Below are 143006 nucleotides of genomic sequence, written 5' to 3'. Positions count from 1 at the left end.
AGTCTTTACGAGGAATATAACTGAGAGCAGCTTGACTTCTAGTTATGTCACAGGCTCTGGGCCAGATTCTGATCTCAGTTACACTGAGGTAAAACTGGAGTAACTCCATTTGATGCTTTCTTGTTCCCAGGGCTGAGTCACCTTGTTACACCCCTGCCTCCAGCAAGAGGGAGAGAAACTTGCTGGCGCTTAATTGGTTGTCAGCTCCCTGACAGCACCAGCCGGTCAATCTCCTCTGGGCTAGACCAGCCCGAACTTTGCCTTCCAGGTTAACAATGGTGCACCCCAGCCCCTGAGCCCCTGTGTTATCCAGCCCCTGTCACTGGCTACGCACAGAAATACCAGTTTTTCTATCCCCAAGGGTCCGGTGAACGCACTAGTGTGTTTGATCAGCTCAGCGTCACAGCACTGAGATCTGTTTACATGGAAAACACCCATCAGTTTGTCATCAAAGATTAAGATTTGAAAGATAGGGAGTAAGGATGAATGATAGAAACATCAAAGTTACATATAAAACAAAACCCTAACACGCCTTCTAGCAATTCAGCTTAACCTCCTGTCTAAAGCAGTCTAAACTCACCCACTTTGTCTTGCAGTATTTCCAACCCAGGCTGGGTGGGACCTGTTTTCATGAGTGTAATCGCACTACTCAATTATTTCCACAGGTGCAGGATAAAGGGGTATCTTTTTGCCTTCCTCTCCTATTCTCCAAAGTCATTGTCCCCAGAGTTAAGAGGACCCCCGCCCCCCTTGGGATTTATTCTCCAGCGTCTTGCCTCTCTGTTGACTTCCCATCCCCCTGCTGACTTCAGATGTAAATGGAGCTTGCAGTGCGTTGGCTTACAATGCTCAATTTCGTGCGAACAAAGACAGACAGGTGACTATCCATCCCATACCTGCATACCTAGCAGAGACCTGTTTGTCAACCCTGCCTTGATTCAGACTCGAGGAACGTATTTTCATTCTCCAGCTAGAACATTTTACATAATAACTGGACATACATTTCACAATGATGTTAATGATCACCGTGAGCTCAGCTTTCATTGAGGCTCTTGCGTGACATCATTGATAGATAAATGCCATGACGGCGACGGGATAAGTGACGTGAGTTTGGCTGGAGTTGCTGTTACTGAGCAGTGAACCTGGTGCCAGATGGCACCAATGAGCTGCTGTGTCTCCCTCCACTGACTTGCTTTGGAGCTACCCAGGTGTGAGCGATGGCAGAAGATGAGGATCTATGTTCTTGGGTTATATACCCACGGCCTGATCCTTCTCTTATTTACACCATTGGACACCAGTTGAGTGTCACTGTCTTCAGTGCACTTAACCCTGATTTACACCTATGTAACTAAGAAAGTTATCCCCCAGAGTCTCCTGTAGATACCCAGCTTGGTTTCTGTTCCTTCTAGTCACTGGTGAATGAGGCTGTCGCAGGCTTGATTAGCCTAGAGGCTCAGCTCAGCACCTTAATTTTAGGGGACTGGATTGAGTAAGAATTTTTCTTGATTCACTTAGAGAGTCCGACAGTAAAGCTCAGTCTGGTGGTTATCGTACTAGAGCCCACGCGGCACTTCCAGGCAGTCCATGGAGCAGCTTCTGTCCTATTGGAAAAGCGCCTGTCCAGATCCCCAAGCATGAGGCTTCCTGCTAGTTCTAGCTCAGACTAGGACCCTGGGCAGATTCCTAGCGGCTAATGAAAACCCAAGGCCCTTGCTGCACCATGAAGCCCTGCTCCATGGCTTTCTGCCCGTTTCCTTTTGTGGGGTGTAAATGCAGGATCAGATTTGTGGATGACAACAAAACTGGAGGAGTAACTAACACACAGGAGGGACAGAAGCAAAGTGAATTCAGAACACAGAAGAGTGCAAACAATAGGGGAGGTTCAGTGCTAGTGACTGTAGTGTCTTGTGTTCAGCAGGAGCCTAGATTCAAAGTGGTGGTGGTGGGGGGGTAAGGGGGAACAGAACCAACCAGCCCACGTGGGTGCATTAAAGCAAGGTGATTTCCATCTTCTCTCCTTGATCCTGTCCAAATGTGACTGCTTCATACAACCAACCACTAGAAATGCCACAGGAAGTGGACACAATATGAGAAAGTTTCAGAAGTTTTGTGTGTGTGTGTGAGAGAGAGAGAGAGAGAGAGAGAGAGAGAACACACAAGAGAGACGCTTCTATACATGGAAGAAAAGAGATCAAGTGTCAATGGCTAATATGTAAGCACAGCTAGAGAGAGATTAGCTAGATACACTCACATACTCCAGGATGCTAAATTATGTTAAACTGGAATTAAGATAGCGAGGCCGTATCAGTAACCGAAGGGTAGAAAACATTACAAGAATGCTGTAATTAGTCCCAAAACAAGCACTATAAACCCCAAGATATTCAGTCAAGGCTGAATGTAAAGGAAATCCAGACAAGCCAAGAGCTGGGAATGCACAGCTAGGGAACCCAAATAGCTTTAGCTCTGCCCTGTAGTCAGGATTGGGCCCTTGGTAATTTTGTTTCTAATCAATCATAACAGTCATATAGCACATTCATGGTCATCAGCCCAGCTACAGGTTTCGTTCTGGCCACTAGAGCAAGGCAGCCTGAGAAAGAGACGGAGCAGACTGGGGATTACAGTGATTCAGGCAGAAACTAGCCTGAATAATGCTTGTTTGGCTCTGGGCTCAAAGGCTGAGCTGCTGGCATTTGGAATGATCAGACTGATGATCATGAGTCAGGATACGGTGAGAGCTCTGATTTCAGGGGGTGACTTGTGGAGACAGGGACCTCTCAGAATAAGGAGGGGTAGCACCAGGGCCAGCTTTAAGACCTGTGGGGCCCGATTCGAATCCCCGGCGGCGGTCCGGGTCTTCGGTGGCACTTCAGCGGCAAGGGGTCCGCTCCGCATCTTCCGCGGCACTGAAGGACCCCCCGCCACCGAAATGCCGCCGAAGACCCAGAGCGGACCGCCACCGGGTGCGTAAAAAAAATTAAAAAGGCACCTAAGGCACCGGGCCCTCTTAGGTGCGGGCGCGGGGCCATCTTAGGTGCGGGGCCCGATTCCGGGGAATCGGCCTAAAGCTGGCCCTGGGTAGCACAATCAGGCCCTTAGGTGTCACCATTAAGCTAAGTCAAAATATTAAATCCATAGCTGACTCTCTTTTTGTTAGGATTCATTTGTATTTCGATCACTCTTGTGTTGTGGTTTTTATTTATATTAAATAGTTCCAGCCAAGATCAGGGGGGGCCCATCGTGCTAGGAGTTGTGTATATATACATGGTGACAGGCAGTCTCTGCCCCCCCCCCCCCCAGAGCTTACAGTCTAGAGACAAGATATGTAAAGGGTGGGAGGAAGGAAGTATTATTGCCCTCATTTCAGAGGGGGAAACTGAGGCACAGTGCGAGTAAGTGACATGACAAAGGACGTACGGTCTGTGACAGAGCCCAGAACCCAGCTCTCTAAACCCCAGCACACTGCTGCAATATAACCATAGCCACTGGGGTTAGTGGAAACTGACCCAACATGGGACTGAGTCCCAAAAACCTTTGTCATTCCAGTCATATGACTGGAGCCAGCAAATGAAGTCCAGTTTCTTGCTGCATGCCAGACTGTTACTAGGTACAGTGCTGGTAGGGGAGGTGTTGATTGCCTACTAGATAGCAACCAAATGTCAAGGGTTAATTTTTCTTAATGCAAACTCCCATTGTCCAGGACTCCTTTAAAAGAAATGAAAACTACTTTGTGCAATTTGGAAGGTGGAATTAAAAAAGCAACAAAGAAGCAGGACTCTCTAAACCAAAGGGCTCCAGGCTGTTCTATGGAAGTCTGTGACCATTAGGTACAGAACAACCATAGTAATTTACAGACACTAGAGACTGGTAAATTGATTTGAACACTTTCCCTTATTGTAACATCTATCTACTTATAAGGCCCCATAAACATTGAATATTCCACATAGATTGATGGATTTATCCTTGCCATGCTCCAATGAGATAGGGAAGTAATATGCTATTTTAGAGCTGGGGAAACTGAGGCACCGAGAGATTAAGCGCGTGAGCCAATGCCAGTTGAAGTCAATGGGAGTCTTTCCACTGACTTAGGCCCACCGAAGTGACTTGACCAAGGTCACACAGAAAGTCTGTGGCACAGCAAGTAATTAATTCAGTGTCTCCTGAGTCCCAGCCCAGTATCTTAACTTCAAGCTCATCCTTCCTCCCTAGAAAAACAGGCAGCATCTGTAATAAGCAGAATAAAATCTGTTTCCCTGGAGAGAATCTGTTCTGTCAAATTGAGCCAGGCCTGAGCTGTGAACGTCAAATCCCAATTCCAGCTCCCAAGCACTCAGTGTGTTTGGCTTAGTAGAGTTGATTGGGATTGGGGCTGGGGGGTTGACTGAGGCCTGTAATTCTGGAGGAAGAGGATCAGAGTTCAGTCCCTGCTGCAGCTTTGAAGTGCCAGAGGGCCCTGGTGTGCAGTTTTTAAAACCTTATTCAATAGAAATCTCCTTTCTGCTGCCTCCTGCCTTTGCACCCCAACTGCATGGAAGAGTCCCCTGGGGCTCCAGGATCAGAATAGACCTGGTTCCCCCAGGAGTTCTCTTCTAGCCCTGGCTACCTACTGCCCTGAGGCAAACTCCCTATTCCATTCCTACCTTCCAGTCCTTTTTCTCACGTGATATCTACAGGAGTGTGGACTTGGGACAGAAAGTGGGAATGGGAGGGCCTGGGAGACAGGGCTCCTGGGTTCTAATCCCACCACTGATTTGCTGTGTGAACTCGTGGAAAATCACTTGGTCTCTGTGCCTCAATTTCCCCATCTGTACAGGAGGGGCAACAATAAACTTTTACCCCTCAGGTTGAGTATTACTGGGCTTAGTTAACATACCTCAAGGAAACTGAGCCCCTAAGGGACCCACTCAAATGAACTCTCTCTCCTCTGCCGCGGAACATCTGGATCCACCTCTGTACTGTGGCAGGGCAGCTACGCTGCAGCCACTTGCTGTGTTGTTCGGTAGTGACATCTGCTGGCAAAGCATTAGTACTTTGAGCTTTCCGATTCTTCGGGGAGAGGCCAAGCGTACTTAGCTAAAGCTTAGCCTTTCCTTCTGCTGGTTTAGACAGTAAAAGTCCAGGATCAGTATCCTAACCTCAAGAGCGGAGATCTGCATTACTGAATTCTCAGAGCAAACCCACCCTGTGATATGGATAAAGGGGGCATCCTGGGGCTTTCTCTCTTCTGATTGTAGGCTGAGCCTCCGCCTTCAGGCCTAGCCCATGTACCCCAGTCTGTGCATTGAAGACAACTATCTGCCTAGTTTCAAACAGAATAGAGAAGGCCCCAGATCCAATCCCAGCAGCCCCAAATTCTGGGGTAGTTGGATTCCGGAGCTGAACTTCATGGCTGAGGCCTATTCCTAGAGCAAACTCCTGCTCAATTGCCCCTGGTCCAAACACCCTGGCATCCCGGAGGGATACAGCTCCTAAGGCAAACTGCAGCTCCGGCTCGCCTCTACTAGTAAAGTATCTGAGTGCTGCTAGTGTAGACAGGAAGCAGGGTTAGCTTCCTCCCGCAGCACGTCCCACCAACATCCCTGCCCCCCCCTCCCCAGCTACACATGCAGGAGAAATCCCTCTTCATCCAAGAGATGGAGATCAGTCTCCATGGCGCACTCAGTGCTTGGCCTCTCAGCCAAGTGGGGAGGCCAATTAGTGGTGTCTGGGGGGGTGGTCTATATGACTAGGGGGTCTCACGCTTAACTGCTTCTGAGGGCAGAGCTTATGGCACACACCAGGGGCTCTTTGAATCCTCTACTTCACTTCACATGCTCCTTGGGCCACCTTCCATCCCCCTCTGTTTCAGGGACTCCCTTCCTCCAGTCTCCCCCTTGCCAGGGGTTCTGTGTGCCTCCCCCATTATACTTTGCCATTCAGGATTTCAACATGTTGCACTCTATTGGGAGAATAAGCAAAGATACTGTTATGCTGGAAGGCGCTAATGGGTGCCATCAACCAGTTTGATCTACAGCCAGTTACAGAGTGCTTGAAGGAGTGGTTCTGTTAAACTGATGGCAGGAACTCCTTGTGTCCCCATTTTCCTCCTGTCAGTTTTCCATCCCCCCCTCTCCCCCCCCCAAATCAGTAGGTTCTGGCCACTGATGCCTGCAACATTCCCTGAAATTTTGGACTTGATTGGATGTAGAATTCAAAGTTCTCACACTAGACAGACAGCTGAAGAAATGACATCCGGTTGAGTGTACCGCCTTCTCCAACTCAGTCAGATATCCAATCCCAGAATTATTTTTCTTTTTTATGCAGGGTTCACGCAACCAGAAACTACGTCCTTGTCTTGAGAGCTGTTACTAGTTACGCCCATGACCTGAAGAAGAGTTGTGTAAGCTCAAAAGCTTGTCTCTCCCACCCACAGAAATTGGTCCAATACAAGCTATTACTTCACCTACCTTATCACTGTAATATCCTGGGACCAACACAGCTACGTCACCGCTTCATACATGATACTCACAGCTGTCTTGGTGGGTCATGACCCACCTGCTGGGACCTCCACAGTTAAGATAGGTGCTTGAATAGGCACAGGAAATGAACCAGGAAGCCAGGTCAGGGTGCTGAACATCACCAGTGTGCTGACCTCTTGGCAGGCGTCTCTGCTCAGCAAGTGGTCCAAGGTCACCGCACCTCTTTCTAATTCCTTTGAACTGCACCTTTAATGATGGCTGTGACGCTGTTCGGTACCCTCTAGACCCACACGGCCCTATTAACTCCCAGTGATTGTTTTACAACACCGGTGATGCACCATGAACTCAGAGAGAGCCCTGAAAATGTGAGAGCAATTGAGGAAAGTTCTGTAAAAGCTGCCACTGATCATCTATGTAGCAATTTGCCATTCTCATGTGTGCCACAAGGTGGTGCAAGGGAAATGGTTTCAGTCCCTCTTTTCCTTGGCCTCTGGAAGTTTCACGTGTCTAACTTTTATTTCACTCTAGGAAGTGATGACCTCAGGGATTGGTGGCAGGGGGTGCTGAGCAGCATGGAGGGGCTGCCTAGCCACATAAAGGCCCAGAGATCCCCAATGCTGTATCCAAATTTTCTTTTGCACCCTTGGGCTTCTCCCAGTTCAAAAGTCACATCCCTTGGTGCCTCAGGCTGGCTTCATCTGGCCCACAGGAGGCGAGGACGTTCCCACCCTATATTAATATCTATAAATGCAGCATAAATCACTCACTCACCACAGTAAAAGTGACATGAAAGCATGTCTGGGTATGGAGGAAGTGAATGTAGGTCTAGACTTGCACAGGGCTTGCGTATAAAAGCAAGAGCCAGCTTTTCCATTTGCCTACATGTGGGTAACTTCATTGGAGTCATTCTCACCTCGCTAGTGTGGGTAAGATCAAAATCAGGCCTTAACGGTTTCTGAGCTGACCTATTTCTCTGTCGCTAGAAAAGCGAGGAGGTGGGAGGGGGCAGCCGAGCTAGGGGGAACTTTCCCTTTCTTAGAAGCACAGCGAAAGGAAAACTGAGTTGCAAAGCAAACAACCAGGGTGCCAATTGGAAAGAAACCCCTAGATTCACATCTGAAGAAGTGGGGGGTTTTTTTAATCCACAAAAGCTTTATGCCCAAATAAATCTATTAGTTTTCAAGGTGCTACTGGACTCCTCGTTTTTCTAGATTCACATCTTAACTAACTCTTCTCAGTTGCCTGCTGGCTACCTTAGAGCTGAGATTAGGGTTTTAAAGGTGTATTGTTTTTTAGAACACATCACCTCACCCATGCTAACACACACTCTAAAACTCCGCTGTAGACAAGGCAACGGAGACATGACAAGGTTAGCCCATGTTAAAATACGTGAAATGAGCAAGGAGTTCATTGAAATCTCTGGCAGCGCTCACTGTAGTAAAGTTAATGATGTGTGTCAGTGTTTGTGGGATCAGGCCTTAGTGTGTAGCAAGTAGTGATTTGTCTGTAGCATCTTTGCCTTTGGAATGAACTATAGTGCAGACACTGGGCCCCGTTCTGACTTACATTAAGTGGCACTTACTCCTGTGATTACTCCAATAAATTTCAGTGGCACTGTTTGGCTTACTGAGTAAATGAATTGGGTCCACTATTGTCAGCTCACCACTGAGAGACTTCAGAAGACTCATTCTGGTGATGTTTATTTACCTGATAGTTCATAGACGGTAAACTGTTTGGGGGAGGGATTTTATCCTCTTTTGCACAATGCTTAGCACAATGTGAGGCCTCTCCATACTACTGTCACATAAGGCCCAGATCCTGCTATTATGCATGTGCTTAACCTTGCTACTGTGAGTAGTCCAGTACTCTCAGTAATAAAGATACATGTGGTCATAAGTGCTTGCAGGATCATGGATGAAATGTTTAGGAATGTACAGTGGCCAGGTGATAGGCTAGGGCGATTAGGTGTCTGGTTTTTAACAGGTGTCCTGGCAGCTCTGGTCAGCACCACTGAGCGGGCCCTTAAAAGTCTGGTTGGTGGTGCTGCAGGTTTAAGGCAGGCTAGTCTCTACCTGTCCTGACACCATGCTATTCCTCGGAAGTGGCCAGCTCCTGGGCTGGAGGGGATCAGGGGGCTCCCTATGCTGCCCTTGCCCCAAGCACCAGTTCCACACTCCCATTGATTGGGACCAGTGCCTGTGTCCAAGAGCAGCGCACAGAGCCTCCCCCGGCCCAAGAGCCGGATCCACTGGCCACTTCCAAGTAACAGCACAGTGCCGGGACAGGCAGAAAGCCTGCCTTAGCTCCACTGCACCACGGACCAGGAGCCACACAAGGTTAGACTGAGCTCATCTCCAGCCCCACCCCAGAGCCCATATCCCCTCCTGAACCCCTGCCACAACCCACAGCCCCCTCCCCCACTCTGAATCCCTTGGCCCCATCCTGGAGCCCCCCTCCTATACCCCAAACCCCTCATCCCCAGCCCCACTCAAGAGCCCCCATCCCCAGCTGGAGCCCTCACCCCCTCCTGCTCCCCCACAACCCCCCTACCCCAGCCCAGTGAAAGTGAGTGGGGGAGGGGGAAAGAGAGAAAAGAGAGCAAGCCACCAAGGTAGGAGGAATGTAGTGAACAGTAATGGGGGGCCTTGGGGGAGGGGTAGGGCGTTCTATTTTATGCAATTGGAAATTGGCAACCCTATGACGGGCACAGGGCAGACCTTTAAATATATAACAACCTAGACAAATATGCATTTTCCTGGGGAGGATATGCTTGGAACCACCTTTGAACACTGCAGTGTATTAATTATTTTTATCATTTTGTGTATCATTTTAATAGATTGAGACAAGATCACAAACATACAATAAAACTGCACTACAGAGATACAGACATTGTAGAAAAAAGTTTTCAAAAACTATTCCCATAGCAAATTCCATTAAAATACACAGCAAGAGAGAACATTCAATGGCTGAAAAAATTCCTGTGAATGTACTACAAAGAGGAATGAGAGAATTAAAGTAGGAGGATCTAGAGATTCCAAATTAGATTGGGGTCTATTTCCCCCACACCTAGGTTTGTTTTGGTTAAGTTGCACCCTTGGAAACTGCTATAGTATTGCTAGTACGCAATTGTGTGTGTGCATGCATGCTGCCCCCTCCCCCCCCTTTGGGACACTTCAGAGAACTGGCTTTTTCTGGAGGGATTACAGCAGCTCATTAGAAGGGTATTAAATATGTTATTTGCATTCACATCAAGTATGGTCACCTTAGAGTGCTGTGGTGGGACAAATCAAAGGTGGTTAATAGGAGCACGTAGCTGGGAAATCTGATTGTGCACAAAAGAAACCAATTCCATTTAATCAATATGGCACACATCTGAGCCCATGGGATTATACTGGGAGAGACAATTAAATTGATGACCTCTCTCTTGCTCTTGAGTGTTGAGTGTGATCTAGACATTAGATCAGGGAAATGGGAGTTAGTGTAAAACCCTTGGTTCTGTTCCTAGCTGTCCCATTCGTTCCAGAAACAGAACTTTGAGACAAATCTTTTAACTGCTCAATGCCTCAGTTTCCCTATCAGGAAACATGGGGCTCTGTTACAAGAAATACCAAATTGAGGGCTGATTGCATCTTTTATGATCTACCTAGGGTCTTATGCTGAGAGGAGGATGTGAGTGCTTTGCAGAGATCGCTACATAAATAGCCAGTGGACTCATCTCCCCATTTCCCTTCTTTCACTAATTTATTAATTCATTTGTCTCCTCCTCCCCCCGGACATGCAGCAGTCCTGTGAAAAATCAGAAATGGTTACAGTGCTTTCTGGAAACCCATCAGTCACCATTTTATCATAGATGTAAAACTAAAGATTAAGAACCCGATGGATCCTGCTCATAAATGTGTCATGGTTTACAGCACAGTCAAGTGATTGATTGAAAAAAGGAAGCTCGCATGCAATAAAAAGTGTAACAAGGGTGAAATTTCATTTTAAGGTACAGTAACTCCTCACTTAATGTTGTAGTTATGGTCCTGAAAAATGCAACTTTAAGCAAATCCAATCTCCCCATAAGAATTAATGTAAATGAGGGGGTGAGGTTCCAGGGAAATTTTATCACACACAGTATAAGTTTCAAACAAACAATTTAATACTGGTACACAGTGATGATTGTGAAGCTTGGTTGAGGTGGAGGAATCAGAGGGTGGGATACAATTGGCTGAGCCCTCAAGAGTTAACTCTCTCACTCTGCAAGGCAGCAGGAATGGTGGGAGATATGCACATTTCCCTTAATTACACTGCCTTGTTAATTAGATCAGCTTGCCGAGACAGCTGCAGCAAGCTCCTGCCATCCTGAGCCCTGCTCTATGGAAGATGGGGTAAGTGGGGTGCAGGAGGAGGGGGACACCCTGACATTAGTCCCCCCCTTCCTTCCCTCCCCAGCACAGCAAGAAGGCGTCTCAGGGAACAGCTCCAAGGCAGAGGGCAGGAGCAGCACAGGCAGTGGGGGGGGGGGGGGGGGGGGACACAGCTGAACTGCAGGCAGCTGCTGCACAGGAAACTTAGGGGAGCAGGGAGCTGATGGGGGGCTGCCAGTCCACCCTGGTTCCAAGCCCCACCAGTTAGCTGCAACCGGCTGCTCTTCCTGCAAGCAGTAGATAAAGCAGGCAGCTGCCAAACAACCTTAGAAGGAAGCATTGCGCAACTTGAAATAAGCATGTTCCCTAATTGATCAGCAACAAAACAATGTTAACCAGGACAACTTTAAGTGAGGAGTTACTGTATTAAACAAGGGCAGTGTTTGAAGCAACAACAATCATACTGTTTTCAATAGCAGATGAACAACAACATGTTCTAATATTTGACATCTCCCATCCCACCAGCCTGACTCTCCCAGAGCCCCTGCTTCCCTCCCTGCTCCTTATCTTACCCTCCTGTGGTTGATCCCGCTGCCCCAACCCAGCCAGCCCCTGGCCTCAAGAGGAGCTGCTGCTGTAGGTTAGGCAGCTAGTGGTGGTTGAGGCCTGGCACACAGCACCCAGGGCAGGGCCTAGGTTTCAGCTGGGCCGCAGCACACAATCTCCCAGCCATGTTCAAGACCTGAACTTCAGGCTTTAAAAAGCAAGGAGGCAACGGCCCTTTGGAGCCCCATCTCCAGCCCTTATGCTTTCTCAATCTGATTCAAAGGCTACCTTGCAGCCCTGTCTGAAAGGGCTGAATGCAGGTCAGCTGCCACTGATGTTTCCATTTTAAAGCAGCGATTCCCCAGCTCTGCCTAAGGGAGAGATGCTTTGACCCCAGGGTTGTCAAAAATGGAACAGATTACAACTGCCCTCATCTTTTGTCTGCGGGTATCCATGCTAGTGTGAGGTGTTCTGCACAGATGAAGGGAGAGTACTATATGTGGGGACCTGCAATTTTCACAAGCTGCTGCTCAGAGCTGAGGGGCAATGTGGTCTAGTAGTGGCATTGGGCACAGGACTAGGAGGCAGGAGATGGCCATTCATTAATGCATGTGCATTAGTTGTCCTCCTATCAAATAAGGCTAGTAATATACCCGCCCAGCTGTGAAAAGTATTTTGAAATCCACAAATGGAAAGCACTACATAAATGCCAAGATGAGGGTGGCCACAAACCACTTTGTAGAACTCAAAGGTCAGCAGCTAAACTACCCCAGCTTTGGAGCAAGAGAAAAGGACAAGGGTCTGTTGGTAGGATCTTCAGGAGGTAGTCGCATTTTGCGCTGGATAAACCCATAACAGGTAACTGCATTATACGCAGTGAGGGGCCAGCATCTAGTTTGAGTGGGAAGGGACCATTTTTTGCTATTGCTTGGCTGATGATTGGGAGGCCTTTTCAGGACAGTCAATCACCACTTTGATGACATTTGTTGTGCTTACGCATGTAGCAGGGAAGACCACAAGCAGGTTGTCATCTCCTTCCCCCAGGAAGAGGTTAGTCAGTATGAAATGGGCTTTGACCAGGTTGTTTTCTTATTTCCCTGGTACTTATACAGCTGGTGCCTTGGGTTTTAAATTACAAAATAAAACAGACCTGGCAAAAAATCTCTGCCACAAGGCCTACATAAAACTGACAGTGGTTAGGCTGCTGGTGGGTGGAGTCCACTGCCCATCATGTGGATGAATGTCTTTTCTCTCCCCCCCCCCCCATGCTCTCTGCTCTGTCTATACCCATCTGTTCTTTCTTGTCTTAAGCTTAGAGGGAGAGCAGTCATTTTGTTCTATGTTTGTACAGCACTTAACACAGTGGGGTCCTGGGCCATGACTGCAGCTCCAAAGTGTCAAAATAATCAGTTTAGCCTTAAATATTTTCCCTGGGGAATGTACCTGTAACAGATAGAGCACTCACCACCCCATGTAGCAGCTTGCTCATGCACCAGCACCTCCTGCTGGTCAGTCTGGGAATTGCTCAATCTCCAGCCTCAGAACACCCCCTGCTGGTTGCTGTCTCACCTGCCTCAGGCCCCTGTGTCCCCTTACTCTGGGGTTCTGCCCACTGCAGTGCCCCCACACTCTGGGTCTCCCCTTCCAAGGGAAACTCCCAATCTCCCATACCCACCTTGCCTCAGTGGTGACTGTCAGTCATCATCTAGCCCTCTCCCCAGCTTCAGGTATCCTTTTCTCCCAGGTAGCTAGATCCTTCTCATTCCCAGGCTGGAGTAAGACTAGCCCAGCTCCTCCCTGAGCCCTTATATCCACGCCAGGTGTGGCCTGGTTGGGTGTGGCCACAGCTGTGGCTGCTTCCCCAATCAGCCTGCCTTTTTTTTCCCAGGAGCAGGGTAACTGCCCTGCTACAGTACCCCAAACGTCACAGCTAAATGCAAGATGGAACAAATTGTTTAATAGTTCGCACGTATTCTAAGGGACCTTTCCCAGACCAGAAGAAGAACTGTGTGTAGCTCGAAAGCTTCTCTCTCTCACCAACAGAAGTTGGTCCAGTAAAAGATGGTACCACAGCTACCTTGTCTCTCTCATATACTGGGACCACCACAGCTACACTGCATGCATAACTCCACACAAGGAGGTTGGGGAGCAAACAGCCTCCATTATCACATTCAGATCCAGGGTTAGGATACTCACCGAGGGTATAGGACAGCCTTGGTCAGTTTCCTCTCCCTTCCTGGTGCAAAAAAGGGATTTGAAGAGGATTTGTGTGTCCTTAGAAGAGGCCTCATGCATATCTATTAGCCCAGTGGTTAGAAAATGTATGGGGGATGTGATAGACTCTGGGCCAGTTCTTCCATTCTAGCCCACGAGAAGAGATTTGAATAGGGCTGTATCAAGTGAGTGCCCCAATCACTGAACTAAGGGATATTTGGATGTCAGTTGCTCTTCATACATTCTTGAAGCTGTTCCAATTTCATCAAATAGTAATTGGGCAACAAAGAACATGAAAACCGCTCTGTAGTCCAGGGTTTGGGGTACTTGCCCAGGTTTCTAGTGGGTCTGGTTGAAATCCCTTTTCTTCTTAATGAGAAGAGAGTTCAACTCAGATCTCTTGCCTCTTAAGTGAATGTTCTAAGTGCTGAGGTATTCAGAGCTGACAGCTCCCATAGTCTTTTCTGTTGAAGGAGGGTCACATTCATTACATATTCATTGGGCACATGGCATAATAAACAGCTGGCTGTAGTCTAGTGGGTTGGGTACTGACCTATGCTGTGGGAGAATGGGGTTCAAATTCCATTTCTCCTTGAAAAGAAAGGATTTGACCTTTGATGGATCAACTAAAAAGCTGAAGTACTGGGCTAGGAGGTAGTTGAATGTGGGGGCTCTACACATCTTTTCTGTTGAAGGGAGGTCACGTTCAGTAAATATTATATGAGAAGTGGGCCACTTATTCCATATGACTTCCTTTGTAGTCCTGTGGTTTAAATAGTTGCTCTAGAAGGAGTGAGCTGTTGGTTCAAATCCTCTTTCTGTTCCTTGAAAAGCTGTTGGCACCTTGATCTTTTACCTCGCAGGTGTTCCACTTTAACTATATATTAATCAGGGCAAAGGAAGCTCTCTAAGCCTGCTATGGTATAGGAGTTAAGGTTATGAGCTGGGGTGTTAGTGTTCCTGGTTCAAATCCCCTTTCTTGTGGGTGAGAAGGGAGTGGTGCCTTGATCTCTTACTGCTCAAGCGTTCCACTTTATCTATATATTAACCCGGGCAAAAAATGCTCTCAAGTCCCTCTACGGTACAGGGGTTAGGGTACTTGCTTGGATTGTGGGTGACCCTGGTTCAACTCCCTGCTCTGTGGGACAGGAGGGACTCTGGTGTGTGAGAGGAGATGCCTCCTACCTGAGCAAGAGGCCTGTTACAGGGCCTCTTGCTCTTTTAATTAAAGAGGCTTTGCTACTGAGCAGTAAAACCCCCTCTCTCTCTTGTCCACCATGATCAGGATACACGCCCAGGTTGTGGCAGACCCCAGGGCACTCCCCTGCTCTTTTGAGGGGTGTGAACTGGGGGCCGCCACCTCCTGGGGAGAGTCACTGGTGAGCAATCCCTGTCCAAATCCCCTCTCCGTCCCAAGAAGACAATGGCCTCTTGAGAAAGAGAGGGGGTTCAGACAAGGATGGCCCACCATAAAGGACAGTCACCTAGGAGGCAGGAAATCCCTGTGCAAATCCCTGCTGAACAAGCAGCTGGGGGATTTGAACCAGGATCTCCCACAACCCAGGCAAGTATCCTAACCACTGGACTAGAGAGTGAGGGTAGTAGTAAGACTGGGCTAGAGCACATTTAACTAAAGTGGAACAGCTTCCACAGACAAGAAAGAGGCAGGCAACCCCCTCACTATTACAGACCAGTCAGGGAACACACACCAGTCAAGATTCAAACCCACATCTCTCACACCCTAGGAACATAGCATGACCATTAGCCTACAGAGGGTACTATACCAAAATGAGGCCCAAATACCATTTAATTAAAGTGGAACAGCTTTGACAGGCAAGAAGGAAGGCACCCCCAACACTACCCCAGAAAGATGAACACACACCCACCAGGAGAGATTTGAACTCACATCTCCCCCCACCTGAGGCACACAGCCTACCCATCAGCTTACAGAGGGAATTGTGTCAACTCCACGTCCGGCAACCATTTAGTTAAAGTGGAACAGCTTCCACAGGCAAGAGGGAGGCAGCCCCCAAAAAGCAGTCAACACCCACCACACTTACATTAGAGATGGATCTCAAGGCCATCTTAGCATCAGCAGAGAGAGAACAAGGGACTTGAACACACAGCACTCACATCTTATACATACGGCTCAACCACTAGACTATCAAAGGAGTGATGGTTATTGTATTGCCCAAACAATAGTTAATTCATGTGGAACACCTTCTATGGACAAAAAGCAAGGGACCAGCCTACCACTATGCATCAGAGACACCCCAGAACTGCTGGTAATAGCTTTTCAGAGGCACTTGCAACAGACAAAGAAAGGATTTGAACCCACAGTGACCACAAGGTAGCCCAATAACCTAACCACCTGACTACACAGGTAGGTACTAGGCTTGTTGGCCCAAATAATATTTCATTAAAGTTGGGCAGCTTCACAGGCAAGAGGACAGAATCACAAGATCCCCATCGCTACAGCCACAGAACATAGACAGGCTGTACAAGAGCCCTCTTCAAGACTCCCCAACCAACTTTCCCAGCAGGCAGAAAGGTGATTTGAACAAGAAAGCCTCATAGCCGCTTTGTGAAGCCTAACAATGGGATCAGAGAGGGAGCCACAGCCTTTAACTGGGCCCAGCAGCATTTAATTAAAGTGTAACAGCTTCAACTGAGGGTGCTCCCATCACTGTAGCCCAGGACCCAATGATTAGGGCTCTCACCTTGGTGGTAGGTGAGCCCTTTGCAAATCCCTTGTGCTCATCTGGCAGAGGGAAGCATTAAGAACGGGAACGGGCAGGTTGCATCAGACCAATGGTCCAGCCAGCTCACTGTCCTGTCTTCCAAGAGCAGCCAACGCTGGCTACTTCAAAGGCAATGAACAGAAGAAGCCAATTATCAAGCGATCCATCCCAGCAGCTGGCAGTCAGTGGGCTAAGAATGCCTGCAGCACGAGGCTGCGTCCCTGACTGTCTTGGCTAATAGCCACTGATGGACCCGTGCACTTTCTCATTTTTTTCGACCCCCCCCCCTTACAATTTTGCCCTACACCACAGCAACAGGCAACGTGTTTCACAGGCTGACTGCGTTGCGGGGCAAAGTACTGCCTTTGGTTTGGTTTAAACCTGCTGCCTACTAATTTCAGTGAGTGACCCCCCTCTGGTTCTTGTGTTGCGTGAAGGGGTAAATAACGCGTCCTTATTCACGTTCTCCACCCCGTTCATGATTGTCTAGACTTCTATCAGATCCAACATTAACCGTCTCTTTTCCCAGCTGAACCTGAAGCAGCCCCCGACCCCCATCACAGGCGAGGCCCCTCCCCCCCAATCACTAGGTTAAAAGTTACACGGGATGCCTCTGCTTCCGTCCCCATCAGCTGTTTTGTGGGGCATTCGGCAGGTCCCTAACCAGCTCACACGAAGTGGGTTAGGCACCTGAGTCACCTGAGGGGTTCCTGACTGTGGCTGGAAAGTGGCAGTCGGTACCTGGGAGGGGAAGATGCTGATTCAATTGCCTTCTTCCCACCTGATGAGCAGGGAGTTGAGGAGGGCTCTGCATTCTCTCAAGCGTGAGCCCCGATACTGAAGTAAAGGCCAGCCTGAGGAGGCTCGCTCGTTGTAGCTTGTCGAGCCTGTGCCACATTCATTCAGTAGTAACTGGCCAGGCCTATTCTACAAATCCCTCTGTAGTCCAGTGGTTTGGATAGTTACCCAGCATGTGGGTGATGCCAGTTCAACTCCTCCCCCCAGCTTCCTGAGGAAAGACATGAACAGCTTGTTCTGAAGTAACTATCCAGCTGCTGCACTGAGAGGTGTTCTCCTGGGGTGCTTGAATCCCTGTGACTTTTTTCTGCTGAAGCTGTTCCACTTACATTACATATTCATGGGGCCACAACTAAACCAGCAGTCTAGTGGTTGGGGAATATCCCCACTGTTGGGGGAGGTTGGAGTTCAAAGCCCCTTTCTTCTTGCTGAGAAGGGATTTGAACCTTGATCTCCTGCCTCTCAGGTGAATGGCCTAAGTGCTGAGCTAGGACATTTTCCCATGTGGGCGCGCACTCAGTCTTTTCAGTTGAAGGAAGGCCACTTTTCTTACATATTCATTGGGCCAAAGACTCAGCAAGAAGCATTAGCTAGTCTAGTGGCTTGGCAAGCTGCTTAGCATGTGGGATGTTGTGGTTCAAATCCCCTTCTTTCTTCTTAAAGAGAAGGGAGATGAGCCTTGATGACTTATCTCTCAACTGAAAGGCTTAAGTACCTGGCTAGGAGGATGTGGGGGCTCCCTCAGTCTTTTCTGTTGAAGGTAGACCACTTTCAGTAAATATTACAGGAAAATTGGGGAAACAGCTTTACGTATGTCCTCTCTGAGGTCCTGTGGTTTAGATACTTATCCCACAAGCTGTGAGCTGCTGGTTCAAATCCCCTTTCTATTCCTTGAAAAACCATTGGCATGGTGATCTCTTACCTCACAGGTGTTCCACTTAAACTATATATTAATCAGGGCAAAGGAAGCTCTCCAAGCCTGCTATGGTATAGGAGTTAAGGTGCTGATCTGGGGTGTGAGTGCTCCTGGTTCAAATCCCCTTTCTTGTGGGTAAGAAGGGAGTGGTGCCTTGATCTCTTACCGCTCAAGTGTTTCACTTTAACTATATATTAACCCGGGCAAAGATCACTCTCAAGTCTCTCTATGGTATGGGGGTTAGGGTGCTTGCTTGGATTGTGCGTGACCCTGGTTCAACTCCCAGCTCTGTGGGATAGGAGGGATTCTGGTGTGTGAGAGGAGATGCCTCCTACCTGAGCAAGAGGCCTATCACAGGGTCTCTTGCTCTTTTAATTAAAGAGGCTTTGCTACTGAGCAGTAAAACCCCCTCTCTCTCTTGTCCACCATGATCAGGATACACGCCCAGGTTGTGGCAGACCCCAGGGCACTCCCCTGCTCTTTTGAGGGGTGTGAACTGGGGGCCGCCACCTCCTGGGGAGAGTCACTGGTGAGCGATCCCTGTCCGAATCCCCTCTCCGTCCCAAGAAGACAATGGCCTCTTGAGAAAGAGAGGGGGTTCAGACAAGGATGGCCCACCATAAAGGACAGTCATCTAGGAGGCAGGAAATCCCTGTGCAAATCCCTGCTGAATAAGCAGCTGGGGGATTTGAACCAGGATCTCCCACAACCCAGGCAAGTATCCTAACCACTGGACTAGAGAGTGAGGGTATCAGTAAGACTGGGCTAGAGCACATTTAACTAAAGTGGAACAGCTTCAACAGACAAGTAAGAGGAAGGCAGGCAAGCAACCCCCTCACTATTACAGACTGGTCAGGGATACACACCACTCAAGATCAGAACCCACATCTCCTGCACCCCAGGCACATAGCATGATCATCACCCCACAGAGGGTACTGGATCATGGTGAGGCCCAAATACCATTTAATTAAAGTGGAACAGCTTTGAAAGGCAGGCACCCCCAACGCTACCCTAGAAAGATGAGCACACATGCACCAGGAGAAATTTGAACTCACATTGCTTTCCACCCTGGGGGCACAGACTAACCGTCAGGCTACAGAGGGAAACATGTCAACCTCTGCCTGAACAACCATTTAATTAACGTGAAACAGCTTCCCCAGGCAAGAGGGAGGAACCCCCCCCCCCCAGTGCAGAAGCTGAAAAAGCAAAGAACATGCACCAGGCCTGCCTTAGAGACTGAACTCAAGGCTTTTTCATCATCATCAGGAGGGGTGGGGGGAAGAGAAGGGGGAATTGAACCCACAGCACCCACATCTAGGCCAACCACTGGACTAGGGAAGAAGCAATGGCGATAGCTTTGCCCAAACAATAGTTAATTAATGTGGAAGCACGGCTACGGGCAAAAAGCAAGGGACTTGCCCATCACAGAGGTGCTGGTGATATCTTTTCAGAGGCTCTCTAACAGAGAAAGAGAGGATTTGAACCCACAGCAGCCACAACCCAGCCCCATAGCCTACTCACAGGACTACCCAGGAAGCTGCTGGTGTGTCTGACCCAAATAATAGTTCATTAAAGTTGAACAGCTTCACGAGCAAGAGGGGGGATCACAAGACCCCTATCATTAGAGCCACAGAACATAGGCTGTAGAAAATCCCTTTTCAAACCCCCCCGACCTGCCCAGCAGGGAAAAACAGGATTTGAACAAGCCAGACTCATAGTCCCTCTGTGAAGCCTAACCACAGGCTCAGAGAGGGAGCCACAGCCTTTACCTAGCCCCCAGTAGCCTTTAATTAAAGTGTAACAGCTTGAGGGTGCTCCCATCACTGTAGCCCAGGACCCAATGATTAGGGCACTCACCCAGGCGGTAGGTGAGCCCTTTGCAAATCCCTTGCGCTCATCAGGCAGAGGGGAGAGTTAGGAACATGAATGGGCAGATTGCATCAGACCAATGGCCCAGCTAGCCCACTGACCTGTCTTCTGACAGCGGCCAACGCTGGCTGCTTCAAAGGCAATGAACAGAAAAGGCCAATTATGAAGCGATCCATCCTGTCGGCTCCTCCCAGCAGCTGGCAGTCAGTGAGCTAAGGATGCCCCAAGCGAGGGGCTACCTCTCAGATGGTCTTGGCTAATAGCCACTGATGGACCTATTCACCATGAACTTTCTCATTCTTTTTTTCAAACCCACTTACAGTTTTGGCCTGCCCCATGTCAATTGTCAACGAGTTCCACAGGCTGACTGTGTGTTGCGGGGCGAAGTACTGCCTTTGGTTTGGGTTAAACCTGCCGCCTACTAATGCCAGCGAGTGACCCTCCCCCCAGTTCTTGCGTTGCGTGAAGGGGTAAATAACACGTCCTGAGTCACGTTCTCCACCCCAGTCATGATTGTCTAGCTCTCTATCAGATCCAACCTTAACTGTCTCCTTTCCCACCTGAACCTGAAGCAGCCCCCGACCCCCATCACAGGTGAGGCCCCCTAACCACTAGGTTAAAAGTTACATGGGAGGCCTCTGCTTCCTTCTCCCTGGGCTGTTTTGCGGGGCGTTCAGCAGGTCCCTAACCATCTCACACAAAGTGGGTTAGGCACCTAAGTCACCTGAGGGGGTTCCTGGCCGTGGCCGGCAAGCAGAGGTTGGGAGGGTCAATTTCCTTCTCCCCGCCTGATGAGCAGGGATTTGAGGAGGGCTCTGCATTCGCTCAAGCGTGAGCCCCAATACTGAAGTAAAGGCCAGCCTGAGGAGGCTCGCTCGTTGTAGCTTGTCGAGCCTGTGCCATGTTCATTAAGTAGTAACTGGCGAGCCCTCTTCTATGAATCCCCCTCTAGTCCAGTGGTTTAGGTACTTACCCAGCATGTGGGTGATGCTAGTTCAATTCTTTCCCTAGCTTGCTGAAGAAAGACTTAAATAGCCTGTTCTGAATTGAATATCCAGCTGCTGGATTAAGAGGTGTTCTCCTTGGGAGCGTGGGCCCCTTGACTTTTTTTCTTCTGCTGAAGCTGTTCCACTTACATTACATAGTCATGGGGCCAAACCCCCACCCAGCAGCCCACTATAGCCTGGGGGTTGTGGTGCATGCCTAGCATGTGGGCAGTTGGGGTTCAAAACCCCATTCTTCTTGCTGAGAAGGGATTTGAAGCTTGATCTCTTGCCTCTCAGATGAATGGCCTAAGTGCTGGGCTAGGAGGTTTTTCTCCTGTGGGTACTCTCTTAGTCTTGTCTGTTGAAGGAGGGTCACTTTGGTTACATATTAATTGGGCCAAAAGCAGAGCCAGCAAGTCTGGGTAGTCCAGTGGTTGGAGTATGTGCCCAGCATGTGGGAGGTTGGTGGTTCTCATCCCATTTCTTCTTGAAGAGAAGGGAGTTGAGTATTTACCTCTTAAATGAATGTTCTAAGTGCCTAGCTAGGAAGTAGTGGGATGTGGGGCCGCTCTCTGTCTTTTCTGTTGAAGGTTGGCCACTTTCAGTAACGCTTACATGAGAATTGGGCCAGTCACTCTCTGTGACTCCCTGGGTAGTCCTGTGGTTTGGCTATTTGCCCCCCAAACTGGTGAGCTGCTTGTTCAAACCCCCCTTCCTCTTTGTTGAGAAGGGTTGGCCCCTTGATTTCTTGCCTCGCAAGTGTTCCACTTTAACTCTATATTAATCCGGGCAAAAGACTTGCTCAAGTCCCTCTACGGTACAGGGGTTAGGGTGCTCGCTTGGCTTGTGGGTGACCCTGGTTCAACTCCCAGCTCTGTGGGACAGGAGGGACTCTGGTGTGTGAGAGGAGATGCCTCCTACCTGAGCAAGAGGCCTATCAGAGGGCCTCTTGCTCTTTTAATTAAAGAGGCTATTACAGACCAGTCAGGGACACATACCGGGCAAGATTCAAACCCACATCTCCGTGACCATCAGTCTACAGACGGTACTGTAGCACACTGAGGCCCAAATACCATTTAAATAAAGTGGAACAGATCCCACAGGCCAAGCAAGGACAGCAATAAGGACACACATCACAGTTGCTAGAGACACCTCTTCATGGTCCTTTGTAACATGCAGAAGGAGTATTTAAATCTACAGCATCTCCCACCGCCTAAGTAAGCAGCCTAACCACTGGACTATACCAGGAGGCACAGGTTTTTGCTGTCCCAAATAATATTTAATTAAAGTGGAACAGCTTTACAGGCAAGACTGAGGGAGCCCCCATCACAGTAGCCCACAGCCCAATAATTAGGGCACTCCCCTGGGCGGTAGGTGAGCCCCCTTCAAATCCCTTCTCCTCACTAGTCAGAGGGGTTACGGACATAAGAACGGCCAGACTGGGTCAGACCACTGATCCATCTAGCCCAGTAACCTGTCTTCCGACAGTGGCCAATGCCAGACATTTCAAAGGCAATGAACAGAAGTAGGCAATTATCAAGGGCTCCGTTCTCTGTCGTCCTTGCCCAGCATCTGGCAGTCAGAGATTTTGGGTCTCCCAGGTCATGGGGCTGCAATCCTGCCCATCTTGGCTGATAGCCATTGATGGACCGATCCTCCACAACCTTGCTAATGCTTTTTTGAACCCACCTATAGTGTTGGCCTTCACAACGTCAACTGGCAACAAGTCCTACATGTTGACAGTGCATGGTGTGTGAAGTAGTGCTTTTAAAGCAACTGCCTGTTAATTTCATCAGGTCACCCCTGAGTTTGGGTTATGTGAAGGGGTAAATAACACATCCTTATTTACTTGCTCCACCCGATTCATGATCTTATAGACTTCTATCACATCCCCCCGAGTCATTGCTTTTCCAAGCTGAAACTGAAACAGAGTCCCCCGCATCACAGGGGAGGACCCAACCACAAGGCTAAAAGTTACACAGGAGGCCCTTGTCTCTCCCCCATGTCCCCGGGATTGTTTTGTGGGGCATTAGACAAGTATCTAACAATCTCACCAGAAACAGGTTAAGTACCTGAGCCTGCCCATGGTCTACACTGCAGAGCCAGGTCCACATAAAGCAGCTTATGTCGACCTAACTCTGTAAGAGTCTACACTAAAATGTCGCTCCCACCAATGTAACTTGCCCAGGACACTGACTTCATAACTCCACCTCCGCCAGCAGCATCGTGCTCAGGGTGATGTAGTTAGATCGAGGCAGCGTCAGGGTAGACCCTGCGTTGCTGACCCCGACCCGGTGCTGCCGTGCAGAAGCCATCTCACACTGGCAGTGCAATTGGTGCAAGCGCTCCTGGTGAGGCCTTGCACCGACACAAGGAGCACGGTGTGGACGTGCAAAAGCCGGCTAAGTCCCGCAGTGGCTGCACCGCCAGGCAACTCGGGGCAATTCATTTTGTCATGCCGCCTTGCCCTTTAAGGGTTTTCCCTCGGTCTGTTCCCGTAAGGAGCCGCTTCTCGCAGCTGGGCCAGGTGAGCCAGCTAGCCCCAAGGCTTGGCAGCTCAGCCAGGAGCTCCCAGCCCCTACTGCTCCCTCCCACACTTTGCCCAGGCTTGGGGCTTGCCTGGGGGGGCTGCCGCGGGAGGGTCTGGCCATCTGGCACTAATTAAAACATGCCCAGCCCCCGCACGTGGGTTTCCGCCGATTGCGCTGCCCCAGAGTTTTCCCCTTCAGCCCCTCATCTGCCGCTAGCTACAGTAGCTTAAGCCCCCCTGGCCAGTAAATTTCTGCCCCCTGCTCAGCCCCTGACAGCCCCCGGCTGCGATTTGCCCCACCCCCCCCCCTTAATCCTTTTAAACCCCTCCAAAGAGGAGGCAGCAAATCATAAGCAGAAGTGAGGGCAGTGGCACCAGCGAAGGTTACTGGGCATGCTCAGTACACCCAAAGTAGGGAAAGGGGAGTAGGGTCTGTTTGCGTCGGGGTTGGGCTGCTTCCCTCCGCCTTGCTCTCCAGCTGTTCGCCTTCCCCGCGCATCTTCTCTGCCTCTCCGCTGCCCGGGGCCACGCCACGCCGCTCCTCGCTGCCCGTCCTGCACCGGCTCCCCAGCCATGGACCCCCCCAGCGCTGTGCCCTACGCCCGCCTGGAGATCCCCAACCTCGACTCCGTGCCCTCCTACAAGTACTGGTCCATCTTTAACATCCTCTGCTGCTGCCTGCCCCTGGGGCTGGTCGCTGTCTTCTACTCGGGACAGGTAAGGGCCCCTCCGCCCGGGGGGGGGGGGTGTCTGCTGGAGCAGACCCGCGCCCCATGAAAACTTCCCCTGCTCCTCTCTGGGAAGCGCCCAAAGACGGGGGGTTGGAGAGGGAGAGGTAAGCCTGGCCCCCGGGGGTAGCCTGGGGTTGGAGCCCTCGCTTCCCCTCCACCCGTTTCTTTGCTGCATGCTGGCGTTGCAGAGACTGTAGCTTCCCCAGTCTCCCTCCCTGCGTTTGGGCTCTGGGGGGCAAGGCCTCCCGTTTGTTTTCCTCTCCCGTATCTCAGGGTGGGGTGCAAATGGAGCCTGCTAGTTTCTAAAGACACGGTTTTAGTTCAGTGCACGAGTATTTATTTTTTTTAAAGTAGTGTTTTCTTATTTCCAGCAAACTTTGCCTCCTCTCACGCTGGTGTGCAGACTGCATTGCTGGTCTGGGGGGTATTTCATAATTATCCTTTGAAGCCGCACAGCTGGCTTGCATGCGTTAGGGGGTGGGAGGGGGCTCTGAGTTTGAATTCTTCCTCAGAACTGAGAGTGAGTGGCATTCTGTGTATTTCTAATAGTCCTGTGGCTGTAGGGGAGTTGGGATGTATTCCCTGCTAAAACTCCGTGGCTGGGGGGCCCCAAACTACCTGAAACCCTTTAAGCCTCATGCCCTGCACATCAACACCAGTATGCACACGCCCCAGTCATGTACTGACTGCCAGGCCTTGAGACCCACGTAACTTGCCTCAACCCAAAGTTTGTAGCATAAAGGTGGCCTCAGTCTCAATGAATCACTCTGTGGATATTTTTTATGGCCTCTAAAATTTCTCTTGGTGAGACTTTTGCATGTTTTCTTCTTGGCCCTTGTCTGGGAATCTATGAACTAGACTATTCATTTTGGTGAAACTGCGTGTGATGAAATAATGGCGTATTCTGACAGATGGTTTTATAACCCCCAGAGTGCCAAAACTGCAGGAAGGTTCAAATATTGCACCTCATGCTCAGACATGGAGGAGGGCTGGGAAATCCGATGCTGAAATGCCTCGGGCTTTCTTAGATGAGCAGCCCCAGGGTATGCTAGATTGCTTGCTGCACTCAGGTGTGAGATGGCCTTGCAGGTGGACATTGTAAAAGGCTACAGAACTTTACCGTTATAGAACATGAGTTGCTCTGTGCAGATCTCTCTAGGGCAGCTCCCCTCCGGTGAGACTGTGCTGTGTGGAGACCAGCTGGAGCATGTCTTGACAGAGATACAAAAGTTACTCATAAAACATGTGAGCAAATTTTGCATTCTTTGTGAATGAGATCCCTCCATTCTTGACTGCCTGCTGGGCTCTGGTTAGCCAAATTCAGGGCTAGGAAGGATCCACCTGCCCCCGTCCAATTCTTGGTATGCCTTCTCAGGATATCCGTCCTCACCCCTGGGCGCTGTGTGTCATATGAGGAAACCTTTCCCTTCCTGGGGAGGGAAACCTTTTCCTTCCTTTTCCTTCTTCTCTCCAGAGCCAGAGTCCTCTCTGTGCCCATTCCCTTATGGGTCAGAACGCTGTGTCCTCTGTAGCAATCCTTGGTTGCATAACCCCTCAGTAACAGAACGCAGTGGCTTGGCCCTGGGCCACTGCCTTTAGCCTAGTGCATCAGAGCCAATGTGATGCAGATTGTGGGGTCCTGTGCAGAAGTCCTTCCCCTTTCCCGCTCTGACACGTTTCTCCTGTTTCCCAGGCATTGTGCAAGTGTTCTGAGCTGACCTGCTCTTTACAAGCAGTGAGGAGGAGCTGCCCCCACCTTCCTCCTAGCTCCTGTGGGCTAACAAAGCCTTCTGTTTGTTCTGCCCCAAGCTTGCCAAATCACCTCTTTATGAAATCTCAGTTGCAATGGCCCCTGATAGTTCTGAGTGATTTTTACTGGAGTCTGGGTTAAGGGCTCTGCAAATGGTTCTACCTTTGGCAGCTTTCTTCCATGTCTATCTCCCTTCCAGCACTTAATGTGATTTCACCCCTGGGGGTTCTTCTAGGGTATGGGGCCAGGCTAGTGTCCTTCCACCCCTACAATGTGTCCCCCTTAACTTGCATTGGGGATGGGGTTTTTCTGTTCCCATGAGGAAGAGAAGTTGTGCACAGATGGCCGAGTGAATTCAGCCACATGTACATTGTATCCCTGATGCACAGGCTGTGGAACTCCCCTCCCTCTCAAGGCTGAATACCCTAGTAAACGCCAGACCTTTGCCACTCGGGCTGGCTCTCCAGCTGGACGGTCGGTATGTTAGCCAGCCGTGCAGCATGGCCAGCCCCCTGGCGCGTGAAACCTGGGCAGCTTGTTCACTTGTGACCTGTTCCCAGAGACCGGAAGGGTTTTAACTCTGAGTCAGCTTGGGGCTGCCCCCTTTCCCAGATTATCCATTCCCCCTCGCTGAGCTGCACCTGCATATTCCCCTCACCTGGGTCCCAGGCTTGGGCCAATCCCCTTGGGCTTCCTTTAAGAACCATTTCATACAGCTCCTCTCGAGGAGACCCCCCCCGCCTTTGCCCCGTTTGCAGAGGTAATGCCCCAGCTGAGTCACCATCTCCTTCTAAGTCCTCCCCTTCTTCTTTAGAACCCCAACCCCTCCCAAGATCTTTTCCGATCAGCCTGGGGAGTCGGTTCAAATTTAAAGAGCAAGGCCACTTTAAATTGATCATAATCCTCAGAGACTGGCCTGGCCCTTTGGCTGTAGGCTGCTATGGCTTTTTACCTCCAGTAAGGGAGTGGGAAGACAAAGCCAATCCGCAGGGGGAAACCCAACAGCCTGGTGCTCAGCACAGTGCTCTGATACATCCCATGATGAGAAGGCCTTTTCCCTGTCATGTACATGTAAATTGAGTAATGTATGTCAATTAGCAACAATTTCCTAAGAAACGCCTTTGAATCCTGGAAGATGCTATCAGACCATATTGAGCCCCTTATGGTCCCAGGTTAGTGTAGGCGCACGTACCCGAGCGTAGTCATGGGACTTCACTTTGTATCCCCTTTTTCCTCTGTGGTGTGGGTAGATGTGAACCTGTGGTGCTTTTTGTTTTCTCTGTGTCACCCTTTTAAACTCCTATGCTCGTTTTCTGCATGCAGAGAGCAGCAGCCATTTTGTGCAGATGTTCCACAAAGGGAGCTGTGGCATCGAAGGGGGTGAGAGCCATCGGTATTCCCCTTCTTAAACTGGGGCAACAAGTCCACATCTGTTCTCCATGCGGAGTCAGCACGCTATGTTCTATCCCCGCTTACTGGATCACCAGTTTTTAAAAAGGGCTCCAGAGGTGATCCTGGCATTTACAGGCCGATAAGCCTAACATCAGTACTGGGCAAACTGGTTGAAACTACAGTAAAGAATTGTCAGATACACAGATAACCAACAAATGGTGTTCATGAGTCAACATGATTTTTGTAAAGGGAAATCATGCCTCACCAATCTACTAGAATTCTTTGAGGGAGTCAACAAGCATGTAGACAAGGGGGATCCAGTGGATACAGTGTATTTAGATTTTTTTCACAAAGCCTTTGACAAGGTCCCTCACCAAAGGCTCTGTCATGGGATAAGAGGGAAGGGCCTCTCATGGATTGGTAACTGGTTAAAAGATAGGAAACAAAGAGTAGGAATAAATGGTCAGTTTTTAGATTGCAGAGAGATAAATAGTTGTGTCCCCAGGGATCTGTACTGGGCCCAGTCCTATTCAACATATTCATAAATGATCTAGGAAAAGGGGGAAAACAGTGAGGTGGCAAAATTTGCAGATGATACAAAACTACTCAAGATAGTTAAGTCCAATGCAGACTGCGAAGAGCTACAAAGGGATCTCACAAAACTGGGTTACTGGGGAACAAAATGGCAGGTGAAATTCAGTGTTGATAAATGCAAAGTAATGCACACTGGAAAACGTAATCCTAACTATACATATAAAATGATGGGGTCTAAATTAGTTATCATCACTCAAGAAAGAGATCTGAGTCATTGTAGATAGTTCTCTGAAAACATCCGCCCAATGTGCAGCAACAGTCAAAAAAGCGAACAAAATGTTGTGAAACATTAAGAAAGGGATAGATAAGATAGATGCAATATGATATATTCTATATAAATCCATGGTACGCCCACATCTTGCATACTGCGTGCAGATGAGGTCACTCCATCTCAAAAAAAGATATATGGGAAAAGGCACAGAAAAAGGCAACACAAATGATTAGGGGTATGGACAGCTTTCGTATGAGGAGAGATTAATAAGACTGGGACTTTTCAGGTTAGAATAGAGATGACTAAGGGCGGATCTGATAGAGGTCTATAAAATCATGATGGTGTGGAGAAAGTAAATGTTATTTACTCCTTCTCATAACACAAGAACTAGGGGTCACCAAATGAAATTAATAGGCAGCAGGTTTAAAACAAATAAAAGGAAGTATTTTTTCACACAACGCACAGTTAATCTGTGGAACTCCTTGCCAGAGGATGTTGTGAAGGCCAAAACTATAACAGGGTTTAAAAAAGAACTAGATAAGTTCATGGAGAATAGGTCCATCAGTGGCTATTAGCCAGGATGGGCAGGGATGGTGTCCCTAGTCTCTGTTTGCCAGAAGCTGGGAATGGGCAACGGGGATGGATCACTTGATTACCTGTTCTGTTCATTCCTGCTGGGGCACCTGGCACTGGCCACAGTCAGAAGACAGGGTATTGGGCTCGATGGACCTTTGGTCTGACCCCATATGGCCATTATGTTCATTAAGTCTCTGGCTCCTCTGTTGCAATGAGGTCCCATTCACGCTGGCATTGCTGTTGGGCTGGCGCTGTGCTAGCACAGCGCCAGCCCAACTGCTCCCCATTCATTGGCCTTTTTTTTTTTTTTTTTTTCCCCTCCCTATGTGGGTGATGCTGGCCCCAAAAGCTTATAATTTAGGTCAGTGGCTCTCAACCTTTCCGGAATTTATTAAAAAAGAAAAGAGTGAGTATTGGTTAAAAGATCAGTAGACATACAGACATGAGTACCATTCTGAGATCAGTTTTATAGTAGAGATGGGGAGCTTTGTAGCTTCAAGAAGTCCTTTCAGAGTTAGTCCATAGGTTTTAGTCCAGTGTTCATATTCAGGATGATCCAGGTGGGACTGGAGATCTCAGATTTAGGATTCAAGCTTCCCTTGCATAAAGCATCAAGCAGATCTGATAAAAAGGATCAGAACCCAAGACACCTTTATACAGTTCCCGGTCTTCCCTTGACAGTACAGAGTCCTTAGGCCAACAACAGGCAATCATCAAGACTTTGAAGTGGACCTATTTCCTAAGCATCACTGATAATTAACATAAGGCATTTGCCTGTTTTCCACCTTTCACAGGTGATTGCTATACATTTCAAAGCGAGATCAATACAGTGATATCACTATATTAACAGTTCATTTAAATGTTAAGATCTTTTTGATCTCTGAAGTAACAGAATACAGCATAGACAGGAACCGTTTGGTTACACTGTCAACCTCAAACAATATCTATAACCACACAAAAATACAAACATTATGTAATAACATGTCCCTAGAGGTTGAATTTGGATCATTTATCCTGCAAGATGCCTAACCCTTTCTGGTCATGTCACACTTGCGTACATCGTGTTTCACCTCCATTTGAACTACTTGCTTACAAAATCAGACCTAAAAAATACAAAAGCGTCCGAGCCCACTGTCACTGAACCATTGCTGACTCTCATTTTCACCATGTGATTATCAAATAACTCACTTGATATATATTGTACTTACATCTCAGCCTTCTGTTTATAGAGCAGTATAAACAAGTCATAATCTGTAGGAAATTTTAGTTTGTATTGACTTTGCTAGTGGTTTTTATGTAGCCTGTTGTAAAACAAGGCAAATTTCTAGCTGAGTTGATGTACCCCCTGGAAGATCTCTGCATACCCCCAGGGATACACCTACCCCAGGGTGAGCACCACTGAGCTAAGTGATGCAGTGTGTAAAATAACAAGGAGTCTGGTGGCACCTTAAAGACTAACAGATTTATTTGGGCATAAGCTTTCCACTTCTTGATGGACTGGCACCTGTGATAAGTTGAACGTGTGCTAGGAACCGGGGGTTGGGTGGGAGTTGTACAGCAGGGGCAAGACCACTGGATAAACTGCTTCCTGCAGCAGTTTGGTTTTAAACTGAACAAGTAGTGCCCAGGCCCTGTTTATTGACGAGCGACGTAAACTTTTAAAGAAGTGCCATTGGCCCCTAAAAATCAGGACTCCTCTGCCAAATCAAAATCTCCCCAGTGTCGCAATAGCAAGTGCCAGCAGCAGCTGCGTGCTCAACCTAACCTCTTTCCTCACCGTGTGCGAACAAGCTTATGAAAGGCTCCACGTCATGCCAGTAATTGTCTGATTTCTACACAGGAAACAGGGCAGGAAGGAATCTGAATAACTCACTGTTATGGCTTTATTTGCCGGGGGGGAAACAAGACCATGAACTGTGGAAATGTGAAGTCATAGCGCTAATGCCGGGAAGGCCCTAGTTTTCAGAGCGGAGACTGGGCCTCCCTCCAGGATGTTGTTCAGACAGCATAATCTTAGGCAAATTAGAGAGACGGCAGGTGAGGTAATATCGTTTATTGGACCTGCTTCTGTTGGTGGGAGAGAGATGATTTCAGGCCAGCCATTTCACCTCTCTGGGCTAAAACTTGCCCCTGTGTAAAGCACTGCTCCCTTTCTAACCACTAAGGAATGTCACGAGGTTTAAGCCACTGTTGAGTGTACAGCACTCGGAGAAGTTTGGAAGGAAGGTGCTAGAGCATGGCAAAGATTGTCAGTGATGTTCTATGAGGTGGAGGCTCTAATGTCTAGGCAAATCTCTCACCGAGTCAATGAATCCCTGATCAACAGCAGATTCCACCAGGTACATGGTGGAATCTGCTGTTGATCTCCTGTCTGCCTCATGATTTAGACTGTCTGGAAGTGGTCAGGAATGACATGGGCAAATGGGGACTGATCCAAAGGAAATATAAAACTGTTGCCAAGCAGCACAGCAATCAGTTTTACGCAGCGTCTTACAAATCTAACACCTCAGGGTTTTAGATGAGGAGGCATGGATTTGTTAAGGCACCGGGCTGGGACTTAGCCAGAACTGAACCCAGATCTCCTCTGTCACAGACTCCCTGGGTCACCTCAGGCAAGTCACTAAGGACTAGATTAAAAAAGGTGTCCTGCTGCCCAGTGGAATTCAGAGCCCCAAATTAGTCTCCCAGGCTTCACATGCATTGTAGGGGAGAGTTAAGCCCCTCAGAGAGGGATTCTCAAAAGCCAGCACTCTGAACAGGAAGCTGCCTAAGCCAGCCAGGAGTGAAATGCAGAGGAAAGGAGTGGGGCCTAGGGCCCAATCCACAAAGGGTCTTAGGTGCCTAATTCCCATGGATCCGGGTCTCTAGGTACCTGACAACAGGCCGCAGGGAGGTGTCTAACCTCACTGGGGAGTCTCAGCCATGATCTCTCTCCTGGAATTAGCCTTCTCAACCAGGTCATCCATTTTTCCTGGGTGTGGGAGGAGGAGAGACAGACAGATGCACCCCAATACAGCCAATAGCCCAGGGGCAGGGCACTCCCCTGGGATGTGGGAGTCCTGTTTTCAAATCCCAGAGCTACCTTATCTGGAGCAGAAACTTGAACCTAGGAAAATGCCCATCCCAGCCGGCTATGGGGTATTGCGCGGTGGGCGTCTCAATCTCTGTGGTTGAAACTGTTCTACTTTGTATTCAGTGAGACTGTAGCCTGGTGATTAGGGCTCTTGCCCCTGGATACTTGGGTATTCCAGGGATGCACACCTACCCCCCAATTCCAACCCTGCTTGCCCCCAGCTGTCTTGTGTGTGTGGGGGGGGGGGGGAGAAGTATTGCTCAGCACACCTACCCAAGCAGGCCACCCAAGCGAGATTGCTAAGGGAACACTTTGCTAGAGAATCCCTTCAGGGCTTAGGCACGAGCAGGGGCTCCAAGCAGCTCCTGTGGAGGCCCCATGCCTACCAGTGGAAACATAGGGGCCGCTAGGCTCCTAGAGGAGCAAGCAGCAGCTTAGTGGGGATTTTGGGTATGTTGGTGGGGCCTAAATGTTGGGTTTTAAGTCCCTTTGTGAATCTAGCACTTAACGGATCGGTCCTTCACTTCCCCAGCTGTAAAATGCAAATACTTCCCTACCTCCCGTCAGTTACTGGGGTGGTGACAGACGCTACAGAAGTACTTAGATGTACAAAGACAGTAGGATTGGGCTCAGAGGAAGGTATGGGCTTGAATATCCCTTCATATGCCCCTGAAGGGCTGGCCCTCAAAGAGACCTCCTAACAGGACAGGAAACCATCAGTAAGCTCCTCACCCCAGAGAGCAAATCTCCACTGCGTAATGGTATCCGTTTCCGCTGACTGCTGTGGGGTTTGGGGTTTGAGCAGCGCCCTAAGGCTCTGGAAAGTCTTCACCCTAATGCAGCTAGTTCAATTTCATTGACCTTGGGAGCGCTTCAAAGGACTTATCGTTGTATCCCTAGTGCGTACGCTAAACATGAAGCTGCAGGGCATCTTTTTACAATGGTGAAGAACCCCTGGGAGTGGTACACAAAACCAAGATCCGTTTCAATTCAGGATGACCCCTTCATTACAGACATCTGCTCTGTCCCTCCTGCGTTTCATATCTGAGCACCTCCAACTTCTAGTGGCTTTGACTTGAGCACTTCAAGGCCCTGGCAACAGGCAGCAATGCCATGTCTCAGCCGAGTTCATTACTGTGAAACTAATAATCCTTGACATTCACTGACCTTCAGAACTTGCTAGCACTGTTGTAGGGACACTTAATTATAGACTGCCTGTTTACCTTAATTTTCCTTTATCATGCATCTTACTCTGATTCTGTACTTAATGAAACCACACAGAACTGCCATCTCCATCTTTTCCAACTCTGCTCTGTATTTAAGCTACCTGGTCAATTGCTTTCCCCCATATATTTGATTACCTGTATCTGGGTATAGCTTAATGGCAATGAATTCCTTACTTCCCTGTGTTTATTACTAATATCTTCAGCAGTGCTGTTTCTGCGGCTGATCCAGAGCATTGGTGAATTACAGCATCTCCCCCTGACTTCAATATGAGTTACAGATGCTCAGCCCTCTTGGGAACAAGCCGAGAGATTGCAAGCCTCGTGTGACTTGATTTTCATGGACATAAATCAATACTAGTTTAATTTTCAATAACGATTGTAACACTGTAGCATTTCCTTGCATGACTAGGCCAGGTGGTGCAACAGAGACGGTATTGGGCTATGAATCAGGGCACCTAGTGGCAGAAGCAGCAGCACCTAAGTTTTTGTTTGGCCTTGGTTTTGTCATCTGTAAAGTGGGGACAATGGTGATTTACCTGCCAGAGTTCCACATTTTGAAATCTAAGCATGAAAATTGCAACACTTTAGAATAGGGGATGTCTTACTGGAAAAGCCTGTAATCGAATAGTTTTAAAGATCTGTCTCTCAATGATAGAGCACCACACCCAGAATGCATTTGTGCAATCAGTCAGATTTCTCACTTACTGGAACAAATGGGCCAAATTCACCCGGGCATAATTTGGCCCAATGAGTTTAACTTTTGCTGCTGATTTTTTTTTTTTTTTTGAATGATACATTTTTAGTCTTGGTGTAGCACTTGTTGTTCTGTTAATCCACCGATTACCTCTCTTCATCAACACTTGCATTAGGCAGGTTCTTTTTTAGCTGGGTTTGAAAAATCAGAGGGAAAGAACTATCAGTTTCTGCAGAATCTAAGCTTTAAAAAAAAAATCTATCCCTTCTTGCTATTCAGGACACTTTCTGATTGATAATGGTGTGTGAATCAATGCAGTATTGTCATCCTGAATCTGCAGACAGATGGCTCTGGAGTCTGCAGCTCAGAGTTCTCTCAAGCTGCCCATAGTGAAAATGAACCCCCTTCTTGTCAGTTTCACTGCTGCTGTTTAGAAGCCTGTGGTCAATGTGAAAGTGACAAGCATCAGTCTAGTCTTTAGGTAGGAAGGCCCAAAAGGAGAGACTGCAGGAGGGATAGAGTAGCAGACACCCCCTACTCAAGAGCCAGAAAGCTGAGGGAGGAGTGGAGCTGTGCAAGCATACCTAGTGCAGCAGCCAGGAGGCTGGAGAAAAGGTAGAATAGCACTCCTTCCTTCCTCAGCCACCCACATAGTCTCCAAAGACATCCTGCTATGGGAGTGGAGGAGGAAGAGATTGTTCCTCTTCCCTTATAGCTGCCAGAGCAGCTATGGGGCCTGAAATCTGAAGATCCCCACTACGTGGAGAATTATATAAATAAATAGGGTATCTCCATTAACTTATTTATCTCCTAGAACTGGAAGGGACCTTGAAAGGTCATCAAGTCCAACCCCCTGCCTTCACTAGCAGGACCAAGTACTGATTTTGCCCCAGATCCCTAAGTACCCCCTCAAGGATTGAACTCACAACCCTGGGTTTAGCAGGCCAATGCGCAGGCCAATGCTCAAACCACTGAGCTATCCCTCCCCCCAACAAAGGTTCTGGAAGAGCAGCCTTGGAGAAATCCCAGCTTCATCCCCTCCCACAGCAATGGCTTGTCACCTGAGAATTGACATAGACAACCCCTCCCCCCCTAAACTGTTCTCCAGTTACTAGAGTCTGGAAATTCCAGGCTGCTGAAATCAAATTCTCTCTGATAGAGAGAATACTAGAGCTGTTATATGGAACTGGCACACAGCAGCTATCATCATTAACCTGGTGCTCTACAATTTGTGTGGTTTTCTTCTAATCTACCCAATCTGATGGCCCATTAAATTTATGCAGAATATTGCACCAAGGTCTGCTTTAGCATACCAAATACTATATCTTAGCAGTTGGTCTATCCTTGCTTCTCAGACCTTATCTAAACCTTTATCTTGATGGAGAAACTGAATGGCTAAATTCTCTCAGCCACAGGCCATATAAAAGGCAGACAGCCCTAGGACATGGCGTGGTATCAATTTATGTTCTGGCTACAGACTTGGTTGAACTTGATTTTTTTTTTTTTTTAAATAATTTTGACATATACCAGTTTATTTTTAAGCAATTTCTAATTTGTCTATTTAAATGGTCAGGGTTGCCCAAAATCATGGATTAAGGATTTCCACCCCACCCCTGATTTTTAAACTTTCACAGGTGCAGGAAGTTCTGAGGGTGGAGTCAAACAATGACCGTAGATGTTGATTCAGAAACAAACTGTCAACATCACATGTCCAAGTATGCAAAGTAAATGTCCTTAAATCAAACTCAAGTTTTCAAGCAGCATTTCTCTCGCTTAGACTAGCTGTAAATTCCAATCATCAATGGAAATTTTTTTTTCCCTGTGTTTGGACAGAGAAATCGCCATTTACTGATTACAAATCTAGTCCTCCTTCCTAGTTTAACTCACTGTAACACAAAGGTGGGCATACCATTTTCACTGATTCACTTTAGTTCTGTGGTTGGCCATTTTTAAGGGCTGAGTGATTTTATGACACGACTGCTTGTAACTATGCAAACTCTGACATGAACATTCAGATCTCATGCTTTGAGGTGGATCACCCAAGGGAGCCGGAGAGAAGTCTCCCCCTACCCCTTTATCTGCTGGGATTTGAACATGCCAGGCTGTGCACTCTCTGTTGGGGAGCAAGGAAGGCAATTCTCCCACCTGAGTTGGCTACTCTAGAGGTAGGGTTTCCTCAACTAGACCACTGGTCTATCTACTCTGAAAAATCTTTGGACAAAGTCTACCCCCTCTACATTTTTAGCCACCGCACACGCAACAGGTGAGCCAAAGTCGTCATAGGGGTTTTCTAGAGAGAGGGGGAAGCTGGAAAGTTCAGCTCTAACCTATCCCAGGATTTGGGGAAGTTTTAGTTCTGGGTTTAGCACATTACTCAATTCCTTTGCAGAAGTGTAACAACTGTGACTGGACAGTGAAAGTTTGTTTATTCCAGGTTTAACAACAAAGCAATTGTGCCAGCTTCATTTATTCAAGTAACTAGCTACCCATTAACAAAAGAATGACGTTTCAAGTAATAAGGAAGGGACAGTTCCTCCTAAGGAAAAGCCCAGCTGGGCCTAGTAAAACTTTAATTGGCCTGTCTTTTCTTTCTCATATATTGGAGGGGCTAGACAGATGGCTGACTGTTCACACCACTTTACCAGGACAGCTTACAGGCTGAAGTCTCTCCTGTGCACACTGATCTTTAATAAATACCCTGTTAAAGAGCAGATGAATTGACACTTATCATATTTCATCTGACTAACAACTGTGGCTCTAGACAAAGCTTTATTAGGCTTTCAGCTCCCATAGCACCCCCCCCCAAAAAATCCCCAAATTTAAGGTGTACTTGTGTGAATTTTCAAATGCTCCTGATCTGAAACCTTCCCCCCTCTATTAACTAGTCTTGTGGTGGAGGAGGCTAATTTGGGGAGTGAGACTCAGAACTTAGCCTCCCTGGCTTCTTGTCCCACTGACTGGCTGTGCAGCCTCGTCTACACTGGAAATCCTGAGGCACCGCCGTCATGCTTCAGTGTAGACGCTACCTACGCCAACGGGAGTAGAACAGCAAGGGGTGCGGCATATTGACAGTGCTATGCAAGGACCTTGGAGACTTTGCACAGCTGGTTGAGTGAGTTGCTCAGCTATGTACTTCATTTGCTTAAGGGTTACGTGAAGACAGTAAGTCTCCCATAAATGAACACACAGACAGATTACTAAGAGTGAAAGACTTCCTACAGCAGGGCTGAAAGTAAATAGACTTTAAAACCTTGTTTTACAGGTATAGTCATCTTGCCCTGAACTAAGCACTATGAAACCCTTTAGAGCCATACTTTCACACAGCCCCTGGTTTTCAACTCTGATTTAATTGTACAATGAGAGGGTAACATTAAGAATCAAGACAATGGCAGCAGTCTCTAATACAGGATTCTTAAATCACGACTGTATCATGTCAGTGCAAGTAATACACCCCGTCTTGAACTCCTCTTCAACTCCACACTGAGCTCAAGATGGTCACGTGGAAGTGGGGTTTGGTGGCTGTCAGCAACTTGTTCTAGAAGTCTGCTCAGCCCCAATGAACGAGTCAAGGTGGTAGATGCTCCTCCTTAACCCCCGTAGTTAGTATAGGGGCACCAAAGATGATGATCCCTGAATCTGTTCCTCTTGGCAAGTACCTCTTCTTAAGGGAGGTAGCTGTGAGAAATCTTGTAAGCTTCTCCTTGGGCATTAGCAGGTTGCGGGCTGCCTCCAGTATCATGCCCTGTATTTCCTTACCCACAGTAGTGGCGAAGTCTAAGTGTAGCCTTGTTTCAGACAGACTCCAAGCACGGCCAATGATGCATCTGACTTTTCTTGGTGCATTCCTGGAGCCCTGGTGTCCAGAATAAGAAACATTTACAAGTCTAATTTAGACAAGTGACAGCTCGACACTCCCCCTCCCCCTATTGCCATGTGTGACCCACAATCAGGAGAGAAAGTTGCCTGTAGAAAGTAAAGTGGAATTCCCCCTCCCCCCTCACTGTAATCATATCTATTACCTCTAACAATAGATAAAGCGAAGAGACAATTGAATGTAAAAGCAAAGCAATGTCAGAATAACCTCTCTCTCGCATCAGTTGGATTAAACTCTTGTATCTTCCTATCATTTTAGTAGGATTCTGGACCCAATGTGTCTCCTCCAAAACAAAGATGACCTGAGATCTACCCTAACCTCTTTATTTTGCATTGGATATGCCAGCATGAACAGGACTCACATGCACGGCAGGAGAACCCCTAGCCCCTGCTGATCCCTTAAATAAAGAGATGCCCATCAGAGGCTACATGGTGACCAGAGCAGGCTTTCCCCAGCAATATCATATTATGCTGCCATTGGGGACATTCCCTTTGATCAGTATGGGATAGGGCCTACTGGGAGGTGTCGGTTCCATGGTCTGCACCTCCTTGGAGTAGCACTGCTCATGTGAGGCAGGTCAGCCTGGCACTTATATTGTGATACTCGGAGAGCTGCTGCTGGGATGCATTAGTAGTTACACTCTGCTCTGACTCCCCCTCTGGCGCCTCTGATCGATTTTTAAGGCACGGGGCAGATGGACTACAAAAGAAAAGCTAGATCGATCCCATCCCGGGGATGTTCAGATCCAGAGCTGAACTTTGCAGTCCCTCTGCTTCGAAACCTTCCTGGTTACAAGCGCAGACTGTTCACAGCCAAAGTAACCATGAGTAGTTGCTCCTAACCTAGATTAGATTTGAAGCAATGGCCTAGAGGGGAAGGCCAGGCCTTCGATGCCTTGTATGGTGCAGTCACTCAACATGCTTGAGTCTGAAAAATCTGATTTGACGTTTCTGCTTCTGACCCCATCCGCTTATGGGCAGGCAGTTTGTGGGTGGGGGGTCCTGGCAGGAGCTGGCTAACTGGGACCTGAGAATGGAGGGATGGGGAATAGGACAGAAAACTGATTAAAATCATAATCTCATCCAGCCCCCTCCTTGGAATTCACTGCTTTGGGCAGTTTTTCCCAACAGCCTTTTCTGTTCTCCTCCCAGCTGAGAGTAGATGTCAGCTCTGTTGTGAGCAGCAAAAACTTTCTAAACCCCACAGTTCAGTGGCTTCTGCCTAACCCATAAAGCTTTCAAAAACAGGAAGCAACAGGGTTTAAAATACAGTGACGAGAGAGACAATCTCTAAATAGACACTGGGGCATTTTAGTTTGTGTATTAAATGCAAGGAGACCCTTTCAAAGTTGATTTTTTTTTAAAAATACTCATTTGTTGGCCACTAGAGCTCACTACCCTGCTTGTGTTGTTCCAGACTTTGGCCGGGTCTATTAAGGTCTCAGCTGCACAAATATAAACTAGTGTAAACACATTGCGTGGTAAGAAACAAGAGTGCACTGCATCGCTGCAGCACATGTACGCTCGGGGTTTGCATTAGTGTAGTTACCCTAGTGGCTTCAACCCCAATGTAGACACGTTCCAAGACCCTAATCCAGAAGAGCACTTAAGCACAAGTATATAGTCCTTGTGAAAGCCAATGGGACTTCAGTGACACTACTGCGCTTTGCTGGATTGGGGTGTGACTGGCTGACAGCGTTTCATGGAAACTTCAGCAGGTCTGAACAAGTTTCATTTGTTCAACTGTGTTGGAATGGTTTGAAGGGGTGGGGGGAGAGAAACTCACCTCCAGGAGGGGGCGGGTTACTCCCAAGGTGAAACGTGTTGACTAAATAGAGTTGGGGGAGTTTTGCACAACTGCTTCCTAGGCCAGCAAACCCTTCTCACCGGCACTAAAAGATATTAAAATGTATGCGGGGAAACAGTCAGGTAACCAATGTATGGGAGGATAACATAGACCAGATAAGGGGCTTCTTTCAGTTAGATGGTTCATTCCACAAAGTTGTTGCTCAACCTGTCTGTTCTGATGACGCGGGTCACTGCTGGCTTATTTCAGCAGAACGCTGTTGCAAATAGCTTTCTGGACAGAGGGTGGGAATGTTATTCCTCTGTTAGAAGTAAGGAACAGTGCAAAGTTACTCTTTACCACCAAGAGCTAGAGCAGTGGCTCTCAACCTTTCCAGACGACTGTACCCCTTTCAGGAGTCTGATTTGTCTTGTGTACCCCCAAGTTTCACCTCACTTAAACTACTTGCTTACAAAACCAGACATCAGAATACAACAGTGTCCCAGCGCACTCTTACTGACAAATTGCTTCCTTTCTCATTTTTACTATATAATTATAAAATCTGTATATAAAAATATTGTACTTACACTTGTGTGCAATATAAAGTCATGCTCTGTATGAAATTTTAATTTGTACTGACTTCGATTGTGGTTTTTATGTAGCCTAGTGTAAAACTAGGCACATCTCTAGCTGGGTTGATGTAAGCCCTGGAGGACCTCAGCGTACCCCCAGGGTTACACGTACTCTGGTTGAGAACCACTGGGCTAGATGAACTCAGTATCTTTGAGAGACTGAGACTTTGGTTCCCCTAGTAAAATCAAATTGTAACCCAGATGAGTTAAAGGGAAGAGATTTAATCTAAATTCCACCCCGCACTCTAATACTTGGATCAGCTTGACCCAGGAGGGAGAGCTGACCTACCCAAGCACAAAGCTCCCCTCTCCAGGCATGAGAGCAGCAGACTGCTGTATGGCCTTGGACAAGTCAGTCAAGCCTAAATGTTCAGGAACAGCCACTGATTGTCTGCCCAGCATGATACCTTATGGACTAGTTTTAGGGGGGCAGAGAGCACCCAACAGCTCTCCTAGGAACTCAGCACCTCTGAGGCCAAAGAGGGTTTCAAGTTGAGTGCCCAAAAACCAATGTCTAAAAATGAGGGGCTGCTTTTGAAAACTCTGACCTTAGCTTTGATGGGACAGTTTCTGCACTCATTTTTGTTAGTGTAAATCCAGAGTAACTCCAGTGAAATCTGTGGAGCAACTTTAAATTTACAACCGAGCAGAATCTGGTCCTGTTTCTCTTTTACCTGCCTGTCAAACAGATCTCTTATTCTACCTGTTGTGGGGGAAGCCAGTTTATTAGGTACAAGACACACAGATCTGAAAGCAGTTTACAAAATGTCGTCCCTAATTAGCCCATGCCTCTGTCCCCAGGTGGAGGAGTGCCTAGCACGTAGAGATATCGCAGGAGCGAAGAGCGCCTCCAACACTGCAAGAACCATCAACATCCTCGCCATGGTGATCGGGCTGGCATGCATTGGTGTGACCATATTCTTTATGATCCAGAGAGTTCAGCTGCTCCAAGCAGCACAACCCACCCAGTCTCCCTTATACTACAATTTAGGCTGAGGCCATGGTGCTGCCCCTCAGGCTTGGGGAGATGAAACCACCACTGCAAAAATGTCTTTGAATTCTGCTCTGTTGGGGTTCTCGCTCTTCTTTATTCTGCTGGTAGCCAGTAAACTTCCTCTGCAGCTGGTACTGTCATAAGTGTGTTTGCAGGTCTTATGCCCCCAAGATCATCATCAAGCGGACACCTGCAGATGCTGAATTGGGACTCCCTCTCTCTGCCTTCAGCGCAGCCACTTAGGTATAATTCTCATGGCACTAACTCCTTTCTCACTAGGATGGAAAGAAATCAAGAAAAAGCACTAAAATCTTTCCAGGCCATGCAGACAGACTTGCTACCCCATGCCAAGGTTCTCTAATAAATCACCACCTGGGAGCAGGGGCTGCACTGCGTGGGGGGGGAAGCTGGCAGGGGCTACACTGTGGGGGGGGGGAGCTTGCAGGGGCTATTGCCTCTCCCCCCCCTGTAGCAGCTGCTGCTCTCCAGTCACCCAGGTCTGAAGACACAGAGGGAAGAGCAGTGGCTGTTGGCTGGGTGCCCAGCCCTGAAGGCAGCGCCACCAGCAGCAGGGGCCTGAGAGCAGCTCCTGACCCTGTGTCTTGGCCCCTCGGGGCACACTGTCCAGGGCAGGTGGAGGGTCTGGGGCTCCCCACAGCTGCCTGTTCTGGCCTGGGTTCCAGGGCTCTTAGCCCTAGAGCTAGGTCCCCCAGCGTGGTGGCTAGTACTGGCTGTGAGCAGTTGAAGGGCAGTCACAGCCTGGCCAGGGGGCAGGTGGGGTCAGCATTTAGGAGGAACAAGGGTGGGGCTATGGAGAGCCAGGGGCACAGCCCCCTCTTCCAGTCTCCTCCCCTCAAATTCTTTCAGGCTTAGATAAAATAAGTCTTGGGTCTAGCAGTGATCTCTGGTAGCCACATTCATCCCCAGTCTCCCCCTTTCCCCCAACGCAGCCTTCACTGGCTCTAGTCCTAGCAAGCTGTGTGCTTTAAACAGGTTACTAAGTGCCTGGTAGCTAAGACCACTACCATTTTCCCACTAGCTCCTGGAGGAGATGATTGTAGTCAATTACTGTGAGCTGTTCAGGGCTAATTAATGTAATCACTTCTGTGTGAAAGTTTTGTATCAACTCTTGTTATAAATGTAACTGAAAGATTGGGATAAAAACATGTCTGTTTTACTTTGGCTGTGACACCACCACTTTGTATGATCAGTTTCATAGTTGCTGCTAGGTATGGCCTTTTACCCACCACCACCAAAGCAAAAGAGAGGGAATGGATCGTAAAAGGCCAGAAAGTGGTAGGGGAGCTCAAAGGCAGATAGGGAACCTTGAACTACTTTAAATTCTTCTGAGTCGATTTCACTGTGTCTGTTAAGCACAGCACCTTGCCCTTCACAAGAGCTGATGGAAGAGTTCAGAAGCACAGATTAAGAATAGGAGAATGGATTTTACACGGTGCCTATATACTTTTTAGAAGAGGGGGGTTATCTGTAATCAGCTTATTCCAATGTTTCTAAAAAGCTTACAAAAATGTAAATAAATGCTTCCGATACTAAAGAGCAGTGGCTCTAGTTTTTAGTGTGTGTAATCTCTCCTGCGTTTTTAAAACTACTCCGAAGAGGTTCATGCTGGTGAAAGGTACCAGCCCTAGAAAGAAACATTCTGTTGATGCAACAGACAGACACAGCAGAGCTGTGCAGCATTGGAAGCTCTAGGCAACCAGCATAACCTTGCTTGATCTCCCTTTTCTGCTAGGACTGGAAGTTCATTCTCCATGGTCATGCAGGGTGGGAATCCCCCCCCTCCATTTTAATACTACATTCTTTTTAAATTTCAGTTTATCAAAAAAAAAAACCCCTCTCAAACTGATTTTTTCCCCCCCTATTTTGACACACTGAATTTTTCTCACAAACACTTGTTTAGTCAAGCCATTTTCCAGGGAAATCTAACGTAAACCCTCCAACTCACTTTTTGTAGGCTAGCCAAAAACAGTCAACTGGTAGCCACTTTGCATCCCTTCCAGCATGGGCTGGACTTGAACCAGTCAAGGCAAAAGGTTTACCATCTCACATGCTCACCCATTCTATTGCTGCCTATACCCAGAGGTGATTGAATGCCAGATAACACAATTCAGCTTTAACCTACTCGGCAAGAAGACTCCCTAGTCGGTCGGTATTTTCCTCAATAGTGCTGGGTCGGGGTCCAGGTGACAGAGCTAGGCAGATGTTGATGACAATGGCTGGAAGTGATGCCACTGTGAAGATAAGAGGAAAGGCTCAGGTATCTCTTTCTAGAGTTCTTCTTTCCTCAAAGAAAGAAGATGCAATTCCTCCTCTACCCACGCAGTAGATTTCAGCCAGTGCATCTTGTATTTCACTCTCCCAGCAGCCTCTTGAGTCATGTTACTGCCTCATAGGGAGGGAGGGGGCTGCATGTTCAATATGTTTGAAACAGGAGGGGCCAAAGACTCCTTACTGAGATAAAGCCAGGGTACCCTTGGAGTAACTACAAGAAGGATCAGGCCAAAAGCTGCTAGCTCCAATTTAGACACTACCTTATATCAAATCAATTCCAAGAGGCCACTGGGGCTTCTCAGAAGTCACAGGAAATACAACACCTCCAGTTTCCTCTAGGGTAGTGGTTCTCAAACTTTTTTTTTACTGGTGACCCCTTTCAAATAGCAAGGCTCTGAGTGCAACCTCCCCTTATAAATTAAACACTTTATCTATTCAGTACCATTATAAATGGTGGAGGCGGACACCTCACAGCCAAATAGCACAACGGGTCCTCTGTTTGTGGACCACGTTCTGCCCTTGCGAAGGGAACAGACTGGGTCTAATCGGCCTTTCCCGTCCCAACTACCACCGAGAGTTTTGAGCTATAATCCATCCTACATTGGCTGTGGGTTGCGCTGCCACCTAATGGTCACAGTGCTTCATTACAGCAAAGCTTATGCATGGGGAAAAGTATTACAAGTGTGATTGCAGCCCTGAACCAGAATAGCCAGATAGCTGGAAAACTCTAAGGGCTTGTCTACACAGGGAAATTGGCCAGTATAGTTATTCCAGAATAAGGATTCTACTATTGCTATTCTGGAATAGCTCTCCATGTGGAACTTCTTACTCCAGAATAGCTACAGCACATTCAATTCACACCCTACCTTGGAGTAACTTCCGCACACAGACAAGCCCAGAAACACTCCCTCCTCGTGTGCATCACCTCCATAGAGTGCACTGCTGACAAAGGAGGCATTCGTTTCTCCCCATGCTCAGTCCTGGCTGGCGAGCAAGGAAGTCCCCACAACTGAATACTTGGAAGGGCCCAGCAAGGAAACGGAGGGGGAGCAACATAAACACATGCCCCCCACGCTGGGCCCAGAGAGCCCCTGAAACTGAACTGCAGGGTGAGTACAACTGAGGAAGAGTCATTCAGCCTGAGGGCAGGAGAGAGCATGGTTTAGTGGACGGAGCATTGGCACCACAGTCAGGAAACCTGGGTTCTATTTCCACCTGTCTGTGCCCCGTTTCCCACCCTCTGTCTCGTCTATTTGGACTGGATGCTACCTGGGGCAGAGTGTCTCTTACTGGGTTTGTAGAGGGTCGAGCACAATGGAGCCCTGACCTTGGCTGGGGCCTGTGGATATTGCCCTCCACTGCCGTGTAGCGATCCAGCCACCTCTTTCTTTGTCCTCCCTTTGGCGCAAGCCATACATATTCCAACCGGGAGCAAGCCTCCGGGGCCTAAGCCCCCTCAGGAGACAGGATGTGGGTTCCATTTACCTGAGCTGAGAGTCTGACGAGCAGCCCCGTGGTCCCACCTGGGAGCGAGGAACCAGACAGGTCAAGTCCTGCAGGGAGGGAGGAGGCTGGAGTTAGGGTATAGGATAGGCCTGGTGCATGGGAAGCAAGTGGTACTGCCCTGACAACCTGCATCTAATTTGCTCCAGTCACAATCAAGGCCCTTCTAGGAGATCCTTTTTCTGCACCAGCCCATTCCGTGCCCATGAGCAGGGGCCCTGAGTGCAGAATGCCGGGCATCCCTTTCAAACAGCTGGTTCACATCACCAAGCCTTCCCGCTGCATTCCTTACCCTGCCATCAGTGACCAAGCCAGGCCCAGGATCAGAGGTGTGCCTCGAGCAGGGATCTCACGCCACTGCCATGTAGGCAGCTCCCAGGGAGCAGCGCGTACCAAGGTGGCGGACAAGCCACGGGGTTGTTTCAATGCCTCACGATGGGCAGCTTTGGGAAAGTGAAAACCCCACTCCCTGAGAGCATAAGTACAAATTGCCATCACGCTGCACTGCACGGAGAGCGGAGGCCGCCGGGGCTGATACCAGATGGAGATTCGTAGGGTTACTCACCCTGCTGTAGTTCAGCCGTCATCCACTGCAGTCCGCTTCGTTCTGTAGCTCAGCCCAGGGGGCTGCTGCAACAAGGTTGGCTGGCTGTTGGCATTCTCTGGAGCTCTTCGCAAGCCCCTCTCTCCAGCTGCGCCGCTCCCTACACCAAGCATCTATCTGATGTATGTACCTGGCCCCCCGCCCCAGAGTTTCCAAGCGCCGCATGATCGGTAATGGACTGACCCTCGCAGTCCGTTTTACAGATGGGAAACTGAGGCACAGAGCAATTAAGTGACTTGCCCAAGGTCACGGGGGAAATCTGTGGCAGAGCAGGGACTTTAACTCAGGTCTCCAGTTGGTTCCCTAACCACTGGATCATGCTTTCTCTCTACAGCCTTGTCAGTGTTAGGTTACCAGATTTGGTCTGAAATTCTGCCACCCATTTCCTGCACAATCATAGAATATCAGGGTTGGAAGGGACCTCAGGAGGTCATCTAGTCCAATCCCCTGCTCAAAGCAGGACCAACACCTGCTAAATCATCCCAGCCAGGGCTTTGTCAAGCTGGGCCTTAGAGGTTTTGAAGGATGGAAATTCCCCCACCTCCCTAGGTAACCCATTCCAGTGCTTCACCACCTTCCTAGTGAAATAGTGTTTCCTAATATCCAACCTAGACCTCCCCCACTGCAACTTGGGTCAAGTCACCTTTCTGCGCCTCAGTTTCCCCAGCTGTGAAATAGGCACGACAATCCCTCCCTCACAGAGGACCTGGAGATCAGATCAGCGAGGTTTACGAAGCGCTCCAAGCCCTCTGGGTGCAGCAATAAAGATTCGTAAAGAAATGTTCAGAGTAATACAAAAATCCCCAGTTTAATACAGATTTTCTCCAAGCCTCTCCGTTTCATTCAGAGCTTTACAAAAGTGACTTTACAACAAAGAAGTGCGGAAGGAGATTAAACTGAGCAGGAAAGACCTGCTTTCATCACTCTGACATATGTACAACACTACAGTAGGGAGCAATATATACAGAAGAAAACCAGATCAAATATCAGCACATTTGAAATCATTTTGCAACATTCCTTTTAAAAATAGATTAAAAAGCCATCAAGCGCCCCCCCCACCCCACCCCTTACCCCAGCCCGGCTTGTGTCAAGGATCAGGGGCAGGCAGAGACATTTCCTAAAACGGCAACACTCTCTTTTAGGGCTGCGGCAAGCTGTTCATACAAGCAAATGGTTTTACACGCTTATCAGCTCCCCTCTGTCCTGGCAGATTGCTGCCTGATCCTGCAACGAGCCAGGTGCCAGCGATTCCAGGATCGGGGCCCAGCACTGGCAAGAAGAGGGAAATACCAAAGATTCCTAGAGGGGCCATTCACAGGTACCTACAAGTCTCTACTCCCACCTTGTCCCCATAGCAGCACTAGCCAACCACAAAATAGCTTCTATTATATCACCACTACACACGCACACAGAGCATGGCTTGCAGACATGTTCCCAAGCAGCCAGAAGTCTCCTATTGGGGCTCCCAGTCCATGCCCTGCCTACGTCCTGCTCAAAGGCATTACAGAGTCTGGGTCTGACGCTGCAGCCATTATCACTCCCAATATTTCCACTGGTCCATAGAAGAGCTACAGGGTCGGCCCCGTGCTCAGGATCTCAACTGGGGACTTACTTTGGGGTACCGTGAAGACCCTTTGTCTCCCCTATCTCACATGGCACCTAAGGCTTCAGCCTCCTGCGAGGACTAAAGAACCAGCTAAAGGACTGAGGCACTCACGTCCAACAGACGGACTTGGGGTTTCACAGACAGCGAACGAGGTCACACTTCACTTCTTACAGTTAAGGCACATTGTGGCAATGCCAATCTGACCCGTAAACAGGTCAGTAGATAGATAATGCATATACGCGTGCACACACACACACACACACACGCACGCACGCACACGCACACACACACACTCTCCAGTGGATACATTTAAACCATTCTTGTGAAAAACAGGCAGATGGGGGGGTTGGGGGTGGCAAAGTTCAGCCCACAACTCAGTAGCGACTGGCTCATCTGGAATTCTGCAGTGTGACCCCCCCGATGCCCCTCAACAGTGGCTACAGTGCATTTCCTTGTGGGTCTGCGTGACGAACCTCGCCGAGGGACTACAAGACCCAGAAGGCAGTGCCCTGCGTGGATCTGAGCAGCGTGCGGAGATTGGTGGGCCCCAAACCTCTGTGTTTAAATTTAGGCACGACCCCCCTCAAAAGGAGATGCAGGCTCTGTAGAACCATCCTCCCATGTGATAGATCCCTTAGCGCACAGGGTACACAAGCCTAGCGCTCAGCAAGCAGGTTCAGCTGCTGGCACTCAGTAACGGCCCAGTGAGAACAGCCGGACTGACTGAACAACAGCTACCCCAGCACAGACAGCGCCCAGGGTAGGCTGAGATGACTCTGCCTTGTGCCATAGCTGTCTTGCACCCGGCGGATTTCCCAGTCATCTCCTCCCTGACTCAGTTCTCAGAATCCAAGCAGGGCGTCGCCAACCACCTCCCCTTTGCTCCAAAACAAGCCGATAAAAACCACTCTTGCAAGGAAAGATTCATTTAAAAGGTCACGATCACCTCCATCACTCCCCTGCAGGGGGCAGCAGTGAGCCTTCCCTGCCATGCAGAGCCTGGCGTTTCTTGCACGGACATCATAAATGGATCTCAGCGCAGGACGAGCTGTCCCATAACCACCGCCAGGCCGGAGGCAGAGCACAGCAGCTCAGGGCGGGAGAAGGGAGCGGGTCCAACAGAGCCTGGTTTTCCATCATTGACAGATCAGGGGAGCTTTTACCTCTCGATATTAAACCTCTCGTTTAAAAGTGTTTTACTGGAGTCACCGAGAGGAGTTTTTTTGGGGGGGTCATTCGACGGTAGGCAACCGATACAGACCGCTAACCTTCCCCGTGCAGCATTATCGGGGGGAACTGGAGCTCCAAAAACAACCAAAAACACAGTTAAAAAAACAAGTATCTAAAAGTCCATCTGAATTGGACCTAGGTGGCTGCTAGGACCAGAGAGGGGGGTTGAATGGGCAGCCCCAGCAGTTCCTGGGAGGGTTAGTGGGGGCTCAGGCTGCATACCCCTCCCGCGCCGTCTAAGCGGGTGTCTGTACACAACAGGCCGGAAGGAGCAGGTGGAAGATTGGAACACACGGAATTTCCAGGGTGGGAGCCAAAAGATTCATCCAAAAAACCAGCTCTGCCATCACCTGCCAGACACTGGGCAGTTCTGGGGAAACACACACACACAATTACACAGCCCCGCTTTAAATACGGAGAAGCGTGTCCTTGGTGCAGCCCAGTCCCTTTGGACTAGGATGAGCAGGGGTTTCTCCCCACTCTCTCCAGAACGTCCGCCCATCACAGTTTGTGATGAGGTGAGATGGGAGGAGAGGTGGGATTCCTACGCTCTCCCGTTGGAGGTTCCTGCTCACCAGAGGTGTTAAGTTCACATTAGGGGCAGCTCCCTGAAGGAGGAGGGGAGGGAATACGGGGAAGGATCCAAGCTGCCCACTCCTCCCCCCCCATGCCTTCGAACAGGGCAGGCGTCCCGCTGGTCCAGTCCCATGGGGGTGGGGAGGAAACGACATACATACATACATACATACACACACAAACACACACACACACGATTCCCTTCACATCAGCTGGGAGTGTCTTCAACCACCGGCTTGAAAGAGACCCAGAGCCGAACGTGAGAGGCACCGCCCGCCCTGCGTGTCCATCCGGATCGAGAGCCCCTCGCTGGAGCCCTCCTAGATCCCCGTGTGCTGCTTGATCCAGTCCCGCAGCTTGGAGACCCGAGTGTAGACTCCTGGCTTGTTCCGCTGGGCGCAGCCGTCTCCCCAGCTGACCACGCCGGCTAGAAATAGCCTGTTGCCGTTCTCCACGCTAACCAACGGCCCGCCCGAGTCCCCCTGCACGGAAACAGAACCACAGGTTAAAACAGGCTAATCCCCTCCCAACTCGGGCTCTTCCTCCATTTTGAGCACAGAAACGAGCCCCTGCCCACATACAGCTATTAACCAAATGAAGGAATTCATAAGGGACGTGGCACGTTTCTAGAAGTTACGTCCACTGGTCATTTCCACGTGATTGTGTTTAGAGGTAGGGTAGGAAGTAGGAGGGTGATCGACCATCACTGTAAGTTGATGAAGTTTTCACATGGGAATTTCCTAGGTGGTTTGTTTTTTCACCTAAAAAGACCTTGCAGGAGGTAAGAGTCTCTAAAGCTCCTTGATGTTTGCATTAACTTTCTCTTTCAGTTTCTCCCCTCCCTTTGGGACCTTGGTGGTATTTGGGGAACGGGAGTCCCGTCTTCCAGCGAATTTCACGCTGGTGAATAGAACCGTCTTGGCAACCTGTTATGCAGGGAGCAACACTAAGCGCCCGCTCGGCCCTCATCTTGACCCTTGGCTGACGCAGGAAAGTTCAGCCTCAGGGCTCATTGAGTCCTTGGCCTCTCCTCAGGAGACCACCAGCAATGCATGTGGAGACGGGGGCTCCGGGCAGGTAGGCCAGAGGAGTCAGGCAAACAGCTATCAAATAGCAACAGCTTCCCAGCACGAGCGAGCCAGGGCCGGATGAAAACTGACAAGCAAATGGAGGTGACCCATGCTTTGAAAATCTGGATCCAGAGCCAAATAACGCCTCCCCTCCAAAGAACGGGGTGTTAAAGAAAAACATCAGCGATTCCCATTGATTAACACCAAGGAAATAAAATCTCCCCTAGGAGAGAGACTGCCTCAGTATCCAGAATGCACCAGGGCTGATGGCGATACAAAGTAAGCCACCATGTTGGATCCAACTTGCTAAGAAAGGGCTACCCCAACTCCCTGGGGTTTCAGCACAATCTGGTCAAATCCCTTCCAAACCCAGAGGCCCCTACCTGGCAGGCATCGATACCCCCCGTCAGGAACCCCACACACATCATACGTGATGTTATCTGGTTGGTCAGCAGTGTGTTGCAAATGGTCTGGTTAATCACCCGAATCGACGCCTTCTGCAGGATGGTGGCACCAGCACCTACAAGGACCAGAGATGGGAGTCCCCTCCATGCACAGAGTCTGGGGTGGAGAGCACATGCCCCAACTCCTAATCCTCAGCGCCCTGAGGGTTACGAGCAGACAAGTGCTCTCCTCACCAACATGCTCCCTTCTCGCCCTCCCCCCAAGCGAGCCCCCCCCCCCCCCCCCCCCCCCCCACCTCCCGCCATCAGAACCCAGCTGCGCCCCAGAGACACCTCCCTTCCTGTCGGATTCAATCCCACCACTGACCGCCAGCCGCGCCCCGACCTCTCCCCCCCACTGCATCCCAGGCTCCTCTCTCAGCTGCTGGAAACATGCCTTCATTCTCGGCACAGGGCCCCCACAATGGTGGACTATGGGTTAAATGAGTTTCCAAAGAGGTGAGGATCTACCAAGACCTTGTAGGCTCTCCCCCTCCCCACTCGGGCTACGCGTTGATCAGCCAAGTGGCATCCAGTGCACCCAGAGCAAATACAGGCATCCATCCAGTCCCACCTCCCTCACCCCTTCCCAGGTGACCCCCTCACCTCCTTCCGAGGTGGCCCCCCATCCGGTCACCCAGATTTCCTTGCCAGAAGGGAAGTCATGGGTGGCATCAGGCAGGCAGACGGGCTGGACAGAGGTGGTGAAGGTGACAGGACTCTGCAGCTCCAGCACAGCGATGTCGTAATCATAGGTGAAGTCGTTGAATTGGGAGTTGGTGATGATGCTCTTGATGCTCCGCTCTTGCACCATCTTGTTATTCCGGTCGCTCTGGTCGTGAAGCCCTAGAAAGGCCGTCCACAGCTTAGGGTCCGAGTACCTGCACAGAGACATGCCACAGGGTGACGCGGGGTGAAACTGGAGATGGCTCTAGGACAGGGTTTGGACTGGGAAAAAGTTTTCCAGCAAAATTTTTTTTTTTTTTAAAACAGAAAATTGGGTTTTCAACTAACCACGTTTCCATAAAATAGTGTTTGTTTTCCACGGAAACGTCTGGTTTCTGGTCAAACAAACAAGTGCCTGAAAACTGAATTAGGACTCTTTGGGCTATCCTGTCACGAAGCCTCATGGGAGCAGTAGTTCAGGTACCTCTGCCCCCATTCTCCTCTATGGTTTGGGCTCCGCAGACAGACTACATCTCCCATGATGCACTACAGTCATGGATTCCCATGATGCAACAATCTGCCCCCATTATCAGGGGTGCAGAATGAGAGATGTAGCCTGACCAGATAACCCGGCCTAGAAGGAATAGGAGCATAAGGCAGCCAATCTACAACTCCCATGAGGTACCCATTTTGATTTTTTCATTTCGCCATGGGGGGGAAAGAGTGCCCATTTTCTGACCAGCCTTATAGGGCTCCCAGGAGTCGCTCAGAGCTCCGTTGTGGCTGCCGAGCTATTTGATGGAACACAGAGCTTCCCTCCAAAGCTCCCTACCAGAATACACACGGCACAATGCTACTACTGTATGCTTCCATGGCATCCAAAAACCTCTCACAGCTCTTCACAAGGGTGGGTATTATCCCCATTTCACAGATGGGCACAGAGAAATTAAGGGTCCCACCCACAGTCAGAATCAGCTGCAGAGCTGGAAATAGACCCTAGGTGTCCTGACTTGGCAGGACTAGATCATCCTTGAGTTGCTGCTTCCTGGGACACCAGAGCACCTACTGCAAACCACCTGGAAGGTGAGCCTGAGATGCAGTTTAAACAGCTGTGACCAGCGAGATAATGATAAACTCACACCCTTCCATTTCTCTAAGCATGGCAGGTCCCCCAGCAGTCCAATGGCTGAGCCATTGCTAAGAACTACCAGCCACAACAGGATGCGGGAGAGGAATCGAGGATCCCACCTAACGAGCATGACCAGTGGCAGCGCACTCATCATCCCCATCACTCTGGAGGGCAGTCGATAGAGGCTGCCATCTGATAATGATGGGGTTGGAGCCATTACTTGGAGCAGGCCCAGTACAGGATTCAAAGCGTCCCCTACGCATCAGAGTAAACTCCCCTTTAGAGAGAACATTCTCAGTTATTCCCTTACAGGCAGGGGGAAGCCTATGCATGTGTTAGTTATGCCTTCCTCTGAAGCAGCTGCTACTGGCCTCCATTGGTGGAAGGATACTAGGCCAAAGAGCCCATTGGTCTGATCTGCTATAGCAATTCCTACCCTCCACGCGCGTGTCTGACATGGCACCAAGTCTGCCCAACCCTAGAGAGCAGCAGAGACCCAATCCCACAGCACCCACCAACCTGATCTGCCCCTCTTCTCGGAAACAGTGTGCTGCTGACACCAGCCACTTGTTCGATATCAGCGAGGCCCCACAGATGTGCCCCTGGCCTTTCACGTGCAGGCTGACCTGCCACGGCCACTCGCCCACTTCTGAGTTCTGCCCGCCAACGATCCGGGTCTTCTTGCTGTAAGAGCGGATCCCACAGTCTGAGATGGGAGAGTGAGAGAAAGACCGGAGAAAAGAGACCACTCCTGTTAGTTACCTGCTCTCAATCTCGTCAGACCCCCACTCTATCCTTGGGGAATCTATTTAATGGTGCTGATGCCACCAATCGCTTCGGCAACTGATCATTAGAGTTATCACTGCAGTGGGAATAGAGTTTGTGAACTGCAGTGGCAGAGTCAGCAGTGTGTGAATAAAAGCATTTGTGTAGGTCCTACATAAACTTTTTAATTTAAAAACAAAGATCAAACCATCACCTCAACTTCTTGATGACAGTCTGGCTATTCCCTAGCAAAACAAATCAGTTCCAAAAGGCACAATACAGGGAAACCCCGCTATAACGCGCCTCGCGATATCGCGATTTCGGCTAGAACGCGATCATAAGGTGGCTCCCGCTGCCCCAAGCCCAACAAACAAACAAAAACACCGGCTGGAGTGCCACTAAAGCACAAAAAAAAGAAGCAAAAAAAAAAAAAAAAAAAGCCCCCAACCCCCCCAAAAAAAAAAAAAAAAAGAAAAGAAAAATTGGCCGGAGCGCCGCTGAAGCGCGCGCACACACACACACACACACACACACACACACACACAAAAGATGCAGCCGGCACCGCCGAACAAAAAAAGGAATGTGCCTTCCCCACTGCCTCTTCCCCTCTACCCCGGCTTCTCCTTTTGGCGGGAAGAGCCATTCTCCTCCCCAGCTGCTCCTCGCTCCTCCTCCGCCCCTTGCACCTCTCCCCTACTCTCTGCCCAAGAGAAATTGACCAGCTTGAAACTGACCGGCTTGAAATGGTAACATTTTGGTAACCCCGCTATACCGCGACCCCGCATTTATCCTGATCGAATCATCGCGTTACAGTGGGGTTTCACTGTACGTCCGTATCCCCACCCCCCTCCAACTTCCCTTTCCAACTCCATAAAATAATTAGCAGGTCTCAGAATCTAAACCCTGACTTAGGAGAGTGCCAGCCACCACACCAGCACCGAGAAGGGGCATCACCCACCACAGTTCTCCTCGTCCGAGTTATCAGCACAGTCCTTCGTCCCATCGCACTCCGGGTTGGTCTTGCTCACGCACCCGCTGCTGCGGCACTTGTAGGTGTAATCCGTGCAGGAGATGGACTCCACTGAAGGCAGGCCAAAGGGAGAAGCGTTAGCCCCAGATGGCACCATGCTGGGGAACCCCCCAGGCACTAGCTCCTGGGGCGGACGCTGAGGCCGGGAGGAATGTTGTCTGGGACTGCCTTTTAGGCTCCTTCCCAGGAGAAGGGCGTGGGGACGATATGAGCCTCTCGGCGTTTCAGCTACATGGTTTTGCTGATATATGCGACACCAGTGACATGCAGCTCCCACGGGAATCCCACCCGTGTCCCCATGTCGTGGCTTTGAGATCCCCCTCTTGGCACATTGTCATGGTTCCACAGATTTCCCGCAAACGGAAGCCCTGTTCGTGGCCCCTTGCTGGGGGCCTGCAGGAGGCTCACACGGGTCTTGCTAATAAGCGTGCCCATTTCAAGACTCTCCTCCCCAGCCCGTCCTCACCTTTGCTGCAGGTGCCCTCGTCGCTCCCGTCCCCGCAGTCGTCCTTGCCATCACATTTCTGGTTTTCAGGGATGCATTTCCCGTTGCGGCACTTGAAGTTCTTATCTGGGCATTCTGGGAGAAAGAGGAAGCAGCCGCTGCTCAGAAACAGCAAAAAGGGCACAAAGTGCCAAAGATCCAGCTTTAAGCGACCCGCCTGATGGAGGAGACAGGACCATGCTTTCTGGGATATAAAGGAGCTTCCTTACGGAGGCTGCTGGACGCAGACAGACCCTGTGGACTGACACCTCTTACCTTTAACCCAACGCTCACGCTCTATTTCCCCTCTGTTTCTCTCTCCATCTCCTTCTACGAATCTGCTCTTTTCTTTCTCCCCTTTCCCACAAAACATTGATGTTATCCCTAGGCTTGGCAGAATTCCCATTTTTATTGATTTGTCATTCCCATGTTTATTTTTAAGCTTTTTTTTTTTTTTTTGGAGCTATCAAGTTAAATTTTCACAGGCGTGCAAAATTACTTGTTTAAGCATTCCTCCCCCCCAAATTTTTATTTATTTAAATTTTGAGGGGCTGGAAACGGGGGCTGGAGTCAGGCAATAGTTACTGAACACCAGACTTTGAGATTCAGAAAGTTACAGCTTTCTAAAAGAACACAAATTGTCAACACCACCTGTCCAATTATGCAAAGTAAAATGTCCTTGAATCAAAACTCTAATACGTTCTCAAGCAGCATTTTTCTTACGTTGCCTCTGTCAGTTTTGATCATCAATCGATGGAAATAGTTGTTCCTCAGTTTTGAGCGTACGATGAAATTGACATTTACAAAAATCCAACCCTTCCAAGCCTAGTTATTCCTTACACAGCCCCTTATAGTACCGCTACTTTGTCCCAAATAGCCTGAATTTGGCAACTTTCCAGTTGCTCTGCAAAAGACGCACCTCAACCAGACCCTTTCAAAGCAGGCATTTCCTAGATCACGCAGAAGGTTAGTAGCTGGCTGGCAGCAGAGTTCCTGCAGCGCTGATTTTAATACGGTTGGCATTTAATTTAATTGCATTCATTGTATGGATGAATTATGTTAGGGCACCCAGAACATGGGATAGGAAACTTTTTTTTTAAATCTAAATAAAAGTTATTATAAAACTCTTGCTTTTCTGTGGGAAAAGTGCAAATATTAATCTAGCTCCAGTCAGTTACTCTAATTTTATATTTATTTATTTTGCAGGCAAAGCTGATCCTCCCTCTCTTTGTTAAAACCAGTTCAAACTAAACACAGAGTCACCCCAATTGTAGCTGGAGTCAGATCTAGCTCTCGCCTCACCAGCTCTAGCACTCTTCCCACCAGTGTTTTTCACACATTGTCAGGTCTCAGTCCCTCCTGTTCTCTGTCTGCGGCAGACATTAGTTTATTCTCCTGAGGGCTGTAATACATTGGTCTAATTGTGGTTGACGACGTGGTGGGTGGGGGTGTTAGTGGCTTGGACTATACAGGAGGTCAGCCCAGATGTTCTGGAGGTCTCTTCTGGCCTTCAACACCGTGACTTAACGGCCTGGTCTCAGCGTGGGGCAAAGCAACGGGTGAGTCACTTACTGCATTGCAGCTCATCGCTGTTGTCCCCACAATCATTCACACCGTCGCAGAGCCAGAAGCGTGGCTTGCACCAGCCGTTACCACACCTGAACTGCTCCTTGGTGCAATCTGGGGAAGGAAGGGGAGACGTTAGATCAGGGGTCAGCAACCTTTCAGAAGTGGTGTGTCTAGTCTTCATTTATTCACTATAATTTAAGGTTTCGTGAGCCAGTAATACAATGTAATGTTTTTAGAAGGTCTCTTTCCATAAGTCTATAATACATAACTAAACTACTGTTGTATGTAAAGTAAATAAGGTTTTTAAAATGTTTAAGAAGCTTCATTTAAAATTCAATTAAAATGCAGAGCCCCCCGGACCGGTGGCCAGGACCCGGGCAGCGTGAGTGCCACTGAAAAATCAGCTTGCGTGCCGCCTTTGGCACGCGTGCCATAGCTTGCCTACCCTTGCGTTAGATGATGCACCGATGCCATCGCTCACCAGTACAATACACAACTACAGGCTGGTGATGGGTTTCAGACAGTGACATTTCAGCAGGTCTCTCTCCATTGGAGACATGCCCAGAATACACTTTGGACATGGCCCTGGGCGGTGTGGAGGCCTTCCTGCATCTCCACCCGCGGGAGCTGAATATGCTTAGCAGTCTCCCAGGCTGGGCCCCTTCCTGAGAAACAGAAATGCCAGAACGACTGACTGTACAGGGAGAGCCTGCAGCTCCCATAACTTGGGGACACCAAGGAGGATCTTCGAAGCCACAAAGAACCTTTCAAATGCACCCTTAAGGAGGAGAAACAGGAGCCAGTCTAACATCAAATGGGGACAGATGTTTAGTCCCTCAGACCAAGACTGGCTCAACATCTGGGGCTGAGCATTTGGAAGAGATGGAACCTTCTGCCACAACTGGCCATTCCAGCTTGCCAGTCATTGGCCAGTTCGGCACTTGGCATCAGCCTCACACACGAGGCCAGATACCATAGGGAATCGGTGCCCTGCAAATGCCCGAGGGACTGGCAACACGCACAGACATATTTTGCAACATCTTCATCTGAGCGGGTTACGACAAACCTGGCTGGGTGGCACCCTGGCAGCAGCTTTTTCCACGCAGTTTGGGCATCCTCACCAACCATACTGCTTAAGCCTTTGCCCCAGTGCATTCTGGGAAAATCTGGGCAGCTATCCCATCATGCCTCAGCAGGGGACTGAGTGCCCAGCAAATGTGCGCACAGACCGACACCAGAAGCACATGGAGCAATGCACTCTGGGATGCACTGGAAGAGTCAGGAGGAAGCAACACCAGCCAAAGCCATTACAGAAAGTCAATCGTGTTCCAAGCAAGACAAGACTCAGCTGCCAATGGGTACTGAGAGGGCAGTAAACGTGTTTTGAGCTGACTGTCACTAAGTGGTCACACTCAGTAGCACAGACAGAGTCTGATGCGTTTGTAGGGTGGGGGAACAAAGAAGAACCGGAGAACAGATTTTTCACTCAAAAAGAGCCTGGGATTGAGTACACACCTGGGCAGCCCGAGCACCCACTCATCGCCCCAGGGGGGCAGCGAGCACCCATGGGCCGGGAGCACACCACTTTCATCCCAAGGGAGTGGAGTCCTGTCATTTAGTACAACGAGAGCTGAGCCAGGGGCTCCAATCTTCTCTCATTGACTCTAGGCCATGGCTAATGACATTATCTGTGGGATTATATATTAATCAGAGAGACAAAAATGAATCCACAAACACACACACACACACTCCCATGCTCTGCCCAGGAAGGAGCTATAAACAGCACTGTAGTGCCCTGAGCATGACAGGTCATGAAATGTAATGAAATGCGTGCAGGTATGCCAGCCCCCTAGGGCATGCAGGGGCCAGGTGGTTGGGACCACAAAGCAGCATCAGCAAGGATTAAACGGCAGAAACAATCTCCCAACAGGCAGTGGTCGGAGGGAGGTTAGTGAGTGAAAGTCACCTGGCATTGGCTTTTTGCAGGGAGATTAACAATAATAAGAATGAAGGCTCACGAACTATAAAGGGATTCCAGACCGATCAAACCGCTGATTGATCCTTATCTCCACCAGGCTGAAGGTTGGGGGAGGAAACGGTTTCCACTGGGAGCTTGATGCTAGTTGGACGGGGGTGTTCCCCAAGCCAGCAGGGTTTGACTTTCCTCCATGAAAAGGGAAAGACCAGCCTGACTCGCAGTCAGATTCCGGTCTCCAACAAAAAGCCACAGCACCGGAAGGCCTGATCTTTGGAGAGAGACACTCACCCACACACACCAACACCCACACCCCATGTTCCCAGTGTTCAAGGTTCAGATCAACTCAGTCAGCTGGGTGCTGGAATGAAGGCAGCTGCACCAAGATCCATTTTCACTCCTGTTGATTGACGGGAACAGCAGCAGCACCGACACCTTTGCATCAGTTGCTACGCACGTGCAGAGCTGAAGTAGCCTGTGTAGAGCCATCACCCAAAAGCTCGGCAGCCCGGCTGGTAGGCTCTGCTGGTGGTGCACTCCACAGATCACGCAGCTGGCAACCGGAGCCACTGAGACAGCGTTGGACTTATAACCCATGTCTAAATTCATCTCCAGCAAGACAGCAACTCTGCAAGCTGCCAGAGGGGATTGCTGGGCCCAGCAATCAAGAAAGGACTTTCACTACCGAGAGCTCTCTCCGTAAAGGGTAATTCTTGTGGCTTAGGATGCACAGGTTCTAAAAGACACCCCAGTCTGGCTAACCTCCAGCCCTGCGGCTGGACTACCAAGAACTGCCTTCAGCCCCCAGCCCTGATGCATTATCCCAATCTGTCCACTCGGGGGAGCCCTGAGCAAGTCAGGAGTTCCCTCCCACTTGCTAACATTCCACAGAGACCTCTCTGTCCCACCACACGGCCCTGCGTAGGGAATCCAAAGGAAGGACTTACTGCAGGAGCGCTCGTCGCTGGAATCCGTGCAGTCCATCCAGCCGTCGCAGCGCATGACTTTATCAATGCAGCGGCCAGTGTTGCAGGTGAACTTGCCAGGACAGGCTGCAGGCAACAAGGGAGAAAGAGAAAAAGGTGCAACATGCATTAGCCTTGCCAACAACCATCAGCTCCTCTTGCATTCAGTTTTCGGCGTGTCCATTTCTCTGAACACACATGCTGCACTGAGGACACAACATCTGGACAAGCGTGGGTGAATGCTCCTGTGTGAGTGGAGTGGATTTTCCAGGGAGAACCCACTGCTTCCTCCACCGGGATGTTCCTGGACCTGGATGGGCTATTCTATCCTGTGCTTGCATCTCACCACGTCTGTTTCCACCCACTGGACACTTGGCACGAAGAAGCCAGAATGAGACATTATGTAAGAACAAACTTGAGAGACAAGGTTCAAACGACAGACTGGATCCTGATCCGGACTTCCCCAAAGCACAAGTGTATCTGTACCTCGTGGATTCAGTGAGTCTGATCATCCAGTGCAGGGGATTGGACTAGAAGACCTCTCGAGCGCCTTTCCAGTCCTACACTTCTATGATTCTATGTCTCCCTCTAGTGCTGGGTCCAGTGACTACAACAATCTGCTACTTATTCCCAGTGAAGAGGAGTTACCCTTTTCACTCAAATACCCTCGATGCCTAAGGCCTTGCAACCTGGGGTGGTCTCATTAAATTCGAGCTAGGATTTCCCTTGGCCCATTTACAGTAACAAAATTCAGATCTGGCTCAGTACTTTCCGAGCATTTGGGGTGGTCCAGTTCAGGTTATTGTTAAAATAGGGCCAGAACCTTCCATTTGCCTCAGAATTGCACTAGAAAAGAAAAAGGGTTGTGCAAATAGGTACATATAGAATTCCCGGGATTTTATCAGTGAACAACGAATGCATGCTACCCAACTTATAGAGCGACTACAGCAATAAGCCAAGCGAGCAGGTGTCCTTCCCAAGATGTGATGGCCCAGCTGGGCTATGCACATCCATCACCACTCATTTCATTTCCCACCCAAACCCTCCAGGGGTCAAAGGGCAGACCAATAACCCAGCTGCATCCCTCCTTCCTCAGCAGCTAAGAAAATAAGCCAGTTCCCCTGAAAGTTCACAGCATCTGGGTTTCAACTTACGGTCACTGGAATCGTAAGACAGGAACTCTGCCGAGAAGCCAGTGTCTGTGTGCGACTGGTCTGAATGGAACCGGACCGTGATTTTGTTGCTGTTACTTGCCACCACAAACTGGGGGCGCTCTCCACAGTACCTGGCGGGAGGGGAGGACAACACAGATTTAGGAACTGTTACAGTACAGAAGACAGGGTCCCTCCCTCACCAGTAGAAAAAGGCAATTTCCATAGTGTGTCTCACATATGTCCATCAGCCTAGGACACCAGCAGGGTCTTCTCACTCCCACTCACTCTAAACAAGGGCTGACCCCAGCATGGATTAGCGGGGTGACCATGGCTCCATGCCAGGTGCAAGATTTAGATGCCTCGCCCCGAACTGCAGAGCTGCAAAGTTGAGACTGGATTTCAAAGTCGGGGTGCTTAGATCGGTGGCGAGAAGGGGGCTGTTTGATATGGCCCATGCAAGATATAAGGGCCTGCAAAGATCTCGACAACTGTTGGTAGCTGGTGTGCTGAGAGACCACTGCCCCTCATGCTGACCAGCAAGGTCACATTGCTTCCTTGTGCTTCCCTGGCTGCCTGGATCCACCTGTTGTCTCTTGTTTTATACTCAGATTATAAGCCCCTGGGGCACTGACAGTCTCTTTGTTGTGTGTGTGTGTGTGTGTGTGTGTGTGTGTGTGTGTGTACAGCGCCTAGCACAACAGGATCCTAGTCCCTGGCTAGGAGTCCTCAGTGCTACCACAGCACAAGTGCTACCAAGGGCTAGCTGTGAAATTTGGGTCCGGATTTAGATTCTGATCTCCCCCACATTTCCAAAAGGGTGGTTAGCCCCAGAGAGCTGACCCAAGCACTCAACAAGATAGCTCACTTCTATTAAAACTTTTTAAACCATGAATTATTTTTGCAGGAGTTGTTACATTGCAAAGCAGCAAACAGGTATGGCTTTCAATTCCATTAACAAATTAACGGAAAACTAACGTAACCAAGTTGTCCTTGTAGCGTACGTAGCTGATCTTGCTTTCTGCACACTGCACCTTTAAATTTCTACAAGTTCGCTATTGCGTATTCGTTTCAGATGACACACACCAACCACTCCCCTTCTCCACTTCACTTTTGTGCTTCTCTTTTAGGACATTTACTGAGGTTGAAAGCACAGGGCTGCTCGGTGTGAACAGAAAGAAGAACAGTCCTATCTGGATTCCTAACCGGCATCTGACAGCGGTTAGCTTTGTAGACAGCATCTGATGTTGAAATCCAAGTAGAGTAACCCCCAGCTATAGCCACTAGGCCGTGATCCCCAGTGATGGGCAACAAGCCAGATTCTCACAGCAGCAATAGTGTAATCCCACCATTCTCCCTGGGACATAGGAACTGCCAGACTGGATCAGACACCTGGTCCATCCTGTCCAGTATCCCATCTCTGACAGCGGCCAATGCCAGGTACTTCAGAGGAAAGTGTGAGATAACCTGCCCCCACGAAGGTCTCACCCTAATCCTCAATTATTGGCTTAAACCCAGAAGCATGAGGTTTTATATCCCTTCCAGAATCTGTTAGCATTTGCTATAGCAGCTCTGGGGATTATTGTAAACAATATAAATGCCCAATCCCATTTGGAATCTTGCTAAATTCTTGGCCTCAATGACCCTGTGGCAGTGAGTTCCACAGCCTAATGACATGTTGTATGAAAAAGTATTTCCTTTGATCAGTTTAATTTGCCACCCTTTGTTTCATCGGTCCCCAGCCTGTGCCTCCGAGTCATGTCACATTGCCCAGCACTTACTTTGTATTGCTGATCTCCACATAATCCTTGGTGCAGGAACCGACCGGGACGCCAGGTTCCAATACGTAGAACAGGTTGAAACGCACCTTCACGTTCTTTGTAGGGGGAACCTGAGAGGGGCGAGACAAGAGGCAGCAGAGTCAGTGAGAGGCAAGTGAGAGTGGGGAACTGGTTTCTCTTCCTTCCTCCTTTGGTGATCAGAAAAGGGAGCCAGACACCAATTTAGACAGAAGAGGGGTGAGATTTGGGGGGGCAGAAGACGAGTCCATGAGGAAAGGCCAGAGCAGAACAATAATAAAAATCACAAATAATCCTTGGCATTTGCACAGTGCTCTGTGCCTCCCTGCCTCAGCGGGGGGCATTCTTTTGCCTCTGCAGGTCTTTGAAATTCCTGTTTAAACGAGGGTCCCGCCACCAGGCTGCAGGCAGTGGCCCTGGGAGGGAGTGACAGCAGAGCTGGGCCATAAGGGACTCCTCCCAGGGGAAAGCTAGCCAGCATTTAGTTGGGGAGAAGACACCGCACCCCCAAGAAAGTGAAGAGCGTCACAAAAGAGGGGGCGGGGTATGCAGAGCTTTTCAAACCTGATTCACAACAGAGACTGGGCCAGTCAGACAATCTACCACCTGTAGTTTACTCTGGACAGCTCCCATGGGTTGCCAGGCAAGCCGTAGCTTTAGTCCTAGCCGCATAGAGCCAGGTGTTGCTACAGGAGTTACCCATCGCCCAGCTCACCTGGTCAATTTCAGAGGAAAGACGCGAATGGTCAGGGAAAAGCCTCATGACACCGCTGGAGTCATTCGGAACAAGGACTGACCAAAGCAAGGTAGGGGACATTGACAGAGGGGAGAAACCAACACAGAAATGGACAAATCAAGTCAAGCCAGGGCCCATCATCTCCAGCATCCCATCCCCCATGGTGGCTAGTAGCAGACACTTCGGAGGAAAGTGCAAGAACCAACTCCAGTGGAATAACCTGCCCACGGCAGAAGTTTCTTCCTACCCCATGCATCAGAGGCTGGCTTGTTCCCCAAGGTCCCTTATGCCCTGTGTAAAGCCCTAGCCAGTGCTATTATTCACATACAATACCGAGGGGGATGAAAGTTAATGGGAGCTAGGCGCCTTCAAAAAATATATATATATCGATCTTCACCCCCAAATCCTTCTGGGAATCCTGCTAACCTCTTGGCCTTAGCAATCACCTGCCGAACTCACTGCCATGACTAACAATGGGCTAAGCTGACCCCAGCTGGCCGCCTCCACCTCTTACTTCTATCAATCCACGCTAGGCAGAAGGGTCCGTCCCACGCTCTCACCTCTATGTCCCAGACACAATCCATGTTGGGTGGATAGTGGGCTGGGTAGTAAGGGGTGGTGAAGTTTCCACTTTCTGCGTTCAACGTCTTGCTGCAGGCTAGAAGACAAAGCAGGAAAAGGAAATCCAGGTGCCAGGGCTTCCAAAAGCAGTGATCGGCTATTATCCGAGGCAGGAACAGACACAGGTAGAGCAGCCTTTAAGGAGGTTAAGCCAATCTCTGGAGATACCGGCTCCACTCCAAGGCATGGATAGAACCCAGGAGACCAATTAGGTGGTCTTCCCAGCTAATCCAACATAATTCCTTCCCCTTTCTCCTTAGGGGGCATCATTAAAGAAGCCAAGTGCACTGTGGGTAAGCTTCTGAGAGCCAGGAAGAGACCTGCTTCTAAGGGACTCCTGTGCAATTGGCAGCATCATCACAAGCACCTGGCTTCTCCCTTCCCCACCTCCACGAGAGAGGGGGGCTTTCCCGAGCCCCCTACTTACTTGCAGCCTTCGGGAGCTGGAAGAACTCCGCCTTGAAGCCAGGGTTCCGCCCCTCAGCGTTGGTGATCAGCATGACCAGCATGACGTTCTGGGAGGACAGGAAGGTCAGGTTGTAGGACGGAGGGTAACTGCCGCACAGCCTGGGAGGAAGGAAGCACAGAGCGCGCCACGCGATGGAACGGAGCCGAGACAGGAGCTCAGCTGCCACGTTATGCCCGCTTCATTGCTTGGCATTCCCCTTCCCCACCACGTAGAGTCCCTACCCCGCCCCAGAAAAGATAATCCCAGATTTAAAGGGACACTATCAGCTCAATCATATAATAATATCCAGGTTGCATTAGACCTCACAGTGCTTTACAAAGGAGGGCCGGATCATAATCCCCACTTGACAGCTGGGGAAACTGAGGCACAGAGCAGGGGGAGGGGGAGTGACTTGCCCAAGGTCACCTAGCTGGCCAATAGCAGAGCCAGGAAGAGAACTCAGGTCTCGAGTCCCAGTCCACTAGGCCATGCTGCCTCCATGTATTACAGTGGTTCCTGAGCTATGGGACCCTGTTACTGGGGGCTGCAGAGTGGTCTCTTCCTCCTGGTTGCTAAACTGCTTGACAAGAAATGAAAGACTTTTTTGGTGAGCAATTGTCGTTGCCCGAGGGATCGTCTGTGGTCAGGAATAGGCAGCATGGCATCTATTATGTGCGTGACACTCGGAGCAGGTTTCCCAGCCGCGAAGAAGAGCTCCGTGGAAGCCTGAAAGCTGGTCTCTCCCACCAACCAAAGTTGGTCCGATAAAAGCTATTACCTCCCCCACCTTGTCTCTCTAATACCCTGGGACCAACAAGGCTAGACCAACACTGCATAGATTGTATGTGTATTGCAGCAGTACCCAGCCTGGAGACCCAAATCACAGGCCAGGACCCCACTGTGCCAGGGCTATACAAACAAAACGAAAGCCCCGTCCTAAGTGGTTTTTCTTTCGGTTCAACTTTTTAATAGTTTGTGCCACATCTTGCGAGTCTTCGTTCCCCCCCCACACACACACACCAGTTGTTTTAAGTGAGCATTTCTTTGCCTGGGCTGCCAATACATTAAGGTTATTAAAAGTGATTGTTTTGTAAATCCAGACAACTGTCCATTCGCTGCGTTACCCTCCTTGTGGACAAAAACAAAATCAGTGAGGGCAGTTTTACTTGCAGAGGCTTACGGCGATAATATTCAGGTCGGCTAACTCTGCCATGAGAAAGCTCGGCAGGCAAAAAACCAAACTGCTTCCATTGGAATATGCATTAAAAAGGACTATTTCTATCGGCTTGGGACCATCTCTTTGTTCCATGTTCGTACAGTGCCTGCCGTGACCGGGGCTCCTAAGTGCCTCCACAATAAGTGAATTATTAATTATATATTAATTATCTTAGTCCGCCCAGGAAGGAGGTTTCAAATGACCTATTTATTCAAGAGTTCTCTTCCCCCATCTCGGTTTTCTCCTTGCAATCCCTCTGCTCACACCCCCTGCTGCTCTCGTGCGGGTCTTGCATATATTCATTCTAGCTCTGTTCAGTTAGTATTTGGTCCGACCCCAACAGCCGGTTAAGTCTGGAGTTCAGTGTCACGCCACTGATTTATCGGATTACTTCTGTTGTGACGGCAGCCCCATTGTGCTGGGTGCCACATAGACACACAGGAAGACAGTCCTTGCCCTAAAGGGCTTGATTCCTACTCACTTTCCTTCGGAGGCTAATTCCACAGTCTAGCAGCTCTGGCTGTCTCATAGACTCATAGATTTTAAAGTCAGAAGGGACCATTATGTTCATCTAGTCTGACCTCCTGCACAACGCAGGCCACAGAATCTCACCCACCCACTCCTGTAACAAACTCCTAACCTATGCCTGAGTTATTTAAACCACAATTTGAGGACTTCAAGACCTCAAGGTGCAGAGAATCCTCCAGCAAGTGACCCGTGTCCCACGCTGCAGAGGAAGGCGAAAAACCTCCAGGGCCTCTGCCAATCTGCCCTGGAGGAAAATTCCTTCCTGACCCCAAATATGGCGATCAGCTAAACCCTGAGCATGTGGGCAAGACTCACCAGCCAGCACCCAGGAAAGAATTCTCTGTAGTAACTCAGATCCCACCCCACCTAACATCCCATCACAGACCATTGGGCATATTTACCTGCTAATAATCAAAGATCAATTAATGGCCAAAATTAGGCTATCCCATCGTACCATCCCTTGTCGGACAATTCCCTTGTTATTCAGCGCAAGAGCCCTGTGGCTCAGCGTAATCCATTACCCCTTGCTCTGCCCGGGACAACTCCTCTCACTCCTTGGCATTCAACACCCTTCAGAAGCCTGTGGACGGGCCCCACTTTCTTCCCCCCACCCTCCCCGAATCTCCCCACGGAAGGAGGTAGCCCAGAAAAGTCACTCACGTCACAAGGGTGTGGGGTTCCACGGGGCTCAGGGAGTTGTAGACCTTGATGAAGTCGCTCCCTTCCTGGCAGCGCTCCACGTCGAAGGTCTTGAAGGTCAGGCTGATGACGGAGTCAGCGTCGGCCCTCAGGACCCACATGCAACGAGCATTGTTCGGGTACGGGCTGTTGGGAAAGCCCGGGGTAGTGAAGCTGGTGATCTCACCTTCCTTGGCGTGTAGGGCAAAATTGCAGCTATCTGCCGAGAGGAGGGCGGGGGGGCAGGGGAGAAGGTCCGGATGTCAGTAAAGGCATCACAGAAGGGAAAGCAGATAGACGTCGCAAACAGGTAGTTCTTGGTTTAAACCACAAGAGATGAAAAAGCACCGAGGTCCAACACCACATGCTCTATCTGGCCCCCGGTAATCCCAAGGTGTGGGCTAAGACACCAGGAAGCTCCGATGACTTGGTTTTCTGTGTGCAGCTTTAAATTTCTAAGAACTCTCCCTGCATGCAGAGTCCAACAGGGGATTTAGTCTTTAGTCTCTCTGCAGACTGTTACAGAGGAGACACACACACTGTGCTCTCTCAGGGAGACCAGACCTTTGTTCTTTCTTGTTATGGTTTTCCTTTAGCTAAAAAGGAAAGTTGCACTATCTATGGAAAAACCTGCCACTTGGGAGAGGCCCACCTAATCCTACTAGAGGATCCCGAAGGTCAGGCCCAGTGAGGGGTCACGTATTTGGAAACATGAGCATCCCTAGGCTTCTCCTGGCCGCGAATGAAAACCCTCCCAGCAAATCCAAGAGTTTCCTAGAGCTCAACCCAGGGGGCTCCTAGTTGAAAAGAGGAATCAGTCCCACCCTCCAATTCAGGGGCAATATTTGCCGGCAAGAACCGTAAGAGTTACACTTACTGTCTCCTGGTGACTGCATTATACTGGAATCAGCAGCTACAAGAGAAAAAACACATCACTGCTGAGATGTTAGGCAGGGAGCACCCAGCCAGCCTGCATTTGATGGGGGGAAGAGCATCTTCCCTGACAGTGAGATCTGGGGAACTGGTCCTCTGCCCCCAAAACAAGCAGAGCTCTGGCGTAGGTGCCTTCGATCATAGGGGAGAGGGCTCAGGTCCGGAGGCTTCAGAATCTAAGCAAACAAGCTACAGTACAGCGTTCTCTTATGATCTCGTCCTGGAGGGAGGACTGCAGCTCTCTCCAGAAGCAGCAGGGAGAGCGCCGGGCTTCCCCATGAGCACAACCTGCTTCCAGCTCCCATGCCTAAGAGTCGCTATTCCTCACTAGCTGCCTGGGGTTGGGGAATCTTCCTTTCTCTCCAGCCAGCCTGTCCTGGTTCCCAGCCCCGTCGCCCCCATCAGAGGGGGGATGAGCTCTCACGAGCCAAAAAAAAAAAAAAAAAAAATCCCACTCCCTGGCTCTGCCCCGCCCCCAAAGAGTCCCTTAGCGCTGCTTCCCCTGCACCATACCTAGAGCACGTCACCTGTCCCAGGCATCGAGTGCTTATCAAATTAGCACTTTGCCCTTTTGTAGAGCCTTCCCTCCAAGGACTCTCAAGCCACTTCCAGTCATTAACCTTCACAGCCCGGGCAAAGTAAGCAAATGTCATCCCCATTGTACAGACAGGGAAACTGAGGCATGGAGCCGTTAAGAGATCTACCCACACCCAGCGAGCTAGTGGCAAACCTAAGACTAGGATGGCTTGCAGGCCTCCAAGCACAGGTCTCTTCTGCCTTCCAAAGAAACCCTGCAGAGTTAGAATCACCAGGGCCATCAGGCAGTTCCCTCCCACTGACCTAGAGCCCAACGAGGAAGAAGAGTAGGGGAACGAAGCTAGGACTCACGGAAAGCAACAATCGACTTGACTTGCAGCACGGGGTTCCGTGACTTGTACTCCACCGTTTGGATCAGACTCTGCTTGTCAGCCATGGCCTTGTCAAGCGCCTCGACCCTGTATGCCGGGACGATGAACTCCGACCAGTAATAGGCAACCACGCTGCCTTCACTGCAAAGGGAAAGGGAGGCAAGTTACTGACAGCATGCAAACGCCATGGGGAGGAGGAGGAGGAGACGGGATCCGGGGACTCAGACTTTAACGTCAGCAGGGACCATCATGATCATCTAGTCTGACCCTCCTGCACGTTGCAGGACACAGAACCTCCCCCACCCACTCCTGTAATAGACCCCTAACCTCTGGCTGAGTTACTAACATCCTCAAAAACAAGTTACAGAGAATCCACCATTGACATTGGTTTAAACAAGCAAGGGACCCATGCCCCACGCTGCAGAGGAAGGTGAAAAAGCCCCAGGGTCTCTGACAATCTGACCCACAGGGAAATTCCTTCCCGACCCCAAATACAGCAATCAGTTAGACACCGAGCATGTGGGCAAACCCCACCAGCCAAACACCTGGGAAAGAATTCTCTGTAGTAACTCAGAGCCTCCCCATCTAGTGTCCCATCCCCAGCCACTGGAGTTATTTGCTGGTAGCAGTCGCAGATCGACTCCCCGCCATCGTAGGCAGTCCCATCATCCCAGCCCCTCCATAAACTTATCAAGCTCAGTCTTGAAGTCAGTTCAGTTTTTTGCCCCCACTGCTCCCCTGGGGAGGCTGCTCCAGAACTTCGCTCCTCTGATGGTTAGAAACCTTCACCTAATTTCAAGCCTAAACCTGTTGATGGCCAGTTTATATCTGTTTGTTCTTGTGTCCACATTGGCACTTAACTTAAATAATTCCTCTCTCTCCCTTGTATATATCCCTCTGATGTATTTACAGAGAGCAAGCATATCTCCCCTCAGCCTTCTATTGGCTAGGCTAAACAAGCCAAGCTCTGAGTCTCTTCTCACAAGGTAGGGTCTCCATTCCTCGGATCATCCGAGACATCCTCCTCTGCACCCATTCCACTCTGAATTCAAGGTCCAGGAGCAGTGGAGGCTGCAGGGAATGGCGCACTCTGCTCTCACCCAAAATCCCCTGGCTCAGACTGATTCTGAGGGCTCTTGGGGCAGAAGGGGAGCTAAACAAACTGGCTGAATATGGCCTTGCCAGGGGCTCTGTTCACGGAAGGGCCCTGCCAGACTGAGTCACCCACAGAGAGTCTATCCCTTAATACCACGACGAGGCCCCTGGCAAACCAACGTCACTTCATTTCAGTCTGGTGCCGCACCGTTCTGTTCCCTGGGGGCTGCTCCCATTCCGAAGCAGCGTGTTACAAAGACGACTCATTGCATTGGGTCCGTCTTACTCTCTTAATCTAAAATAAAAGGGAGCCCAACTGGGGAGCTCATAGCTGCTCCTTGTGCATGGGGGAAAACCAAGAGGTATTGCTGCAGTGAGGTGGCTCTGTCCCATGATACCCCAGGAAAGGTGAGTTTTTACCTCCCTCTAATTTCCGGGATGTACCAGCTCCCTGCCCCCACATATGGACTCAGGATGCAACTGTAGGGACGCAGCACCCACCTGAATGCAGTTATTACTGTCTTCTTGTGATAAGGGCCAATGTCTCGGTTATTTTTATAGATCTCCTCGATCTAAAATTTAAAAAAAAAAGGTAAGAGAAACACATTAAATATACAGATAAGCACCTAAACAAAATCAGGAGCAATTCAATTCCCAGCAGATCTGGGTGTTAAGAGAACAGAGTCAGGTTAAAAAACAACCCCTAACATCACAGATAAAGTTTGCAAGCCTGGGAACCTAAGGCAGGCTTCCGAGTCCATATTTAGGCACCTACAAAGTCCTGGGAGGACAACTTCAATATCATTCGTGAGGTGCTCAGATACTTCAGCAATTGGAGGCAGCGGAAGGGGTGTTGGCATCCTAGAAATACCTCCACAGCTGGATCCGCGACCCTTTCCACGGCACTGAGCTTGGCCCACTGAGCTCAGGTGGACATACAGAAGGCCGGTACTGAAGCCAGGGGGAGGGATCGGGCAGAAAGTGCCAAGTGGACTGCCGTGCAGAATCCCAACACCCATGACAAGCTCTGGGGTGGGAAGACGGCTGAGCGGAGAGCTCCCACACGGGGAGGAGTCAGCGAGTCCCTTACCGTGTGCTGCACCTTCTTGGAGAGCATGGCAAACTCGGTGGAGCTGGAGTTCTCGTAGGCGTCAATGAAGTTCATATTCACAATCACTAGGTGGCCATTGTAAACCTTCTGGACAGGGGCTCTCCGGTCTGGAAAACGCCATTGCAGAAAGAGAAAGGATCTCAGTGCAGCGATCAGAGCGAGAGAGCCTGAGCAAGGCGGGGAACTCGGCTTACAAAGGGCAGGGGCAGAGCTGGGAAAAGAACCCAGGAGTCCTGGCCTCCTACTCTAACCACTGGAAAACAGACAGACAGACCCCAGTTGTCAGCAGGCGGGACTGAACCTGGGACCACTGGAGCTTAGTACATGACCCACACACTCCCTAGCTGAGGAAGCACGTCCTGAGCTTCAAAGACTTCCCAGTTGAAATCCCAGACGAGCCCCCGGTTGTCAGTGGGTGGGATCGAACCTGGGACCTCTCGAGCTTAGTGCAGGAGCCTCTACTGCATGAGTTAAAAGCCATCTGGTTCTTAGCTAAGGCTGTAGCAGACTCATTAACTCTCTCTAAGTGGTCTCGGTGCGACTAGATGGGACAGAACAACACACCTAGGTGGTGTGTGGGTTACACTACCACATATAGAGCCATAGAGTTGAAGGCCAGAAGGAACCACCAGATCATCTAGTCTGACCTCAGGTGACTTGCCACTCCCCCGCCACCGAAATCAGACAGTCTTGCTGGCCAGAGGAGACTCAACTGCTGTGTGGCAAAGGCAGGGAACAGGAGGGACTGGGATGCTTAAGTGCCAGAGGCCCCCCGCAATGGCCGCCCCACTTTCACGTCAGGAGTCGGTCACCAAGGGGGGTACCCCAGCCAGGACGGGCTGCTGCAGCTGCCCCCCAAGGTAGTGCCATTGAGACACATAAGCCCCACTAAGCAGAGAGACGGCCGCCAGCTTTTACATGGCACTTCGATTGCAAGCTCTGCAGAGCAGGGACTGAATCTTACTTCGGTGTTTGTGCGGAGACAATACAATGGGGTCCGTGGACCCAAAAAGCAACAGCGTTCATCTGTGGGCAGCTCATTCGCGGGAATTAAAGTCCTCTGATCCGGAGGGGTCAGGTGCCATGGGAGAGCCCACCCTAGCCACCCAGTCTAGCTGCCATGTCCAGGCAGGGAAGCGCCACACTCACATTTGAAGTGCCACACCAGGAGGCCGACAATGAGGGAGACGAGCAGGAAGACGAGCAGCACAGTAGTCACCACCACCCATCGCTTCGGGCCGCGCTTCTCCACCTTCTTGGCATTCATGGTGGGGAGGAACTCCACCCCCTCCTCCAGGCCGTTCATGTCCTAGGAAGAGGAGTAGGGGACACAGGGTTAGAAAGCGCACTGCTACAAGCACACCATGCCCTGGTGCCAGGGCTTCTCAGTGCAGAGGGACAGGACTGGAACTCTAGAGATGTGGGTTCTAGTCCTGCTTCCCCTCATATGGAAGGAAGTGGGACTAGTGGTCATCACAGGGAACTAGGATGAACATGAAGCACAAAGATCCTGTTCTCGGATTTATTTATTAGCCAATGTCTTTATTCAGGAAGTTTTAACGGGTTGACAATTCTAGCCACATAAAGATCAGACAATACAATAATCATTACAACAGCGAGCTTCTGTGTAGAGAAATATTATGCAGTAATCTAAATCATTGGACCTCTCTATGTAATGGAGTGTTACCACTAGTCCTGTTCTCTTTTTACTAATGACCCCTGGGCGGTGCCAGAGCCGTCATCGGCCGCTGATCAGGGTTAAAATAACCCCCCTCTCCCAGCTCAGCCCCCATCTCACTCCAGAGCTCGTCATCAGTGCTGGTAACCTGCACTTGGCACCTTCGCTCCAAGATCCTCCATCTCGCTGTAGTAACGGGCTCCGGTGCCACCCCTGAGGAGAGTTAAATAACTCCCTGCACGATAATTCAACACATCATTACAGAGAAGCTCACAGTAGGGCAAACATCGAAGTGATCCTTGAATCACAGACACCGCAGTTGTTGGCCAATGCACCCACACACACACACGACTGGGTCCCAAGGTACAGGCCTACCCAATGAGATCAGCTCTGCCAAAAGACTGAGCAGGTCAACAGTCCACCTAACAGGTGGCCCTGGTACACATATGCAAATCACGACATTATAACCTTATGAGAGCTTTGTCTTCAAGCTGATGAAACCAACAGGAAGTTACTCAAAACAATTCTGCAACATGCATGCACCACACGCAGCTGGGTGCATATTGCAACACACACCAAACTAAATAACTTGCAAAACTTTCCTGGAAGCAGGAAAGTCAAGATGCTTCTGCAACCCGAATTCAAGCAGCTCATGAATTCACAAAAAGGTAAGTCGATCCAATTAAAGGAAATCAAAAGTGAAAACAGACCGAGTGTGTGAACACGCCAGTCAGGAGCTGTGACTGCTTAAAGAGAGGAGACCAGTGAGACGTATGGAAGGAAGTGAGACTAGGGGTTATCATAGGGAACTAGGATGTAGGATTCCGTCTCCAGTTTGCTTAGTGACTTTAGCAAGTTACTTAAACTCACCTGGAAATGGGATCATTACAAGAGCGTTGTGAGGTTTAGAGAGAGAGGTTTGTAAAGTACTTTGAAATTCTTGGTTGAAAGAGGCTACTGACATGCAAAATGTACTAGGTTCAGAGAGAAGCTCATGCCATTAGTTTCAGTAGCATAAAACCAAGAACTGTCATGTGGGACACTGGGAGAGCATGAAGGAGCACACGGATCTAGAGAGCACAGAAAGACAGTGGACAAAGATACTCCATCAGGATGTGGGCACCACATGGAGCTTGGGCCCTGTCCACACCAGCAGGCTGCACCATAATTCGCAGGGTAGCAGGAGGTCAGAGCTCCCTGGTCCTGTCTCCAGTCCAGCTTCCAGCCTTGCCATAAATCACCACCAGCCCGTGCAGGAGACAGAGTTTTCTCGGGGGCCTGGCTGAGACTGCAGAACAAACTCCCACGGGCACTAAGACCCATCCCAAACCTCCCCGCTTCCAGTTCCAAGCACATGACTTTGACCTGCCGCCTCTAACAAACGCAGAGCAGCATGGACATAAACAAACCCCAAACAAAACACTCCACAGCACATACAGTTCTCCCCCGGGGGAGAGGAACAGAGGCGCAACAGAGCACACAATAGAGTTTAGTTACTCACAGCTGAAAGGTGCTAGGATATCAGGGTGATGAGGGCAGTATAACAGCAGATATAGAATAGTAGAGGAGCACTACTAGTAGCAAAATGTGCTAGCGTAGATGTGCCCTTAAGTACAAGGGTAAGCAAGCATTAACCTCTCATAGCTGGGGAAACAGAGGCACCGAGGGGCAAAGTGACTTGTCGGGCAGTGGCAAGGCTGGGAGTTGAGCCAAGGGTCTCCTCGCTCTAACCATTAGATATCACTGTTTCTGCCACTTGACTGTCGGATGTTCATACAGGGACATCCTGCCCAAGAACGGGTCACCAAGAGTCAAGCTGTGAAGTTTGCCGGTCTATGTCTAAGCAGAGCGTTTGAGTGCTAGCTTTAATAGAGTCAGATCTATGGGCAGCACCCCTCCCCTCATGGCTAAGAGCACCTGTGGTTTTCACACTTACCGAGGGAACGCCACACAAACGCACGCCAGAGCAGGGTCAAGGAGTAGAAAGGAGAGCTCAGGGGCCTGACTCAGCTGCAGCATGAATAGACAGAAACCCAGAGGCTGAGGAACTCCCTGCCACATACTGAGAGGGTTTCAGGAACACACACGGGAGTTTCACTTTCTCACAACCCTTGCCCCGCCTCCAGCTCGCCTCACCCCTCCCACGTACCTGCAAAGAGAAAACTCAGCCAGGCCAGGGAGGGACCCAGAAACAGCCTGTGTATTTCCTTCCCAGATCACAGAAAGAGGGGCAAAGAGGAAGGAGCAAGCGTGTGATATAGTCTGCATTCGCTTCTGTTTCTCGCCAGCCAGGGCTGGTGCTACCATTTAGGTAAACTAGGCGGTTGCCTAGGGCGCCAAGATTTGGGGGCGCCAAAAAGCAGTGCCCCCAATTTTTTTTTTTTACATCATTCCTACGCCCCCTCCCCAAGCGCGCAGTTGCCGCTCCATTTCTCCCACCTCCCAGGCTTGCAGCGCCAATCAGCTGTTTGGCGCCGCAAGCCTGGGAGGGGAGGAGAATTAGAGCGGGGGGCGGCGTGCTCGGGGAGGAGGCAGAGCAGAGGTGAGCTGGGGTGGGGAGCTGCCGCACGGCTCCCCGGGGGGGTAGGGGGGAGCTGCCGCAGTGGGGGCGCCTCAGGGCGGGGAGCTGCCACAGGGCTTGGGGGGGGGGGGCACAAGGTGGAAGTTTCGCCTAGGGCGCAAAACTTCTTTGCATCGGCCCTGTCGCCAGCCTTGGTATGAACTGTGTTTGCACACACTCTGTACACTCAGACATTGATGCAAGAGGGTGTCTCGTTTTACACTTGCGGTATTTCCTGTTTTATGCACCATCCAGAGGGCGTGGCAGAGTTCTTAGCATCAGTCCTGCAGTCTAGACACATCCTACTAAAAGGGGCTCGAATCCCACCTAGGCTAACGTAGCCCTTCATCCTGCCCCGTATCCAGAGCTTCGTACAGTTCACCATGCCTTTCTGAGCCTCTGACACCACCCAGGCCTACCTGCTAGGAAGGGATATTCCAGGGGACTCCTCATGAGAGCAGGGGTTCGGAGCCCCAGTTCACTGGCCAAGTTTCTGCTCCCCTATAGCATGCTGGCTGCGCCCCATCTCATCGCGAGGTGGCTGCATTTCTGTGCTGACGGGGTGCAATTTGTGAAACGCTCTGGGACCCTTCAGCTTGAAATGCGCCTAGTAACGAGCAAGTCTGGGCCACCTCTCCCCTCGAGCACTGCAGCCTACTCCAGCCTGTCCCTAACTGCTACCCGCTCACCTTGCCATCCCCTTCATCTTGGCCATGTCGCCTCTCCTCAAAGCTCCTCGCAACAAATCCAAGGACGCTTTAGGGCGAGGCCCTGCTCAGCCGCCTCCTACCTGATCCATGTATCTGCTCTCCCCGGCTATTTGCCCTAGTGCCTGTAAATCTCTACACTGCTTCTGTCGCTTATTCTCATCTTTGCACCTTCCCTTATTTCCCCCCAGCCCCCAAATTTAGAATGGTCTCTGATTTCCTGTCTGCTGCTGAGCCTAGCCCTCTCCCCTAACACTCCCAAAATACTTCCTACCGTGCCCTCTTCCCCAATAACCTCTCCAAACCCTCTTTCCCAAGCCATGGCCTCAGGCCTTTTATCCCAAGCTGTCCAGGACAGAATACATTCTCCTGATGATTTGCCAAGCCCTGTGTAAATGTAACCCTTTATAAGTAACTATTAAAATGGTCATTGAAAGGCCATGGATACTAAAGGAACACAGTGTTCTCATCAGCTCTTTCAAGTTATTGGCAGAATTAATTAGTCCAAGACTCAGATGCACATTGTTACCATACAGCCCTGAGAGAGCTGGATCTATTAAGATGGCTGCTAGCACCCTTGGTTGTCTCTTCATCAGCTGACTCTGTGGAGCATTTGTAATACCACTATGTACAGCTGTGACTTGATAATCAGATGGGTTGTCCACCAAAAAAGGGAGAAGAGCAGAGCCACCATGAAGTCCATGATGGCCCACACCATACAGACCTACTTTGCCTAGACAGCATGCAATTCCCATGAGGCTGGGTGCAACAGAAGAAAGGACAGACTGATCGCCATGAAACCGAAATATTGCATAAATGGACCAATTTACTGTGCACATCAATCAGGATGGACAAACAGAAACCAATTGGAACCAAAGCTTCTTGGAGGTTCTGACAAATTTCTCCTCAGTATCAATAACTGGCCATAAAATACCTCCATCAAGGTCATTTTCATAGAATTGCCAACTCTCCTGATTTTATCATCATTCATTATAGCAGTTGCTTTTCTTAAAACCCCGGCTCCTGATGTCACGTTATCCCCTCAGAATCTCAGCTTTCCTTTGAAATAAAGGACTAAATAATGGTCTAGCTTCCTGGTAACAGAGAAAAGCTTGAAAATGCAAACCCTGAAGACTCCGGAAGCAGAAAGAAAATAAAAAGCCTCCAGTGTAGCATTTAAAAGCAAAAAAACAAAACAAAACAAAAAAACAATCTCATCATCTCTGAGCCAATCCCATGCGTGTTTGGAATTTGATTCATGTGCTTTGACTGCTTTGGGATGGCAATGCGGTGCTCACCGCACTCCCAAATGTGCTTGCAATCCCCTAGGAAACCTCCTTCCTAGGAGGCTTCCAGCCCAGTTGTGCTGACCAAGAGGTTCAGAATAGAATGAGGTTGTCCAGATGCTTCTCCGAATCCAGCCATGACCCTTATGAGGTCTCCTCCTCTCTATCTAGCTCCAGTATAACCCCAACAGCCACAAGTGCACGTAAAAAGAACAGAACTTGTGGCATCTTAGAGACTAACAAATTTATTGTAGCATAAGCTTTCGTGGGCTATAGCCCACTTCTTCGGATGCCGTAGCCCACGAAAGCTTATGCTCTAATAAATTTGTTAGTCTCTAAGGTGCCACAAGTCCTCCTGTTCTTTTTGCGGATACAGATAACAGATAACACGGCTGCTACTCTGAAAACTGCACATAAGAGTCTTATTTTAAGCTAACCATCCTGACATCACCGCTCTTTGGGAGAGAAGAGCATCTCCAATGGCTGCAGGAGCCCCAGACACAGCTGTCACCAGGGGACAACTTTGCAGGTTTGAATTCTATTCCCTTCACACCTCTCACAAGCTTTGCTCCTGATTAAACAGAGCGGGCCGCTCTCCGCTACTAGAGAGGGAAAGACAACGCTCATGTTTTTGTTCAGAAAAACAAGGTGCTGCTAGTCTGAGCCTTCTCAAATTCCACCGGTCCTGCAAGGTGAATTCCATTGAACACCACCGAGGGTATGTCTACACTAGAAAGAGTCTCCGCCAACCGAAGAAGGGCAGTATGGGGAGATGAGAGCCCTGTCTCTCAGCTCCGCTGGCAATTCCCTGGCTGCCTCATGGGCTCCCCTGCACTGAGTGGGGAAAGCCACTTGAGGCATCTCACCCCAGCAGGAAAGGGATCCAGCCGCTCACTCTCCAGGGGAGCAGGGGGCAGGTAGGCTCTAGCTGCCTGAGCTGTGAAATTGACAAGACAGCCGACGGAAGGGAAGCAGTGTCTACACAGACACTGCATTGCCCTAACTACACCGACATAAGCCCTACGCTTCTCGTGGAGGTGGAGTTACGATGTCAGTATATTAGGGCACTTACATCGGCGGGAGGAAGGCTGTGGGGTGGACACTGACATAATTAGGTCAATGCAAGCTGCCTTATGTCGATCTAGCTGTGTAGTGTAGATCAGCCCTGAGCTGCTGTAAAAAAGACCTTCCCTTCCCGCAGGGCAGGCGGTTAAAGGACCACGACTGCAGGTGGCCCAGTGACATGTTCTCTAATGGCATGCAGGGAACCAGGTTCCATCAGCATTCCTGGCCTGTCACCCTCTCCGCCCAGGGAGAGGACAGAACAGTGAGGGAGCAGTTTGCATTGCTGCGCCTTGTGCCATAAGCGCTCTGTGGTTAAACAGGAGCCTTCAGTCTCCGGGGCTGTTAATGTGGCACCTTCCACCAGCTGCTATGTTCCCATGCAACGATCAGCGAAAAACCCCGAAGATTCAGCTTTACAAAGTAAAACTGGGGGCCTAAAATCATTCACCAAATACATTCAGTTCTCAGACGCTGGAAGCAGATTCTCCCGTTCCAGTCTTTGCTTTATAGCTCTCTGCCCATCTGACCACAAGTCCTTCCTAGCTATTGCATAATCTGTAGGCTGGTTTCATTTGACCTGATTCGTTGACTCTCCTCCCACGACTCAGCTTTTAACTACAGGATAAAAAAAGTTCTGCTAGATACACTACAGCTGGATTTGTCTGCCATTGGTGGGGAGTCATGTCAATCATTGGGTAGCTTGGAGTGGCATGGAGCCCTATTCTCCCTTCACACCATTCTCGAGACAGGAGGCCATCTGTCATTTTAACCCACACACAGCGCTTCAGCCTTTTTGGCAGAGGCAGAAAACTACAATTTCTCCTCCTTAGCAGCCCCAACGACTCAACGGGAAGAAAGAGGCCACACACACAACTAACGTCAACAAGACCAAAGCAAGTTAGTCCAAAAAAGAGCCCCCACAAACCAATCCATGTACACCCACATTTTTTTCCTCCCCTGAAAAATGCAGAGATTTTGTAACGAAAGAATTCACACTGGTATTCTGCTAGATTTGTTCTTGTTCTGCAATATAAGAGTAATGTCCATAATACCAAAGGATCCTAGAGTGCCCACAATTACAGTTGAGAGAATCATTGATTTTTTTTATTCGAACTGAAAAATCTGAAAGAAAAAAAACTCGGTGTGCCAGACCCCGAAGAGTCACACAGTTCCACAATAGTGGGCATGCAGCCTCCACAGCTGCAAACCTGGGCCTTTGGACATCAATGATCCCTGTCCCTCCAAAATTCTCACATTCACCGCATCTTCCAATCTCCTTCTTTGAGTTCTAGGTCACACTTCCTAACACGCTGGCCCTAATTTCGGTCTGATCCCAGACTAACAGCTGGGCAATGCGATATATAGAATACTTAGTTAGCACTTGACATCTTCCAAGTGCTGTAGGAATGTTAACCAATTAGAGCGGATTTAAAAACCAGATTTCAGAGGAGGTTATGTGCCCATGGATCTTGGGACGAGGCTTGCTAATTCACACCAGCTCCCAGCAGGCCTACTCAAGCCAACCCCCTTGCTCTGAAGGCACAAGACACCATCCCCATCCCAGAAGAAGTTGGGATCCAAACTACATAGTTTGCATTATGAGCTCTTCCCAGGGCCGGCTCCAGGCACCAGCCCAGCAAGCAGGTGCTTGGGGCAGCCAAGGGGAAGGGGCGGCACATTGGGCTGTTCGGAAGCGGGCCCCTCTCGGAGGGAAGCACCTGACACCGAATTCCCGAAGAAGAAAGCGGCGCGGTGGAGCTGCTGCCGGAGTGCTGCTGATCACAATTGTGATCGTGGCTTTCCCCCCAACACCGCCCACCCCCACAGCTTGGGGTGGCAAAAACCCTGGAGCCGGTCCTGGCTCTTCCCAGCTGGTATTGCCATTTCCAAGCCCCCTATTCAAACCCATTCAAAGTGCTGATCCCCTTTCCCTGAAAAACCACTAGTCAGAACCCTGCATCTCCTAAATACAGGATACACCTGCAGACAACTGATGGATGAGGATAGAAGAGGCTCATCACCTTGGTTGAAAATCTTAAAACTTTGTTCCTACCATATATTTCATTTTCCCTTTTTCTTCTAAGGCCCATCACTGCAGTAGCTGTAACGCTTCCCAGGTAAATCATATTTGCATTGCAAGGTTGCGAGAGGTCTTCCAGTGTAGACTAAGGAGGAGAGTCCTTGAGTTTTGCCAGTAGAGAGAGAGAGAGAGCGCTTATACTGAAAGAGCATCCCACCATCTCTAGGGAACTACTCAACCAAGTTTTCATTTTGCTCATTTCTTTTCCCTTTTTCCTCCTGTTCTACCCCTTGTATCCCCCTAGCAAATTCCTCTGGACTCCACTGCTGTGTCTGCCAGGCTTGGATTAGCTGTTATCCATGCCAGGGAGGACGCAATCAGTAACAGTGCAGCATCCTGCAAGGAGGAAACATTACACACCGATCAGGCAAGAGGACTAGAGAGACATCAGTCACTTGGTACAGAAACCAAACCATTGATCATGGGTTAAGGTGACATGACGTGTCGTGAATTGAGAGTGTGTCTTCACTTAGGCTCAGCGTCTACCTGCCAACAAGTGTTTCCTTTCATGGACGTTAATTCTCAGGGGGCACAGAATGGAAATATACCTTCCCTGCCATTCTCCTTCTAGCCCCCTTTTATCCACCACAGGACAATGGCTTTCAGGTAGTAATAGTAAGCATGTTTCACTTTCAAAGCAGCCTAGGGGGGTTAGGAACTGGGGCCTAATTCCCTTAATCTGATTTGAAAATCCCAGCCTCGCATCTCTTTACACAAATGGGTATTAGGCTTGTTTTACAACTGGGGAAACCGAGGCAAAGAGCGTGAGTGATTTCCAAAGTGCCAGGAGAGAGCAGCAGAGTCTGGAATGGATAGTCCAGTGGTCAGGGCACTAGCCTGGGGCTCGGAAGACCCAGGTTCAATTCCCTGCTCTGCCACAAACTTCTTGTGCCACCTTGGGCAAGTCACTTAGTCTCCCCGTGCCTCCCCGATTGTAACTAGACAGTTCTGCCCTCTTAGTACAGCAGTGTGTCTATTCAGGAAGACTCAATTTAATCATGGTTTTCTACATAAAAGTGCATTCTTGTTGGTTGTTATAACCTTCATACATATTCTTCACAACTCAGAGATAGATGTAGGTTTCATTTGTAGAAGGTACACACTATACATTTTTAAACAGTGACTTATTTTGAAAACTTTTCAGACTAGTTTTACAGCTATATCAGAAAATGAATGATTGTTTGGTTATTTCATTTACCAAAGGTAATTGAAGCAGATATCTATGAAGTCATTGGGAGCTGAACTATCATTAAAATTCGGAGGATTTTCTTGCCACGCTGTATTAGGAGGAGAACATCACCCACCAGACATTTAAATTTTTTTATTTAACTAAAAACAACAACGTTAAGTACTCTGGATTTTTTTCTTCAACAGCAAACATATATTTTAACAAAGAAGCATATGTCCCTCCCTTCTCACATTTATCTCCAGACTTCTTCCCCTTGTCCAGATCTATTCCACCCCCAACAATCTTCTATTCATAGAACTTTTTGAAACTCGGCACTTTTAGAGAGAGGTAAGAGATTGACACTGTGTACACAAATTTGCAGAGGGACAATAGGGTTGAGGTCTGTTATTTCTCACCTCTATATATTATTAAATTTATTTATTTAAAAACATTTTTGCTGTTAACAAGCATGTTACCTCCAGAGAGAAATATCCACAGTTTGAGAACTGCAAAACTAAGCATCTCTGATGGAATCATGTAGACTGAGCACTGAGTCCCATTGGGTAGATAGAAAGATTAACCTAAATAATCTATGCAGAAGCCTGTGGAACCCCATAAGATTGAGTGCCTAATCCATGAACTATTGGAACTCATTTACAAAACTTTTCTTAAACATGACATGAATATATTGTCTCATACTATAGAATTACAATTTATAATCCCTATTCCATGATGAGATAGATATCTTTAAGCTATAATGTATCTTTATTAAAACAATATTTAGATAGGTTTTTCCCTCAAAAGGCACTTTATCAAAAAAAAATCGATTTAAATAAAAAAAATCGTGTTTTTTTTTTAAGTCACTGATTTTTATCTACCTTGTCAGACTTCCTCTGTGGCTTTGAGCAAAGCACTTCCTCTGTGCCTAGGCTTCCCCATGGGCAAGTGGGGGATAAGGGGACTCACCCACTTTGGAAACGATGGGAGGTGTAAACTTAGTTTTTAATAGTGATTGGAGACCCTCTGTGGGTCTCTTACCAGTAAGGAGAGCTTGGGGAGGCTTGAAAGCCAAACCATGGCCAGCTCTAAGGACCCACCCACTGCATCAGCTGTCATGGCCAGTCAGTTTGAATTCTGTTCTCAGTCAGGCAGTGTGCTGGCCAACAGCGAGCCCGTCCAGCTTTGCTGTTATATTCAGGACACCTGAAAGCAGGGGAACGCCATTCCTCATGCATCCCCGTAAAGACAGGCGCTGCGCCACAAGCCCCCCAGTTCTCTGGTCTGAAACGCCAGCAGGGCAGTGGCTTTCCCCAGCCTCCAGGTACAGCTGTTCACTTGGTGACGACATGTGGCCCAGAGGAGGAAGAGTGCGGTTCCCTGAATAGTGAACCTCTTCCTCCTCTGTGATCTGGCTGTTCAAGGTATTTTTAGACAGGAATCGTGATCTGTCTAGACAAACCAGAATTTCAGGGAAAGCAATGACTCACGCTGCCAGCAGCACGCCCAGAGCATGCATGGGCAGCAGGGAGAGGGGGCAGATCTTTGAACTAGGAAGGTTTTACTGAAGAGCAGACACCCCAGCCGGCAGAGAGGAGCTGATGGGATCCCCTGCTCAGAGAGCCAGGCTGTGTTTGGAGCGTGACGCTGTATTGCCATGGTGACTCAGAGGCGTTCAGGATCAGAGGCATCGGCTTCTCTAGCTGGTAGACCGCTCACAGGTGGGCGTGCAGTGCAGCACCCTGCTCATGGAACAAGCCGCCACTGCTCAGCATCACCACGCTGTTCAGACGATCGAGCCACTACAATTTGAGAGATGCCTGACCCAACAGCACGCGGGATTTAAACACAACCACACCCACTAAAGGTTTGTGTGTGTGCACACCACTGCCCTCTACTGGATGGGATTAAAAGTGCTCAGCTGTGTGCCATTAGCCCTATACTGCTAGCAGCAAATGGTGAGTTTCCTTTGCTGAGGTGGTAGAGGACTTTGTTTGGGGAGAGGGAGGATCAGAGAGTCCTAACCTGCTGTGACCGTACAGTTCTGAGCGGCCTGGCCATGCGACACAGTGATAGCAAGAACAAACGCGACAGTTGCAATAAGCTATCCAGCACGTGGTATACCGGGCTTCACCCAGGCTGCTTCTCACTCCCGCTCACTCCGCACTGCGGGGGGGAGGACACGTCTTTGTTCTCCACACCTCCCCCAGCTCTTCTCGCAACATGAACATAAGAAGGATTTTTGTTTAACAACAAAAAAGTTCCCTCCACCCCACCCAAGCCGGAGCCGAACCTGGAATTTTCAAGCCATGTGCCCGGCACCACAGGGCTGATGGCACCCTCCCATCCTAGCTCTGACATGAGGCAGAGATCAAGTTCCAGCTACGTGGCTGGTGGGGTCCCAGGAAAGGCACAGCGGCCGGAGGATAGTTTCCGGGCACAGGCATGAGATCCACGCTGGCAAAAGGCAAGGACTGAGTGTGCAGGACAACAGACACGTCTGCGGTGAGGGACTGGGTAGAGCAGAAGGCACAGACCCGGTGCTGGATACTTCGCCTTCACCATCAGCCCACACCCCACTGTACCTCCAGAGACCTATCCTCCAGCTAAACCAATGAACACTCTCAAAAGGGAGCAAGCGATCTCGGGGCTCTGTGCTGCTGGCATCAGTCGGCAGTGTCACCCAATACCTGCTCTCCCCACGCTGCCAATTCCCAAATTCCAGGAGGGATTTCACCTCCTCATGAGGATCAGGATTTACCAGGAGAAAGGTTACCTGTGACCTTTCCAAAACCCTGGTGTGTTTCGAGCCAGCGGCTCTGATTCAGGCTGCAGGCCTTGGCTTGCTCGGCAGCTCCAGCTGAGAAGGTTGCATGGCAATAGATCAGGAAGAATGAGCAAAAAGAGGTGAAAGGAAAGTAATACTGGAAAGTCAGTTCATCTGCAGGACAGCATGGCCCAGGGGTCAGGAACCGCAGCATCACCTTCGTCCGCGATTAATGCAATGCCCAGAGATGAACAGGACCCTTTCCAACACAGTCTACCCCAAAGAGCTTGCAGTCCAGCTCACGGCCTGCCCAAGACAGGACGTGCCCGGGTAGCACCAGTGGAGAAGGATGGCGCTACAGCACATCACGGCTGATCCACACAAGCTTTTCAAAAGCCTGTTTTAACCTCCGTTTCCGAACCAATGCTAAATGAAATTTAGTCTTTGGTTTTACCTGCAGTTAGTGTTCAGCTGCACCCTACTAGTTGGGGAAGAGGTCGAAGCCGGACATAGGGACAGGACGGGGCCCAGGGTGGTGCTGCAATTGTGATCCAGGCGTCAGAACTGAGATCAGAGTCCACAGACGAGCCAGAATCAGTACCATAGCTGGGATCCAGGTCCAGGCCAAAGGTCAAAGCCGAGTAGTCAGGAAGTGGAGGCAAGGCTGGAGCAAGGTCAGAGTAGGGCTCGAACGCCTGACACACCGCGAGGCTGCAGGAGGGTTCCTGGTTGGGTGGTGATCTGCAGCTCTGGCGGGGTTGGAGAAATACCCGGGGGGATGGGAGGGGAGCAGGTCATCTGACCCAGGCTCTACTCTGGGACAGGCTGCTGCTGTGTGACCAATGACCGAGTCACTGCAGGCTCTGCGGGAAGGGTGAGCGAGTGCAATTGGGTTGTTATGGTGACTCACCGCAGCTCTGCTGGAGGGGCAGCTGAGGGAGCAGCCCTGATTGCGCTGCGGGTTTGCCTCGCACACCCATGGTCAGTAAGGGCTAAGTGTTGTCAACTGTGGCATCCAGCACATCATCTGCTTTGCGGGTACTACACTTGAGTTCCATCTCTTCACCATCACCGCAGGGTTCTGGGATAAGCAGAACAAAAACTGGAGGCATGAAACGCTAGGCACACGAGACTCAACCTGATACGACCCAGCCAAGCCATCACTTCGGCACAGGGGTCTGTCCTTTCCAAGGCCTAGCTACCAGCTCTTCTCGTCTCTGTACAGACCTGCAAGCATCTCAAAGTGCTAGTGACACACGTATTGAGAGAAACCCTAAAGCAAGAGTGCCTGGACAAGAAGAGGGCCCCACACATGTCCAGAGGTCGAAAGTCAGAGGGCTGGCTGAGAGCTCTAGGAAAAGGCACGTCATCTAACCAAGCAGGGCTGCTGGACTGGAGCGGGCATCTGATTCAGGGCCGTTCAGCAAAGTTTTTTGTCATCATCTGTAAATAAATCTTTCCATTCAAGACTCCAGTCCCCAGCCTGTGAATCCAAAGACCTGCACATCCCAGGTCTCATCTGCCCAGGCTGATGTTTAATAAGGATTAGTCAAATCAACACCAAATATGCAGCCTGGGGCCAGGTCTGCCCTTGGAAGGTCTTGTCAGCACAGCTATCCCGGTATACTACACTGGCAAAGCATTCCTAGTGGGCATGCAGCTTATAACAGCAAAACCGCACAGCTTTGCCACTACAATTGTGTCTACACTGAGGGCTTTTGCTGGTACAGCTATGTCTGACAGAAGTCTGTAATACAGAACTGACCGGCGGCAAGTGCCAGAAGGGGCAAAAACAGCATCACATCATTCAACTCAGTCTTCCAAACCAGACAGGCTTGGGATGCTCCACGCCGCTAAAGAAATGGATCACACACTTTAATTTCCCATTCTCACACACATGCTCAGGAGAGCCTATTTCAAGACAGACTTGCATCCAGACAAATTATGTCCAACTCTGTGCTTGAGACACAAGTGCTTGAGCTGATGCTGCTCCCAGTGAAGTCAATGGCAAAACTCTCCTGGATTTTAGCAGGAATGAGACTTTAGACAGTCAGGTCAAAATTTGCAGAAACAAGGTTCCCATAAAAACCTTTAGAGTAGTAGATGCCTTTTTATCTCTAAGTCTTCCCACACGCATATTCAGTGATTCTAATGGAAACAGGATATTTCTGTCCAGTAAGGGCATGATATTCACTTTAAACTATTCATATTAATTTGAATGGGAATTGGGCAGCCCAATCTCTTTGATTACTTTGAAATATCTCATCCTAAATATTCCCCTGAACTCCATACAGGTCCACCATGGTGCCACATCCCAGAGCCTGGAAGCAGACTGACTAGTCAGTAACTAACTGTTAAAGTGAAATTGACATATCTATTTCCCTTGTCCCAACACAAGAACCTAATCATGCAGCATTACAGTTGAAACCAGAAAAACATGAAACTATGATTTGTTTTCATGCTGCAAGATGCAACAGCAATAATGATTAAAAACCACATGGAACTGCATCCCACAGCTGGTTTTCAGAATTCCCTATTGAAATCAACAAGAAGCTCTGCTTAAAAACCAATAGCTAAGCCCAAAGAAAACAAAGTCATGAGTTGCATTCCACAAAATCATGACATTTAAAAACAAACACACAACAATACTTGTTAGGGGGGGTTATTTGCCTGCTGGGTTTTGAGCCCCTGAGGACACATTTTCAAGCTTTTATCTGGAACTATGTAGGCTAGCCACTTAGCTTTATTAATTCTGATGATTATTTTACGAACTAAGATTCTCAGCAACCACATGGCTCCAGGACCTGGTGCTTTAAGAAATGCACTACATATCACGAGACTTATGATAAAAATCACGAGAGCCGGCACATGGTGCATATGACAAAGTAACCTAAACAATCCAAAAGCCAACAAAATGTACATGTTCAAAGTGGGCACGTAATTTAAAATGGTCTACATTTCACACTACATTTCAAATGAGAGTGAGTGTTCACATATTAGCTGTAATGTACAGGTATGGGAGTGAAATGGGGTCACCTTCCTTTTACAGAGAACAAACCTAACCTGTTAGTTGGGGAGCACCAGGCTAAGCATGAGGAACCAGCACAAGGTCAGAATTGTTCAACCAATTCAGTTTGATAACAGTGTTGCACCCGGATCCTTTGTAAACTCTGCTTGCACCATTATGGAAGTATAGTACAAAAGGTCATCACTGGTCCTTTTCATGCAGGGCTGGAATTGGCTTTTGATAAGAACAAACACAATTGAAGATAAGAAGCCTGAAACTAAACAGCCTTAGGATAGCAGAGAAATCCTGTCAGTTTTCGCATTTCTCTTCCTCCTCAGTTCCTTGTTAAAGGACAATTAGATTATAAAATGGAGATTAACCTAAGGAAGGAATCAATTGCAGGAAATGAGACACAGAGCATCCTGCCAACACAAGTGTCCTTCCTGACAAAGGGGGAAAGACCAGTGGGAATCAGTTCAGGGTAAAGCTGGGTAAGGAGGGCTGAGTGTGCAACGCCTCTGGTTAGAAGCTACCTTGACTCTTTAGAGCCACAAGTTCAACTCCCCACTAAGCCAACTCATCTTGTTGCCTTCCCGAGTTAGATGAGAAACTGAATCCCATTATGTTTACTGTGGAGGATTCTCATGGAGGAGACTTGAAAGCCAAGGCCCATTATGCTATGCATAAACATTAAAGATTTGGTCCAGTGCCCCAGGCAAGGGTTACCTACCCAGCTGCCTTTCGGCAGTGTGCTGCATGCCAGCTGGCTGGTGCCCTGCTGCATCAGACACGTGGATAGAACTTTAAATAAGACTTCAGAATTCTTTGGACTAAAAAGTTACTTTATGGTCCTGATTTTGATCTCTCTCAGACCAGTGAAACGCCATTCATCATGTCAATGGATTTTAAACCCCAATTTACACCTCTATTTGTGAGCAAGGAAGCAGGCCTTGACACTTGTATGCACCCTTTAAAAAAAAAAAAAAAAAAAAAAAAAGCTGTTCTCCAATACAGCTGTAGAGAGGTAAAGACATTTAAAAAAAAAAAAAAATCCCCTCCCCCCCTTCCCAAGGAACTGTCTCCCTCAATGAGTTTCAAGCAGAATCCCACATGGAAATCAATAGGGAGTTTTACTTAAAACCCAATAGTTATGACTTGATCTTGCATGCCAAACTCCCATTGACTTCAGTGGGAGTTTGGGGTGTGCAGGCAGGATCAAGTCTGATGCACCTGCTTTGATATTGTCGCCATTCCTCAAAGGCATCCAACACGCCACGTGGCTGATTGCCCCAGGGAGCTTACAGTAGACAGACCACAGGCAGCATCACGATTCAGATTGCACCGAGCATCCTCTCTGGGTTCTTAATTAAGCATAAATACAAATCTTGGGTCCCCTCCCGCCCCCCAAGATAGAATATGTTCATGATATTCCTCCATTAGTCACCTGATGCTATTTAACTAGCAATAAATGACAATAGATGTATGGCAGCCCTCTCCTGTCTAGGTGCTCAGATCACCGTACAGCAAATAGAAAACAGTCAGGAATTCAATACCTAGCAATGGTCTCCCTGAGTAATGAAGGCCAGAGCCAGACTTCGCCAGAGGGTTTTTGGTTTTGTTTTTAAGGGGTGGGGAATCCAGGTTCCAATTCAGGCCCATTAATACGAACAGCAGAAGACAGATACAAGCACTTCGCATCAGACACTAACCCAGAGAGAGTAGATGGAAATTCTACCATTTTACCATCCATACCAGCTGGCAGGGATTTACACTTAACTAGGGCAAGAAATCTGGTCCCACCTAGAACTCTGCTGCCGCTCTGAAACCTACATTTGAGCTAAAGAAGAATCTCCATCATTATTTGTAGCAGGCTAAGGCCTATGACACAGCGGAATAGATTTGTTGCCAACTCCTGAGATATTTGGCATTTAACACACACACACACACACACAAGCCCCTGGAGGCTGGTCATTAGTTGATACTCTCAGCTCTATCCTTAAATGGGGGAAGAGAGAATTATAAACCAGCCAGCCTAACTCCTGGGACCTAGAAAGATGCTGGAAGAAGCTATTAATCGATTTGTAAGCACCTAGAGCAGTGGTCCCCGAACTGTGCGGCAGACCTATAGGCAGGGGTGAAAGTAAGGCGGTACGGACCGGTATGGTGTACTGGTAAAAAGTAGCCGCCGGTACCGGCCCGTACCGCTGACTAAGGACCCTGCTTAAAGAGCTGCCGTGGCACCACTTTAATGTCGTTGCCCCTTTTGTCCCCCCAGCCGCTGGGGGTGGGGGGGGGAGCAAACGTAGCAGCTACCCCGGGGCCATGATTTAAAAGGTCCCAGAGCTCCAGCTGCAGCAGCGGCTGGAGCCCCGGGCCCTTTAAATCGCTGCTGGAGCCTCGGGCAGCATGGGCCAGACAGCTCAGATGGGCTGACCCCCCACACAGCCCTGCCCCTTCTGCCAGAGGCCCCACCCCTTTTGGGGGGGGCCAGAGCCAACCTCATACCAGTAAGAACTCAATTTTACTTTCACCCCTGCCTCTAGCAGGGTGCACATAGGAATGTTCAGGGGGGCGCAGGGTGTCTGGCCCAAGCCAACCCCCATAGGGGCGGGCAGGGAACATCACCCTGCCCTGCTCTGCCCCCGCCCCCAGCCGCAGGTCCAACCCTGGCCTCTGCCACTGTCTCCTGGTCCTGGGGGAACACAGACCAGGTAAGGGGAGGCACAGACAAAAAAAGTTTGGGGACCACTGACCTAGAGGATAATAGGGTTATAATTAATAACCGGTACAGATTTGTTAAGAACAAATCACACCAAACCAACCCGGTTTCCTTCTTTGCCAGGGTTACTGGCCAAGTGAATAGGGGGAAGCACTGGTTTTGATATATACTCCTGAGGGAATTCTGTGCCCAAAATTCTGCACCAAAAAAACCCCAAAATTCTGCATATTTTGTTTGTCAAAATAGTGCAATATAACCACACTAGTTTCACTTATTTTGCTAATTTATTTAAACTACCATACAGAGAAAAAAAATCACAATAACTGTTCAGCATTTCCTAAAGACACGAAAGTTAAATTATAATACCTTGCATTCCAGCAATAATCCTGGATTTTAATTTAAATTACATGACTTATTTTGGTGGTTGGTGAGCTGTAAAGTAGACTGTCGTTTAAATTCCTCCAACTTTCACACATGAAAGTCGTACAGTTTTGCTAATCATTGCCCTTCATTTTTTTTAAATGGGCAAGTAAAATAGATCTAACCCCACTGTGTCTCTCTGGCACAGGAAAAAAAGGGAGAAAGCACATAGACCTTCCTAGCTGAGGATTGTTACTGTCATTTACAATAAGGTTCTGCCAAGGTAAAGGAGCCTTAATTGACTAAGAATGGGAACAATTAACTGACAATGGGAACATTAGCAGCCTGCCTGCTTAGTTGTTACATTTCTGCTCGGCCTCGGGGACAGAGCCTGCTTCACACAGCCCTACACCTCCAAGTCCGGGATGCAGCAACAGCGATGTGAGCGACAGTTTTCTGTCTCACTCTTTTGCAAGGCAGGCAGGCACCCAGCCCTACTCTCTTACCATCTCTCCAAGGAGGCACATACACACGCCCAGTCTCCCTCCTCCCCTCTGCAGTGATCTGCTGCGCCCGGCTGCTGGGGAAGGGGGGTTGTGTTTCCCACAGATTTCTTGGCTCCCCATTTTTCTGCAGGGGAGCCAAAAAATCTGCAGAAGGTATGAATTCTGCACCCCCTTCCCCCAGGAGTAGCTATAACTTGATTTTAGTAAGATTTTTGACACAGTCCCACATAACATTCTTCTCCTAAGCAAACTAGGGAAATGTGGTCTAGATGAAATCAGATGGGTGCACAACCAGAGTTGTTACCAATGGTTTGCTGTCAAACTGTGAGGGTGTATCTCCTGGGGTCCCGCAGAGGTCTTCCCTGGGTCTGGTAGTATTCAACATTTTTATTAGTGGCTTGCATAATGGAGTGCAAGGTAAGCTATAGAAAATCTGCAGATGGCACCAAAGGCCCAGTTGCAAGCACTTTGGGGGACTGGATTAGAATTCAAAATAACCATGGCAAATTGGAGAACTGGTCTGAAATCAACACGATGAAATTCAACAAAGATAAGTGATAAGTACTACATTTAGGGGAAAAAAAATTGAATGCCCAGCTACAAAGTGGGGAATAACTGACTAGACGGTCATACTGCTGAAAAGGTTTATAGTGGGTCACAAACTGAGTATGAGCCAAGAATGTCATGCAGTGGCAAAAAAAGCTAATATTCTGGGGTGTATTTATAGGAGCACTGTATGTAGGACACAGGAGGTAACTGCTCACTTTACTCAGTGCTGGTAAGACCTCAGCTGGAGTACGGTGTCCAGCTCTGGGCACCACACTAGGAAAGATGTGGACAAATTGGAGAGTCCAGAAAACAGCAACAAAAATGATAAAAGATTTAGAAAACCTGACCTCTGAGGAAAGGTTAAAAAATTGGATATGTTTAGTCTTGAGAACAGAAGATTGAGGGGACACCTGACAGTCTTCAAATATGTTAAGAGCAGTTATAAAGAGTACTGTGACCAAATTCTCTACATGTCTAATGAAAGTAGGACACACAGTAATGGACTTAATCTGCAACCATGGAGATTTAAATTAGATATTAGGAAAAACATTATCTATAAGGGTAGTTAAGTTCTGGAACAAGCTTCCAAAGGCGGTTGTGGAATCCCCATCACTGGAGGTTTCTAAGAACAGGTTGGACAAACACCTGTCAGGGCTGGTCTAGGTTTACTTGGTCCCGCCTCTCCAGGTCCCTGCCAGTCCAGCATTTCTATGAGTCTGTGATTCAAACAACTTAGTAAAAAACAATCAAACTTTCAAGACCTGCTGGTTGCGGAGAGAAGCTTGAAAGTGCACCCTCCTAAAGGTTTAAAAAAACCCAGAAGGCAAATATCCTCCCCGCTAAAAAAAGTTTATTTGCCATTTCATGATTTTTATGCCAGTGATATGATAGGGATCAGGGGTCATGATTCATGACTAGTTAGGATCGGCAACATGGAAACCAACTGCTCCTGTTGGAAAAACATTTTTTTTCCTGTTGCCAAAGGCTGGCAGGGACACAGTTTTTGCCGGGCTAGCACTGACAGGACTTGGGTTTGGAGTTTCCTGGATGAAAAAGGCCCCTTTTGTCTCTTTGCATTTTAAGCATCCTTCCTGTATCACTCCCATGTGCTTTTTCACAGTCATCTTTGACAAATTTGAGCCTTGCAATCTAAGGCAGGAGTTAAACAGCAGGGAGTTTTGTTAACTAAAACTAGTTCTACCCCTACAAGATCTACAGTTTGTTCCTTCGTTATCCCCTAATCCCTGCTCTGAACAGATCCAACCACTCTTCACCTTGGAAATGCAGCATAAAATGCTACCAGTCAACACCACACACCTCCTTTTGGTCACAAACTTTTCCCCACCTACATACCAGCACCTAGGCCTGGTAGAGGAGGAAGTGTGTGTGTAGGTTGAACCATACTGTTGTCTTCATACTAGCTACTTGTCTCCGCTTGATTTTTTTGGTCTGAGATTATGGGACAAGACTTCAATGAAAAGGCCAGTGAATATATGTCTCTATAACCCGCCAATGGATGGAAATAATGTGCTTCCCAGATCTGGGTGAATATAAGTAGTATTTGTGAAAATGTGGTCCAATACAATCCAGGCACTCACTTTAACAACACTGCCTAGTCATTTCCCACCACAAACAGAGCAAATTTCATTTGCAGAGCAAAGATCCCAAATAGTTTGGCTCATGAGTTCTGATCACCATGTTTGGGGTCAGGAAGGAATTTTCCCCCAGCTCACATTGGCAGAGACCCTGGGGGGTTTCGCCTTCCTCTGCGGCGTGGGGCATGGGTCACTTGCAGGTTTAAACTAGTGTAAATGGTGGATTCTCTATACATTGAATTATTGAAACCATGATTTGAGGACTTCACTGACTCAGCCAGAGGCTAGGGGTCTATTGCAGGAGTGGGTGGGGGAGGTTCTGTGGCCTGCAATGAGCAGCAGGTCAGACTAGATGTTCATGATGGTCCTGTCTTGCCTTAAAGTCTATGAGTCTGTGCATTTGAGTGGCCATCTTGGCCCTATCCTCCTGCTCAGAGCAGATTCAACCATGGTTACTGAACTAGTCCTGGATACAGTTTGTCCTCCTTGGCTACAACTGCAACAAAATAGTGCTTATTAGCACCAGTTCTGCTGCATTGTGTCAGCAACAGTAGCCTTAACAAGCCCTGTGTGGAAATCACACACTGAAGGAGTGGAAACTGCAGCTCAGTGGTAGCGGATTGCAGCTGTCAATAGGTCACCAAACAGCCCAAAGGCTAAAATTAATTTGAATGAAGTAGTTGGAATTGTTCTACCAACCAGACCACCTGCTTGCTGCTAACCCATGAAGAGAAAATAAAGGCTGAACTAATCAGGTAAAATTATTCCTGTCATAACTATAAAGGGAAGGGTAACAGCTCTCCTGTATACAGTACTATAAAATCCCTCCTGGCCAGAGATTCCAAAATCCTTTTCCCTGTAAAGGGTTAAGAAGCTCAGGTAACCTGGCTGACACCTGACCCAAAGGACCAATAAGGGGACAAGATACTTTCAAATCTGGGGGGGGAGGGAAGGTTTTTGTTCGTGCTCTTTGTTTGGGAAGTTGTTCGCTCTTGGGACTAAGAGGGACCAGACATCAATCCAGGTTCTCCAAATCTTTCTGAACAAGTCTCTCATATTTCAAACTTGTAAGTAAACAGCCAGGCAAGGCGTGTTAGTTTATCTTTGTTTTCTCAACTTGTAAATGTACCTTTTACTAGAGTGTTTATCTCTGTTTGCTGTACTTTGAACCTAAGGCTAGAGGGGGGTCCTCTGAGCTCCTTAAGTTTGATTACCCTGTAAAGTTATTTTTCCATCCTGATTTTACAGAGAGGATGTTTACCTTTTTCTTTAATTAAAAGCCTTCTTTTTAAGAACCTAATTGATTTTTCCTTGTTTTTAGATCCAAGGGGGTTGGATCTTGATCCACCAGGAGTTGGTGGGAGGAAGGACAGGGGATGGTTAATTTCTCCTTGTTTTAAGATCCAAGGGGGTTGGATCTGTATTCACCAGGGAATTGGTGGAGAGTCTCTCAAGGCTACCCAGGGAAGGGATCAGATTTCAGGGAAGGGAATTTGCTTTGGGATGGTGGCAGCGGACCAGATCTAAGCTGGTAGTTAAGCTTAGAAGTTTTCATGCAGGCCCCCACATTTGTACCCTAAAGTTCAAAGTGGGGAAGCAGCCTTGACAATTCCTATGAAGAGTTCACTCTGCTGTGGGATGGACAAACTATACAGCTACAGCTCACCCAAGTGGCACTGCCACAAAGCTTTGCTAATAGACACAGTCTTTCCTGGTCAGCCCAAGGAGGAATTGTAATTGAGGTTGCTAGCCAGAAGCAACTCCTCAGCTGCCACACTGATTACCTCTTAACAAGCTACACATGAAGCCTGGAAGGGTTAAAGCAATCAGGCCTTGCCATCTCTGCTCTGCTTGGCTAGGTTATGGATTCTCCATCAATGGTATTTCTAGGGGACCTGCCATTGTTCATGTTCTGCTCTCGTTCATATCAGGGACCCATATGGGGTTCCGAGGCTGTGACCGAACAGAATTTGACTCCAAATCTGAGCACCCCTCAGTTTTCTGCTTAATGAAAGCTTTCAGCAGCATAGAACGTAAAACAATAAAGGTCTTTACAGAGCAGCTGATCTGCTCCGGCCTGCATACATACAGATACAATTACTGATTCTTTAAATCTGTAACAAGAAGTTAGGCAGGACAGGGCAGGGGAAAGATAATAAGTAGAAACTCTACAGAGAAGACAGGGCTCAACTTCTCTGCAAAGTTAACTGACGTGTTGCTCCTAAAATCCCATCCACAGCAAAACCCCTTCACTTAGGCCTTAGCTACACTGGCAATTCACAGCACTGCACTTGCTGCGCTCAGGGGTGTGAAAACGCCCCCCCCCCCCCAGCGCAGCGAGTGCAGCGCTGTAAAGCGCCAGTGTAATCAGCGCCTGCAGCGCTGCACGCTCTCTCACAGCGCTGCAAGCTACTCCCCTTAGAGAGGTGGAGTACTTGCAGTGCTGCGAGAAAGCTCTCGCAGCGCTGGCAGCGCGACTACACTCATGCTTCACAGCGCTGTGAATCCGTGAGTATAGCCAAGGCCTCAGTTGCAGTGGTGCTAACTCGAGTTGGCTGGCCTAGAAGGGCATACAGACTGGGAGCACAATTAATCAGCTGCTACCACAACCAGAATGCAAGGTAGCACCACTAGTCCTCCAATGCTTTCCTGTAATTCCACCTCACACCACCCCCCTGACCTGTGTGGACACAGCACTTCTTGTTTTGCAGGATGGCTGCAAGCTAGGCTCACTGGAGAGGAGTAACTTGAGTGTAGATTGAGGCAGAGTTAACTCCGCATCAAAGACATTCTCACAGCCTGAGACCAGATGAGGCCATTTGCCTTACATAACTAAATTCCTCATTCAGGGCAAGAAGAAAGTGACTCAGCAATTCTTCACCATACAATAGCTAACAATAGCTCACCTAGGAACCCGCAGTTCATAGATCAACAACTAAGACTAGAAACAATCTGGGAAGGCACTTGCACTTTGTTTTAATATAAAAATACAATTTTCTAAATGCCCGGTTTTAAATAAGCAGAGACTGCAAGAGGTGCACACACTTCCGGGTCAGCACCAATGGCCCAAATCCACCCTTAGAAAAATCACCTGTCTGACATGACCTTACCCTTCAGGAGATAAGGCCTCACCAGGATGTTCAAAGCCTTAGCAGGAAATTCCACGGGAATAATAGCCAAGGCCTTGGAGTTAAGAGACAAGGCCAGGTTAACCTGGCCCTCTTTCACAAGGCAAGAGCAATACTCCGCACAACCAATAAGCAACAAAACAGCCCCCTTAATCACCGTAAGGCCTGGGCTACACAGGTAAGTTACTCTGGATCAAATACAGGGGTGATTTGGAACTACTTGAGTTAGATCCAGTGCAAAATAGTGTGGACTTTTAATACACTTAAATTGCATTTAGAGCTACTGAAAATATCTGTACAGTACTCATTTTAACCTGAAACAGTATAAGCCTGGTTCCCAATTGTGTTAAGAGTACTAAAATTATGTTTTGCACCCATTTCACTAAATTGGTTTTTAGAGTAATGGCTTTTAAGGTGAGAGTGAACTATTATTAGGTTATCTAGTCTGGCCTGTATAACACAGACCATGGCATTTCACCCAGTTACCCCTGTATTGAACTCAATTACTTGCAGTCAAACGGATTCAGAGTTGGCGCAGCACAGCTTGTCACCCAGACAAGGCCTGCATTAAGCTAAAAATCAAAAATGACCCGGGGTTAAGTCTATTTAAGACAGTCCATACAAGGCTGTACCCTGGTTTAACCAAAGCAGGTTCAAAATAGATTGAAGTTAGACAGGTTCCAGTTTGCAGAAAGGGTCTGAACAAGTAAGTTACCTCCAGCTAAGGTGAGACGGGATGATAGGCCTATCCAACAGTCCTGGTGCTGTGAAAACTGACAGACAGCATTTCTCATATGAAAAGCCCTGCAAGGACTAATCAGACCAGCCCAAACCCTGCCATCAAAGACCCCTTGAGCTAGAGCAACAACCAGTTCCAGCCTTCCTCCTCCCTATGTGTTATTCGCTGAACAGGAGTGGCTGCTTATCTATCCCACAAGCCAGGAAAGTCGACTGCTCCAAGTCACTCCACAAGCCTTCGTCCCAGCACTAGGGAATACTTTTCACTCGTTTTATTTTAGAAAACGCCCAGAAATCTGCATCTTGCGAGCAGGGGCCTTTAGACCTGGCCTTCCCCTCCACTCACTCGTCAAGCAGGAGAGGGGAATGGTTAAAAAGCAGCCCCCTAAATGCAGCTCACCTCTTTTCTATTGTTGTACTTCAGCCCTGAATCCGAGGTTTTCAGTTTGCTTCCTGGGGAAAGCTGATAATCATTCATTTTTCTTTCTTCGGAAAGCCGATAGTTCTTCATAGTTTCCTCCCCCCACCCTTTTTTGGGGGGAGGTTTGGGAAATCGGGGGGGGGTGGAGTTTGCCCCCAAAACAATTCAACGTTTTCAATCCCAGCGCACAGAGCTGTTGTTCCTGCTGCGGTGTACAAAGTCCTTCCTGGTGGCTGAGTAGCTCAGGAACCGGAGTCCACAGCTGATCAGTTTCAGCTGAAACTCACAGACCGGGTGAAGCCAGTTGTGGGAACCACAAGGTCTCGGAGTACAATACTTCCTAGCCCCCTAGGTTACCCTCCCACTTGGGTCCTGTACTTTGGTTCGCTTCCCTTCCCCTTTTCTCCTCCCTGTGTTTGTCTGGAGTTTTCCTCCCCTTCTCCTTGGGCTCAGGTAGTTTCAAGGTGTGGCTGGGTCTCTCTCGGTGTGTGATCACACGAGATTACCTCGCCTGGGCCCCTCCTCTCTCTCTTCTTCCTCCTGCAGGTGAAAGAAAGGCTCTGCCTCCTGCAAAAGGCTCATTCAGCAGCTCCATTCACTTGCACAAAAAAAAAAAGAAAAAAAAAACTGGTGGTTCTAATCCTCTGTCCCTGAGGCACCCTGATACAGGTGGATGGTGGCACCTTGTGGGGTGCCCACACACACTGGTGATGAGCCCTACCCTCCCCCCAGCATGATAGAAATAAAGATGTATACATAAAGGAACCAGCCAGCTGGTAAATCAAAGTAGCAGAAAAGCCCCCTTTATTCCCATCAGAATAACCTTCCCCAAAACCCTATCAAATTTTGGGGATATTCCAGACACTGGCTGGGAGTGGGCATGTGGGGGGATACACAGCAATTAGAGTTACAGTGGATTACACACACACACAAACACACACACAAAATGGAGCTCTACTTCTCAGGGGAGAGGTTGTGCTGGGGGAAGTGTGCTAATTTCATGCAGGCACAGAGCAATCAAACCTTTCTGAATAGGCTGCTAAGGTGAAATTGACGATGTGAGCCACTAAAATAGAGCTGGGAAGCAAAGGGAGTGAACAAAGGACTGCCCAGCGGGGCGTCTATGCCAGCAAACACCAGGTCCCACCTTCTCACTGCTGTGAATAGGGTTGCAGATTGCACCAAGGATTATAATGCCTAGGTGTCCCTATGCGTTTGGTCACCGTGGCCTGGTCTACACACCATTTTTGTACCAGTATAACTATTTTTGTTAGGAGTGATTTTTTTTTTACCACACTCATTATCCTGGTACACCCCCTAGCGTGGCCAGTTATACTGGTATAAAGGAGCCTTAGACCAATGTAGCCTAGTCCCTTTCGTGTATGGGAATACCTATTCCAGCATAAAGCAGCTTTATACTGATATAATTGCATCCACAATAGGGACGTTATACCGTTCTTGCAATACCGGACTAGTTAAAGCAGCACCAGTTTTGTGGGCAGCTAAGCTCTGATGAATCAAGGGAAGGCATTTACTTGGTAACAGTTTCAGGACGCAGACAAATGCCTTTAGCATAGCATGTGGTGTCCAGACAGTCAGATGTTAAGGTTAACAACCGATGTGGCTGCAGAGGGATTGTCTGGCTCTATCACTAGACTCTGACATGAATCCACAACAAAACCTCAGATCCAAACACTCCAAACTTTGGGGAAATTCTAATCTGGAGGCAGATTTAAAAACTGTGGCTGGGACCTATTTATATTGAAACTCTGTCCACCCACATTCGCCTCCACTGCTCTTTATTATGGACTAGGTGGGTAGAAGGGGCCAAATCCCTGAACTCCCTAATTTTTAATCGTCCAGACTCAGGGGTGGATTAAGAATAAATTAAACATGGATTCATCTAAACTTTTCAGCTCCTCTCCCCCGACTCTTTGATCTTCCTCTCCTGCCATTCATAGGGTCTCTTCCAACCCAGCTCTTTCCTTCTTAGGCCATGTGTACTCTACAGAAGCTTTTAGCAGCATAGCTGTGCTGGTCAGAGATGCGAGGAGGTCTGCTCTGTGATCGATATTATATCTGTGCTGGTAGAAGCCACTACTGCAGATGCAAAACTGTAACATTGACAGGTATAGATTGGTTTGCTCAGGGAGGCTGGAATAAGTGATGCTACAGTACTGGCAAAAGCCGAGTTTTGTCAGTATAAGATGCTCAGGGCCGGCTCTAGGATTTTTGCCGCCCCAAGCAGAAACAATTTTGGCCACCCCCGTCTTTTTCTTACCCCACCCCCGGCCCCGCCTCAGCTCCGCCCCTTCCCCAAATCCCCAGCCCTGCCTCCTCCCCCCAGGCTCTCAAGCCTAGGAGGGAGGGGGAGAAGCAGCGCGTGCGCCGCGGCCACTCAGACTCTCCCCCTCCCTCCCAGGTTCTCAAACCTGGGAAGGAGGGTGAGCAGCGGCGCGCGAATCAGCTGTTTCACGCGCCGCAGCCGCCCGGGATCTCCGCCTCCCAGGTTTGAGAGCCTGGGAGGGAGGGCGAGCAGCGGTGCGCGAATCAGCTGTTTCGCGTGCCGTGGCGTGCAAGCAGCAGCAGCGGAGGTGAGCTAGGGTAGCCAGGGCACATTTTTAGGGGCAGCATTCTGGCGCCAGCCATGCCGCCCCTAAAAATGTGCCGCCCCAAGCACCAGCTTGTTTTGCTGGTGCCTAGAGCCGGCCCTGAAGGTGCTGCTAGTGTTTGCTGGCCTGGTATACAGGAATAGCTATACCGGCAAAGCACTCGGACCTCGTCTCAATTCCATTTTCCAGACTTGGGCATGTTCCATACGAATGTTTAATATGCTAGCAACACCCATTACAGACTGGCCCTGTGTTCTTCACTGCTGACCTGGGTCCCTTTCACACCAGTTGGTCTCTCCCACAAGGATCCAGCCTTAATCCGTCCTTACAGGGTGCAGTGTACGTAGCTGGGAAAGTGTGATCTTCCATGCCCTGTTCTTTTATATTCCTAAAAACTCTGCCAGTGCACAGCAGAAGCTGCCATTTTCTTCTCACACTTGTGGCTGAGACACCTTGTGACAGAGGAAACACACACATATCCTGTGTTCTCTCTCTGCTGGTTTCCTTAGTCTAAAATATATCATTCCGATTGCAAATCTGTAGTTCCCATCCCCCCTGCTGTGGGCCGTTCCTGCAGCCCCGGTGTGGAAGATCTGTTCCTATGATTTGCTCTTTGTGTACATGCAAGCCACAATGTACACAGACAGCGCCTTCTCCTCCGTGTAAAAACCTTAACTCTCTCCCCACCCCCCTTCTCCTGCTCTCTCACAAACTCCAACCATCCCAATCACTTAACCAGGAAGTATCCCCAGATAAAGATGACAGGTTTCAGAGTGGTAACTTCTTAGTCTGTATCAGCAAAAATATGGAGTCCTTGTGGCACATTAGAGATTAACTAAGGTGCCACAAGGACTCCTCTTTGTTTTTCCATAAAGATGTAACCCTTCGAAACCCAGCCGTGTTAGTCAGCCTGCTGAAACCGATAGCTGGCTGGTCTCCGGAGCAGGTGGGGCCTACAGGTGCCCTATGCAGTATCGTAGAGGACTGACTGGACGAGAGCCAGCTGTGTTGTGCAATACATGGCTATGTTTCTACCAAGCTCCCTGCCTTGGGAGCCACGCCCTTGAGGGCTGCCTGCTAGAGTGCAGTTTCTGTGTTACACTGGTGTGCAGGCAGAAGTGCCTTTCTTAGCCATACAGCACCGTCCCTGAACTGATCCTCTTCCCTCTCCCGTCCCTCCTCAGCACCCATTTTGTCAGCGAGCTAAGCGACATGGCTGGGAGCGGAAGGAGCTCAGCGCCGGGGCCGCAGGCAGGATTGGTACGCTGCCATCCTGATTTACTGTTTCCGAACACCCGCAGCTCCCGCTGACGTCACCCGGAGTTGTGAGCATTCAGCACTCTGGGGAATCAGGTTCCTACTGCTTACAGGTTAATGCTTTCACTGCTGGGCTGAGCAGAAAGCTGAAATGTGATGATGGAAAGGAGCTAGAGAGACACAGGAGTCAGAGGCCCCTGGCTGATTGTGGCCGTTCAGTTCTAAGGCTTGGGGGCACAGAGCTGGCCTTAGCTGTATTTCATTGCAATCATGATATGATTGATTTATTCTTTGTATTGTAGGAGCCCCAGGCATGGCCCACGACCCTCTGGTGCTAGGCGCTGTACGAACACAGAACAAAAAGATGGTCTCTGCCCCAACGAGCTGACAATCTGCTATGCACGTGTTCAGTCGTATGCGGTTATATACATCATGAGTATATTCTTCCAAAGCTTTCTTTTTTCACAAAGGTTATATTTTTATTGGGTTTTGATACATCATGAACATAAGTCAGTTAAACACCATTGGATAAAGATCAGGTGAAAGAGGACAAAATAAATGACCATGTGTAGGAGTTGGAAGGGGATTCTTCCCACCCCCTCAATAAGTTTGTATGTCTCCTTCCTTTGAAGTATCAGGGATGTTCACGGCTGGAAATGGGAAACTGGAGTAGGAGAGCCAGTGCTCGGAGGTGGCAAAGAATCTTCTCTCTCTCAGGTACGTGGCTGGCTGGTTCCTGCTCACAAGCTCAGGGTCTAACTCATCTCCCTATGTGGAGTCAGAAGAAATTTCCCCCAGTCAGATTGGCACTGACTTTTGGGTTTTTTTTTTCCACCTTCCTCTGCAGCACATGGGTGTGGGTCACTTACCTGTATCATCTGGGTACAGCTCACTTAGTCAGTTCCTTGCCAGTGTTAGGGCCTCGGGCACTGGTGCACCTGCGTCCCTCCTGTTCTCTGCACCGAACTATCTAGTTTCCTGGTAATATTTGCTCACATTTCAGTTGTTCGGTTTAGTGTGCGGCTGCTGGCCTGTGATACACAGAGGTCAGACTTCTGACCTCAAACTCCATGACTCTAATAACTGTAGTAGCAAGTCTTTGTACTTCCAGGCCCCTTTCGCCCAAAGATCTCAAAGCACTAATCCAAATCATAATGAATTAAATCTTCTAGTGCCCCTCTGAGAGAAGGAAGTAGGATTCGCCCCATTGTAAAGGATGCAGAAATTGAAGCAGAGAGGTTAGTAACTCAGGAGTTATGACTCATAGCTCCCGCTGCTTAACTACTCAAACACATTCATTCCTTCAGGAAGAGTGTGACCGTATTCTTCATACACCATTTAAACATGATGGGCCAAATTCATCCTGGGTGGAACTCAGCCATTAGATTTACACCAGGGTTGCAACTGATCTCAGGGAGGGTCCATATATTTAACAGTGAATGTATTTTGGCATGAAACAGCAATCATGCCATAACTGTTACAGGAGTTATCCATTACAGGTTAAAGAAGCCCACGGAGGTAGGGCTTGATACACTCTCTGCCCTATACAACTTAGGCATATGCAGCATACACAGCTGCGTAGGACACCCAAAAATGTGGGGCACCACCGGGACCAGAGGCGCCCACTTCTCATCTTGCCAGGAGGTGCTTGACCCCCCTGCCTCTGCTCCAGGTCCTGTCCCCACTCCACCTCTTCCCCCAACCCCCCACCCTGCCTCCTCCCCAGAGCGCACCGTCCCCACTTCTCCCCCTCCCTCCCAGAGCTTGAACGCCACAAATGAGCTGTTCGCAGCACTCTGGAAGCACTGGGAGGAGTGGATAAGCACTGGGCCACCGGCACATGGGGTGCGGGGGAAATTGGCACCGGTGGGTGCTTAGCACCCACTAAAATTTTCCCTGTGGGTGCGCCAACCCCAGAGCACCCACCTACGGAGTCCACATCTATGACTGGGACAGTAGGTAAGAGCGGGATCAGCTCCCGCACACCTAGCTCCTGCACACCCACCTTACTAGGCAGAAGCTGTATTCACAGAGCCGAATGCACCGGTGTAGGGGCACCAGCTTAATAATACTGCATAGGACCCCATAAATCCTACGGACGGCTCTGATATCCATTCAAGATGAGCTAAAGCACTAAGACAGTACACCAATGTGCTGTGTTCAAGTGGGCTAGCCATTCCCTTGCTGTAGGATGAAGGTGTGCACATGGTGACCTATAGATGTCGGCTAACTGCCAAGTTCCTGGTATTTCTCACTCCATAGCAGACCACAAAAGCAATAGTTTCAATTCTCTGCAACTTGAAGTCTTTATACCATGATCGGAGGACTGTAGTCACTCAGCCAGAGGTTAGGGGTCTAGTACAGGAGTGGGTGGGTTCTGTAGCCTGCACTATGCAGGAGGTCAGACTAGATGATCACGATGGTCCATCCTGACTTAAGTCTATGAGCATTCGCGCTCCCCTGCTAGGGAAGGGCTGAGTTCAAACTGTTTCACAGCTAAAGTGCTTCCGTCATTGGAAGCCAATAAACTTTAAGACAGCGCTCTGCTCTCAGGGGCAGGTCCTAAATCCAACCTCCGGCAGCAGTCACTAGCACCCATTCCTCCCACACACACTTCTGCAAGGCAGCCCTACAGACATTACAGAAACCAATCCATCTCTGTCCACATTCATTTCCCAGAACAGACCTAAATCTCATCCAGCTACTCACACGGTTATAAAAGTAGGGTTAGGAGAGAAATGAAAAGTATGTGGTGTCCAGTTACCTCATGTTCCAAAGAGTAAATAAAAAGCTGATTCACTGGGAGGAGACACAGCAAAAGCAAATGAGCGGAAAATGTCGTTCAGAACCTTATAGTCTCTCAGCTAAATACGCAATACCCAGGAGAGTATGAAGCATAGAAGGAGCATGGTCTCGTGGGGTAAGAGCAGGAAACTGGTAATCTGGGGATCTATGGTTGAGTAGTTCAGGACTAAAACTGTCCTAACCCAGTGCCCTTGCACTGACTGTGGGGCATGAGCTGACATGTGTCATTACTCTTAGAAAGCTGTTCAATAATTGCAGTGTACCAAATTGTTCTCATTAACCTCTGAGGACAGGACAAGAAGCAATGGGCTTAAATTGCAGCAAGGGATGTTTAGGTTGGACATTAGGAAAAACTTCCTGTCAGCGTAGTTAAGCACTGAAATAAACTGCCTAGGGAGGTTGTAGAATCTGCATCATTGGAGGTTTTTAAGAGCAGGTTGGACAAACACCTGTCAGGAATGGTCTAGATAATACTTAGTCTTGCCTTGACTGCAGGGGGCTGGACTAGATGGCCTCTCGAGATTCCTTCCAGTCCTACGATTCCATGAATGGCAGCTCATCTCCTGATACCAGCTACAACCCCTGTAAGAACCTTGAAATTGGATTCCTTCTCTCAGAAAGACCTGTTGGGATTCCATTAAAAGCAACTAAATATCAAGGTCCCAAAACGGAGCCACCCCTCAAAATACATTCACAGGAAAATTTCTAATGGTGGGGGGAGAAGAGAGAGAGAGTTGTGATAATTCACAAACAAAACTGGACTTTGAATGAAAAACCCATGTTTAAAGAAGATCTGAAATGCTGACAATAAAGCATCATGTCTTCCATAATCCCCCCACCCCCTTCTAACAGACTAAAGGGTAGCAGGTGATGACCTATACTGATTTGTAAGACTGAAATATACAATGAAGAATTGTTAAAGGTACATTAAGAACTTTGATAGCTACATTTTTAATAAGTTGTAATTATGGATAATGAATGAGTACAGACGAAGTAACACTTAGACCATGATCTTGTTGGCATAAGTATGGTTTTGCCAATTTTTCTTTTACATAGAATTGCTGATGGTTTTGCTTTCAGACTGGGAGGACATATCAAGTGGGAGTCCTGCAGGCATCTGTCCTGGGACTGGTACTATTCAATAATTTAATTAATGACTTGGATGAAGAAGTAAAGGGTACATGTGTAAAATTTGCATCTAACACCAAGCTGGGAGCAGGGTTGCAAGCACTTTGGACAACTAGGGTGACCAGACAGCAAGTGTGAAAAATCAGGATGGGGGTGGGGGGTAATAGGAACCTATATAAGAAAAAGACCCAAAAATCGGGACATCTGGTCACCCTACAACTGGATTAGAATTCAAAGTGATCTCGATAAATTGAAAAATTGCTCTGAAATCAATAAGATAAAAGTTAATAAAGACAAGAGCAAAGTACTACATTCAGGAAGGAAAAAATCACATGCACAACTACAAAAAGGGGGAAAAACTGGTTAGGCAGCAGTGCTGCAGGAAAGGATCTGGAGATTATAGCAGATTGTAAATTGAATATGAGTCAACAGTGAGATGCTGCAGCAAAAGAGGTACATATAATTCTAGGGCGTATTTACAGGAGTGCCGTATGTAAGACATGCGACATGATTGTTTTGCTCTATTCAGCACTGGTGAGGCCTCAGCTGCAGTACTGTTTCCCATTTTGGGCACTGCACTTTAAGACAGACATGGACAAACTGGAAAGAATCCATAGGAGAGCAATAAAAATGAGACATTTAGAAAGCATGGCCTGTGAAGAAAGATTGACAGAATTGGGCATGGTTAGTCTACAGAAGAGAAGGGGGCACATGAGAACAGTCTTCACAAAAGGTATGTTAAAGAGGACAGTGATTGATTGTTCTCCATGTCCACCAAGGGTAGGACAAGAAGTAATGGGCTTAGTTTGCAGCACGGGAGATTTAGGTTAGATAACTTTCTAACTGTAAGACTTGTTAAGCCCTGGAACAGGCTATCTAGGGAGGTTGTCGAACCGGTGGTTAGACACACACCTGTCAGGGATGGGCTAGGTTCACCTGCTGAATCCTGCCTCAGTATGGTTGGCTGGACTGGAGGCCCTCAAGAGGTCCCTTCCAGCCCTGCATTTCTATGATCGTGGCTTTAAAGGCAAAACCTCTGCTGTAGGCTGTGAATTAGGAAAGGTAGCACTTACCAACTGCATGTTAACTGCAACCGAGTCAAAGGACTTGGCAGGGTGGTTCCAATGTGTTGTGTGTTCTGAAACCAGGCTAAAGGGTCAGGCATGCCCAACAGTGACAGACACAGTTAAGGTCCTATCTTTATGATAAACTAGAACCAGATACCTAGATGCCTTGACTTGGTTGCAAGTGAAGTGCACACAGGACCTTGGCATTGTTCATTTTTTACCGGTTTGTTACAAGCCAATAGACTTAACTGATGCTCAGTTGCCTTGCAATTGTCTGCAACAAATCTCACTCACACAGAAGAGCTCTGAGGTGGATTTTTTAAGGCAGGATCTCAGGCTTTTGCGAGTGTCATAAATCAGTTCACTTTGTTGGTCCATGACAGACTATTTGCGTTGGAAGTATTTTGATAGGAGAAGTTCAATTGGGATGCAGACTACAAGTAGTACAATGTTTCAGAGTAGCAGCCGTGTTAGTCTGTATTCGTAAAAAGAACAGGAGTACTTGTGGCACCTTAGAGACTAACAAATTTATTTGAGCATAAGTACTCCTGTTCTTTTTAACAAGTACAATACATGTAGTCCATTTCTCAAGCCTGTTGAGATATCCCTGAGGCAATCACCCATCTAGTGGATCAATGTGGTACTGCAGCAGGCAAATAAAGAGTCTGTCCTATCTTGGGGCCTCTCCTTTTGTCCCTCCAGACCCATGAATATGATATAGTTCTGCGGTGACCTAGAATCCTACTTTCGACGTCTCTGACTCAAAGAATATTTCCAACATACCTCTGAACAGCATACTAACCCACAGAATCCTCCCTACCAGCACTACAAAAAAAAGGATTCTGCGTGGACTCCTACGGACGGTCGAAACAACAGACTAGATTTCTACATAGGATGCTTCCGTCACCGTGCAAAGGCTGAAATTGTGGAAAAGCAACATCACTTGCCACATAACCTCAGCAATGCTGAACACAATGCCATCTACAGCCTCAGAAACAACCCTGACATCATAATCAAAAAGGCTGACAAAGGAGGTGCTGTCGTCATCATGAATAAATTGGAATATGACCAAGAGGCTGCTAGACAGCTCTCTAACACCACATTCTACAGGCCATTATCCTCTGATCCCACTGAGGATTACCTAAAGAAACTACACCATCTGCTAAAAAAACTCCCTGACAAAGCACAGGAACAAATCTGTACAGACACATGCCTAGAACCCCGACCAGGGGTATTCTATTTGCTACCCAAGATCCATAAACCTGGATATCCTGGACGCCCCATCATCTCAGGCATTGGCACCCTAACATCAGGCTTGTCTGGTTATGTAGACTCTCCCCTCAGACCCTACGCTACCAGCACTCCCAGCTATCTTCAAGACACCACTGACTTCCTGAGGAAACTACAATCCATCGGTGATCTTCCAGAAAACACCATCCTGGCCACTATGGACGTAGAAGCCCTCTACACCAATATTCCACACAAAGATGGACTACAAGCTATCAGGAACAGTATCCCTGATAATGTCACAGCTAACCTGGTGGCTGAACTTTGTGATTTTGTCCTCACCCACAACTATTTCACATTTGGGGACAATATATACCTTCAAGTCAGCGGCACTGCTATGGGTACCCGCATGGCCCCACAATATGCCAACATTTTTATGGCTGACTTAGAACAACGCTTCCTTAGCTCTCGTCCCCTAACGCCCCTACTCTACTTGCGCTGCATTGATGACATCTTCATCATCTGGACCCATGGAAAAGAAGCCCTTGAGGAATTTCACCGTGATTTCAATAATTTCCATCCCACCATCAACCTCAGCCTACATCAATCCACACAAGCGGTCCATTTCCTGGACACTACTGTGCTAATAAGCAATGGTCACATAAATACCACCCTATACCGGAAACCTACTGACCGCTACACTTACCTACATGCCTCCAGCTTCCATCCAGGACACACCACACGATCCATTGTCTACAGCCAAGCTCTAAGATATAACCGCATTTGCTCCAATCCCTCGGATAGAGACAAGCACCTACAAGATCTCTATCAAGCATTCTTAAAACTACAATACCCACCTGCTGAAGTGAAAAAACAGATTGACAGAGCCAGACGAGTACCCAGAAGTTACCTCCTACAAGACAGGCCCAACAAAGAAAATAACAGAACACCACTAGCTGTCACCTTCAGCCCCCAACTAAAACCTCTGCAGCGCATCATCAGAGATCTACAACCTATCCTGAAAGATGATCCTTTACTGTCACAGATCTTGGGAGACAGACCTGTCCTCGCTTACAGACAACCCCCCAACCTAAAGCAAAAACTCACCAGCAACCACACATCACTGAACAAAACCACTAACCCAGGAACCTATCCTTGTAACAAACCCCGATGCCAACTCTGTCCACATATCTATTCAAGTGACATCATCATAGGACCTAATCACATCAGCCATACCATCAGGGGCTCGTTCACCTGCACATCTACCAATGTGATATATGCCATCATGTGCCAGCAATGCCCCTCTGCCATGTACATTGGCCAAACCGGACAGTCTCTACGCAAAAGAATTAATGGACACAAATCTGACATCAGGAATCAAAATACTCAAAAACCAGTGGGAGAACACTTTAACCTGTCTGGTCATTCAGTGACAGACCTGCGGGTGGCTATATTACAACAGAAAAACTTCAAAAACAGACTCCAAAGAGAGACTGCTGAGCTAGAATTGATATGCAAACTAGACACAATCAACTCCGGTTTGAATAAGGACTGGGAATGGCTGAGCCATTACAAACATTGAATCTATCTCCCCTTGTAAGTATGCTCACACTTCTTATCAAACTGTCTGTACTGGGCTATCTTGATTATCACTTCAAAAGTTTTTTTTCCTCTTAATTAATTGGCCTCTCAGAGTTGGTAAGACAACTCCCACCTGTTTATGCTCTCTGTATGTGTGTATATATATCTCCTCAATATATGTTCCATTCTATATGCATCTGAAGAAGTGGCCTGTAGTCCACGAAAGCTTATGCTCTAATAAATTTGTTAGTCTCCAAGGTGCCACAAGTACTCCTGTTCTTTTTTCAGGCAAATAAAGTTGAAATCAGTTGGAATTTTTCTTTGAGACAGAGTGACAGTGACAGTCATTGTATTCCTGATGGACATTTGATACAAAAAGTGTGTAGACACTCTGGGAAAAGGATCTGGCTAGACCAGTTACTTCAGAAGAATGGGGTTTGATCTGGAAAAACCTCTGTGTGTAGCACAAGAAAAGGAAATTTCTTTACGCGACTGTTTCAATGGTACCACACACCAGTCAGGTTAAGAAATGATACACATAGATTAGATGTATAAATAAATGATTAACTGGTGAAAAGAGATTTTACACATTGATGCTGGACATGTCTAGTCAGCAGAGAGTATTGGGATGCAGTTCTTAACCAAATATCACAAATAGTTAGATATTTGTTACCAAAGGATCCTTGGGTAATCATCCAGGGGCTTCCAGGAAGAAATGGTCACACTAAAGGAAATGAAGAATTAATCTCTTGCCTGCTAGTAGTTGAAAGGATACTGATAGCTTCTCATTGGAACAAGAAAAATAGTCCAACTCTACAGGAATGGTACAAAAAATATGAGAGAATCCTAGAATATCAGGGTTGGAAGGGAGCTCAGGAGGTCATCTAGCCCAACCCCCTGCTCAAAGCAGGACCAATCCAAGAGGTGGTTGTTATGGAAAAATTAATGTACCAATTATGAATAGGGGACCAGTAAATACTTACATATTTGGTTACCATTTATTCAGTCTTCAAAGTATATTTGCCTGCAAACAAACCAACACACCTGTCCAAATTTTTGAACAACAACATTTAATACAAATGCCTAGTTTGTTAAATATATGGAATCAGGGATGTCAAGGCTGCTTCCCCACTCTGAACTTTAGGGTACAAATGTGGGGGGCCTGCATGAAAACTTCTAAGCTTAACTACCAGCTTAGATCTGGTCCGCTGCCACCATTCCCAAAGCTAATTCCCTTCCCTGGGAAGCCTTGAGAAACTCTTCACCAACTCCCTGGTGAATACAGATCCAAACCCCTTGGATCTTAAAACAAGGAGAAATAAACCATCCCCCCTCCTTCCTCCCACCAGCTCCTGGTGGATCAAGATCCAACCCCCTTGGATCTAAAAACAAGGAAAAATCAATCAGGTTCTTAAAAAGAAGGCTTTTAATTAAAGAAAAAGGTAAAAATCAGCTCTGTAAAATCAGGATGGAAAATAACTTTATAGGGTAATCAAACTTAAAGAACTCAGAGGAACCCCCTCTAGCCTTAGGTTCAAAGTACAGCAAACAGAGATAAACACTCTAGTAAAAGGTACATTTACAAGTTGAGAAAACAAAGCCTTGCCTGGCTGTTTACTTACAAGTTTGAAATATGAGAGACTTGTTCAGAAAGATTTGGAGAACCTGGATTGATGTCTGGTCCCTCTCAGTCCCAAGAGCGAACAAACTCCCAAACAAAGAGCACAAACAAAAGCCTTCCCCCCACCAAGATTTGAAAGTATCTTGTCCCCTTATTGGTCCTTTGGGTCAGATGTCAGCCAGGTTACCTGAGCTTCTTAACCCTTTACAGGGAAAAGGATTTTGGAGTCTCTGGCCAGGAGGGATTTTATAGTACTGGACACAGGACAGCTGTTACCCTTCCCTTTATAATTATGACAAGGGGTTTCACTCAATTTAATAAAATCACTACCAACAGCATGTCCTGATTACTCTAAAGATGGTAACTCGGTTAAATAGAGAGATGGGATAGCCCTATTACCGTATAATATTTCTCTATACAAAAGCTCACTGTGGTGATGATTATTGGTTTGCCTCTATTTACAGAGCCAAAATTTGTAAACCTTTTACAACTTCCTAAGTAACTAAAGAGTTTAAAAAAAAATGTGTGGAGAGGAACATGCCACAAATGGTATTAATGGAGGAGCAGACTCGAAAGTCCAGGAGTGGACGGGGATCTGGGTTGATGGGTTTTCGTAACATTTAAAGAAAATCCAAAGCTGAGCGAAAAGAGTGGATTAAGAGTGTCACAATCCACAGCATCAGACCAGGCAGCTTACTCAGGGCAGGTCTTCACTACAGGGGGGGGGTGTCGATTTAAGATACGACGTATCGGAGCCGACTTACCCCGCTGTGAGGACGGCAGCAAAATCGATCTCCGCAGCTCCCCGTTGACGGCGCTTACTCCCACCTCCGCTGGTGGAGTAAGTGTGTTGATTCGGGGATCGATTGTCACGTCCCAACGAGACGCGATAATTCGATCCCCGAGAGATCGATTTCTCCCTGCCAATTCAGGCGGGTAGTGTAGACCTAGCCTCAGGTCAGGGAGGGTATGGCACCTTTACATTTTTCTTTTCATCATTCTCCCAGTCCTGCAAAGCCTGGTTGGAAATGATATTTTGGAAAGCAAGACCTTGGCGAGAGCTGGCAAAACGCAGCGAGTGGAACAGCCCAGTCTGAGAAGTGCCAGTCAGGGAGCTGATTTGAAGGGCTTATCGCTGGATTGCAGTGACAGACCATTGTGACGTTGTACAGTCTATATGGTTTTATAAAAATATGATAATAAGTGAATATAATGTAACTGGGATATACTTCATGCAAAAGGTCTCTTGTAAGGTATCATTACAAAGCTTACACTCTACGAGTGTGGTCATCCTATTTGTATAAATGTACCACTCTTGTATCTGAAACTAGAAATATGAAATATAACTCTGAGGCCCCATTGTAATTATGCAAAGTGTGGGCCATTAACAGAACGAGAGAGAGGAGCCATCATGAAGAATCCCCTAGCTACCACCTGAGCTGGAACAAGAGCTGTACCAGGGGAAAGGATTGTGCTCACGCCTGGAAGGTGTCCAGTCTGAGGAAAAAACTTACTGAAGCATCTCTGAGGGTGAGAGTATCTGTATTCAGTTTGATTAGACAGATCTGCGCATTTTATTTTATTTTATTTTGCTTGGTGACTTATTTTGTTCTGTCTGTTACTACTTGGAACCACTTAAATCCTACTGTCTGTATTTAATAAAATCACTTTTTACTTATTAACTAACTCAGAGTATGTATTAATACCTGGGGGAGCAAACAACTGTGCATCTCTCTCTATCAGTGTTATAGAGGGCGAACAATTTATGCGTTTACCCTGCATAAGCTTTATACAGGGTAAAACGGATTTATTTGGGTTTAGACCCCATTGGGAGTTGGGCATCTGAGTGCTAAAGACAAGCACACTTCTGTGAGCTGTTTTCAGGTAAACCTGCAGCTTTGGGGCAAGTAATTCAGACCCTGGGTGTGTCTGGCTCAGCAAGACAGGGTGCTGGAGTCCTGAGCTGGCAGGGAAAACAGGAGCAGAGGTAGTCTTTGCACATCAGGTGGCAGCTCTCGGGCGGGGTTCTGTGATACAACCTGTCACAACCATGTTTATGAATTTCCAGTGCACTACAGGGGTTCCATTTTTGCTAATCCATGTCTAGGTTTAAATGGTCAACCCAGGAGCCAGTAACTTTGAGAAACTGCAAACCAGGATCTAATGACTTCGGCATTGTCTAGCTTAGGGGAGAAAATGGTATTTTGTTATAAAAAAACCTCACGCTGGCAAGTATACTTTAATCAAGTGGGGTTTAAAACGTGTTAGCACCTACCTCAGACAGTTTTTAACACCTTTAAGATATGTTCACTGGGTGTGGTCAAGCAGTGGTTCCTCCAATTGTTTTCATGGTAGCAGGGTGTCCAGGTGAGTTTACATGTCATTTGTGTAAAACAGAATTAACGATCCCCACTCATAGTTTCTCCCTGAGCAGAGTGACAGAGAAAGAACGGATCACCAGGGGAAGATGCTAATGCACTTCGGACAGGGGCTCAGACACTACATTGACGAGGGCTGTAAGAACCTGACTAGCACAGATTTCAGAGTAGCAACCGTGTTAGTCTGCATCTGAAGAAGTGGGCTGTAGTCCACGAAAGCTTATGCTCTAATAAATTTGTTAGTCTCTAAGGTGCCACAAGTACTCCTGTTCTTTTGACTAGAACAGAACAACCCTTGAGGCAACTCCTAGAAATACCACACCTCAGGGAGGCCCAAGGGTCCAGGGATCGCACACAGCAGTGGCATCTGCTACCTGTCCCCCCCTTCCACAGGCTGCATTGCATCCCCCCAACTCCCCCTTACACACACACACACACACACACACACTTTCCCTTTGTTGGAACTTCCTTATATGCTTCCTACAAGAATTGCTAACGCTAGAGACCTCTCCTGTGCCTGCTCTCTCGCTGTGAGCTCATCCCAGAGCTAGGCACAGCCGGGCCCTCCAAGCAGCAGCAATCAGAGTAAAATAGATCAAACAACAGAACTAGCACAGTATTGCCGGGAAAGCAGGTGCTCAGAGGAGGGATTTCCAGACTAGATAGGCTACTGCTGGAACCTCCCTCCCAGTAATGAGCACGTGGGAGAAGGATCTGGCAATCCAAGTTAGTGCTGAGCAACAGGAAGTGCTGAATGCAGCCAGGGCAACGATATCCATAAATGCTACCTATAGTTACATCTGCTGTAACAGTCTGCATCACACCAGGGAAGTGATCCAGACTCTGGGCAGACAACTGCAAGGCTCCTGCAGATGTCCTAGGGACAGGGTCCTTCATGCCCATGCTACTCTATAAACATCCTGGGGGCAGTTGCTGAAGCTGTTGGGGATGCTAGTGACTAGGGCCCAGATTCTCAAAGGCGCCTACCTCCCACTGATTTCAGGGGCAATCAGGTGCCGAAATACCTTTGAGGATCTGGGTATAGGACTCCTTTCCATTTCCAGCTCTGTCATGGACCTGCTGGGTGACTTTGGGTAAGTCACCTTGTCTTTCCGTGCCTCAGTTTCCCATCTGTCGTGACATAGCGCCTGGGGCTCTCTGGCAGGTTCTCCATTAGGCAGGGTGCTGTACCAACGCAGTAAAAAAAGTCCCTGTGCTAAAGCATTTACAGTCTATGTTAATGATAAAAAGCAACAGGTGGATGAAACAAACAAACACACAGCTGTAAAGTGCTTGAGAGCTCTCAGTGAAAGCCATCTAGAAGAGTTAAGTACAGTTAAAGTGAAAGCTGCTGCTGAATTGGTGTTTGGAACTTAATGTCACCCTACAAAGGCATTTGATCTTGTGTTTGTGGCACAGAATGGGGAGTCAGGAGTTTTGGGGGCCAGGAGGGGGGTTTCTGTCTCAGCCAGTGATTCTCTGTAGCTTTGGGCAAGTCATTTCACCTCTCCGAGCCACAGTCCCTCTCTCTGAGATCACATACCTCTCAGGAAGGGAACGAGGGTAAATTCAGTCACATTTGCAAAAGGTAAAGTACTGAAACAAATCCATGATTAGCTACACTTCATGGTGGCCACTCTCCGGCACAGAGATTCAAAACCTCTTGTTGACAGCCTCTTCCTGCTTTAAAAGCACACATCAATAGAGCCAATAATTGACAATTGCTGTTAGCAGTAGAGGGGGAAGGTCTTTGAGATGAAGCTGAACGCTTCCTATTCCATCCTCCAGAGGGCAATAATGAAACTCACATTATTCTGTTATTGGTGGCCATCTGATCAAGAGGAAAGAGGATCTGCTTTCTCAGTCATGGAAATACCAGTGATTTGGGAGGAGAAACGGGGCTTACTTGGGAGTTTTGCCTAACAACTAAGTGAGGACATTGGGGTTTGGCTCCAAATACAGATGTTCAACAGAAGAGGAAGCATCCGCAGTCGGAAAGGAGAGGGCATTTCTCCAGGAAGACAGCATACAAAGAACGTGTCGATGGCAGCTCTAAAATGACACAGCTGAAGAGCTGGAACGGGACCCACCAATGTGGAAGTGGGTGCTCTTATTTGCTTCTTTATGAGATACAGCAAGGGCCTAACACGTGGCTGGGCTTTTCCTGCTTGGGCTTTTGCACTGGAAACTGGATCTCCTCCGCCCAATTTTCCTCGGAAGACTCTATGGAGGACTGGAGAATTAAAAGGATTATGGCATTAAAAGTACTATGGGTGAAATCCTCGTTCTATTGACTTCAATGGAGGCCAGATTCACCTCATGCATTTAAATCTGAATGAGAAATATTTAGTTAGACACTGATTTTAACAATGTATTTAACTCAGAGAAACACTTGGGAGAAAAGGTCGGTGTTAAAGAGTCAACAGACTCCCTCACCCCTTTGATTAAAGAATAAGAAAGCTCACACTCCACAACTCTGAGACCTCCAGTGAGGCTACCAGAAGCACTAGGGGAGTCCAGACTTGATATTCCTAAGGTTAATAAAAGGTCGGGGGAGGGATTGAAGACTTCTGCATAGCTCATCACAAAGAGGCAAAAGGCACAGTTTAATTTTATTCCCTTTGCTTGTCACCTTTCACAAGGAGAGCGAGCTGGGGTCCATCAGAGAATGTCCTGCCCCCTGCACCAGCTTGATTGGCAGAAGAACACTTCAGTCAGGAAGTCAGAATATTTGTGCTGGGACGGGGTGAAGGAGTATGAGCAACGTGTGTCAGATGAGCTGTGGAACAGCTGCAATCGGAGGGGAGAGATGATAAGAGGACCTATGGCAGAGTTACAGGCCATCTCTTTGGGATGTGAAAGGTAACAAGAAGGGTTTCTACAGGTATGTTAGCAACAAGGAAAAGGTCAGGGAAAGTGTGGGACCCTTAATGAATGGGAGGGAGACAACCTAGTGAGAGATGATGTGGAAAAAGCTGAAGTACTCAATGCTTTTTTTTTTTTTTTTGCCTTGGACTTCACAGACAAGATCAGCTCCCACACTGCTGTCCTGGGCAACACAGTATGGGGAGGAGGTGAGCAGCCCTCAGGGGTGAAAGAACAGGTTAAGGACTATTTAGAAAAGCTGGACGTGCACAAGTCCATGGGTCCAGACAGGGTTTTTGCCGCCCTAGGCAGCAGCGCTCCTCCTCTGAGCATTCAGGGGGGCTGGGGTCTTTGGGACACTTCAGCGGCGGGTCCAGGAGCGAGTGAAGGACCCGCCGCCGAATTTCCGCCGAGGGCGGCAAAATGCCGCCGCCTTTATCAGCTGTGTTCACACGTTCAGCCTGCCTCTGCTTCCCAACCGTTAAGCATGGAACGTTCAGTCATCAGGCCTCCCATGGTCTCTTCTGGATTCTCCATTCATAGGCGTTGGCTCTATTCAACTCTCGCTGGCGGTCTTCATACCGACTCAGCTTTTGTGGGTAAAAAAACCCACTTCTTCAGATGCATTTGAAGAACTGGGATTTTTTTTATCCATGAATGCTTATGCCCAAATAAATCGGTTAGTCTTTAAGATGCCACCGGACTCCTCATTGTCTCTATGACTGGTCATCAGCAGAGTGATAATCCAAGCAGGGACAGAGATGTGAGCTGGTTGGGTAGTGGAGCAGCATGCTCGGGGAGAGGACAGGAGGGTTAGGATGAGAGGGCCGGGAATGCTAACTAGGGCCAGCAAGGGGGACATCTTGCCCCAGTCCACACTAAAATGAGGGCCCTTTGTACAGGCCTCTCATGGATGCCACATCATGGGGCTGATCACAGAACTTAGCTTTTGATTGCTGTTTTAAATTAATGGAGATATCCTATCTCCTAGAACTAGAAGGGACCTTGAAAGGTCATTGAGTCCAGCCCCCAGCCTCCACTAACAGGACCAAGTACTGATTTTGCTCCAGATCCCTAAGTGGCCCCCGTAAGGATTGAACTCACAACCCTGGCCAATGCTCAAACCACTGAGCTATCCCTCCCCTCCTACACATTTTCCAACACATTGATATTTAGGTCTTAAAGGTCTTGCTTTAAAAACTCTTTCAAACTAGGCAAATTATTATACTCAAATTTCACATTCTCTTCCATGCTTTCTTACTACGTTTGGCAATTACCCAAGCAGTTTCTGTTTAAACTTTCTTCTCACCTTGATTCTTTAACATTTGTTAAAGATTCAGTTCCCTTGCCCACTCAATTAAAAAAGCACTTGAGACCTCCCAGAGATTCTCCACCAACACCATTCCTGGTATTTCTAAGATTAAAAAACAACAACAAGCCGTACGTGTTCCCCCACTTTTCCTTTATGCCTCAAAGCAAAATTGGGATGAGAGGCTAATTAAAAATTATAACATTCAAGTGACATTTAAATCAGAGAGGTGAAGCAACGTAAGGAAATCTCATTAATACAAAGACCATGAATGTGGGGAAAGAGATTATAGAAGATTCAGCAGTTCTATGGATAAGGTGTTGCAAAAGAAGGGAACACCCACAGATTTTGAAATTTGGAATGTTCATGCTCCTGTCTATTCTCCACCTTATTACCAGGGGAACAACCCTGAGCCTGCCGTAGCTCATACAGCATCCTGAGATCAAGAGGGGGCAGATGCACCTTGCTCTCTGCAGCCAGGCGGACAGACTGTGAGCAGAGTGGCGTAGGCAGCACAGGTAAGTTCCTCTTGGCTCCTCCTCATCCCACAATGGGGACTATAACTATAAGTTGTATACATAGGTACTTATGTGGGGCCGGGCCACTCAGACTGGAAACTGATGATGGATCAGAGGGGGCAGCATCATTTGGATGCTAAAGAGGTGGTCACAGGGGGACACCACGAAGCTTTGTGTAGTCTGTTATCCAGACTTTGCTGGTAGAAGTGCAGGTCCTTGGGGAGGGAAAAGACCCTGGGAGTGAGTCCGGGAGCACAGCGATTCCTGCAGTTACATGCCTTCTCCTCACCTCCCCGAAGTCTCTTGGGGGGTCTCCCTCAAGCCCCTAAGCAAATGGATAGTGTTGAGGATGAGAATAGAGAGTTAATCTATGTGGTGGTGGAAGATACAGAGAGTGTGACCAATATTTTGGATCCATCAAAACTCCCCCATCTCCAGGAAAACTGACTTTAAGCCTCCTCCTGCTTCAGGTTTACAAGCAATAAATAATGGAAAGAGAAATATCACTGAAGTTATTAAGTTAACTAAAAGAATCTGAACTCCCACCTTGTTGAATGAAACCCTAGGAGAGAGACGGGTGGGGAGGTGAATATGCAGAATACTGTATAGCGCCTTTGCAATACAACAGCTTTTTAATGGGTTAAACTCTAGTCAGAGGCCAAGGAGCTTCAGAAAAGCTGCTATAATCTTCTCTGCTAAATAATACATAACATTGCAAAACAGTAGTAATAACCACCTCAAACTCGTATGACAATAGCAAGGCTAGATTGTCATTACTGGGTAGTTTTGAAATTTTTATATGATTCACAACTGCTAGCTAGAAAATTAATGATAAGTTGATAAAAACTAATAAAAACTTCAGATAAGTTTTTGGGTTTTTTTGTTTTTGTTTTTTTTTTTACTGCTCAGAGGTATTATTATTATTAGAGTGGATCGGGAATTTTTTGATAGCGGTTTTTCAACGGAAAATGCCAATTCCTTGAGCTAGGACAGGTGCACTCACCAATAGCTTGGAGGGATGGGCACCCATCTGAGCTGTGGGAGATCCAGCTTCAAGTCTCTGTGGTGCCTGATGCAGACAAGAGACTTGCACTAGAGTTTCCACCATCCCAGGTGAGTGCTGTAGCCAGCAGACTATTGGCTGTTCCGGGGTGACTTGCACACGCTTGCTCTCTGTCTGGGTTTTTCTTTGTAAAAATACTTGGTAAGCTCTTCATTGGTTTCCTCCCAATGGAATGTGAGAGGTACCGGTGAAAAATAGGCCTGCAATGGTTAATAATAACCATTAATTCTTCCTGGCCCTCAAAAATCAGAGAAACTATCCTCATCTGTTTACTCAAAAATACGATCCACCGACCGAGTCCTGAACGCCACCTAGGAAGTAAAGACAACAAGGGTATGGTGTACATGATTAAAAAAAAACCTGCAGCATCGAGTCTCTGAGGACAGGTCTACAGGGGCTTATGTTATGGCACTATAAAAAGCATTGTAGATATTCAGGGTTGGACTGGAACTGGGGATCCGAAACCCACCCTTTGCCCCAGGCTTCAGAGCCCAAGCAGGAATGTCTACACGGCTATTCTTAGTACCGTAGCGCAAGCCCAAGCCTGTAGATATGGGCTCTGAGACTCCCTGCCTCGGGGAAATATGTAGACATACCCTAAGAAAACAGCTGACATTGTACAGGATGCAGAGTAGAAGCCGTGTTAGTCTGTATCCGCAAAAAGAACAGGAGTACTTGTGGCACCTTAGAGACTAACAAATTTATTAGAGCATAAGCTTTCGTGGACTACAGCCCACTTCTTCGGTCTAACCACCGATGAGTGAGAGGTTCACTTCTCCAAGAATAGAAACTAAGATGGGCAGATGTTCTTCTTGCCTAAGCAGGAAACTCCTGATTTACAATATGGCCAAATTTTCTCTCCCCCTCCTCCTGGCCTCGGTAAAAAGAACCCCTAAAAAGGACAAAAGCTCTCAGTTCTGATACCTGGCACCACAGTACCCCTAGAGGCTGAGGAGCAGTTGAAGGGAAAGTCCAGCCCAGAGCGGCTGCCCCAAAGACAACGCATGCTCAGTGGGTTCTTTGGGAACGACACGTAGTCTATTCAGCACTATGAGCTGTAAGGAGAAGGCGCGTGCTCTGTATAGAGGAAATCTTTGGAGAGTTTAGTTGCTAGACTCTAACAAGTCTTTGCTGCATGTGTGTGAACAGAGATTTTCCAGAGACTTCTAACTTGGGCTAATTTGGATAAATTTTCACAGGGATGCCCAAAGACATATGCCCTGGCACTATAGCCACCACCCACCTCTACCCCGCTAAATTTCAAGTATTTGCTCCAAATCATGGGGGAACTATAGCTTCTCAACAAAACAGTTGAAAGATTTTTTTTTTTTAAAAAGATGGACAAAATGTGTTTTTTCCTAATCTTGTTCTCAAAAATGGCCCAGCTGTTTTAGCTGAAATTTTCCCCAAAAATTTTGCCTGAGGCAGACACCTAAATGGGAAATTTCAGCTCAAACTATTAACATCTGGCAAAGTTATAAGCAACTGAAAACAGGGTCTTATAAATAGGAAGTGTTGGAACAACCTTAACTGTACACAGTCCTACCTACACTGGCTATAATATACAATAATAATACAAGTTGTCACCTCATTATTCACCCGCTCTTCCACGTCACTAGAACATCAGTCCTAGAAACAGGCATAGAAAAAAGCCATCCTAAGAGCCTCTTTCTCATGAAATAATTGCCACCTGCAAAGCCATACCCCATTCTGGCGTCAGAGCCAAAGTCCCCATAAACTATTTTAAATACAATCCTTTCCAAAGCCAGTGACATTTTACTCTCTATGATCATGGTGGCTGGAAACCTACCTGGGATCTCAGAAAAAGAAGAAAAGATTGAGGTGGGAATTAGTATTATAAACACAATAAATCCTGATTATTGAAGTCAAATTTTCAAACCTGGGTGGGTAAAGGAATCAACAGGATCTGTAGGTGCTCAGGACTTTTGAAAAACAATCAGCCCTTTATGAATAGGCTGGGAAGAATTGCTCATTTTGCTTGCTAGTTATAAATGCTGTAATACAATACAAATCACAGTTACCTGTGTAATTAAGAGCATCAGAAAACCTCATTTGCTTTCCAGCATGAACACTGATTGCTTTCTCTTTTCATGACACTCAGGGATGAAAAACTTTGAAGGTCATGCCCTGCCAGGGTGCTACTTCCTGGCAGTTGGGGTCCTGTGGTCTGTGAAATACCCCATCAAGTATCTCATGCAGAGGGAGAATGAATACATCAGCAAAAATAAGTGGTACCAGTATCTGGAGCTCCTGGAAGGGATGGGCAAAGTTATCACTGCTCTAGTGGGTAAGGATTGGAGCTCATTACCTTCCTTTCAGCTAGTAGCAGTGTGTCATTCCCCCAGCTGCCCGATGTGTCAGCACCCACACTTGTCGATCAGAATAACAAGCACCAAATAAGTTTTCTCCTATAGATAAGGCCCTACCAAATTCACAGCCATGAAAAACACATCACAGACTGTGAAATCTGGTCTCCCCCGTGAAATCTGGTCTTTTGTATGCTGTTACCCTGTACTATACACATTTCACGGGGGAGACCAGCATTTCTCAAATTGGGGGTTCCGACACAAAAGGGAGTTGCAGGGGGGTTGCAAGGTTACTTTGGGGGAGGGTGTCACGGTATTGCCACCCTTACTTCTGCGCTGCATTCAGAGCTGGGTGGCCGGAGAGCGGCGGCTGTTTGTCAAGCACCCAGCTCTGAAGATAGCTCCTCGCCAGCAGCAGCACCGAAGTAAGGGTGGCAATACCATACCATGTCACCCTTACTTCTGCGCTGTTGCTTTCAGAACTGGGCAGCCGGAGAGTGGTGGCTGCTGACTGAGGGCCCAGCTCTGCTGTCAGCAGCGCAGAAATAAGGGTGGCAATACCATACCATGGCATCCTTACTTCTGTGCTGCTGCTGGTGGCGGCGTTGTTTTCAGAGCCGCTCTCCAGCTGCCCAGCTCTAAAGGCAGTGCCACCATCAGCAGCAGCGCAGGAGTAAGGGTAGCAGTACCGAAACCTCCCCTACAATAACCTTGTGACTCCCCCCACAACTCCTTTTTGGGTCAGGAGCCTACAATTACAAACACCGTGAAATTTCAGATTTCAATATCTGAAATCATGAAATTTATGATTTTTTTAAATCCTACGACCGTGAAATTGACCAAAATGGACCGTGAATTTGGTAGGGCCCTACGTATAGACCATGGGAAAGCAGGCAGGATCTGCTCAGCAGGCTCCAATAGCCTGCCCTGTCCTCCAGTTAAAGTTCGTAGTTAGGCTGTGTTGGGCTTTTGAATAGTAATCGATCTTTCTGAAGCTAAAAGAAGGCAGATGCACCGTAAATCGTTTGCAGACTTAAGACAAGAGATCTCACTATGCTCTGCAGTAGTGCAGACTCCATGTCACATCTAGGTTAATACTGATAAAGTACTTACCTCTGTCGCAGCTGCACCTGCCTCCCTGTACCACAACAGGGCAAAGGGGGAGAGAGGAGGGCGCCACAGGCAGAGCTGGAAGGCTGGGGTAAGGGGATCCTTGCATAGCGCCTGGATTCTGATCCTTGACTCGCCTACATGCCAAACCTAGAGCAGAAAGGTGGTTAAACCCTAATAGCTTTCTCAGTGACTTGGATCCTGTTCTCCCTTCACACCTGCCCTTTTCCTGTTGGATAGGGATTCTTGCTGGACAGTTTATTCCCGAGGGCCCCCATTTGCATCTCTACGCCCAGGATCACACTTGGGTGGACCTGCTGACTTGGACACATGGAACCATGTACTTTGCTTATGTCCTCGCTGGCCTAGTGGATATTCTCATCTCCCTCCCACTTGGGCTGCCCCCAGGGCTGGATCGCTTCATGCTCTCCCAGGCGCTGTTTGTTGAAGGTTAGTAGCAACAGCACTACTGACAAAAGGCTGCGGCAGCCTAGGTAACAGATGAGTCAGAAGCTCTAATAGCAGTGGTCCCCAAACTTTTTAGGGTCACGCCCCCTCTTACCCCTGTCTGTGCTCCCCTCCCCCAAGTTGGGGCCGGGAGTGGGTCTGGGGCTCCCGGGGGGAGGGGATGCAGATGGGGTAAGGGAGCCAAGGCCAGGACTGCAGCTGGGGGCAGGGCCAGGGCCGGGACCGGGGCCAGGTGCAGAACAGCAGCCAGGCTGCAGCCGCAGATGAGACTGGAGCAGGGTGGTGCTCCCTCCCCATCCTGTGGGAACTGGCTCAGGCCCCACCGCGCCCTCCAAACTTTCCTCTGTCCTTCCCTCAGGAGGGTGTGACTCACAGTTTGGGGATCTTTGTCTTATAGATTCTGAAATCCTGTTAACTCTTCAGATCCATCAGCAACACGATGGCTATATCTATGCTACAAGCACTACAGAGGCACAATTGCAGCTATGCGGCTGTAGCATAGATGTTTCTTACGTCGACAGAAGGAGTTTTTCTGTCTATGTAGGTAATCCACCCCCCGCATAGCAATTCTTCCATCGACCGAGCCGCATTTACGCTGGGGATTAGGTTGGCTTAACTATGGTGCTCAGGGGTGTGGATTTTTTCACATCCCTGAGCAACAGAGCTAGGTCAACTTAAATGTTAAGTGTAGATCAGGCCTATGTGGCTTAAATAATTATAAAATCCTTCACATTTTTGTAAATTATTCACTTGAGATTTTCATTTCAGGGGAGGCTCTTGGCTCGTTTCAAATCAATGGCTAAGAGAGAATCTTGGAAAACCTCTGGGCACATGGGCATAGTTTCATTGTCAAAAGGAAAAAAAAAAGAGGGAATGAGACATTTTTAAAGAATGGGCAGAAACTCAGGCATCAGCACTAGAAGAAAAAGAGAGACAAAGCTCTGTTCCAAAACAGTGTGATTCAGAACAATCAGTTATTTACAGGAAGAAAGGTATTTCACACAACCTGACTTACCAACAGTCACTTATCAGTGACTTGCCTTGTCAACTGGGGACAGACTGTTTGCCTCATACTCATTTGGACAATAGGACCTGGCTTTTCCCAGAAATTCTTCCTTTACTTGCTTGCCTCAAGTTTTTAAGTGGCAACATCTCCTTTCAGAACAATAGGTCCTCTGGTTGGCTCTTTGCATCCAGTTCTTCACTAATCATTTAAGCAGTATTAGCACGATTTGGTTTGAATTTTGGCAGGTTTTCTCTTTTATTTTCATGCCCATCACCGCCCCGCGCTGGATCAGCACATCCACTCATTGATGCTCATTGCCATATTTGGTGGTGCCCTCTGCTCCCTTCTGGAAGTGTTCATGCGAGATCACCCAATCCTGGAGCTCTTAAGGACTACCACGTTCCTTCTCCAAGGATCCTGGTTCTTGCAGGTTTGTAATTCTTACTCTGTACTTTCAGCTTGATTGACCAATATCTTGGGACCAGCACAACTAACAGCTCTCCGGGTTACAGCAGTTCTCTCTCCAGGTTATAATTGTACACATCAGTTCTTAAAACTTTACCTCCGATTTGGTAGAAAAAAACCACAGATACACATTTGTAAGACTAAGAGCGGCTCAGCCTGGGAATGTTGGTCATTTTGTTGCATTCACAACTTAATAGAATCAGGACTCATCTAGAAGCCAAGCAAGTCTTGCACTGTGCTCTCAAGGTCAGCAGCCTTGGGCTCTGTCAGACAAGCAGGGAGAGCAAATTCCAGAGATTAGAACCTAAGTCCTGCCCCCTTCTGACTAAATTCAAAGGTAAGGACAGTCAGGACAAACCTCAGATGATCTCAGCTGACCAGCTGGTGCATCGGGAAAATAGAATAGGCTAGTGGTTAAAGTGCCAGCCTTGGACTTGGGAGACCTGGATTCAATCCCCTGCTCTGCCACAGACCACTCGTGTGACCTTGGGCAAGTCACTTAGTGTCTCTGTGCCTCAACTCCCCACCTGTAAAATGGGGATATTAATACCTCCCTATCTCACAGGGATATTATGACGATAAAGAAAAACTGGATAGTTCTCCCATTACTATACTAATGTCAGTACCCCAGATGGGCTGTCTCTATAGCCAGGACCCAAACCACATAGGGCTTTGCAGATTAAAAACACACTTGAAATTTCACCTGGATGCACACAAGGACCCAGTGCAATATACCCATTGTAGTCAGTCACTCAGCAAATTCTGCATTCCTTGAAGTGTCTGGATGGTTTCCAATGGCAGTCCCAAGACAGCACGTTAGAACAGTCTCATCAGCAGGTAAAATTGGTGTGCAAATCTGCAGGAAGGCACAGGTACAAAAGAAGTGCAATCTCCTAGACAGACACTAGAGTACAATGGGGAGCCTTTGGTCAGTGTATCCATATTTGATACTGAAGCTGTGTAATAAAGGAGAGGATGGGGCGTTGGAAGAGCTGGCCTGCTCATCATATCACCACTTATTCTAACTAGATCGGGTTTGTGCTGTACCCACCATGGGGAGGGCCAGGCTGGGACCAGACTGATCATGAAAACATCATGTTCCTCACCATGTGCTTCAGCTGGCACTATATAGGTGCTCTCCTCCTCTTTATTATCAACTACACCATCGTTTACTGGTACGTAGTGGGGCCAGGTGGTGGGAGGCAGGATGGGAGAATGGTCTGTGCAGACATGACAGTAACTAGCCCTGGTTTGTGCCAGTCACACACAACAGATAACAGAACTGCTTATATGCAGTGGGCAAAGATCTCCCATTATTTGTACTGTGGTAGCACCAAGAGGCCCCCAATGAGGGATCAGCCCCTCCCCGTGCACATTCCTAACAAAAATATGACCCCCGCCCCGCCCTACAGAGTTTATCATCTATGTATCGGGTGAGAAAACAAATGGGGGAGTGAGATTATTCTGACTGATGTAATAAGCAGGGGTTTCAGCACTGCCTAGCCATTGTCAATGGTGGGTATATGGACTTATTCCATGGGTGAACAAGCCCCTAACGTAGCAACTTTAGATGTTCAATTCAAAATAAAACGCACTGAACATTTCCCCCTTCTGAACTTATTTAAGCACTAGAGCAGCAAACAGAGGTGACATTTAACTGCTTCACTGCTGCCAAAATATAAATTCACTCCAGATACAGTTTGGTACGGAACATCCAGTCCATTGAGTTACATGTTGTAGATAGGCAAGATGAGCCTAGGGTACCCTGGAGAAAACATGCCTACTTGACTATCCAAGATGTGGTATACTCAGCACCACTGGGGTTAAACTAATGGCTCACGATTTGGATCGTCTATTTAGGACCTGCATAATGAGAGGCAACCCTTCACAGACAACAGGACCTTGTTAAAATTTAACCCTGAAGATTAAGAAATATGCAAAAAAGTCATAAATCTTAGTTCTCTCACTTGATTCATTTCCTGACGATGGGAGGCTGTCTCATAGCTTATTAACTATGCCTGTATCAATATTAATCTGTTACAGTTGCATTGAGAAGTGGAAGAAATATGGCAGTCGGGGAAAAGTTGGGAGTTCGACATTCAACATGAGTTCGTATACTCCTCTCCTACTGGGAATGGATAACGTGGAAAATGTTGACTCCATGCTGGGGTCTCTTCCTTCCTAGAAGCCAGGAGGGTTTTCCTGCCCCCAAATAACATGGCTGCAGATTTGTCATGGTGGTTTTTTAACAAAAAAAATCACAGCGAGCTCACAGTACATTTAGTAAAAGTCTCAGGTTTAGGAAGAAATGTTAAAATCACCAGGGGGACATGTCAGAGTGGTGTAGGGTGACCACATGTTCAGATTTTATAGGGACAGTCCCAATTTTTGGGTCTTTTTCTTATATAGACTCCTATTACCCCCCACCCCATCCAGATTTTTCACTTGCTGTCTGGTCACTGTAGAGTGGTGGTGTTGGGTCTTGCCCCTAGGGGATGGAAGGCCCTTGGGGAAGGATTGGGCCTACCCCCAAAGACTGGGAGACCCTGGGGGAGGTTGCAGAGTGACCCCATCCCACACTCACCCTGCAGTGGGGCGCCTGTGCCCTGAGGCCTCCCAGAGACATCATGGACCAATGGATTAAAAACCAAACACAGCATCTGATGCCCACCCACCCCCATGACAAACGTGCAGCTCCACAAATAACTAGTGAGAAGAAAAATGGATGGGGAAGCCGGAGATCGAGGTTCAATTCCTAGCTCCTCCCAAACATTCCCCTGTGATTCTAGCCAAGTCCCTTAACCTTTCTGTGCCTCGGTTAATCAACTGTAAAAATGAGGACAACAATACTTCCTTTCCACCACTATCTAGTCTATTCAGTTTGTAAGCTCTCCAGGGCAGAGGCCATCTCCTTATGTATGTACAGCACCTAGCACAAAGGGGATGTGATCTAGATGCTCTAGATTACAGCTGGGCAAAAATATTTCACACAATTTATTTGCTGAAAAAATGCAATACTGATCAACCCCAATTCACATGATCGCCCCCTCCGGCTTAGATGCCATTCACAAAACAGAAGAAAGGTATCACCACCTCTTCTTCTTCTGTTTGTTGTGTGAATCTAGCCCTTTAAGAATGTCCAAAAACATTTGTTTCAGGTCAAATGACGTGCTTCATTGAACCCAAAACAGATTTTTTCAGTTCAGCAACATTTTTTCAGTTTTCAAATTCAGTTCAATCAGCGCCCTCCCCCCCCCTTTTTTTTAAATCAGAACGGCCAACTGAAAAATGAATTATTCACCCAGCTAGACTCTAGCCACTACTGTAAATGCAAATGAATGTACACTAGCTATCATTCAGTTCTCTTTCAGCGGAATATAAAGGAACTTAAGCAAAGTGACTTACAGTGGGAGTCTTAAGCACTTTGAGAATTTTGCTCATCATCATCATCCCATTCCTATCCTCGCTGTTAAGACAGAAACCCTTTCCATTAAACAGAAACAGCAGCACATTCTCCCTTCCCACATAACAACGCTGCCTGTTCTGATGCCTGTTGCTCTGGGGTGTAACATTTGTGCCTTTAAGGTGTTTAAGGCAAAAGCGCAGGCGTTGGCCTGGCAGTCAGCTCTTGAACTACGTAAACAATACTTGACAGAAAGATGACTAAGTATTGAAAATAGGCACCAGGTACAGGACTGGAGTCACAAGTACTAAATCTGGATCTGCCAGGGACATTCTCCGCTACTTTGGCCATGTCGCAGTTACATGCTTCAGTTTCCGTTTTCTAAAGAGAGAGAGAGTCGGAAAAAGGTTTCCCTACGTCATCTACAGTGTAAGAATTATTGTAAAGCATTCTGAAGATGAAAAGTGGTACCTAACATTTAAATCATGGTCTGGAAAGTCATTTTCATTGAGAACCACCCTAGGAGTATCTCCAAGGCGAGTTTCTAGCCGTCAGGGTGCCCTGTACAGTTACAGAACAGACTGGCTTCATTTTTTTTAGTACATACTACTGTTGAGTCTGAACTTTTGATGAGCTTAAACTTAACCCAGACTTGATATCTCTGTCTGAACTTTTAATCAAAGCTCTGACCTGCGAACTACTCATGACACCCCCCTCCCCTTAAGTAGCCATCTCCCCTTTTCTCTTTTTGAATTTACATTTTAACCTGTTTTATCCTGTAGAATCTTGATTGATTATACATGACCATTATGATCTGTTAATCACTTTGTTTACTTCTGTGTATAAATATTGATGCTCACCCCTAATAAACTTGCCACACTTACTCTGAAGCCTTTCAAGCTAAGGATAGTGTGAGCCCGTTGATCAACGAATTGGTGTCTGGTCTCTGACAGATTGTGAGCCCCATACCAACTCCGCACGAACTCGGGTGCTGGAGAGGTGAGTGAGGACTTGCTTTTTTACCTAACACTACGACAGTGTACCCCATAAGGCTTTATGGGGAGGGGGTGCTTATAAATGTATGTATGACATAACTGGAATATGTTTTGTGCTGCCTGTGCCATGTAACATATCTCCGTAAAGGTTATGGTCTACTATATCTATTCATCCTAGTTGTACATATATATATCATTTTCTACTTGAGGTTAAGAATATGGGCTGTATGCTTGCTTGGTTTCTAAGTAAGCTTTGTGAGGCATTTGGTCAGCTTCTTTAGGAAGGAATTCGCCAGGTTAAGTACCTGATCAGGAAACACTTGGGGAACAATGCATCTTGGAATGCTCCAATCCACATGAGAAGTCTTCCTGGAGACATGCAAGATACCATGTGGACAATGGCATCGGCCTGTAAAGACTGAGTCATGCAGGGGCATGTGACTTGCCCAGGTGACTCCAGAACTCCATCTTGGAGCTGGACTTTGCATAGGAGGGAGGTCTCCACCCACAAGAGTCTATTTAAACCCACTGGAGACCCCTCCATTTTGTCTTCAGCTGGCTAAAGAAGGAGCCTCTCCACCCCCCTAGGATACTTGAAGGAGACTGAAACAAAGGACAGTAACTACAGGGGGTGTGAGTGATTGCTGGACCCAGGCTAAAAGGAGATTAGCCTGTAAAAGGGAGTGCTCTGGAACTGAGGAAATTATCTGTATTTAGTTTGATTAGACATAGATTTGCGCATTTTATTTTATTTTGCTTGGTGACTTACTTTGTTCTGTCTGTTACTACTCTGAACCACTTAAATCCTACTGTCTGTATTTAATAAAATCACTTTTTATTTAGTAATTTACTCAGAGTATGTATTAATACCTGAGGGAGCAAACAGCTGTGCATATCTCTCTATTAGTGTTATAGAGGGCGAACCATTTATGAGTTTGCCCTGCATAAGCTTTACGCAGGGTAAAACGGATTTATCTGGGTTTAGACCCCATTGGGAGTCGGGCATCTGAGTGCTAAAGACAAGCACACTACTGTGAGCTGTTTTCAGGTAAACCTGCAGCTTTGGGACAAGCGATTCAGACCCTGGATCTGTGTTAGAGCCAGACGGGAGTGGCTGGCTCAGCAAGACAGGGTGCTGGAGTCCTGAGCTGGCAGGGAAAACAGAAGCAGGGGTAGTCTTTGCACATTGGGTGGCAGCTCCCAAGGGGGTTTCTGTGATCCAACCCGTCACACATACCCACCCATCAGTTGTTAAAAAAAAAGGCAGACTTCGCTTCTCATTAAAGGTGTTAATATTTTATGGATGTGTGTGGGGTAGGGGAAGTTTACTAAGGCCATGTCTACACGACAAAATTAAGTTGACCTAACTTACATCAGCACACAGCCACCGCCGCAATTACATCGCTCATACATGTCTACACTTTGCTCGTGTCGGCGGTGCACGTCCTGACAAGGAGTGCTTGTATTGATTGTACTGTTAGTGGGGGGCATTGCAGGAAGGCTCCTGAAAGCCTGTAACAGTCGACATAAGTAACGCAGCATCTACATTGACTCTGCGTCAACCTAACTATATCAACCTTGACTTTACGCTGCTCGTGGCGGTGGAGTTAAGTTGGCGTAGCTGGGCAGTTACACTGGCAGGAGCAAAATTTAAGTGTAGCCGCTTCCATAGTTAAGAAGCTGTCTTGCATCAACCTAACTCTGTATCATAGACCAGGCCTTAGTCCTTGTGGGTGGTGGCTAGAAGTTACTCTCTTGATGAGACGTGTGTCTATCCCACTGGTGGAGAGAGGAGGAATTAAGGCACTCGTATAATACATAAAAATACATACCTTCTTTCTAACTCCATGTGTAGCTTTTCCACCCAAAGGGTCTGTGCAGAGGTAGCTGCTCCTGCACCGCAGGGCATATACCTCAAATTCTAGTAGAAGGAGCTTCAGAGCAGCAGTAACCCAGGGAGGGCTGCTCATGGTCAGCCAACAGCTTAGCAGCGACAGGGAAGGAATGAAGAACTCTTTCCATTTAACGAGCCCATAAGAGCAGGGATCTAAAAGTTCGACCCTTTTGGTGAGGGGAGAGGAGTGTCAACTGAACACTAGTTAGCACAGGCTTTCCAATAAGAATGGCCGAGAGCAGTTTCTTGGCTGGTATAAGCTAATTTAATCATTTTAATCTACACTGTAACTTTGCTTTTTCAAAAATTTCAGAGGAATTTGTCCCTAAATGCCACATAACATTTAGGCCTAGAGAGGAGTGATGATCTGGGGAATTTGCTTGTACACTTTATGAATTCATTGTCAGATTATGAACTCTATCTTTACCAAGCTGCAAACTCCATTTCGAATAAAGGGCTAGTCATCGTCTTCGCTGTTGTCTTCCTGTTGTTCTGAAATTCCAACGTGTAGCGGCAAAGGTCTGATAAGAGAGTCATTAAACATTGATAATCCTCCACCTAAATGATACGGAGATGGCTGCTGCCCAGAGCAAACTGTTTTTTTTTTTAAATCTGAAGTCGGGGAGATGGTCACATGGGCAATGAAGTCACTGGCAGGGATCTGATCACCTGAGCAATCTGAGGGCTGGCCTACACTTGAAACGCTACAGTGGTACAGCTGCAACAGTGCTTCACTGTAGACATTACCTCCGCCAAGGGAGAGGTAATCCTAGTGGGAGCAGGTCGATGGAAGAATTCTTTCATCGACCTAATACTGTCTACAGTGGAGGTGTGGATGTGGATGTTTCACAGCCCTGTGTGATGTGGTTGGGTTGACAAAGGGGGGCTGAAAGTTATAAAAGGGCAGGAGTTGCTCTACTCTGGGGGACTTTTTTCTCCACTGGAAGAGGAGGGAGAAGCAACCCAGCATTGAGAGCCTGATGAAGCAGGGGTCCCCTGCCTACCTTCCTGAACATAGATGGACACTGAGCAAAGGTGAGCTAGCGAATGGCTTGCATTCAGCATATTTGTTGTTTTCTATATGATCTGTAATCTGTGCATTTCTCAGACCATTAAAGAACAACAGTGTTTGAGTAGTGTTGTGCGTTGCAACTCCCACGGGACCCATTGGAAAGGTAAACCAGAAGGCTCGCCTTGTCGGGTAGAACACAGAGAGGGTGCGTTTAATATACCCAGGGGTCAGTACTGGTCCTAGGGGCCTACAGCAGGTGGGCAGAGGGGCGTTATTTCCGTGAAGGGGTAGCAGACATAGTCGGTGCCCAGGGAATGTGTCAGAAAGGCCAAGGGAAGAAACAATGCAACCTGGTGAGAGCCATGGAAACTCAAAGTACCTGGGGATCCAGAGGTGTGGATTCCCTTCACAGCAGGGAGAGCCAGACTGTATCTGTGACAAGGTGCAAGTTAATTAGAGACCCAAGTTCTTAACTGCAGAGAAACAAAAGTGCCTCAAGTAGAGCGAAGCACAAGGTCCAGTTTTAATCAAATGCTACAGATGACCCCAGCATTTCAAGTAAACAGTGAAAAAACATGGAACATTGTCTGGTAGGAAAGATCTCTTCAGAGCAAGCCTAAGAGTAAAGCATCAGACTTCTACAAAAGCTCTCTGGGAAGGGGTATCCCCTCTCTTATCCTCAGTGCTACTGGAGGTAGGAAATAGGGTAGGCTTGAAAGGATTAGATGGTTGGTAAATATCAATTTCGCTGTTTTCAGTGTTGTAGCCATGCTGGTCCCAGGATAGTAGAGCGACAAGGTGAGGGAGGCAATAGCTTTTTTTGGATCAACTTCTGTTGGTTAGAGAGACAAGCTTTCGAGCTCTTCCTCAGGTCTGGGAAAGGTACTCAGTGTCAGAGCTAAACAGAAGTGGAGAAGATTGTCATCATTCAAGGGACCATTCAATTTCTCCCTTTCCTCCCTGTTAACACCTCTCTAGTCACAGGGAGGAAAGGGAGAAAACAAAACAAAAAAAGGATAGGGGTGGGGGGGGTTAAGTGGAAGGATTGTTGGAACAAACCATAAATCCACAATCCCACATTAGCATCAACTTCCTGGAAACTACAATCAGCTTCAGCAATGGAACCCTACAAACAACTATAAGCAAGCAAACTATGGATCATCACATCTACCTTCACAGATCCAGTAACCACCCCAAAAACACCAAGAAACCAGGCACTCAGATACCACAGAATATACTCCAAAAAGGAAGTCTGGGATATATACCATAACACACTTAAAAATGCCTTCACCAATCAAGGACACTCCATCAGAGAAGTAGATTGCATCATGGAACAGGCCCCCCAAATACCCCAGGAGAACCTGCTTCAATACAGAAATAAAACCCCCTTCGACGCACTCTCCTAGTTGTCACCTACCACCCCACACTGGAAATCATCAAACAATTACAACCCACATTCGATGGGGACCACATCCTGAAGTCTTTTCTGAATCCCCTCTTCTGGCTTTCAAACAACCCCTCAAGCTCATCATCAGAAGCAAGCTCCCCACAGACCAGGACACACCAATTCAAAGCGGCACCAGACCCTGCCAGAACAAGTGCAAAACCTGTAGATGTACCTCCACTGCTATGATAATCAACATCCTCCTGAAACACAACTTTCAAGATCCACGAGTCCTACATATGCCTATCACAACTTGTGATGTACCTCATCCAGTACAGTAAATGCCCCAACAACAACTATATGGGTGAAACGAGACTGTCACTACGCTCTCAAAGAACTCACACAGAAAAATGATAAAGACAGAAACATCCTATCACCTGTGGGTAAACGCTTTCCACAAAGTGATTGTTCTATATTTGACCTCTCAGCCCTCATCCTCAAAGGAAACCTGGCACAGCTCCTTCAAAAGACAAGCCTGGGAGCTTAAATTAATAACTTTGCTAGACACTAAAAACCATGGACTGAAGAAAGACACTGGATTTATAGCTTATTACAACAATCTGTAACACATTTATCTCCCTCCCGCCCCGCCCCTCCACTTTCCTTCTATGACTGGAAATATGTTAACAGGCCACTTCACCTTGAATGGTCCCTTGAAATATGAGTTAACTACCTATGCTATGCAATCTATTCTATTCCACCTTGTAACACTGAGTACATTTCCCAGACCTGAACAAGAGTTCTATGTAAGCACGAAAGATTGTCTCTCTCATCAACAGAAGTCGTCAGTCCAATAAGTTATTACCTCATCCATCTGGTCTTTAACTTCACTGTACACACACAAACGACAAAAAAAAAAAAAAAAAAAAATTTCCACTGATAAGAACCAAAGTATACAGAGAGGCAAAGTAAGAAAAATGCTGCTTGAACGTATTAAAGTTTGATTTAAGGATATTTACTTTGTACATTTTGACATATTGACAATTGGTGTTTTATTGGTTATAAAGCTTTAAACTTTTGAATAGCAACATCTACTGTCATTAAATTGTCTGACCCCTATCATGATTTCCCACAACTATGAAAATTTAAATTGATAAAAATAAAAAGAAAATGCTTAAAGATAAATGTTGAATTATCCATTGAAATTATTTTTTTAAAAGTGAATTCTGCCAAGCCTAGAAATAGCACAGGCAAGCGGAACATTTGTCTAAACTGCTAGAATGGTTTGGCAAAAAACAAACAAGTTGTTGTTGGGTGAACAAGGTTTGGTGAAAATGGCTTTCAAGCTCTCCCTGGGCTGGCAGAGCCGATGAACGCTGCATGGATACATCAAGTATGTTGAGTGGATAAGTATGTTTTAAACAGACTCTTTCGGGGAGGGGCCATCTTTTCATTGTGTGTGTGTACAGTGCCTAACGCAACAGGGCCCTTATCCTTCACTAGTAGGTTCTAGGTGCTACCACAACACAGATGATAAATAACTTATCTGTGGCACCAGCTGATAAAAGGAAAACAAGCTCAAAACCATCAAAAATAATGGGGGCAATGGTTCAAGAAGGTGGAGTTTAATGGAGCCTGGCTGGTCCAGAGTAAACTCCATTCTGCAGAAGGAGGGTATCTCCCACCACAATAATGCACCTGATTTGATGCTGGGGTATAGCTTTTTTCCCCCTGTGTAATGCCACGAGTTCAAGAGTTACAAACCATGTCTAATTACCAGTAATGGGCTACATTAAAGCCGCAGTGCTGCACACTGTAAGAAAGACATTCAGCACGTCTCTAAGGCCTGAGACATAACTCTGTTAAATACGACTAGCAAATGGGGATTACCCTGATTTGGGATAGGATTTATATAATAAAAACATTTCAGGAGTATTGTGGACAGCACTTCAGTTTAGCTCTATATTTGACTAGCTTTGGTTACCAAACTGAGCTAAACTCGGGTTAAAGAATTCAGCTTCAAAACCAGAAGCCTTCCTGTTCTTCACCCTGAAGGAAAAGGGACAAAGACACAGGAAGTGACTGATATGGGGAAGAGGGGAAAGGCAGCTTTATCTTTCCAGATCTTGTTAAGTGCACAAAAACCATGATTCAAGAGAGTATTTTAAAATGCTGCATTTAGGTACCTAGCTCTGCTCAAATGCAGCTGCCATCTGCTTCTTGATATATTTTTTGTATCTGATTTTCCCAAGTGGGTTGGCTGTAGTTAAAAATAAAGAGTGCACGACATACAAGGTCTCAATCTAAATTCAATCAAAAGCCTCATACTGCCCGGATCAACAGTACCTGAGCCAGCAATGAGTAGCTACAACTGAGTCTTTCAAGCAGAATCAAGCCTCAACAATTCAGCTAAACATTGGAAGACCATGAAAAGCAGGGCTTTTTTTTTTTTTTTAAATAGACTATATTCAATGACGGTATCAAAGGCAAACAAACAGTGTATTAAAAAAACAAGAGGAACAATGTTTAAGAAACCTTCTTATAACAGTGTCTATTAGCCCTTAGCAGATCAGATGATCACACTACATTTCATGACAGTATGACAGAACTCTTTCCTTGCCAAAATGAAATGGTCTGTCTAGAACTGAATGGAGATGGCAGGTCGGATCTAAGCAGGGGGGCGGTTACATCTCTGGAGCATGGGTTGTAAATAAAACTGCTTTCTGTATTGTTATTTTTTTCCTACCCTGACACTTCTTCTGGACTCATTCAGAGAAAGAATTCCAGTGATGTCAGAGTTGGAAGCAGAAGTCAGTTCATCTCCTGATCTGTAACATGCACAATCCCAACAACTTGTATATCAAGATAAAAATCAGAGACAGATAAAAATCAAATAAGGCCAGGCCTGCATCAACTTGAGTTAAAAGTAAAACATTTCTGCTTGAGTCAGAATGAATGCAGCGTGGACAAAACTGAAGGCTTGTTCTCTTTTCCTTTTAAACAGGCTGTAGTCTTCTCTGGTTGATGATTCAATCTCAGAAATGTAAGAAGGGAAAGTCCCTGGCAGACTTTTCTTCCTGCGTCCTTTCTCTGAGCTCATTCACAGCCAGACTCTCATACGGGCAGATACATACATACAATAGTTATTAGCTATTTTACAGCAGAGGTTTTCTTCATCAGGCATGCTATGGGACAGGACTCTTCTATCTGGCCTTTGGAAGGATAACAAACGGAAAGTTTCTCCAGAAATCTGACATGGTGATGACAGTCAATAAAGAATCTGGGTTGGGAAGTGAAAGGAGAGGTCTTAAAAAGTTATAAAATAAATAAATATATAGAATTTGTATTACATACAGGTTAAGCCCTAACAATAAAATCAGCCACCAACTACAGCCACCTCTACAGGATATAAAGAGAACTGGTAGCTGGACTTCAAGACCCAGAATGAAGCTTGTCCATGACTTTAGAGAGTCACTGAATCCCTCTTCCCCTAGCAGCAAGTTTCACCGGTAAAGGAAGAACCCAGGCTGACTGCCTGAGGCTAACCCAGAACATAATGCAATGACAGCAAGGCACACTGCCATTTGCAAAAAGGGCAATTCGAATGAGAAGAGAATAAAGACACGTAGTAAAATCTCCAATTAGTCACTGCTATAGAGCTTGATTTTACAACTCTGGACTGAGATGTTTAGGTTCTTAAATAGAGAGTCTTGTGTTGCTGTACTGAGGTTTCCACTGGATACCACAATTCTGGCTCCAGGCAAGCCATGTTTTGCTTTTGGCACAGGTGAGGCTCCAGTCCAATCTCTGGATGGTCTGTGTTGGCACCTAAGAAGCCCTGACTGGTGATGGATGGGGGAAGGACAATAAGGCCAGGGAAGCTCTTGAAAAGTGATCCCTTTTCACAACTGATGTTCACTGTTGATCCTGTGTCTGTTTCGGAGATGGTGCTGTTGTCACAACAACAGTAGAGACTGCCTTGGTAGAGCCCGACACTGTTCCCTGCTGGAGATGGGAGGCCGATACTGTTTGAATTCGCACCTGTTTGAAATGAAAGAGCACTTAATTCACAGCAGAGCACAACATGTCGTCACACTGCACACACACAGCATCAATCCCAATGGGCCAGCAGCACTAATTCAGGGCAAAGACTTCACCTGATTCAGTCACAGCCAGCATTAAAGTTAGTCCAAAAGTCAGTATTGCTTGTATGGGTGAAAGGCCCTGATTGCACTGTTTGGCATCAGCAAGTTCAAATCATCCAGTGATGGTCTGGGACAGTGCAGGGGAGGAGGGACAGGTGGGGGGAGGAGGGGGGGCGGGGAGGAAGAGACAGATTCTAATGAAAAAGGATTAATCACCAGTTTGAATAAATTCCCAAATCTCAGCTGCTTTCAGATTTTCAGAATAAAAGCATTTGATCAGTTAGATTCTCTGGACTTCTACAGGCCTCATATCACAGGCTCTCAAAGTACCCTGCAACTTCCCAGTTACTATTATACCGAATTTATGGATGGGAAACTGATGCACAAAGACTGATGTGATTTGCCCTGGGAGACAGAGGGAATTCAAGCTGCAGACCTCTGGCTGGAAGGTGCTAGAGAAGTGCAAAAGTATCAGTAAGTGTAAGATACAATCCTTTTAGCCCTAAGTCACTACAGAGGGAGAAAAGCTGGCATGCTGCCTGACATTAATATTGTTCTTTTTCTTCGTCCTTACTATCCAGTAGCTCATTTCATTAAAATTTAAAACAAAATAAATCCAGATGCTATAGAAGGAAGTGGGGAGATGAACTAAATATGCTTAGTGCAACCACCAAAGACATACATTTGCAGATTGGGTACCAATGTCAATGGAACCTTGTGTCTTCATGGGCAAGACCTTCATGGAGATGCTACTGCAGTGAAGAGCGAATGGGCAGACCTATAGTCCTGCCAGGTATTCTTACCTGCGTGGCCTGGCCTTGTTGCTGCAGCTGTTGTAGCTGTTGTGCTGTCAGGAAGCTCACTGGTTTGTTCCCAGCAATCAGTTTTGTCCCAGCTGGCATGGTAGTCAGGATGATATTCCGACCCAGCCCACTAATGCTAAAGACAGAAACCAATTGAAGGTCAATAGTGATGCAGAGGGCTGAATCAACTGGACTCGGTGACACAACCTAGGACTCCCCATATAGCCCTGCATGCAGCTTCTGACTTAGCTCTGAGTGAGACAGTGGGACTACCCTGGCATTCAAGAATCACTACCAAATTCTGGTTATTTTCAAAAGTAGCTGGAAATCCAAATGGTAATACGGTTCTGTTGTAGTGTACCTGTATTAGCTAAATGCAGTAACTGCTGATTTGGTATGAAAGTATGTGTGTTTCTATGTCGCTCTGATCACTGACTAAACTGCTCTTCAGCTGCTAAGAGATGAAAGCCACTGACCTCATTTAGCACTGGTTCTAAATTTTTCATGTGACTATATTGACAGAGGTTAGAATGAATAGGTTATGCTAATGTTCACCATGCTGCATGGCAGAAGGTACTGATGCTAGTCACATGACTGCAACACTGGAAGCTCTGAGGGTCACCCCGGCTTCTTGTCTATGGGTTAGTCTAACCAGACGGTTAGATAATGCAGAATGCAATCAGCATGTGGAATTTCCTGCCCTGGACGTGGTGGCTAGAGTGATGTGACAAGGATTCTAGAAATGAAAATGGACCATTACTTGCATGCTGATGGGATCTATGTTGATGCAGTTACACTTGTACTAGTTTCTCTCATGTTGACTGGGCCTCAGATCAGGAATAAGATTAGATACTTCATCAGGGTGATTCTCGCTCATGTGCATGGAGCTGAGTTGATAGCTAAGTTCAGAGTAGGGAACAAATTCTCCTCCAGGGCAAAGACCTTGGGGCAGTGGTGGCAACCTGTGGTCTGCATGCGACCCATCAGAGTAATCTGATTGCAAGCCACGAGACATTTTACTGATCTTGACCATCCGCAGGCACGGCCCCGCACAGCTCCAAGTGGCTGCGGTTCGCCGTTTCCGGCCAATGGGAGCTGCGGGAAGCAGCAGGCCTCAGGGACGTGCTGGCTGCCACTTCCCACAGCTCCCATTGGCCAGGAAAGGTGAACCATGGCCATTGGGAGCTGTGGGGGGCTGTGCCTGAGGATGGTCCACGCCAGCAAAACGTCTTGCGACCCACAATCCGATTACCCTGATGGGCCGCATGTGGACTGCAGGATGCCCACCACTGTCTTGGAGGAATGATCTGCAGGTGCCTTCCTCTGGAGCAGTGAGCAGGAATCATGTTCGGATCATGCAAGATGGGTATATCCCCTCAAATTTCCTGTGATTGTGGTGTGTCCAACCTCTATTTCTAGATCTCCATGAACCTGATTGTTGGACCTCTCCATCTCACTTAGAGAGCAAACGGAGATGCTGCTCACTGGAAGGTTGCACATTACTCACTTGGCCCCGAGGTTGCCCTTGATGATGGGGGCTGTCACCACATTCTTGCCTTTCACTGGCTGGCTGATCACTGAGAGCGGCACCGTGATTCGAGCTGGCAGTTTACCCTAGGGAAGTGGAAGATTATTAGACAATATTGGGAGTAATGGGGAGTTCAGTAAAGAGCCTGGCAACATACAGGTGCCACTTGCAGTCCTGGCATAGAAATCAACAACAGTTCTCAGCTTTGCTAATGAAATCTGTCTCTCATTTCTGGCTCATTAAAATGTACCCTACCTACCCTACCTCATAGCTTGCTCAACCCTATGTCTCCACAGCAGCATTTCCCAGGGAAGGGTTGTTTGGTTAACATTTGCAGCTTGGGAGCCTGAAGTTATCAGACCACTTATTTAGCTGCCTTTATTGAGACATAGTTTTAGGTGCTCATCTTTGGGCATTAAAAAACAAGAAGTGCCGGCGTTAACTTTTACTAAACTCCCAGCTCAACACAGGCAGCACCCCATGAAATTCCAAAGCTGACACCATTCCAGGAGGTAAATGTTCCAGAGAATCCTATCAGGTGCAAAAGTGGCTTGTATGGCTGAGCAACAAGATGTAGAATTTTATGCCACTACTGTAGTAGTGACAAACTTGTCATAGAGAAAACTTATCTTAACAAGAGAAGGAAGACACTTTCCATCAGTGTTTGAAGGCAGCTTTTAGCCAAGGTCTAGCATATTTCAAGGTTCTGCAGCCATGGTATTAGCTGCACAATCACATTTTATACTACAAGCCAGGTTTCTAGCCCTTACGGTTGCAAAGAAAGCTTTCCAAACATGAACCAAAAATACACAAATGCAGTGACATCTGCCGGAGTCTGCAGAGAGCCTGCAAACTGCCCCCATTCACCTCAGTAAAGAATTAATGTTGAATTTAAAGGTGCCAATTTCATTGTCAAATCTACTTATTATTTCACTGCTGATCATTTTAACATCCAGGTAACAGGGACTGTCACACAGACTGTCTCTCACACCGCCTCTGATGCCGACAACCCCATCTGTACCCTACCTTACCCAGCTGCCCAATCTTCAGCTTCTGCAACAGCTTCTATAATAATTATGCAACTTTTACATAAAATTCTTTAGCATATTAAAAATTCAACTTTGTAGGGCAGCATAAAATATACTGAATTGAATATGAAATTAAACAGGATGGAAAACTGCAGTGACTGGATTATTCCTTTTCATATTGATTTCAGTGAAAACCTCAAATTTTTCAGTTTATCGAAAGCTAACACAGCATCTCCAGCCTGCTGCCCTGGTGGGCTGCAGAATCCAGGGATCTTGCCACATAATTTCCATCCATCTTGCAGAGTACATGGGGCCTTGCTTGCCATCTGGATGAGGATATTTTGCTGGGGCTGACAATCAATAAATTGAATAATGTGCTGACAATTTGGAGAAATCAGCATCAAGTCTTCTCCCTGCAGCCCACCTTGGCTCTGGATTTTGTCCAGACTAAGGTGACCTATCTGGGACAGGGTGGGATGGAAAAAAGAGACTATAAACTGCAGCCATAGATGGGTTATCCTTAGAAACAGTTTAGCAGATTCATCCTTAGTCTCTTGACTCCCTTTTGTACCTTTTCCCATCAACATTTGTTACTGGCACACTTTATAAACTTGTATCCACTTTTCTACAGTTGAGCTCCCAGGTAGGGTAGACTTGTGAGACCCGATCATTAAAACAGTTCTTTGTTGAAATGGGAAGAGGAAAGTAAATTCAGCTCCCATCTCCCTCCCCTTGAAACAGAAGCTCTGACCATTGGTATGGGTAAATCTTACTCGTAAATCTTACTCCATAACCCACACACTTACCAAATGAGGGTGCCTTCCTGCTTCTCACCCAATTCTAACCTACAGGTTCCTGGCCTGAGGAGAGGGTTGGGAACCAGCAGTGGGGGCAAATGACCTAACTGAACCTGCCTCCTAGTGGCCAGAAGCCACCCCTCTTTCTGGCACAATGCTTCTTAGCAGTCACGGTGTAACTCTTATGAGCTGGTTAGTCCTTCAATGCTCTATGTTCTAAAATCAGCTAGTGCCCTAATTAAGAGGGATCTGGGATGTTTCAGCAGAAAGAGGAAATGAGACTATCCCCTCTCCCCCAACCACAAGAGACAGCATGAGTTACTTACCGCCTGGGATGTAGATACGACTGTGGTGCTCACGGGTACCTGCCGCACAGCAGTGGCTCCTGTTCCTATGGTTATGGGAGTGCCAGCTGCCCCAGAGGCCACAGCAACTGCCTTGGACACCGCAGCACTCATGGTTGGTAAAGAAACAGCTGAGGTATGAACTGTGCCAGGCATGCTCACTGAAGAGGAAGAGGGCACTTGCTTGGCATGAGTGGCTACAGTAATAGTCTGCCCTGGTTTTGGTGGCATAACCCCCAGTCCTTGCACAATTCTTATGGTGGCAGCTGGCTTAGCCTCAGTGGATGCCACTGTAGTAATGGCTTTGCCCTTCTGGTCTGCCATCGTCATGCCCAGAGCGGGCATCAGTCTGAAAGCTGAACTGGTCGACTCCGCAGTCTTTAAGTCAGGTGTCACTTTAACCACCGTGGTCCCAGCAGGGCTGGGAGAAGCAGAAGTGGCTGTGCTAGTCTTGGCTGGGGAATCAGCAGACTGGACAGGATTGGATGTCACGTGCAGAGTTGCAGAGATGCCCTTCCCGCTAGTGCTGCTTCCGGCAGCTGCTGTGAAGAGGTCCTGAGTCAATTTGACTGTGGTGACTTGAGACTTGGCAAGGGTGGCCATCATGTCTGGGGTGATGCGCAGCACAGTCTGTCCCTTGGCATCCGTGGTGATGGAAGAGGGAGGCAGGCGCAGCACGTCCTTGCCTTGGATCCGGAAGTTAGCAGCTGTGAGTGGGATGCCACTTCCAGCCTGGGTCTTCATGCCAAGTTGCCCTGTAATAGCCACCTGGAAGACCAAAGAGGTACAATCATGTTACATCCAGTGAGGAAATGGCCCAAGACGCAGCCGGACACAAACAAAACTTCCCAACAGGCTGATATTGCTCAGCAGATGCTGCTCTTTTTACCTCTTCCCCATCAGAACTGAACCAATTCTCCAACAAAGATTCTAGAGATCACTGTGCTGCTGGAAATGGGGTCGATGACTCATTAGCTGGCACCTCTTTCCTCCCCTCACACACCACACAAGAGATTGAGGGATGATAGATACTAGTTCCCTTTCAGTCAAGCTTGGGGAAGAAATATCCAAGCCTACCGGGCTGGTAACCAAAGAGGTCAAAAATGTCCATTTGGTGTCTGCATGTTCCACACACGCACATCCCACATTTACACTTGCAGTGTGACCAACGGCATACACTGGAATTTGAAAACGTGGTCCAAATACAGCAAGCCTTCAACTGCCTGAACCTGCATGGGCAACAAAACCTTCCAGCAGTAATGGACTTGCTGTAGTTTTCCACGAGCCTTTCACAGCTGGACACCTAAGCTCTCTGTTAAGCCACAAGGAATAGAAGAGTGACTCACAGTCCAGCTCCCCATTTGTGCCTCTCACCTGCTTAAGGATATTCTGGCCAGCTACGTTCTGGATGACAGCGGTGGAAGAGGAGGAGGATGGTGCAGAGCTGCCTGGAGAGCTGGTTACTGGCTTTGCAGTGGGGCTGGACGCCGCAGAGAGTGCTGTCACAGCGATACCTGCCTGTCCTGTCACAGATGCGCCTGGCCGTTGCACCTGCACTGGGCTGGTTTGGGCTTTCACTGGTACGGTCATAACAGCCTAATGTAAAAAGTGAAGGCAAAAGACGCATGGTCGCAGGCAAGACATTCACTTCCCCATTGTGCCCTTCTTGCCGGCACACTGTCCAAGAGGCCTGGGACCCTTCTCCCTGCCCTGACTCATATGCCTCCACTTGTCATGTCCCTCCTTGAAACGGTTCTTTAAGGTCTGGAAACACAGCTACCCCAAACCCTTATTGGCAAAGGTGTGTGCTGCCAAGTTTATTGGACCACAAATTTGTACCTACAACAGTTTCACCCCATTGAAACAGGCTGGTGCCCATACTCCAAGGTTGGGGATCGGGTGCAGGCAGTGGCTTGTGTCAGTGTCAATTTTTCCTTGGGTAACTTCTGAGTAGGTTAATCCATCCTTCTAAGGGCCCTGATCACGTAGTAAAAAAAATCACGTGGCTCTTTTTACAAGAAAAAGCGTCAAGCCTGCTGACCTAGCCAAATTCAAACCAGGTATAGTTAATGTTGCCCAACAAAAAACCTGACCCCATAACTTCAGAGGTGCTCTCTTCTATGTACTCTGTCCCCAGATGCACGCCCTTCTGTCCAGACCAACATCTTCTGCTCTCCCCTGACATTTGCTCATGGTCATCCTGCCACACACTCATCTTCTGCAGAACTGAATTTAACATCCTCCCTCCTGATCCACTCCCATTCACTACCTTCATTGATAGTCCACTACCTTCTGCCTCCTAGGCTCATAACCTTATTATCAGTGATTCCTCTCCTCCTCCTCCCCCTATATCCAGTTCCTTTGCTAAGCTCCATTACCACTTCATTATAATGAAAGTCTTCCCTTTGCCTACAGCCTCCACTGCTAAAGGTTTTGTCCTCTCTTTACTTTACCACTTAGTAATAATT

The 143006-nt window shown here is 47.9% G+C and overlaps 4 protein-coding genes across 9 annotated transcripts in view; 2 read left to right on the top strand and 2 right to left on the bottom strand.

The window, feature by feature from the left end:
• Nucleotides 1-23715: 23715 nt before the first annotated feature.
• On the top strand, nucleotides 23716-42493 carry LOC117868555 (dispanin subfamily A member 2b-like). The gene is made up of 2 exons (XM_034754613.1): nucleotides 23716-24121; nucleotides 40744-42493. The coding sequence occupies exons 1-2, from the start codon at nucleotides 23978-23980 to the stop codon at nucleotides 40936-40938; spliced, it is 339 nt and encodes a 112-aa protein (XP_034610504.1). The 5' UTR covers nucleotides 23716-23977; the 3' UTR covers nucleotides 40939-42493.
• Nucleotides 42494-46969: 4476 nt separating this feature from the next.
• Nucleotides 46970-96867, bottom strand: ST14 (ST14 transmembrane serine protease matriptase). 2 transcript variants are annotated; one of them, XM_034754758.1, is made up of 19 exons: nucleotides 96378-96867; nucleotides 71217-71376; nucleotides 70047-70174; nucleotides 69458-69528; nucleotides 67842-68002; nucleotides 66898-66933; nucleotides 66003-66240; nucleotides 63578-63717; nucleotides 63090-63187; nucleotides 61776-61885; nucleotides 59998-60128; nucleotides 58826-58930; nucleotides 55907-56014; nucleotides 54317-54430; nucleotides 53779-53901; nucleotides 52575-52761; nucleotides 50867-51141; nucleotides 50201-50337; nucleotides 46970-49229 (listed from the first exon to the last, which is right to left on the bottom strand). In XM_034754758.1, the coding sequence occupies exons 1-19, from the start codon at nucleotides 96486-96488 to the stop codon at nucleotides 49068-49070; spliced, it is 2595 nt and encodes an 864-aa protein (XP_034610649.1). In that variant the 5' UTR covers nucleotides 96489-96867; the 3' UTR covers nucleotides 46970-49067. The 2 variants fall into 2 exon arrangements, with proteins under 2 accessions (XP_034610649.1, XP_034610650.1); XM_034754759.1 differs by lacking the exon at nucleotides 96378-96867 and adding an exon at nucleotides 73682-73815.
• A 14319-nt stretch (nucleotides 96868-111186) lies between these two features.
• On the top strand, nucleotides 111187-127212 carry LOC117868680 (transmembrane protein 45B-like). Of its 2 annotated transcripts, none has more exons than XM_034754871.1 (7): nucleotides 111187-111226; nucleotides 116647-116766; nucleotides 119952-120137; nucleotides 121507-121716; nucleotides 122986-123170; nucleotides 124235-124380; nucleotides 125249-127212. In XM_034754871.1, the coding sequence occupies exons 3-7, from the start codon at nucleotides 119954-119956 to the stop codon at nucleotides 125388-125390; spliced, it is 867 nt and encodes a 288-aa protein (XP_034610762.1). In that variant the 5' UTR covers nucleotides 111187-111226; nucleotides 116647-116766; nucleotides 119952-119953; the 3' UTR covers nucleotides 125391-127212. The 2 variants fall into 2 exon arrangements, with proteins under 2 accessions (XP_034610762.1, XP_034610761.1); XM_034754870.1 differs by lacking the exon at nucleotides 111187-111226 and adding an exon at nucleotides 114726-114936.
• A 7161-nt stretch (nucleotides 127213-134373) lies between these two features.
• Nucleotides 134374-143006, bottom strand: part of NFRKB (nuclear factor related to kappaB binding protein) — a 33603-nt gene continuing 24970 nt past the window's right edge. For all 4 annotated transcript variants that reach the window (XM_034754596.1, XM_034754594.1, XM_034754597.1 and 1 more), the window contains 5 exons: nucleotides 141913-142134; nucleotides 140521-141306; nucleotides 138349-138455; nucleotides 136842-136977; nucleotides 134374-135934 (listed from right to left, as the gene is read on the bottom strand). In XM_034754596.1, the coding sequence (XP_034610487.1) occupies nucleotides 135809-135934; nucleotides 136842-136977; nucleotides 138349-138455; nucleotides 140521-141306; nucleotides 141913-142134 (1377 nt within the window). In that variant the 3' untranslated portion in view covers nucleotides 134374-135808. The remainder of the gene's footprint in view (nucleotides 135935-136841; nucleotides 136978-138348; nucleotides 138456-140520; nucleotides 141307-141912; nucleotides 142135-143006) is intronic.

This window comes from Trachemys scripta, chromosome 21 (genome assembly GCF_013100865.1).
Source record: "Trachemys scripta elegans isolate TJP31775 chromosome 21, CAS_Tse_1.0, whole genome shotgun sequence".
Classification (NCBI taxonomy): Eukaryota; Metazoa; Chordata; order Testudines; family Emydidae; genus Trachemys; species Trachemys scripta.
The sequence above is the reverse complement of the archived record's forward strand: the minus strand, read 5'-3'. Positions and strand labels throughout refer to the sequence as shown.

Bases quoted from the DNA above. Each gene is read 5' to 3' on its own strand.
- LOC117868680 (XM_034754871.1), top strand. From the start codon at position 119,954: ATGAAAAACTTTGAAGGTCATGCCCTGCCAGGGTGCTACTTCCTGGCA. The intron at 120,138-121,506 runs GTAAGGATTGGA...CCTGTTGGATAG, and splicing joins AGTTATCACTGCTCTAGTGG to GGATTCTTGCTGGACAGTTT. The intron at 121,717-122,985 runs GTTAGTAGCAAC...GAATTTTGGCAG, and splicing joins CCAGGCGCTGTTTGTTGAAG to GTTTTCTCTTTTATTTTCAT.
- LOC117868555 (XM_034754613.1), top strand. From the start codon at position 23,978: ATGGACCCCCCCAGCGCTGTGCCCTACGCCCGCCTGGAGATCCCCAAC. The intron at 24,122-40,743 runs GTAAGGGCCCCT...CTCTGTCCCCAG, and splicing joins CTGTCTTCTACTCGGGACAG to GTGGAGGAGTGCCTAGCACG.
- ST14 (XM_034754758.1), bottom strand. From the start codon at position 96,488: ATGAAGAACTATCGGCTTTCCGAAGAAAGAAAAATGAATGATTATCAG. The intron at 54,431-55,906 runs GTAAGTGACTCA...TCTTTCTCCCAG, and splicing joins CAGCGATGAGCTGCAATGCA to AATGCCCAGATAAGAACTTC. The intron at 52,762-53,778 runs GTGGGTGATGCC...CTCCCATCTCAG, and splicing joins CTCGGACGAGGAGAACTGTG to ACTGTGGGATCCGCTCTTAC.